Source organism: Dermacentor variabilis, chromosome 10 (genome assembly GCF_050947875.1).
Source record: "Dermacentor variabilis isolate Ectoservices chromosome 10, ASM5094787v1, whole genome shotgun sequence".
Lineage (NCBI taxonomy): Eukaryota > Metazoa > Arthropoda > Arachnida > Ixodida > Ixodidae > Dermacentor > Dermacentor variabilis.
In genome coordinates, this window is record NC_134577.1 from 45,266,844 (window position 1) to 45,403,425 (window position 136,582).

A 136,582-nucleotide genomic window follows, 5' to 3' on the forward strand; every position below is an offset into this window, starting at 1 on the left:
TCCAATATAAGCACGTAACGGATCTAATGCTTATACTGAAGGTACCTTTGTCTCAGATATGGCCTCATTATAATGAGGTGCTACTGCTTATCCACATAGCACGCTGGCTTACATTAATTCTGGCAATATTGTTGCAAGCTGTATGTGATTGTCATGTGCTTGTGATCTGTCACTGGAAAACATAAGTTTTGGGAAGAACGAACATGAAAACTATAATATTCCATCTATCGTTACTGCAAGCCACTCAGTCATAATGCTGAGCTATGGGACAGGCAATATTTCAAAGTATCTTTTGAAACTTATATATCAAGAGAAGGGGCTGGTGATGTCTTGAGGGGCAGGCAATGATCAGTGGGCACTTGAACTGTCCCATGGCCATGAAAAAGATAAAAGGTAAGAAAGTATATAAAGGGGAGAGGAAACTTACAATCATTGAGTTTCTCACTAGAACACCTAGAGGGAAATCTAGCGCCACAATCTATGGGAGTTCCCAAAGGGGCGCTGTGCTGTCATGGGAATGATGGTATATGTGTCTGCAAAGGTTGCGTTGGCCGTTGTTGTAAGCGGCTTCGTCTAAAATGTGGATATGGCTACACAAATAATGCATTCCTAGAGTAAAATCTTCATAAAACATTTTCATTTACGTATATTACATCTTCCAATGAAGTTTAATCACCTACAATGCATAACCAAGCGAAGAAAAGCAAGAACAGATGACAAACTGTTCCAAATTGAGTGCAAATCTTGTCCGTCCTCCAACAATAGCGGCCCACTGATACCAAGTTCTCATAATCAAACAGAATATGCTTTTGTGTAATAATAAAGCTAAACAGCTTTTTAAGTGCTCTTTTAGTACAGAATGAATCATTGTGACAGAGGGAATGGTGCTTGTCAGGCAAGTATTCAAAGTGTCTTGGTTTCTCCAAGAACGATGCTAATCCGAAGTCACAATATACCAGCATTCCCATGCATACCATAGGGCGGCAGCAGCACCAGATTTCTCTCTAGGTAATACAGTGAGAAACTCGATGGTTACAATAAAGGAGATCTAAAGGAAACATGAGGACATAAGTAAAAATAGGTGGAGGAATAACTATATACACTAAGTGTTTTATTTTAACATTGACAGAATTTTTATAAATCGCCTTTGGCATATAGCAGAAATCTACTTATTGTGCTAGATTACTCAAAGAGGCCAGCACTACATATATACACTGGAAATCAAATGCATAACTGACTATTTAACAAAATTTCACTAATCAATTTTAAACTAATTACCTTTGTGCACATTGCACAATTCACGAATTGAAGCCAGCAATTTCACAAGGCACATCTACTTGGAACAAATTGTGAAACAAGCACAAGTTTTCAAATAGGTGCAGTCGAACTTGGGGTAAAAATGCACCGTTGTTCCATTTACTGTTTTATCCAAGCACCGTTTTATGCAGTGAACCTCAAAAGTTATTCGGACGCCAATGCATTTCGTTGCAAACTTTGCGAATGCATGCATATCTCGAATCTGGTATCTTCCTCAGAATTTGTTCTAAGTGGATAAGACTTTAGAAGTCACTGGCTACAATTTGTAAATTGCAATATGTGGTGCGACGTACCTAGTATAACAGTTAATTAGCACAATCATGTTAATTATTCAAATATTTATGTCAATTTCTCATGCAAAAATTGTCAGCGTCAGAAAGTAATCTAGTTCAAGAAGTAGAACTGGGCTACCTGGCAAGGGCGATTTTTTTAAAAATTCTGTTAATGATGAGCACTTCTTATGAGTTCTGACTACGAAAGCATTAATGTCCAATTGCATGTGCCACTGAGCAATCTTTCAAGTTATGAACTCACGGACAAGAGAGCGCATTGACATGCTTGGCGCGTTTTGATTTGGCCTTACAGAGGCGGAAGTAGAATGCAGCTGAAAGCTTGCATGGATGAAGGAACATGCAGATAACACAAGTGCAGTTCTGCTAAGTAGCAATCTTCTTTGTCACTGTTCTTCTTTAGGTAGCTGTCAATGACAAGGGATACTACAGCCATCAAGGAAGCAATAGTGCCATAGCAACCTGAAACATTAATATTGAGTAGTGGACTTACAAAGCATGATATTTGTGTGTTGACAACAGCTGAATATATAAATAAGGTCTTAATTTTTCAAAAGCATGTCATTTGCGTGAATGAGGATGCTGCCGAAATGAGCCTAAACAGCGGTGACAGCAATTGTGTTGAAGACTACAAGCGTACTACAGGTGTGTGTGTTGTCCATGCGTTAAGAAATAAATCCACAATGAAACCAATAGCACTCATTATTTTGGCACAAAAGGATCATAAGAAATGCGCATGGCCAGACTGATATGGCCCACCTTCGTACAAGGGGGGCATTTTATCAATATGAAGAGAAATAAGTGTAGCCCTTACACCCACTCCTCCTCCCATTAATCCCTATATAGTATCAAATATGTTTCCACTACACCTTGTGAAGGGCATGCTATGCAGTCTGAGAGTATCTCTTGCACCAGCTCATTCTTTATAATAAGGTGAGTGTCACAGGAATTCGCCGCTGTGGTAGTCGTAGAATTTCTCACTAGCGAGAAACTCTGTGGTGATCGTTACCACACATACAGAATGCACCAACTTTGTCAATACACAGCTAGTGGATGTGTGTCAACTGCTGCAGAGAATTCCATGATTCTTGAGATACATATATACATTGATATTGCTCATAGCATGAGTAGAACAACCAAGTGTTACCATACCTATTTAAAGAAGTTTGCTAACGTCAGACTGAGTAAAAAATTATGTTGATCTAACAGTTACGGAATCTATGTGAAGGAAAGCGGTCATGAAGCATTTAGTTAAAAGCTATACAACTAAATGCAGCATGTACAATTGTCAATTTATTTTATGCAATCTGTAATTTGATTCAATGTTTGTGCACTGTGGAGTTCATGACTTTAATGCCATGCAATGTTTATGTTTATGACCTGTACACCTTTCACAATTTATGTTGAAATGCAAACGTCAGTGAACATAGATGCACACTGTGAGATGTCGATGCGGTGATGTAATGAACAATGGCATAGTCAGAAATATTTTTGGGGGGCGTGGGAGGGACGGTCTGTATATAAACAGATAAAGTTCAGTGGGGGCACATTCCTGGTGTGCTATAACAACACATATGTTGTTATACTCCTTTTCTTACAATACACACATCCACATAAATTTAACGCGTCTATACTCTTTGTATCACAGTGGCACGAACCCACTCTAGGGAATCAGCTCGAAACGGGAACAGATGCAGTGGCCCAAGGGGGAGTAGGACAAATATTAAAACAATTCAAGGAAGCTGTTCAATATTATGCATTATTTCATTATTCGGTCTGTGTGCATTAGACATACCTAGCTATGAGGTGACATTAAATATGCATGTTTTATGTCATGATTTATTGCTTAATTATGCACAAAAGAACTGTGCTCCCTGGCCCTACTTTGTAGGTCAACAGTGATCTTATAGACCGGTTTGCTGTGGCTCGTATTTGGTAAGCATATGTTTATACTAATCCACAACTACATGTGGTGAGATAGTGACCGACAAATGGAAGGATGTGAAACCTTGGTGGGCTAAGCAAAGAAAACTTCGCCACTTGTCCTGAGACTGTAACAATTTCACGTAACAGTAAGTATCACTTAGCTTATTAAAGCTATACATATGCAGCTTGCAGCAATTATTGATGTATTGATGCCAGTATACTCCATGTGTACATATAGCACTTGTAGACAACTGGAAGAGTTGCTCTAAGTGTTGTGCTAGATGCTCTACTGACAGTAGATGAGGCAGTGGCAATGAATGATTGATCCCCTGTTTTAATGTATCAAAGCTAGGCAAGATTTCACAGTGTAGCGCTCCGGATATTAGTTCTGACAACCTGGAGGCTTCATTTATCATGCACAATTGTGCATTTATTGTGCATTCATACACAAGCATTCTTGCAAACCACCTTCATCAAAATGTGGGCATGATAGCTTGGAATCAAACCTGTGGCCTTAGCAGCACAAATACACTGATGCATTGCAGTGGGTGAAATAGGAAAGTTATATGCTACAATTTCCAAGTGCTGGATGAATAAGTATACTTTACTGCAAAGGAATGTTGATACGCACTATATAGGAATGTCTACAAAACAAAAAAAAGTTCCAGGTTCTATATACATGATGTATTACTCGGATAATTCCTGACCTTGTTTGGGTGCAAATAATTAAGCTCACCTAAGTTCAACCTGTCCATAACGGACCGTTCATGACTTCGCTGCACACTGCACTGCTCCCACAGTTTACACAGTATTTCTACCTGCAAGCTTATTGTCTTTCATTTCGCTTCTTGCGTCTCGTGCGCTGTATACTGCTTGATTTGTTTAAACCGGTCTTCATGAATGCACATACTCTTTTTCTCATTGGAATGGCTCGTGTGTTCACGATGTTTATGGGCGCAGAGAGATTACTAGGATAAGCTTCACAAGAATGCAAGTGTTGCCCTTTTTGATTGCAAACAACAGTGCCATCCACCTTGTTTGACAAGCTGGACAACTGTACAGTCTTAGAAGGTAGCATTATTTAACCCTGGTCTCGACCTGTGTTGCATGAAGGGCTTTTAATGCACTGCTGTGTTATAAGTTTCGGGACTGTGCAAATGTTGCCAAACTATATGTGCACTAGGCCGCATAAAAACGTAGCAGTAAATCTTTTCACTCATTTTTCTTTCTATTTTTTTTATCATTTAGCCCTAATTTTCTCCTTTATATACCCTTTAAGTGCTATGTGCACTGTTGCGCATGCAAAGGTAGTGCATCAAAGTCAAAAGCCATGATTAAAAGTATATTTAAAATGTGTGGCAAACATCTTGAAGCACTTCTGATTGGACTTGTGCTGCAAGTCTGAATAATAAATGTGAAGTGTTCTGGTAAAATAAGTTGGAAGGTAGAGGGCTCGATGTTTACCCTTGCAGTGTCAGCTTGTCTTCATGTAGTGAGTTCCTTTCTTTTATTGTTTTCAATTTCTTTACATCAGGCATCTATTCAAGTGTCTAAATCTAAGGTGCTTTCCAAGTATACTAGACACAAAATAGTTTATATTGTCTTCAACGTTTATATAAACAGTTCTCACATAAGGTACACTTTCTGTAAACCTGAAAAAGCTCACTGAAGTATTGACAATTTATAATTCATTCTCAAGCTGCATGGTTTGTGCAATTCCGAATGTACAGTAAATATGATGGAACTAAATTTTGAGTGGACATTATTAATTGGTACTGAAGGGGATATATAATGTACAAACCTAGAAATTTTCTGTGGTTACAACTATGCTCGTAGTAATTACACTAATATAACTGTCTGTGCTACACATGCTTGACCATTACATGGGAATAAAACAAATACAAATCACCATATAAATGCAGTTTCTAAAGGCAGACAGTGAAACAAGTGCCTAAAATAGATACATTACGGTGACAAAGAACACTATTATTTTGCATGATTGCTATCTCCTTATTCATAGAAATGGGCTTTGGGAAATACTATCTTGAAAAGTCATCTTGGAAATTTATTTCAAGTGGATACGTCTTGCCAACTCGCCGGTTACAAGTCGTAAATTGCAATATTTGCCGTATATAGTATTTATTGAAGAAATTCATTACTGAACTTCAGTTAATAAGTTGAATATGTGTTTCGGTTTGTCGTGCTAGTAATTTCTGTTGCTTCAGATAAGCCAGCTCAAGGAGGATAATATGCAGCCTGCCACAGACAACATTTAAATACGTCGACAGCTCAAAATTATTAAGAGGATGCATTCGCTACAACAAACTAGATTTTTTTTCTCCAATTCCACATTCCGCAAATGTTTGCAGCTGAGTGCGTACAGTAATTAGAAGCCTGTCCGCCAGCAACAGCTTTACGGTCAAGCGCAGGAATAAACAACAATATGCCGCTACCTCAATTTGGGTTGAAATACCCGTTTATTTGACTTTGCAATATGCTTGATGGTGAAGTTGCGGTATGTGGAGGCGAACGGAAAGACATGATCCTAAAGACGACCACAATACGAAATGCAGGATTGTTCTTTTCACGACGCCTGCGCAGCTTCAGCGGATCCTTCTTCGGGTTTTTCTGTCGCCTTATTAGTCTGGTCTGCCACCGCCGCGATCGGCTTCGACGACTCAACTACGATGGGAATCGTCCTCGGCTTCTTCCTGGGAGGCTCCGGCTTGGGCGCTTCGATGGCCAGCATGCCGGACGACAACAGGGCGCAGGTGACCATCTCGGCTTTCACTCCTTCGGGAAGGGTGAACCGCCGGGTCAACTCGCGCTTCACGTAGCTAGAACCGTCCTCGCTCTCTTCCTCGTGCTTCGCGCTCACCTCGATGCAGTCGTCGACCGCCTTGACGGAGATTTCCTCAGGCTTGTAGCCGCGAACGTTGCAGTTCAAAACGAACTTGGAGTCGTCTGGTGAATCGCTTCTCGTGTCTTCTTCAGCGAGGCTCTGCGCACGCTTCCGAGGACTGCCGGGTTGCGCGGCGCCACGGAGACACAGGCAGCTGGAACTGCGATCCGTAGTCGTGTGCTTCGTTTTCTTGTCCGCCTGAAGCACCGCGAACCGCATTGGGCCAGTTAGCTGGTCCAGAGCCTCGAGGGGGCAGAACCGATCGTCCACATCGCTGAAGAGCGGGTACAGCATCAGGCGCACCATGATATAGTAGTTAGCAGCGGCACCGCCGTAGAAATTCAGTGGATTTCAAGCAAGAACTGGAACAAGCAAAGCAAACGCAAGTTCACAGCTCGGTCGTACGTCAACTCGATTGTGATAGTACAACTCAATCTGACGGCGAGCAGACGACGCCGCGATTTATACGCGAGGTGGCGACGCAACGGAAAGAACGCGAAACTTCTAGAATAGCAGAGAGGAGGATAAGGACGTCACATGTCGTCACCGCCCCTATTACGGCCTCTCTCCCACCTCTAAACGATCGCGTAGACTCTCGAATATTCTCGCACCATCCCGATCATTTCGGCGAGCTGGGAATTGTAGTGTACAGTAGGTAGCTTTGAATTGCTTGCCACAAAACACGCTGAAAATAAAACTTGTCATTCACGCACATTCTCGGCAGCATTAATGACCGAACCTCAAGGCAACTAGCCGTATTCAGTTGTGTTTGTTATTCGCCTCGGTGCCTAGGCCCCCGTCGTCTGCTACACATTCTTGTACCGCGGATCATTCATCTCAGTAAGTATTCCCCGATTCCAATTTTGTACATGAAACAGCTAAAAAGTTCCGTCAGGTTCTACGTACAGAGCTGTTAAAAACCTGGTATTTTCTTCAAAGTGGCAAATAACTGCCTTTTCCTTTTTTTTTTGTAAGCAGCAGCAGACGACGCGAGAGCTTTCTCGAGGCTTCTACGTGCGGTCGACCAATCGCACAACGGTTCGCATGACGTCACCACTTTACCTTGCTCTGATTGGTTGAAGTGATTCGCGAAGCTTCTGGGCGTTTGTAGAAAAGTGCGCGAACGGTATAAATCGCGCGCCGATGGTGCTCCCGCCAGACTTGTGACTTGAATCACGAGAGCAATAGTTCTGAAGCAGAACGCATCTGTCACAAAACACTCATCATGCCTAGCCGCATGCAATCAGACGTCCCCGCCATCGGCATCGACCTGGGCACCACGTACTCCTGCGTGGGCGTCTTCCAACACGGTCGCGTCGAGATCATCGCCAACGATCAGGGCAAACGCACGACGCCGAGCTACGTAGCCTTCACGGACACGGAGCGGCTGATCGGCGATGCAGCAAAGGCACAGGCGGCCATGAACCCCGAGAACACGGTGTTCGATGCCAAGAGGCTGATCGGGCGCCGCTACGACGACCCGAAGATCCAAGACGATATCCGGCACTGGCCCTTCAAGGTGGAAAACGACGGAGGCAAGCCGAAGATCAGCGTCGAGTTCAAAGGCGAGCGCAAGCGTTTCAACCCGGAGGAGATCAGCGCTATGGTTTTGACCAAGATGAAGGAGACTGCCGAGGCGTATCTGGGGAAAAAGGTGAGCGACGCCGTCATCACGGTGCCAGCTTACTTCAATGATTCTCAGAGGCAGGCCACGAAAGATGCTGGCGCCATCGCTGGTCTCAACGTGCTGCGTATCATCAACGAACCCACGGCAGCGGCGCTGGCCTATGGCCTCGATAAGAACTTGCGTGGCGAGAAGAACGTCCTCATCTTCGATCTGGGTGGCGGCACCTTCGACGTTTCCGTGCTGACCATCGACGAGGGCTCCATGTTCGAAGTGCGCTCCACGGCAGGTGACACGCACCTGGGAGGCGAAGATTTTGACAACCGGATGGTGGAGCACTTCGTGCAGGAGTTCAAGCGGAAGCACCGCAAGGATCTCAGAGTAAACGCTCGAGCTCTTCGAAGACTGCGTACCGCCTGCGAGCGCGCCAAGAGGACGCTGTCAAGCTCTGCCGAAGCAAGCATCGAGATTGACGCGCTCTTTGAAGGCATCGATTTCTACAGCAAGATCACCCGCGCCAGGTTCGAAGAGCTCTGCATGGACCTGTTCCGCAGCACACTCGAACCCGTGGAGCGAGCCCTTCGTGACGCTAAGATGGACAAGTCGCAGATCCACGACGTCGTGCTCGTGGGCGGTTCTACTCGAATCCCCAAGGTGCAGAAGCTGCTCAAGGACTTCTTCAATGGCAAGGAACTCTCGATGGGCATCAACCCAGACGAAGCAGTGGCATACGGTGCCGCGGTGCAGGCAGCCGTGCTGAGCGGCGACTCGAGCGACACCATTCGCGACGTGCTGCTGGTTGACGTGGCGCCGCTGTCGTTGGGAATCGAGACGGCAGGCGGGGTCATGACCCGCATCGTGGAGCGAAACTCGCGCATTCCCTGCAAGACGTCCCAGACGTTCACCACGTACTCGGACAACCAACCTGCAGTCACCATCCAGGTTTACGAAGGTGAACGTGCTCTTACTAAAGACAACCATCTATTGGGAACTTTCAACCTCAATGGCATTCCACCAGCACCTAGAGGAGTTCCGCAGATTGAAGTCACTTTCGACATGGACGCCAACGGCATCCTGCAGGTCTCAGCCCGAGACAAGAGCACTGGCAAACAGGAGAGCATCCGCATCACCAACGACAAGGGTCGACTCTCCAAGGAGGATATCGAACGTATGCTTGCCGAGGCCGAAAAGTTCAAGCAGGAAGACGACTCTCAGCGCGAGAGGGTGGCTGCCAGGAACTCCCTAGAGTCTTACGTCTATGGAATCAAGCAGGCTGCCGAAGAATCCGGTGACAAGCTGTCATCGTCAGAGAAGGACTCTGTGCTGTCCAGGTGTCGTGAAACCATTTCGTGGATCGACAGCAACAACCTGGCCGAGAAAGAAGAGTACGAGCATCGTCTTAAGGAACTTCAGCAGGCTTGCATGCCCATCATGAGCAAACTGCACCAACCGCAAGGACCGAAGCACGGGTCAACACCTCACCACACGGGGCCCACTGTGGAGGAAGTGGACTAAGTCATGGACAGCACCTATAGCTAGTTAATATGTAAATAACCTGTGAATACCTAGTCGTCAGTTCCTTTTTATGTGGTGTTTGAGTGAACAGCATTTTCTGTGATAACACCATGTGATGCTTTTATAGTGACCAAAACTTGGCATTGTACATAAAATCTTGTACCTTTATTGTGGTGTTCGAGTAAATAACATTTTCTGTGATAAAACCATGCGATACCTTTATAATGAACACCTCTTGCCATTGTATATAAAATCTTGTACCTTTCTTGTGGTGTTTCAATAAACGGCATTTTGTTCGCATGATTTTTTTTTGCTTTCATTCGGAAGGTTGAATGAAGCCTTGCCCTTCAGTTTCCACATTGTTGGGCTTACTTGGCTAATCGTGCGGTTATGGCCCCAAAAAATATTTCGCTTAGTATATTATATTATTATTAGCATATTATAGTATATTATTAGTAGTAGCGCTGCATCAGCTACTAATGTTCAAGGGTGCACGGCATAGGTAAGTATTAATACCACCTTACAGCTATTAAAAATCACCATGATACAACTCTTGAAGTATTAACACGGCAGGTGGGCATATTATTTGCCATTCTATTCATATGGTGAAACAGTGGCATAAGGACCTTGGTCTTGCAATAGCTGGATGTAGATTCTGCTGCACGGAAGCTGCATGGTCTGCCATAAATTTACGCTATACTTAGTACTCGGCGAAGATGAGCATTCATCACAGTGTGAATGCTCATCAGCTGAACACCCCCCTCTGCACATACTGCAATGATGTTGATGGCATGCAGGAGGCCATAACATGGAAGGCCCGACTCTCCGAACACGTTCTTTACTTTTTGTTTGCACGTGCCCGCAGCCCGCGTACTCGAGACCAAGTGCGCCTTATTGCCTTCCTGAGATGCACTGCAGCAATGTTTTATGACTTACCTCTGATGATTCACGGAATCCAATTCCTCTGTCGTTTCTAAACTCTCAAGATGCTGAGCTTGGCGGTTCGGAAGGCCTCGTTTTCGCACAGTTGTTAAACTATGCTGTTCACAACCAGGTGGTGTCAAATTTGTGAGGTTGCCACTAGTTCTTTTCAGGTTTCAGTTAACGCGGAGCACCATATAACGCACAAACTAAGCGAAATCACAAGAAACGAACAACGTTAACCCAAACAGCCGCACGTTCGAGTTTACGCGCCCTATAGCGGTCGAGGAGGTGCTGCCGCCTGACGTAAATTTGGGAAAACAATGTTTCCATAGTAATATGGCCTCCGTGATTTGATATTGCCATGGAGTCACGATGTTGGTTTCCCTTTCCGGCTCGTATCAGAAGTACTTACCGTTCACTTGGCCTTCTTTACTCCCAAAAACTTCCCGTAAAGCGTCGCTACGTTAAAATGATTGAAATACGAGCTAGCTTTGTTGTGTTACAGGCGTGCAATTACGCCGTTTACAACCTGGCGCCTGATGCTGTCACTTTAGGGGCTTTAATTGCGTCAGGCTGCCTTTTTATATTTTTATAAGCAGTAGTTGCCCATGAGGTGCTGCCGTCTGACGTAAGTTACAAAAAGTGTTCTGGTGCTGGTTTCGCTTCTCGTCTCCCGCCAGATATGAATGAATGTTACTTGGTTCCCCCGGCCGTAGAGAGCAATTTCAAACGCCATCAAATATTTAAATTTTGATTGGCTCCCTACCGCAGCTTGCGCAAATGAGGCAATCGCAATTCAATGCCCCCGCGTGACTGGGCTATTAGTAAAATTTTACGACTTTGTCCTGATCACTCACGAAAGCTGATTCCTCTTTCGTTCCTCATTTCTAAAGATGTCACGCTGGGCGGACCGGAAGGCCTCGGTCTTTCACGGGCGTTAAATTATGCTGTTTACGACCTGGCGTTGTCAAATTTGTAATGTTGGTGCTAGTATATCATAGCACGTTTCAGTTAACGCCCCTTTATGGGTAGAAAAGATTGAGACGTGCTTGGGATGTGGAAATAAGGAGAGTTGAGATGCACCGTCGCTAGTTTCGCTTCCCGATTCTAGGCGTTCTGCACCCTGGCTCTGGCAGAACCCCCTGGATTTGGTTGTTCACTGGGAGCTTTATGTCGGAGGGCTGCAAGGCACACCTGCCGTAGCAATTAGGGACATGCCCAAACACTGGTTGTAACGGTACGTCGCTCCTGCAAACATTCGCTTTTCGCGAATAGCCAACCATAGAAGCCAGCTGTCAAAAATGTCCCGGGCAAGTACGTTCTACGCACTTAGCTCATGTGAACGGTACTGTTACTTACGGCCAAGAATCCGTTTTAAATTTTGTGCGGAGTTCCAAGTATGGGAGTCTATGGAAATGTTCAAATCTGGCGTCCTTTTTTTGACTAGGGAAATAAAGAAGAAGAAGCAGAACGGTTTGCGACAGACTACTGCGTCGGTTGGTATATTCTGTGGGATTTAGCGACTTCAGTGACTTATCTTACACCCGGTTCCAGCAGCAGCGCTTGGTATGCGAAAAAACTCGCTCCATATAATGGGAGCTTTCATAACAAGGCGGGGGAATTCACCGCGGTAGACATATAAACCTGGCTTCGCGCCACTGCAGCTCATCAAAGCGATAGCCGAGCATATATATATATATATATATATATATATATATATATATATATATATATATATATATATATATATATATATATATATATATATGCGCATAAAACGGGGGCAGAATGACAGGCATACACAGAAGAGGCGGCATTCATGCTTTGTACGGAAAGGTTGGTTCCCCTGTAGAAGGGTGGTAAAGATAGGCACTCAGCAAAGTGTAATACCAGTCCGGTTGAATAACAAGTTCATCATAAACAAGACTTAGATGCACATTCATCTGGATAAAATAAGTACCACCGGTTGGGCGTTGCGGTTCATCATAGGCGTTTTCCACTGCTATATCGGGCTGCATGATACTGTAACAAACAAACAAACAAAACAATAGCGGAGCCGTCTGGAACTGCCGCAGATCAATATCGCTGATACCAAGAGCGTGGATTGGCAAGTTCGAGGCCTGCTGCATGGGGCCTTTCTTTTTTTGAGATCTTTGTCACCGCTTAGTTTGGCAGTTTTGCGCCGGATTGCATTTTACGAAATGGAGGTCACTTAATTGCGGTTCTTGTTTTATTTCTTTTTATCTGCCCCGACTTTTTCGCAAATAAATAAATAAATAAATAAATAATATAGCTGGCTGGTTTCATGAACTGCGAACGTGTTCGCAAAATTTTCTTCGCTATTTTGATTGATATAAACCATTTTAGGCAACAAACGCAGATACCATTTCTTATGAATGTTTGTTCCTTTCCCAGGGCGAAGATTCATGAACATATTATTATGGAATATTTTTTGCCCCTGGAGCTATATGGCACCGGAATGGCGTGTTTGTACGACTCTAATTATGCTGTTTCAAACGTGCCAGAAAAATTACGCAGTTCCCACGCATTGTGGGAATCGATGTAAGCGAAGCTTTCTGCGCGACTTGCTTTGATTGGCGATAATTAGCGGGGATGTTGACGGTGCGTGTTTCACTTCTTTAACGTTTAATCCAACACGAGAGTGGTGATCTAACGTTAAACTTTACCTTGAGTGCACTACCGTACTGTTTGTTTGCGTAGTACTTTGTCTGCGGCGGACACCAATGAGAGCGGCCCCTTCTGTGACGTGCACGCGGCAATCTGCTTTCATGCGGACATGCCCGACCGCTAGATTATGGCTAGATCATGGCTAGATGCGTACTCGTATCTGGTCTCAGCCACACCGCAAGTTTCGTACTATATATATATATATATATATATATATATATATATATATATATATATATATATATATATATATATATATATCATCGTTTACGCGTGCTATCCTCTGCTCGTGTTTCGTTTCGATTGTCATGGCTTGCGATTGTTTTCTGATTTGACTGTATGCGCAGTACTTTCTGGATGCCAAGCGGCACCAGCATTTACACTGGGGCCTTCGGCAAGTCGTGTTTAAAAGCCGACGCGCTTGACCCACAGGTCGAATTGTCGATGATTGCCGGCTCTTCTACATGTCTCTTCTCAACTTCCTTGCCTCAGTATATCGCGAAATGAAAACGCGTGTACTGCTGCGCTCAAATTTCGCACCAGGCAGCATCGTAATCGTCGGTGAATTTTACTTCGGCCCTTCTCATAAATGGTTTGAACAATTGAAAAAAAAAAAAAAATAAACATGGGAAAGGAATGTGAAGGTTTGTTAGAAATATTCCTTTATCAGAATCACTTACGTTCCATATCCGCACGGTGGTTTTGTCATGATCATACCAACGCCCACTGAATACCGTTTATCGCTTTCTCTACTGTCTCTAAATAAAACCTAATGATGTCGTTTGTTGTGCTTAAGTAGCAGAACGGAAGCCGAGGCTTTAATATGGTTCCACTGAGCTACAAATTGCCTCTTTTGCAATAGTGCTGTAAGAAATGGCTATTTCTCCCTTGTATACTGGCCTTTGAATTTCGTAGAAAGCTAAGGTGGGCACACGAGGCGAGCAGGCCAGGTTTTGAAGTCGTCCTGACATTTAAGCAGAATTTCACAGGCAATTTCAGTATCCTTTATTCGTCTACATATTTATGATACCTCAGTTGGGCTAATAATGATGTATTACACGGGAGTTGAGTAGTTATACTTCATACATCATGTCTGCGATCACTGTTTTGAAAATTAGCCAGGCTGCCGTACTGCGTGGCGTTGGCTGGAAAGCCATTCATTAAAAAAAAAGAACATAAAAACCTATGCGTGCAGAAAAGAAAAATGCAGGTGCTCAAAGGCACAGTCGCCGTCAAAAGTTTACGAGGCAGAGGTTCTGCAAACAACGTAGCCAGTAAAGCTATGCAAAGTGGGTGTTTATTTTGAACCACCACATGCTGTAAATATGAACGCCGCGCTGCGAGCCTATAGGGCGCGCAACTATCAACTTTTTTTCCCCCACGATTCTGTAGTCCGTAAGCTTTTGACGCTGTTCCGAAAGCAGAAGGCTGCTCTCTGGCTTATATGTGTCGACAAGCGCCGAGCTCTTGATGATGCAATATTCGAGGGTAGAATGGCGGAACATATGCAGGCGATTTGACGAAGAAAACAAGCGATAGAAACTCGGCATGCTTCTTCTTTAGTTTATTAATGCTGATGATCATTGATTAGGCAGATAAATGGAATCTTACTATGCGATTCTGAACAGACCCGCGTGTAGAGCGTAGGTTCTGTATCGCTGAAAATTCGCTACTAATTCGACACTGAGCACTCCTATTCCTCTTGTGGCCTGTGGTACGCCAACAGATTTTTTAAGCAATCGGAATAGGTAGGCGGGTCTTTCTTGGGATATCGCCAAGGCCATGTTTGAAGAGATTAGTAATGCTAATACATATAGAAATAAATATAAAGATGTGGCGCTCCCAACGCGTCCTTATTATTTTCACGCGCCCGCAGTCTGAGCGCCTGAGCCCAAGTCAGCGTGTGTCTTCATGAGATGCATTGCAGAATTGTTTGATCACTTTGCTCTATTGACTTGCGGAAGCCGATTCCAGTCTCGCTTCTAATTTCTGAAGACGCGGCACTTGGCAGTTTGGAAGGCCCCATTTTCTCAGAGGTCGTATATTATGTTGCTCAAGACCAAGCGCTCTCGCATCCGTGATGCCGCTATTAGTTGTTTTCTTGTGTCAGTTAACGTGGAGCACAAATAACGCACAAAATAAGCGAAATAATAAGAAACTCGCAGCACTAATCCATCCGGTTACATGTTTGAGTTTGCGCGCCTTTTGTAAAGAGAAACCGTCCAGGAAGTGCTGCCGCCTGACATAAAGTTAAGAAAACAACGTTTTGACGTCATAATGGCCTCCGTGATATTGCACGCCGTGACGCCGCGACGTTGGTTTGGCTTTCCGGCTCGTCTCACGAGTATACTCATTGCTAGCTTGGCCTCGTTTAGTCCCAAAAGCTTCCAGTAAAGCGTCACTACGTTGAAATGGTTGAAATACGCGCAGAATTCGTTGTGTCAGAGGTGTGCAATCACGCTGGTTAGGACTTGGGCGTCTGATTCTGCCGCTCTAGGGGTTTTAAATCGCGTCAAGCTCCTTTCTTTATTATTATTTTTTTTTGAGCAGTAATTGTCCATTGAGTGCTGCCATCTGACGTAATTCGTAAAAAGTGTTCCGGCGCTGGTTTCGCTTCTCGTCTCCGCAGGATATGAAGGCGCACTTGAATGTCGATTCCTGTATCTTTTCTAATTTCGCTGGAATGTTTGGCAGGCCTCGTTCCTTCACAGGTGCTAAATTATGCAGTTTACGGCTAGGTGCTCCCAAATTCGTGACGTTCTTATTAGTTCGTTGTACGTTGCAGTCAAGGTGTCTTTTTGGAGAGACAGTTGTGTGGAATGTACTGCTCCTACAAACTGCGAGTTGAAATGCGCCGTCGATGGTGTTGCTTCCTGACTCTAGGTGTTCTATACGCTGGTACTGTCTAAACTCCCTGCGTTAGGTGTGGGGTCGGTAGCGTGACATGTAATATTTTTTTCGGGGGCGTGGTGGGGTTGCACCTCCTTTGAGCGAGTGGTGAGGAAGGAGGTCACGGAAGGCTGCATACTAACCAAAAAGTTTAGAGGAGAGCGATGTGCCCGTTGTGCCTCCTCCCCTCCCCCCTGATCACACAACTGTTTACGCCCGGACCTGATTTCCGCTGCGGAAGGGTATTACCTGTGCCCTCTTCGTTCTTTCGGCAGTGCTGCAAACGCCTTATTAAGTGGAGTAAGTGCAAAAGCGATCTTGTGCCTTACAAATTACGGAAGAGAGTGGTGAAGGAGATATAGGAAATGCAATATTACCAATTGTTTACTAATGAATGGTAACAATCAACAACATATTTAAATGAAGAAGCGTTGATGACGGAAAAAAATAGCTGCATTTGATCCCTGTCCTTATGTATTTGAGCACCAAATGATGCGCAAGATATGGTAGAATTGTTGCCATAATATTCACGAATAAGCAGCACTAGCAGAACCAGGTGCACGTCTGAGTTTACGCGCATTTTGTAACGAGAAACTAAAAAAAGAAAGTGTATTGACGCCGTTATAGCATGCATGATTCCTCATTGCCATGACGCCACGACGCTGGTTTCGATTTCCGTCTCCACTTGTTTGCATTATTTGCTCCCAAAGATTTCCAGAGCTGAGTCAATACGCTAAAATGGTTGAAATGATCGCAAGCGTCGTTGTGCCATATAAGTGCAATTATGCAGCTTACGACCTGGCGCCTGATGCTGCCGCTTAAGGTATATAAGTTTGCGTCAACCTGCTTTCTGTATTTTATTTTAACGGAAGTTGCCCAGAATGTGTTGCGATACGATCTAATTTGCAGAAAGGGTTCCGACGCTGGCTTCGCTACTCGGTCCCGCCATATTTGAACTTTCAATTTGGGCTCTCTGGCACACCTGCCGTAACATCGAAGCTCTAACCGTGAGGAGCAGCGTACTGGAGAGACCTTCCACTCTTGCCGTACGCATAATTGCGCTGGTGGGACACACCGCAGGCACAAGGAAGCCATCCGAAAGCAGCTATCAGCTGCCCTTCATTCAGGCCAGGACCGCTGCTTGATGCCTTCGTAGTTCATAACGGTGGTGTTAGCGTAGCGCACGAATGTAGGAAAGGCAGGACAGAGGCGAGTAAAGAGCGCTCTTTACTGGTCCTTCCTTTCCTACTTTCATGCGCTACACAAACACGGGCGTTGTGAACCACGACCGTGACCACGACCAACTCGCTCAAGCCTCTACACTTATACGCCTTCGTAGCTGTTCCGTACCTTGGGGACAAAGTCTGTTTGCTGAAACGAGCCATCTTTTGTGCTCTGGCCAATCACGACGACCATCCAAGGCGACCAAAAGGATGGCGTTGACTTGCAAGCCGCGAAACGCCGGTGTTTCCACGAAAGTCGGCTGCTGTAAGTTCCACGTTTCAGGTAATGCGAAGCACAAGATGACGCGCAGAATAAGCGAGAACAACCGTCATAAAAATGAGAAATTAGCAGTAGTAGCCAAGCTAGTTGCACGTTTCAGTTTATGCGACATCTTTAAAAGGAAACGATCCAGGACGTGCTGCTACCTGATGGCAAACTAGGAAACGATATTTTTACACTGGTATAGCCTCCCTGATTCTACATTATCATATCATCACCAGGTCAGTTTCGTTTTCCAGCTGCTCTCTCATGAACTGATCGTTCGTTTGGCCTTGTTTACTCCTATTGGCCTCCTGGGGGGGGGGGGGGGGTTCAGAGCGTCATTACATTTAAAATGTTGAAATGCTGGCAAGCATCGTTGTGTCGCAGGCTTGCACTTAGACAGCTTATGACCTGGCGCATGACAGTGCCACTTTAGGACTTTAGTTCGCGTGAACCTGCGTTCTTAATTATTTTAAGCAGGCGTTGCCTAGAATCTGCTGCCATCTGACGTAAGTTCCAAAAAGTGTTCCACCGCTGGTTTGACGCTAGTTTGGCTTCTCGGCTCCCGCCAGATATGAATGTTCACTGGGAACTGTATGTCGGAGGGTTGCAGGGCACACCTGCCGTAGCATCGAAGCTGAATACCAGGAACTAGGGACAACGCCAAACACCGGCTCTAGCGGTCGCTCCTGCAAAGATGCGCGTTCTCTATGGCACAGCGTCGTTTTTCACTAATGGCTTACCATAGAAACCAGATTTAAAAAAAAAAGTCCCGGAGAAATAGGTTTTACATGCTTAGCTCGACATCTCATCCAAGTGGAACCGTTACTTACAGCCAAAATCCCGTTGCAAATTGTGTGCGAAGTTCGAAGTATGGGAGAGCCTATGGAAACCTTCAAAATTTGGCGGCCTGTTTTGACGTCTGGTTTGTTGCACGGCTCCGCGTTGGTGCCGCTTCTCTTGTTTTTGATTATATTAATAATACTTGTGATGGTATCGATACCCAGATACTATTGTTTCAGAATGACTGTGTATTGTTTGCGAGGGTATCTGATGAGACAGATTTTTCCTTTAGTGGACGATCTGAAGCCTATAGAAATATGGTGTGTCACTAATTGCGTTTCTCTCAACATAAATGAATGTGTGCATGTTAGCATCATTATAAAGCTTATCAAAATCAGGTATAACTATTCTTTCAGCGGCCAAGAATAAAACAATAATCAATTAGTCAAATATTTCGTTGTTCTGTTACCAGAGGATGGCTCTTTGTCAAAACATGTTAACACCGCACTTAAAAGTACTTACTAAGCAGCTTTCATTCATTGATTCCAAGAATCTCATCAATAATAATAATGCTAGGTTTTGCATGTAACTATAACATTTCATTGCCCATGGTTCATTCTAACTACGGAATAATGAGGTCGTCATTCGTGCCTATTAAACTGTGGAATGCTTTAACCAACACCATTAAATCTCCATCCTTTCATGCATTTGATCATGCCTTTGAGCTGTTTTACATGTCTAGCTAAGTTGAAATCTATCATTATACAAAATTTGCCAATATTTTTATGTACTATACGATTGTACACTGACAATTGTTTTTTCACTTGTTTAAATGTTCTACGTTATATTCTACGCGAGTTTGTGTGTGTCGTTTTTTTACTCATCTCGCTCATCTTTGACACTTTTATACATTGTTATGCCAAAGGTCCTGTTGCAGTCTTTGAGTTTGGGACCCTCGTCTGTATACTACATGTGACCAATTCACTGCACCTAAGGAATAATAAATTTTAACTGAAAAGGAAACATAAAGATGCAGGGCGTGCCCGTGGCTTCTTCCAACTTAGTGAAAAACACGTTGGCATTGACCTAAAATATGCTTAAACATATGTTTTAGAAAATTTTGGGGGCGCTTTCCCTGTGTGAGACCCCTTTTGTGGTGCGCATATTAATGTATTGGAAAAAGTCTAATCCATCGCGACGAGGTTTGTCCTGGGTAGACATGACAAGATCATACGTTTAAGGGGAATGAGAAAATCACTTGGTTGGATCCCTTTGTTTGAACGACGAAGCGGCCAACTCCTTAAGATGTTTCATTTAAGGTTCCGTAATTATATCGCAATATGCTCATCAGAAGGAACCGCATTATGCTTGTTCGCGTCAACGCCATCCGCAGTTATGCAGTACCTGTCGAGCACTGATCTCTTTCAATGGTCTTTTTTTCTTAGAGCTGTTGTCGCTTAGAATTCACATCTTGCGAATGTGGTGTAAGGCAAGAATTTTGATGTTTGCCCTCCACAACAATACCTTAAGATCGCTGTGGTTCACTCATGAATAAATAAAAAATAATAATGTCGAAGTACTGCGTGACGCGCATAAATTTTTATTGATTAGAGTTTATTTCCACGAGCCATTCTTTACACCAATAAGTTCCGCCGTCAACGCCAGAGAGGACAACATCGGTATATTCGCCGTATATTACTTATTACTTATTACTTATTATATTACTTATTCGCCGTATTGTAAGCAGATGAATGCTCAAAAATTTTTACGTCATCGCAAGTGGTGTCAAAACTCAAGGCTAATTTGCTTGAGTCGATGGTAAGCGAACGAAAATTGTCTTATAGCCGTGTTCCATTGTTTTTCGAACCAGAAACTGTTGACAGATATTTTAAATACTGATTAACTTTAAGTTAAAACAACCCACTGAATCCATGATGGAAACAATATGCAGATGTTGATGACACCATCGTCGCAAAAACAAAATTAGCAGTTGCTTCATCACAACACCAACTCAGCCCTTTCCGGATTCATTACCAGCTCTGCAGATAATTAGTGAATTCTGCTTTATTTCCCTATTTCATACGCAATACGAAGCACGCAGTATGCATTGCCATTCTCCTCGATCAGCTGAACTGGACAACGACGTCGTATTTTTAGAAATGGCGCATAGATGTGCTTGCAAAGTTCAATCCATGTGTGGTAATTACGGCGTTATACAAGCATTATACTCATGCTTTACAGTGAGGCAAGTATCTTCTAGTTAGTCGGCGTTTTTCGTGTCCCCGTCCGTCAGCAAAATACGTGGGCCGATACGGCGGCAGTACAGGGCCGGGTGCAGTGTCCCGTACCCCCGTAAGGCAGGGGCTTCAAGCGGTCAGCAAAGTGAAGCGACCAGTGCACACAGTCTTTGGAATCACGCATACAACACACAAAAAAGGGTACGTTTTAATAAAGAACAAGCGCAACACAATCATCCGAACTACGTAACTGGTAATACGGCGTTACTGATAACGATGCGAAGAATGTAGCGCTGCCCGCATACGTTTCGCGGTAAAGACCACTGTTGCGAAATCTTCCGCGCCCACGGCAGTTTGCGACGTGGTTGCTGTCCCTGGGCTCTCGTATGCAAAAGAACAGGCCTATAGCAATTGATTTCGTTGTTCTTGCAGCACCGCGATGGGGGCCGGCGTGCTGTCAAAACTACCATTACTCCAATTAATCCAAATTACCATTACTATTGTTATTATACTAAAGCTATAAAGCACTACATGGCCCCCTCTCCACCCTCTCTGCGGTTGTAGTGGTGGTTTTCAATAGCTTCGCTGGACATGCACTTTGGCAAGGCCGTGCTGGTAGGACAATTTTTTTAGGCGTCTTGTGAGAACGGGACACGTGGCACTGAATTTCAGTGTGGAGGAAATGGGATTCAAGCGTGCGTACTTTGCAAAATCTTATGCGGGGTAAGTTTTGAGCTGTGTATTACCATTACAGGCACTCAAAATTTCTACTGCAACTGCTCGAGCAAAACAGCCCCTTTAGAAACTTCGCTGGATTCTGAAGGTCGCACAAAGGATGTGCGTTTTTCGCATATTGTCGGGTTATCTCTTGATAATATCCCAGCTGTATATTAGGAATAATTAGAGAACAGAACGCCTGTATTGCACCTTGTAACGTAGGGCTTTCAAGTTTTCCGTTGCACGAAACAGTACCATCTACTAAATTATTTAATCAGACCGTTATAGGATTCCAGAAGTAAGCTTTTGGTGATATGTAGCCCTTCAGACTCTCTCGTGATTACCAACTCTGCCTGCTCCCTTTCTTCCCAAGCTGCTTTACAAACATATTCAACCAGCAAATATGGTTTTCTAACTCGAAATTAAAAGGAAGCTTAGCTCGGGCGCTCCTATCGAAATAAATAGGAAATTGGCAGTCGTCTTTTTGAGCAACCAATGCACGGCATTTGATGTGTTGTTGAAATTAAATGGAAAACTTAAAATGCACTGATTTCATCAAGCCAATTGTTTTTCTATGCTGCGAACTTCTTTTTACCGTAATTCGTTAATAGTGCGAAATTTCAAGAAACAAAAAATGAAGTATACAACCCTGTATTTCAGTAAATAATGATTACATTGAAACTCCGTAAACTGCACATGATACATCTAAAGCAGACAAAAACGATATATCATACGCCATCCAGAAACATACCACTAAATTGTGAATATGACATTTGCGATACCCTTTCAAGCCTTGTAAGAAATTCACGTAAGCTGTAAATCTATAGATTAAATTTGTCCGATTTAGATGCTCTAGCGGAGGCAGTTTATAGAAATTCGATATTTGTTTTTTTATGTCGAGTTGTAGATTTCTAAACTTCGCACTTCTATATCCTTTTTTAAAATTTACTAATTTCCTACAGTTATGAAAGATTCCATGTCCCGAATCAAAATTTTGTTTGCTGCAGTGATTATCATCGAACTTTGTCTCTTAAATGCAAGAAATGTCATACAAATTGGTTCAGCTGCTTTCTCATAAAAGAATTCTTGCGTTTTACATGTATTTGAGTCGCTGGCATGGGAGATAGGCCCCAGGTTAAAGCTTGGTATTAAACCATGCATCACGCGGCTTCCATAGGAAACTCATGAAAGAGAACGCTTACGTATACGCAAGCCCACCGCCGCAGTGGTGAACAAATAATGAAACGAGTCAGAAAAAAAAAAAAAAAACGTTCGACAGAAGCTTCGCGGCAGGACTTACCTCGGCCAGACATCTCATGCGGAATACCGAGGATGTGTCTGGCCAGATGTCCGGCAAAATTGTCGAGTCGTCGTCAATCATGCAAGTTGCTGGCGGTCTTCGAGATAAGGTCGATACAAAGGCGCCCGCGTTTCCAAGCGCGGAGGTGAAGACGTGTCAATATGTGTGTGCGTGGGTGTGTGCGCGGGCTTCCTTTTATTGTTGTTTCTTTAGTTGTACGTCATATCATACGTCATGGCGGCAATTTCGAATGTTTATGGCCGATACGCACCGTGATGGCAAAAAAAAAAAAGCAACCTGAGGAAATGTCTCCAATTCCTGGTTGTGGCAGCTCTCAGGAGCACAGTACGCAGAAATACGCTGGCCGTACTCGCAGCAGGCATAAGGTCTCCGGCCAAAAGCGGCCATCATCTGCACTCATTTAGGGCTAGTACCGCCGCTTGACGCCTTCGTAGTTGTCTCATTCATTGGTGATAAAGCAGTAGCGTTTTGCTGCAACCAGCCATCCATTGTGGCCTGGTCAAGTATGAAGGTCACCAAAGGCGTTGATATAGCGAACTCAACGGTTGGCGTCGTCTTGAGGGCTGCGAAACGCCGGTATTTTCACGAAATCCGACTGCTATGAGTCGCGGAGCCTCATCTCCACTAGGCTGCCGATCCAGCTGCCAGAGGAATCAGGGGCGGCGCGTTCACGTACAGTGTGGTCGTTGTGGTAGTAACGACAGCCGGTTCTGCCACAGAGGAAGAACGGACGGCAACCCTTGGTGCCTTGGAGGGTCAAGTAGCCCCTGGTAGCATATCCTCGCCAAGGGAAGCGTGGATGGCGTTCGCAGGCAGAAAGGGCCCAAGACATGAGGGGCCGGAACCCCGTCTCTGTGGCAGGTCGAAGTACGGCGCCACCGCTTGACGCGTGCGAAGGTGCTAATCATAACCTGGAGCTGCTGTGTCAGCTTGGCGATGGCGTGGAGGAGATCACCGTTACAGTCCTGCCCTAGAGCCGACGAGGATGCTTGGACGTCGTCTCAGAACGGTGTGGTTGCTAATAGCGATGGTGGGAGGGTAGCGGACTCCGTAACACATGAAACGGGTACGGTGCTACGTCGCATGAGGGGCACAGTAAGTCGAAAAACCACCAGCACGCTATGAAGGCTGGAACGCATTAAGGCACCTGGGTTAGTTCGTCGTAGATTGCGTCATTGTAATGGAGAGAAGCAGATGACAGAACGACACACTTGCTGCTAATGATGATGACCGTCGTCTTTGGCACATATGCATTCACGCGGATCAGCCAAGGGTCCGGCTGATTTTACACATGCGCAAAGTTAATAAGTATCAAAATCCGACGCTCCCAACGCGTCCTTTACATCTTCTCACGCGACCGCCGTCCGAGCGCCCCAGCCCAAGTGCGCCTTTGTCTTGATGCATTACAGAATTATTTTATCACTTGGCTGTGTTGATTTACGGAAGGCGACTCCTGTCTTGTTTCTTATTTTGGATTTTTAGATTAAGCTGCTCAAGACAAGGCACTCTCAAATCCGCGATGTTGCCACTAGTTCTTGTCACGTTTCAGTTAACGTGGAGCACAAATAGCGCAGAAAATGAGCGAAAGGATAAGGAACTCGCAGCACTAGCCCATCCAGCTGCATCTTTGAGTTTACGCGCCCTTTCTGAAAATAAACCATCCAGGAGGTGCTTTCACCTGGCTTAAATATAGGAAAATAATGTTTGGCGCTGTTGTAGCCTCCGTGATCCCTCATGCCATGACGCGGCGACGTTGGTTTCGCTTTCCGGCAATGATTGTCGCCTTGGCCTCGTTTATTCCCAGAAGCTTCCAGTAGAGTGTCATTACGTTGAAACGGTTGAAATACTCTCAAGGTTGGTTTTGTCCGAGGTGTGCAATTACGCAAGTTACAACTTGAGTGCCTGATTCTGCCACTGCAGCAGTTTAAGATCGCGTCAAAGTCCACCCCCCCTTTTTTTTTGAGCAGTAATTGCCCACTTAGTGCTGCCATATAATGTAATTTGCAAAAAGTGTCTGGCGCTGGTTTCGCTTCTCGTCTCCCGCAGGATATGAATGTTCACATGGTTCCCCCAGCCCCAAAGGAAAATTTCAAACGCCATCGACGTTTTCGATTTGGATTGGCTCCCTACCACAGCTAGCACAACTGAGGGAATCACGATCGAAAGGGCGCCGTGTAACTGAGGTACTGGTATGATTTTGCGACTTGGCCCGGCTCACACACGAATGCTGATTCCTGTCTCTTTTCTAATTTCGCTGGACTGTTTGGCAGGCCTCATTCCCACACAGGCGTGAAATTATATGCGGTTTACGACTATAGGTGTTCCCGAATTCGTGATGTTCTCGCTAGTTCGTTGCATGTTTCAGTCAACGTGTCTTTTTGGAGTGACAGTTGTCTGGGAAGTGCTGCTACAACATGTGAGTTGAAATGCGCCGTCGGTGGCGTTGCTTCCTGACTCTAGGTCGCTGCCTGTGTTAGATGCGGGGGCTGGGCGTTGCGAGTAATATATTTCGGGGGTGGTGTGGCTGTTGAATCCACTTGAGCGGGTGGAGGAGGAAGCAGGAAGGATGTCAGGGAAGTCCGCATAGTACTAGCCAAAAAATTTCGCGGGGAGGGACGTGCTCTTGGCTGCACAACTGTTTACACCCAGACCTGATTTCCGCAGCGGAAGGATATTACATGTCCACACTTCTTGGCTTCGGCAGTGCTGCAAACGTCTTGCGAGGTGGAGGAAGTGCAAAAGCTATTTTGAACTTTACAAACTACAGAGGAGGTTGGTGAAGGAGAAATAAGAAATGAAATATTGACAACGGTTTACTAGTGGATGGTAACATTGAATGAGAGATTTAAACGAAGAAGCGTTGAATGCAGACGCAGTTAGTTGCATTTGATCAATGTCTTTTTGTATTTCAGCATAATATAATCGGGAATCGCTGCCATAAGACTGAGGAACAAACAACGGAAACAGACCGAGGTGCCTGTTTGCTGCGTACGCACCTTTTGTAAAGAGAATGGACGTGGAAGTGCAGCTACCCGAGGTGAAATAAAAAAAAAATGTATGACACTGTTGAAGGTTCCAGGATCTCCGACGTTGGTTTCACTTTCCGGCTCCGCCCGAAAGAACTCATTGTGCGTTTGGCTTTGTTTGCTCCCAAAAGCTTCCAATACAACGTTATTACGTATAATATTTGCAATGGTGGAAAGATTTGTTGTATTGCAGATGTGCAGTTATGTACTTTTCGACGTGGCGCCTGCTACTGTCATCTAGTCTGCTTAGTTTGGGTCAGCCTGGCTTTTTTATTGTTTTATTTAGAGGTTGCCCAGAATGCCATGCGACGTGACTTAAGTTGCAAAAACTGTTCCGACTCTGGTTTTGCTTCTCGGCTCCCGTCAGATATGTATGTTCACTTGGAACTATGTTTCGGAGGGCTGCAGGCCATACCTGGCGTAACATCAAAGCTGTAGCTCTGAGGTGCGCCGTACGCATTGCGCTGGTCGGATTAACCGCAGGCATGTGGAAGATGGCCGAAAGCAGGTACCAGCTGGGTACCATTCATGCCAGGACCACTGCTTGATGCCTTCGTAGTTGCCCCATTCTTTGTCGGCAAAGCAAAGTCGTTTGACTGCAACCAGCCATCTACTGTGGTCTGGCTAAACATCACGATCACTCAAGGCGACCCAAATCATGGCGTCGTCTTCCAAGCTGCAAAACGCTCGTGTTTCCACGAAAGCAGCTTGCAGTACGTTTATTGCAGTACCTATTTCCGCCGGGCTGCCTGTCCAACTGGCGGAAGAATGACGGCGGTGTCCACACACAATGGGGACGTTGCGATAGTAACGGCAGCCGGTTCTACCTCCAAGGAAGAGTGGTCGGCGACCCTATTTGCCTAGGAGCACGAAGTTACAGCTCGTGTACGATATCGTCGACACGGTAAGCGTGGATGTCGTTACCGAGGAGGACGGGCGCAAGACAAAGGGACTGAATCGCTGTCGCATTGTGAGGTCGAAGTAATTAAAGCGCAACCGCTCACGTTAGCGAAGGCGCTAATCATAACCTTGAGCTGTTGTGTCAGCTTGGCGATGGCTAGGAAGAGATCACCTGTACAGTCGTGGCCTAGAACCGCCGAGAATGCTTGGACTTCGTCTCGGGACGGTGGTTGGGTAGCAAACCCCACAACCGATGAAGCGAGTCCGGTGTTTCGTGGCAGGAGAGACTCTGCACGACGTAGAACCACGAGGACGCACAGAAAGCTGGAACGTCTTGAAACTCGTTGTGGACTTCGCCATTGCAACATGGAAAGAACCAGACCACGCCGACCCTGCTACTGCTGATGATGACGACATTAAAGTTCTTTGCACATTAACACTCCAGGGGATTGACCAAGAGTCGGGCCGATTTGCAGATGTGCTAAGCGAATTAAAACGTCGCAGTTTCGCGAGAACGGCGATTTACCGATTGCGATAGCAAATTATTAGATAGATGTACGAAGTAATGATGGTAGTTTTATCAGTCGTATAAACTTCTAAACGTTCTCTTATGAACTAAATCAACATTGACAGAATGTGTAAGCGCGACTGAACGAGCACGGAGAAAGAAACGTTCACACATGGACAGTGCATATAATGTGTAAGCGCGGCAGTCCTCGTTTAGTCGTGCTTACAAATTTTATCATGTATTCAAACCAACTAGCCCGCAAACGTATTTTAATTAGAAGGCACGGTGTCACGCGCGCATAGGTAAACATGAACACACCTCGCTGGATGAGCGCGGAAATTCGCTGTCACAATGCTGGAGTGAGGAATCGCGGCAGCAGCAGCGAGCGAATTGACCCTCATGCATCTCACTTCAACGCGAACGAAACGTCGAAAGCACAGCGCATACGATGCTGAGGGCACTACTCGCAGTCTGCAAACGTCGTAGATCGCTTTCAATATAAGGCGCCCACACGGCCGCGCCGTAAGCAGCAGCCGTCAGAGAAGAAAGCGCGTCCCTTTTCTCAACCCCCATGCCTCGGCGCGACAGGAGAGGGCGCGCATCCGGCCCTCCTTCCTGGGTCGCACACGCGAGATTGAGCCGCGCACTGCATGCGGCGCGTGGTGACGATTTTATCGCCTTTGGACTTTACACGGAGCCTCACGGTGACGGCAGAAATACGCCTGGGGTGTCCATATAATTGTTATCGAAATAATATAAAAATACAACTCTCCGAACACGTGCTTCTTCTTTCCACGCGCCCGAGCTCAAGTGCGCCTCGTATTTTTCATGAGATGCATTACAGCATTGTTTTATGACTTGGCTCAGTTTACTAACGGAAGCCGAATCCTGTTTCGTTTCTAATTTCTGAACATGTTTCGCTTGGTGATTTTGAAGGCCTCCCTTTCTCAGGGGTGTTATACTATAGTGCTTACCACCAGCTGCTTATAAATCAGTGATGTCGCCAATAGCACTTTTCACGTTTCAGTTAACGTGGATCACGAAATAACGCACAAAATAAGCCAAAGAATAAGAAACTAGCAGCACCAGCCCAAAGAGCTGGGCGTTTGAGTTTACGCGCCTGTTGATAAGAGTAGCAGTCCAGGATGTGCTGTCTCCTAACGTAAATTTAGCAAAAGAATTTTTTGATGCGGTTATGGCCTCTGTGATTTGGTATTGCGATAGCACTACGACGTTGGTTTCGCTTTCCGGCTCGTCTCTGAAGTACTTCCTTGTTCCTAAAAGCCTCCAGTAGAGCATTATAACGTCGAAATGGTTGAAATACTCGCAAGCTTCCTTGTCTTAGAGGTGTGGAATTGCGCAGGTTACGGCTTGGGTGCCTGATTCTGCCACTCTAGGGGTTTCAGGTCGCGTCAAGCTTCCGTTTTTTGTTCTTTTTTTGAGCGGTAATTACCCAGTACGTACTGCCATCTGACGTAATTGGCAAAAGGTGTTCCAGCGGTGGTTTCACTTCTCGTCTCCTGCCAGATATAAACGCTCAATTGGTTCCCACGACCACAAAGGGCAATTTGAAACGCCATAGAATTTTCGATTTCGATTGGCTCCCTACTCCAGCTAGCAATAACGATCGAAAAGTCGCCGTGTGACTGGGTTGTGTGTATGGTTTTATGACTTGGCGCTGCTCACTCACAAAAGCCGATTCCTATCTCGTTTCTAAATTATAAAGGTGTTTCGCTGGGCCGTTTGGCAGACGTTGTTCTGTCAGATGCCTTAAAGTATCCTGTTTAGGACTAGGTGCTCACAAGTTCGCGACGTTCTCACTAGTTCTTGACATGTTTCAGTTAACGTTCCTATTAGTAAAGAATGTCTGGGAGGTGCCGCTGCATAACGCGAGTTCAAATGCGCCGTCACTGGTCTTGCTTCCCGGCTCAAGCTGTTCTGTTCCCTAGCAACTCTCTGCGTTAGGTCTAGGGGCGGTGGCGTATCCAGGAACTTTTTTTCTGGGATGTCGATCATGTCGACGGTGATGGCACACCATCAGAAGTCACTGCTGTATACCTTAACCTGCCCGGATTTGTTTGCTGTAGACTCATTTGCAACTCGAAACATTCTCTTCTTGTTTTCGGCCTGATTCAAGTAAGAGCTCTGTGGGTATTTCTGCCAATTAACATGGCTGTTATCTGTAAACGGTCATTTTTACACCTCGAGCAGACCCTTTGGTTCCATCTGTGACAAAAGTATTATATTTACTTGATATTTATCTGCTATTTACTCGATACAACCCGGGGCCTCTCGGCGGAACGTTGCTGAAGCTGTCAGCGGTTGCTGGCGCGAGCGAGCTCTCGATTCAGAAGGCGTTCGATGGCGGCGAGCTGGTGGCGGCCCCTGGTGCGCGGTGCGCAGACTGATCGTCCTTTAAGGTCTATACGCCACATCATGAGTTTCTTTAATCATTAATTATTTGAAACACACAGACAAACACGCCAGGTGAAGACTTGGAAGTGTTCATCAGTGTCCGAACATGCAAAGCCTGTCTATAGCGCCAATGTTTTATTTGAAACACTGACGAATACAAGTGATTTTGTCATAGCGCTGGCTCCAGCTTGAGGCTTGCCAGTCCTTTCGATGCAAATCAGCAGGTGCGTTTATTTATATACTCTACAGTTTAATGAACTGTGGTAAGACGTCGGAAGGATCCGCCAATGAAGGTGTACACGAGATATATGTACAAAATGGCGCTGAGAGAAAGGCCAGCCATTTCCCGTGTCGTCCTAATAATTAGCACTTGCGACATCACGTGAAACCGAAGGTGACAACAGTGAACGTTGCGAGTGCTTCTCAGACACCTGCGCCCATTGACGGCCGGAGACTACTGACAATATCTTTCTGCCTGCCATTCTTTCGAGGCTTGCGTATCACGTTGCCGAGAGGAGTGAACTTATAAATCACGCCGCCTTCTTTCGTCGCATCAACAGGAACGCAAGGGTCACCACCTTTTTCTTGCAAGTGTTGCAGTTCCAAAGGTGGCACTTTGAAGTACGGATCGATGACTGTGACATGACCATTCTCCTGTAAGATAAAATAAAATCTATAATGTAACACGGAAACCCTGATGCGTCTTGGTGCGTTCACCTTGCTGATAGCGATGTTAAATGTCTGAGGACAAAGAAACGCAGAAGCAACGCACACGACAGGACAGGACTTGACTGACAGGTGCACACGGCTGCGATGTTGATGGGAAGTACAACCGGGTCACGCGTGACAATGGACGAAAATACAAATACTCGTGCTGAATAACTGTGTCCCAATAAAACCTTGTTCTTCTACTGTGTCGATTCTTTCGTGCGCGAACAAGTTCTACCTGGCCATTACTTGCATGAAACTTATGTTTTTATGCATGTGTCTGCCAGCGCCTCTCCTGTGGTATGCGTTCCCTTTGAGTCTAACGAGGGCAGCATAAAGTTTATCGATTATCGGGAGAATACAAGAAAAAACTGCACACTCCAACAACTGCGGAAATAGACCCTATGTGAAATATTTCCTAGGTTGCTGACTGTCTAGAGATCGCATCGTTCAGGGTTCTGCATAGCGTTGCCAGGGACCCACGTGTTGGTGAAAGGCGTCACACACACCAGCGTGTGTGTGACAACAGCAGCAAGATGACGATAATATAACGGCCTTAGCATGGTGGCTCGTCTTGTTTTGTGCCTCTTTGAAGAAACATTAGAGCCTGCTCCGTTGTGACGTTAGCCGATCCCGAAGGCGGTAGAATGACGTGCAACGCCCAAGTGTAGCGTTAGGTACTACGAGGAAAGGGCTGGAGAATCTGAGTCGATCGAGAAAGAAGTGCAATTAAACACAGCATCTGCAGATGCTGTGTGTTGTGCAGTTAACACAGCAGTTAAACACAGCATCTGCATCTGCAGATGCAAACAGAGCCAGCTGCAGCCACGAGGAAATGATGGGAGAAACTGGCGCTCGCTCGCTCATATAAGCAGCTTGTTGCTACTCGATGTGACGCATGCGAAGGACAGTCTGTGGCCGAATAAAAAAATATGACGTTCGCGCATGTGGCCACGGAAGAAGGAAAGAACAAGGAGGGAGCTTTTGCGCAGCACGATCGAAGCCAAACGAGTTGGCCCAACAACGTGACGGTTACGCCAGAATGCGCAGTAGGTTTTAGGGCTCCCGCAGTGCTCGCAGCTGCCAGCGCAGCGGTTCTAGAGCCACCGCCGAGCAACCGAACAACTGCCCATCGATTAAAAGTCACACGGCACTTTCAGAGGAAGAAGGCGAAGAAAATGGCTTCATGGAGGGTTGGTTGGCCAAGGCTGGTTGCGTAGCGTAATGCATCTATCAAACTTTATTTCCTTTTTACATCGTATGTGGTCTTGGTCGTGTTCTACGATGAGACGTACGCACCAATCGTCCCAAAGAGCTAGCTGCTGTTGGCTCGAAAGAAGCGCGTGTGGTTATGGTTTCACCGTAGGGGCGTATGGCAGTTCGCAGTCGCTTGGTGCTTTGCGACACCATACGCCCGAGCACATGGGGTAGGAGCCTCCCGCACTTACCCGTGCAAGGCTTAGGCGTTTCTGGGGAAAAGTTAATCATGGTGGTTGAGCCGGCGGCCAGTGTTTGCACCAATTAAGGTCTCTCGGCGAAGGCAACATAGCACTTCGGCCCCAGCTTCTTGCATGTGGCGCTTCCAGACTGAGCTGACCGCGGGCAAAAACGGCAGTAACCTCTGCCGGTCCAACTTTTCAAGCTTTTTCTTTCGTTTCATACTATCTATCTATCTTTCCTCTCTTCTCACTTCTGTTTACTTCCCAAATTTTGTGTGGGTAGCCAGGCATAGCGACAGTGTAGAACTGGCGTAGGCTGATCTTGTTGCTCGCAAACCTGCTCCATACACATGCTGGACTAGGTGGTGGGCAGTTGGCGTTGCTGCCGCAGCGGTACTCGTGCGAAATGTACTTGTGCTATGAGTTCTCATACTTCCCTTTTTAAATCGGCCTCTGAAAACAGATCGCACAGGTGAAACTTTCCAGTTATCCTTCCGAAGCACCCTGGAAACATTTCGGGAGTATCAAGTAACCACCAGGGAAGGGCACACACCAATGAGAAAGCGTTCCTCATTCTTGGTTGCGAAATTCTTGGCAGAGAAACTAGGATAGCGGCACAGAGCATCAGGAATGTTGAGCGGGGACCTCTGCGTAACTGAAATGTTCATAAAGAAAGAAGAAAGCAGTTGAACCCTAATAGTTAAAGCCTGGCGTTGTTATGCTGGGGGGGGGGGGGGGTGAAGTGTTGTTCCGTCTCAACTTTGGACAAGTGAGTTCTTTTTTTTTAAATTTTTTTACTGTAGAGGCCTGAAACGGTGCGAGACAGGAACCCACCTACCGCAATGTGCCTGGTGCTAGGCAAAAATTTTTTTCGCATTGAAACAGCGCGTATCTGCAAAATCTTGTAGAACCTTTGTTTTGGCACAAGTAAGAGGGAACAGGAGCAGCGAAGGTGTGACCATCTTGAAACGTTTTTACCTTTTGTAAATGTTGAAGTAGTCCTATCCGCTGCCAGAACTTCAACATCACGGGGGTTGAGAGTCTGGCGGCATTTCTTAGGCCGTCATCGGGTCCACCTGAATGGGGGAAGAATAATCTGATTTCTGGAACGAGTCGCCAGCAGATTAACGAGAAGTTAGAATCATGGTTATAATTTTTTAAAAACCCAATCAGTGATATAAGTTGTTTGATATCACGTGTCAACGTTTAGCATCTCTGAATATTTGTGTAACGCTGGAATTGCGTACATACACTTCCAGCTGATGACAAGCGCTAGTTATGTCCATTCTACCCTTTCTCTCTTAGCGCTGAATACGGTATGTGTGCTATGAAAGAATGCACCAACTAGCCAGATTGTCTGGCGTCCTGTGACAGCTTCGCTGCTGGAACTCAATTTGAACATTATGCTAGTGTCGTCATTCGCATTCGGAATGCCGCGCCGAGCTTTGAACGTCACGCCATTAATGTGCCAGTTACGTGTTGAGACTTTTGAGGCGTAGCTTTGACTCGAACTTCGGGATACGCAGGAGTGAAGCAAAGCTCCCTTGTTTTGTTCCCCCGAACAGACTGTGTTAAATATTATCGCCCTTGAACTGTAAGAATTCCTGAGGTTTTTCTCCAACAATAATTCTGAGATCTATCCAGCTGTTTTATTTTTTATTCCGTCCACCAGAAAAGTTGCATGTGATATAAATATGGTTGAGGAGATGAAGATAGTTTCCTCAAAACTGAAGATTCTCTGCCTGCCATATGCTGGGATTGTTATCTCAGAAAGGGCAGCATTCCACTTTTTCAATCAAATTTAAATATTGCGCGCACACAAATCAGCCATATTGAATAAGCTAATTGAATTCAATATATTATATATTGCTATCAGGCGCTTTAACCTATTTTTTCGGTAATTCTAGCACGTGCGGTAGTGAAGTTTCGGGATGATGCGTGGCGGTAAGCAGAATTGCTAGTTTGGATACCACCGAATTTCGGCATAGTGTAGAATTCTGCAATGGTGGCAGTTCGAGCTCGCCAGGGAGCCCGTAGCAGACCCGTGGGCCAATCAGAGTTGACAAGATGGCGTATTCGACAACATGGAGGAATCTGGCAGTGTGCAGAGTGGTCGGAAGAACGGTGTTCCTTTAGCACAAATGCTAGGGCCGATGCTATAGTTTCCTAGTTATCAGCCCTGAATATGTGCTACGAAATACATTTCAGCGAAAGGCTTCCGCAGCGACGCAATCGCGGCAGCTCACTATTCTTCAAAAAGGATAATTCAGCGGCACATGGATATTTCTCGGGAGGTGTGATTAAGCGGCGCGTCTAGAGATGTCGCCACCTACTCGCACAGGTGCTGCCCGCACCCGCGTCTGCTGCCGTTGTTCTTGTACGCGTCTACGTTAGTGCGCACGCCTCCCCTAAGTTAAATACGCGCAGTATTCGCTTGCCTGCGTATGGGATCTTCATCGGATACCTGTTCGGATATTATAACACGCTGATACGGATTATTGTCAATTGTGAGGAAAGATACGTTGACCGTCCAAAATATTTTGCAAATAGGGGAAAAAAATAAGAGCGGAGGCGCTCAATTGGTAGCGTATAATTGACAGGTCGAAAGTGGGGAGTACCGATCAAGAGACTGAGCACCAATCCGAGCAGCACGGTCGAACAAGCCGACAGCAGGCAGCACCAGTACGATGAGAGCCGATACAGAAGGAACGCCTCCGATCTGCGTGTATTGCAGGTGCGGTCATATAAGTCAACTTAGGTGAAAAAAAGTTACGCGAATTCGTGCAAATAAAGCCCCAAAATATCAGTCCTTTCCTAGAAACAGTTGCTCGTTACTGAGGACGTATTCTGTAGAATTACTAATACCACAAAAAAAAAAAAACATTTTTTTTTTGCGACCTTATCATTCTGCAAGACCTTTCGCAAGACCGAGTTCAACGTACTTCAGACCTTCTAGAATATACAAAAAGAAACCAAATGTTTATTGTTATCTGCGCTATTTATATAGCAATCGACATACCACACATCAGGACCGAGTTCGTATTATTCTCGACCCCCTTACTTGTTAAAACACCATTTTGTAATCCTGTAATCCTCATCCCTCATCACACCTTTAGAGCGCGTTAGCTCAGGACGACCTCTCTGCCTTCTTTCAAATAAGTTCTTTCTCTCTTGTAATCATAAAATGTGTACCATTGTTCAACTTGTATAAAACCGTAGCCCAAAGTTACAGAACATAAGACTACACGGCCACCGTTTCCAGCTCTGACGGCTGTTTCCAGTGAACAGACAAGGCCTCTCACGCTTCCAAGGTGCCGGATGGTTCTTCACGAAGCGTGGAGTTAAAAGGGCAACTTTCGACGCTGTAGATCATCCTGACCGCTTCGATCCGAGATAAGAATCGGCCCGTGGTCTGCCACGTCTGAACAAGAAAAACAGCGAGGGCTGCCATAGCTGTGCCCTGAAAGATACAAAAAAAAAAGCCAATGTCAATATCTCAGCGAGTGCGATAACGCGAACGCGACATTAATGCGACGTGCCAGCGCTCGAATGATGTGCGCCAGCGGTAGCGACATCTTGATGTAACTTGATTAACTAAAGATGTGAAAGTGCTAATTACTCTGAGTAATTCTACTGCGGTCACTTGATTGGGTAACCATGTTTTGTTTTGCTTGAGATGGATGCGTCTCCACGAATTGAAAGGAAAATAATCAGACACCATCTGCGCTGTTTTCACTTGCCCCCTGTTTTGATGGTGAGAAAGTGCTCAATGCTACGTAGCCGTATTATTTGTAGATGATTCGTAGCTTACGAAATTTAGGCTTTGGTGGTCTAGCCCGTTTTCATTATAAGAATCATTGTCACAATGTCCTGCTTATAATTTTCCACCTGAGACGAATTCGGGCCATGTGACAGACTTATGAATGATTGCTTTCTCTGTGTGACATTTTTATTTGTTTTTTGTGTGGCATTATTTTTTGTTTCCGTTGAGTGCTTCGTCACGTGTGTCGCTTGTGCGCCTGCGTCGCATAAACTCTGGAGGCGAACATGACGCCCAAACCACGCGCTGTTTAAATATATAACATTCCTGTGCTCTTATTCAAAGTCCTCGGGTTCTGTCCATTCGTGCTCAAAGTCGCGCTGCCTTTCATAGTGAGCGTACACCAACCTGCCCTACTTTCAGCCTTGTTACCTCTATAATCCAAACTCGACTTTGAATAGGCTTTGTTGTTCATGTCTACTATTTGCGTCGCTATCATCGCCAATTTTTTTGTATATTTTTAAAGATATTTCTCCTTTCACTCCAGTTCTCCTTCCCCAATGCCTAGTAGCTGTTCAGAATTAAGACTCAGTCCGCCCACGTTCTTGTTTTTCTATCTATCTATCTATCTATCTATCTATCTATCTATCTATCTATCTATCTATCTATCTATCTATCTATCTATCTATCTATCTATCTATCTATCTATCTATCTATCTATCTATCTATCTATCTATCTATCTATCTATCTATCTGTCTGTCTGTCTGTCTGTCTGTCTGTCTGTCTGTGTATGTATGTATGTATGTATGTATGTATGTATGTATGTGACGTTATATTATATGACACGGTATATAGCCGACGTCACTTAGTATCTTGTCACAAAATCTAACACTGATGCAAAACCTGTGAGGAAAAAAAGCATGACTGGAGTGATGCTCTAACGGTCGTGCTTACCCTGGCATTTGCCCAAGGAAACAAGAAGGCGAGAATCATGATTCCGGCGAAGGGTCCTGACGCCGCCGAGTAGAGCGAGATGCAGAACTGAAGGGCGGGTACGGTGCATAAAAGCAGAGACAAAAGTTCAGATTTCACATTCGCTCGATTTTTTTGGATGAAGGACAAGGCATGCTAGAAGATCAGAGGAAACATTCCTTCCCGCTGCAGGAAACAATACTTCACTGTTAATTCTTTAACCGCCGTGGAGTTTACGTGGCTGTGGCGCACTGCAGCTCACCGAAGTCAACAGGGTGAGCCCCAGCGGTGACGGCCGCTTTAAAAATAAGAATTGAACGTGTAAACTCGGAAAAGCTAGTTTTACGTCTACAGGCGAAAGGCGTGAAAGGACGGCGGCACCGAAGGAAAAATATATGCCAGAGTGGTACTCCCAACTGTGGTACCGATCACGTAGTGTCCCTCAGAGCAATGAAGTTAGTTGAAAGTGACACACTGGGTCTGCTATTCTGTCTCCGTGTCGTCTGCCAGACTGTTAGAAGACTGTGACCTTCTGCCAGATTGTTAGAATCAGGCTGAAGCGTTCAAATGTGGCGTATGTGACAATTTCCCCCCGCGCTGCTTTCGAAAGCTTCAGTCAATTGGTAAATGCGCTGCTCTTTCTTATCGTACTTCTTTTATCGGGTGTCATTTCGGAATTTAAATGTTCTGTATAGAAGGGAATAAAAGTTGACAGGCCCTCAACTGAATGAAATAATGAATGCACGACAAAAGAATGACTCAATCAATCAATCAATCAATCAATCAATCAATCAATCAATCAATCAATCAATCAATCAATCAATCAATCAATCAATCAATCAATCAATCAATCAATCAATCAATAAATCAATCAATCAATCAAGAAAAAAACAGGAAAACGTCTGCATGTGTGCAACCAACGTTTTTTTGTACCTCATCAAAGAAGTGTAATCCATTGCGTACGTTGTGTCATTCCTGTCCAGCTCGGTGATTGTGTGCCGCGAGCCTAAGCTCGCGTATTTTCGTGTGAGAAGCGTGTTGCTGGTGCACTGCATTGCGTGCTACGCGTTACCTGTTATTGACACTTACCCTTGCGGCAGATCCAGCGTAAGGAACTGCAAGGCCGAGGAGCGTCATCACCGTGCCGCTTGTCGCAGCTGTAAATGTAAGCATCCCAAGTGAGTAAGTGTCGCAAGTATGACCAAAAGAAGGGGTTTACAGGAAGCTTTATTTTAGCACGGGGCCAAACCCGATGCCGCCTTTTCGAATACGTTTAAAACCCAGAAACGCTATTATAAAACAATGCCCTGACCAATTTGAACGAATTTTTTTTTTCATTTTGCGAGAGAAAGTCAAGCATAGTGACTGTTTAATGCGGATTTATATTTAGACCCCGGAATTTTTTTTTGTCGAATTGCTAAAAATTGGTATGCTTAAAAAATAGAAGGGCAAAGTTTGCAAACTCTGCTACAAAAAATAGAAATCGCTGTTCTGGAAACTGTATCTGTTAGATCATCTATAGCTGACAAATTTAGTTTATAAATTTACAGATTACGTGAGCTGGTTACAGTGTTTACGAGTGTTTTGCAGTCGCCTACTCACATAATAATGGTGCCATTTCATGTCATAATAAATTATTTTGTCTGATATTTATGTATTATTAGGTGCGAGAGAGAGAGAGAAAATGATAATGAAAGGTAGGGAGGTTAACCAGGACTGAGCCCGGTTGGCTACCCTACACTGGGGAAAGGGAAAGGGGGACGGAAAGATTAAAAGAAGAGAAAGTCCACTGGAGATATCAGTCGGTCACTCAGTCCGGATCACAGACTGTGACTCAATCCAGTCGCTTTCAAATATCGCAGCAGCGCTTTTGTGGCCTTATTATTAGGTGCTGTTTACAGAGTTGTAATAGCGATAGTCTTGTTTTTTGAAATCTTGCTGTTCTCAACGATATTTAATTAAAAAAATTGGCGGCCTAAATAAACATTTCGCTTCGAACAGTCGCCAGATGTTAACTTTTCTTTCTAAATGCAAGATACATTACCAAGTTTGGTGCAGTGGTTGCGGAGAAAAACGAGTGCTCCGTCCCCATGTATACAGATGGGAGCCTTCTAGCTAAAGCTTCCACTTAAAGGGACACTAAAGTCAAACATTAGGACGAGCTAAAGTGATAGATTAATGCTGGAGAACTTACAGCGCGTGAATATTATCGCGAACAGCGCTTTAGTAATCGAGAAATTAAGGTAAACGCTGGACACGCTGTTCGGTCTGACAAGCGAACACTGTAAGTCTTAAAATTCGTATGTTGAACCTTGTTCTAAAACGATTTTTTTTTTCGTTGGTAAACTTGGCTACCGTAAAGGCCCTGTGTACCTCAACCTCAGTGCTGAAGATCTTGTCGTTGACGCGCGAAACACGCTTGGCACCCGACACGGTGGCTTTGAGGCTATGGTGTTGCGCTGCCAAGCACGAGGTCGCGGGATCGAACCCCGGCCGCGGAGGCCGCATTTCGATCCATGGGAGCGAAAGGCAAGAACACCTCCCGTGTATTGCGGGCGCGCTAAAAATCGGCCACTGGTCACAATTAATCCGGAGTCCTCCAGTATGGCGTGACTCGTCATCAAATTGCGGTTTTGGAACGTAAAACGCCAGTATTCAATTCAAACACACTTAGCGTTTGTGAACGCGTCTTCGTTTCCATTTTACTCGATGCCGTAAGTGAGAGGCAGAGCAGGCGCTCGCTCTTCTATTTATTTCGCGTCGGGAAGTTTCTTGAAACCGCACAGAAGCCAGTATACATTGCTGTATATATACTGCCGTAGTAAGGAACACTTATACTCGCGCACGCTCAAGCGCTAGGAATGTAGGCGTGCGTATTAGTTCATGCAGTAAAGATCAAGGGAACTTATACCATAGCTGCACACAGCGCCATCTGGACAATGTTGTCGAGTTGTTGCCCTTCTCGCTTATTGTATGATTGTATGTATTGTATGTATAGTATGATCACATCGTCTGTCCGTTAAAAGAGCTTTCGGGTCTCAACATTACCAGGGTCCTGATATTATGTTGCAGTGGCGTATCGGGGTGCCTTTGGGAACACGTTTGCTACGACAAACAATATGAAACATAGAGCCTAGAAGCGTATTGAATGTATTAGGTTAAAAGGAATACTGTCGCACTAAAGATATTTATCAGTGCTGCAGCACTGTCCAACTCTCACAAGTCTTGAAGAAATATTTCAACAACCTTTCCCTTGATATGCCAAGCGATTATGGAGGTAAGGTATGGTATTGGTAGTCCTCTGGTGCAGCTTCAATGGGTTAAGCACGCAAACAATAAGAGTGTCCCTTCGTAGAGATATTCTTGGTTGTGTCCTAAGAATTGGTCTCACATAGAGCTGAACACGTGAAGATGTATGTGCAGTCGTGTCGCGGATGTGAACGAAATGAAGTCATATTGAGACAACCAACCCAACAAAACACATTGCCGAGACATTGAGGGGCACCTTTCGAAATTACCCACTTAGACTTCGCCGAGTTCGGTAATAAGTCACTAGGTGTGAAGAAAACGCAAGCGTTCAGTGTGTGCGTGTACGAGTGCCCAAGGATGATAGCAGCGAAGCCAGAAAAAGAGGATGCCAACAGCGTGACCCTCATTGCTCAATCGTAAAATGTTTGACAACGTGAAAGTTTTGGCATCGAATAATGGTCCACCTGGAGAAGTATGGGAGAGGCCTTTGCCCTGCAGTGGGCATAACCAGGCTGCTGCTGATGATGATGAATGGTCCACCATTTCGAAGCCATAATGGGCAGGAATGGGCAGAACAACGTGAGGTAACACTTAGATCCACCGCCCCGTACCATCGAGCAGGTAATGGATTGGCGGGTCAAACAATTCAGTTCGTCAGCATGTGTGCCCAAATTTCCTGAGAGGATGGAAGTGCTCCCTTGAAGCAGCGGTATCTCATCATAACCGTGCACACACGTCTGGTCTAGGATGTGCTACACCTTTTTTTTTTTTGCAACTGGTAAACAAATTTATGTTCCCTCTGATGTATCCTTGGGAGTCGACAAGATGACACAGCTTACAGAAAGAAGAATCTTACATATAGATTTTATAATGTTGTTTTCGCTATGCGACATTATAAGGTGACTACGTCTGTTTCTTTTATTTTCGTTTCAATAAAAAGAAAGGACAGAAGACAGTCAAGCCAACTACGGCGAAAGAATAAATGAAACTTTGATAAGAAGCCAAACACAACGTTACTATCGCTGGAGGTTGGAGACTAGGTTCCGGTGCGAAAACGACTATCAAACACTGGCTTTGTCTACAAAGGAACGTATCGAGCCGTGAAAACCGCAAGTCGGCAATGTAACTTAAAACTGTCTCGTATGTCGGCGCGAACGAAAAGGAAGAATCGGATTCCGTAGCGAATGTGTATAAATACCATCCAAGGAGGGATGAAGGAAAATACTTGGAGCACGCTTAAGCTTCGCCTTTGAGGTCGGAATACGATAGCATTCAAAGATCCTTCACTGCGTCTCACACTTTTCGACAACTGCAGCAAACCGTAGTGTTTACGAAACGCTGGCGGCGAATGCTCTGCACGAAGGCGTGCTTTTAGAAACGCGGCCTCTTGCATGGACCGATCCCGGAGGTAGCGCCGCACCCCCTCCCCCCCACCCCCCCCTCCACACACACAGCCGTGCCAAAATAATATATACATCATTTTCGGGTTTATGTTGTTATTTGGCACTTCTAATATTCCAATCTAAGAAGATTTACCATAAAAGGCATGCGCTGTCGGTGCTTTCGTTCCTGAAATTTGTTTGTGGGCTGCAATTCTAAGAATTCCGAGGAATAACTTTGTCAAGAATGTAAGACAAGGTGTGAGCAACTTCAGTGATAGAATCGTGTGGCAACGTAACCCGCATATACTGCATGCCATATAACAAGGTGTGGCGTGTACATATACCTAAATATATATATGGAACGTTTCGCTTATGAACGAGTCCACCGACGCCAACACCGGATTTTCTGCGACACGGGACTCTTAACGCTCTCATGTTAAATAGGTGGGAGACTGAAGCGCGCCGAAAGAGACAAAGAAGTCGGGGAACGTCGGCGGGAGCAAGGAGCTAGAAGAATAAATAAGCTATAAATGGTGTCATGACACTTGTCAGATCTATTTCATGTATATTCTTACTCATACTAGGTTAAAAGAAATACTGCCGAACTGAACATATTTACCATTGCTGCAGCACTGCCCAACACTCACAAGTTTTCAAGAAATATTTTAACAACCTTCCCCTAGATACCCCAAGCTACTATGGAGGTAATGTATTGTATAGTTGGTCCTTTGGCACGCCTTCACCGGATTTAGCACGCAGACAATGAGAACATTGCTTCGATGATTGTGTCCTTAGAAATGGTTGATCAGTTGTTTCTCACAGTTCATATACGATCCGTTTCGTTCACGTTTCACGGTCCGACGCAGTGAAGAGACTCGCTTTGATTCGGAATTTTCCATGAGTCATAGCACGTCCCCCAGAGAACTGAGCGACCCGCAGTCAACTTGGAAGCAGAAAAATATCAGTTTTGCCACAAAGGCGAAGCAATGCATGCGATGGCAACACGTCAGAATAATACACGAAGTGTAAGACACGTAGCTGTAATGGCAATATGAATTGAAGCAAGCATAAGGTGACTATAAGTAAAAACGAGCAGTTGTGCTAGGGGTCCTCTGTTTAGAACCTTCAACTGGAGAATTTCATTTATGTTGATTAATTAAAGCCAGCGTCTTTCTCAGCGACATTACCACGGCTTTTTCGTACCGGATATGTGTCAAACCTCTTTCCTCGGCCGATCCCGAAGGTAGCCCGAAGGCACAACCGCGCCAATAACATTACATCATTTGTAGGCTTGAGCTCTGTTATTGTTTCGAACTTTTAATATTTTCTGAGAAAATTCAAGATGAAAGGCATGCGTTGTCGGTGTTTTGTTTCATAACATTTGTTTGTGGGCTGGCATTCTCAACATACTGCGGAGTAATTTTGTCAAGAATGCAAGACCTGGTATGAACAACTGTAGTGACAGAATGGTGTGGCAATACACAACCCGCATATACCGCCCGTCATATGGCATGGCGTGACACATAGCATTCAAGAATACATATACCTAAACATATACGGAACATCGCGGCCACGCCGACGGCAATAATTTGCTTGCAGTGTCCATGTGATTGTTATCGGAACAAAAACGTAAAGACAAGTGAACGTGTCATCACGCTTCTCTCAGCACACTCAGCGCTGTGCCTTCCCCTGCTGGCATGAACGCTGTGCTCGTGCTCCCTATCATTCCTGTTGAGCAGCTGTGTGCCAACACAACAGAAAATGTGTTTCATGGCAAAATTTTCATTGCTTGCAATGAAAGCGACCTAACGAGCTTTCCTCCTACAGACCGATCGCCTCCTACAGACCAATCGTTGCGTCGGCAAAGTAATGGAAAAAATGGTCTTGTCAAGGATGGAATGATTCCCAGAGAGCAATAGTTGCTTTCCTGATTCAATGCATGGATTCAGACGAGGTCGTTCTTCCATTGTTGGTGCTGTCGACTTGGTCTCCACTGATGAACAGGAAAGAAGTCGCCTTCGGTTAGTTGGAGCTGTTCTTCTGGATATTAAAGGTGCATACGACAATGTACTCTGTTATGCAATCCGTGATGCACTAGAAGACTTAGGCGTCGAGGGCCGGCTATGGATGGATTGTTAGCTACCCCAGTGGCCGCACCGTGTATATGCCGACAAGTGATGGCGACACCGGCCAGTACAATGTCCATCGAGGTGTTCCACAAGTGGCAGTTATCAGTCCAACTATTTTCAATGTTACATTGATTGGCCTTGCACCTGAACTTCTTAACTCGGTGAAGATTAGCCCATATGTCAACGACATATGCAAATGGAAATCTGGAGCCACCCGTCCCCAAATGCGTTGGTACTGCGTCACTTGAGGCAGAGTGCAAAAAATCCGGAGCACAACAGAGACAACAGTGTCTTCATTCCCTTCTGTTGTCCTCGTGCTTTCTTGCGCTTTGCCTCAAGTGATACCCTTATGTTTATGTGCGCTGAACATCGGGTACCCATGTGTGGCAATTCGTTCATGTGTTATTGTGTTTATACTCTCTCTTTGCCAAACTAGGAACGTTGTGCAGGGCGTGGCACATAGATTGAAACATTGGTTTAGTCTAACGCGAGTCATGTGTATCGCGCATCTGGTGGTGTTGTGCTCTCCTGGTGGTATATCACAGTGCCATCGTCGTGCCTCGGGAAATTCGTGTAGTCGTTAGGCAAAATAAAAGTTTTTTTTTGCTTTAACTACTGCAACAGGCTTCGATGTTTATTGGGCAACGAGGGAAAGCAAGCGCTAACTTACCGAGGCCAGCTACCACGAAAGGAGTCGTTTTTTCCGAGATGCGTATGCTTGGTGAAACAATGTCCACAAATAGAACGGCGGCGTGGGAGTTGACAATGGACGATATCGTGCTGAAACGTGGAGAGAAACATGGGTAATAAAAGTTAGTGGGCAGTAGAATAAAAGAAAAACTACTACTGTCTTCATCCTACCGCTGTACGACTGGTATTGGCAGAGCCAGTGGATGCTATAGCAATTACTATGTACGACGCTATGCATTGATGGACAACATTATGGAACTATATACAATGCTGTATAAATATATCAGACGTGTTCGAATGGCGAACATTTTCAATCGAAACAAGTGCGGATATCCTAGAAAGAGGACTTTTGAATATCGGATGGAATACCGAATCGAATACTGAATATATCCAATTTCTATACGATGTGTACCATAAAGGTTGCATTTGTAGTCAGAGGAGGGTAAAAATAGAGGGCTTTATTACGTTATGGGGTACATGTAATGTCGCAAACGATTGAATCTCAGATTGAGAAGCTCTCAAAGGAAAAATAACTGAAAGTTAATCATTTACTGTACGCTAGTGACAGTGACAGTAATAAAGCGATGGAAAACAGCAGGTCACGTCGTAGAGACGGCGTTTGTCTAAGCAGCAAAGCGGAAGAAAACATCAGCGCACATCATTTTAATAATTTATCTTTGATGAAGTAAGCAAAATAATTGTTTTTCTTGAATTTAGACAACAAGCACGCCGAAGAACAAAGGCGAGGCAGGCTTATTTAGTGACTCGAAGCTACTGTGCGGAGGCGATCGCCTACAAGCGTTCGTCTCTCGAACTGGTGTGTCTACTCAACCACCACCAATCAGCTGTGGTGTCAGTTAAAACAGACTTCGCTTTCATCGTTCCTCCTCCCTACAGACTGCAACAACGGTTGTTATCACAAGTGGTATCCGTACAGATCCGGGCGTTCGACAATTCCGAATGATGGATTCTCGAATAGAGTACAAATTGAATAGCGCGAACTATTCGATCATTATTAGAATTTCGCACATTGATACATCGCTAAAGTAGATGTTTACATTGCTAAGCATCTGCCATGCAAAGACACGCAGCGGTACACTTCACAGTGGTACTCGTTGAAGTTGGGGGAGCAACAACCCTGTTTCCATTCTTTTCCGCTGCCTTTCTCATGTCTCCTACACACACGAAAGCAGAGCGCGATGCTGACACCTAGCGCCCCCTGAACAAAACGAGTCCAAACCGCGACTCGCCGCTGCGGCTTTTAAGGGCACCGATGCAAGGTGCGTGGCGTCATGCTGGAGTCACTGCAATACCAAGCCAACCATTTTCTGATTTTTGTTTCTTAATTACGCTAGGCTGCTCTTGAAATAGACAAAAAAATTTTGCGATGCTTTAGTAGAGCGGGTATCGAAATTTTACGGCTTATTTCTAGGTTTTATATTGTCCTCAAGCAGAAGGAAACTTTTCCCTGTGAGTTACGTCGGTTAATCGCCGGCGTCAGTGAGATTCCTTGTGCATACCGACTCGCATCCCGATTCTCTGATGAACTTCATCTGTATTGGCTCCGATAATAAAACAAGAAAATCTGGTCCAGTAACGGCTAATGTTCTCTTTGGTTGCCATTCGATTTCAAATGAAAGTACAAAGGTTAGCGGAGGGTAGATGTAATGCACGATACATCTATCGTTGAGTGATCTAATTGTTTCACTATGAGGCGAGGAAACAATGTTGAAAAGGAAAACGACTTCGCGATGGTCTCTTCCCTTAATTTCACGAAAGATAAAAGTGCGTCGCTTACTTGATCTTTCATCAGGTCTCAACAGTATACGCCCTCAAATGTTGAAGCTACGTCAACAAGAAAAATGCTTTTTCACCTAATATTTTAATTTCATGCTTTGTTCGAGCACTGACACATAGTTGATGGGATGTGTATTCGAACGAATACGCGTAATTACTCCTTCATAATAATGCACCTGTAATGAATAGAAACAACAGTTCTCGTTTTCATCGCAGCCATTTCTGGCGCTCCTGTCTTCAACACTACACTGTTCACCATGTCGTCTGTTAATGATACACTGCTGTTTTTGTTTGCGCGTTTCATTTAGGAACTGACCCGGCGCTGTGGCGCCTTCGGATGCCTGAAATCTGATAACTAAACTAACCAATGGCTAACCGGTTGATTTGCTCACCGGCGGACACTAAGAGTAAAAGAAAGACAGCTAATTTTGATTACCCTCTTTAACGTGTATTTTGCTGGTCGCTATGCACAAGGACGCCACAAAATATTTGCGGAACTTGTGGACCTCTATCCTCAAGAGGAAACGAGAAGTGGTCAGCGCTTGTCTTTCGGTCACGAAACAGAGCGAGGCTGGAAGTAATTTGTCAGGTGTATTTCCAACATGCGCTTGTTGCTACACTCTGACAGATGCAGCAAATTAGTAGATGAACGTAAATTACGACGCGTGTAATTACCTTATAGACGCGCTCACGACTCCAGCCAGGAACAAGCCCCGCACACCTGCAATGGCACTGACGCTTGTGTTTATGTAGTACGGCACGATCTGAAACGAGGAGGGCACAATTATGTTACTGTGCAGAAGTGATATGGATGTGCACGTGTCTTTCACGTGCAGGCCTATTTCTCGCAGTTAGGCCATGAAAAAAAAATGACGGTAAAGTGATCCTTAGGAGATGATTGGTGACGTTAATGCGATTACCAATCTTTCTTATAATAGGTGTGTAATTCATTATGGTACGCTTTACCCCGTGCCATCCATGAAGCGCGATACCTCGTGGGCACATCAGCAGGCACACGAACTGCCGATCTCGCTGCCAACCACAGTGCTGAATGATACCGTGGCACAGCATACTTCTTTGTCACCTTGTGGTACGTTCTCACGTACCCGTTGTGGCACCTTGACACATCGATTCTGCGGGAGTGGCCAGGAATGGGCGCATACCAGTATGCCATACGCAGCGGTGAAGACGAAGCTGTCTGTTCAGGCACATACCTACTGGCACATACTTCGTAGCACGTGCCCAGTGACCCAAATTGTCTATAGGCCAGACAGCAGCGAACCGGAAGATGTCCATTCGGGCACATACTCAGGGGAGTGCGTTGTCTGCTAGTTAAGACAGCAGCCAGCACATACTTTGTGGACCAAGCTAGTAGACAACGTGGGTCAGTGGGCATGTGAAACTTAGCGAAGTTGCTTAAGAATGCTAACCGCATCAAAAGCCACATCGCAGGCTTACGCGGTGGGTCGAGGTGGGAGGTGGCTGGGCCTTTACAATCCTCGCGCTGCGGCCAGTCATTGCTGTGGATGAACGGGGCAAGTTCACCGATGGTAGCGCGCAACAGTGCCTAGTAAAATTTTAAAGCGAAGTTTTTGATCTCTTTTTTTCCGGGGTTTGACATTCATCGTCGTTATCTCGCCGGATATATTTGTCGTACAGACAGCTTAGACTACTGTGCATGTGCTGGGTGCCTACCTTGCCGAGTATACAACTTGAAATCACTGAAGGTGTGCCAGAATAAGTAACCTGCTGCCGTCTGCTGTCTGGTTTAGTAGACAACTTGGGTCACTGAGTATGTGTCCCAACAGACAACGTAAACGCATGAGGTATGTGCCACCAGGTATGTTCCCATTCTTTGCCGATCCCCCAGAATGAATGTGACACTGTTGCGCAAGGGTTATGGTGCCCTAAGCATACTTAGGTATATGTGGTACCACAAGTATATAGGTACCACATCTAGGTATATAGCTACCACGTATATATACCTAAATATGTGGTTCATCCCTGCCCATACACCTTAAATCCGCATTTTTGTCTTGAAATTCTACCCTCAGTGGCTTTTGGATCTAGGAACAACCGGAACGTCTGTAGAAGGCCGTTGTAATAAAGGCGAGGCACCAGCCGTTGCGGCGGTGCAGTTGGCTTCACATCATCTTTTTTTTTTTAACTGTACCAAGACTTCGTCCATGAGTATCCTGATGGCTCCGTTACAACAAAGTTCAGCCGCAGTACTTATCATTCCATAGTTGAATAAAAATATGCGTATCGTTTGCACTCGGCTTCGTCAAAATGTCACAGACGCCAAGAAATTGGTTCGCCATGACTGATTCCTTGGTGGCTCTTACCACACCTGAACAAATGGGCGCGCGTGTAACCTACGCTCTACTGAAAGAACTAGCTACTGCGTTAGAAGAACATGTGGTATTCCAGAGGCTTCGAAGTCACTGCGGAATCAGAGAAATGGCGGATGCGTTGGTAAAAGCAGCTCCTGGAAATTTGGAAACGCGTCTTAATGGCATATCTCAGTCCTACACCCTGCGCATCTTACGATGCCTCGAGCGAGATATGTATGCGCCGAACTGTATCACATAGAGCACAAATTAATAATGATACCCATGACCTCTATCGTGAGTACCAGCTAATACCCCTGTCACACGGACGCGGCTAAAGTCCTTTTAACTAACTTCAACCAAGGACGTCTTTATCTTGAGGCAGATGCGCTCCGTGTCACACGGCAGTCCTTTAGCAAAGAAAGCTTAAGGAAGTTCCTAGCGAAAGGAGATGGAAGATCCCCCTTGCAGACTGAAGGGAGTACTCTTGTTGCCAGCGTGCTTGAATTTCGAGTCAGGAAATCACCCTAATTTTTAATAATTTCACTTTTACCAGCAATTATAACTGTTTTTATTGCATACAATATAGTATTTGAACACTGACAAAGATATTTCAGTTGAGCAGCTACATTCGACTGTCGAACCGGGCGTTCTCGGAGTGGCTGCTTCGTTTGCCCTGACTGCGACATTTCTTTTTGGTCAACGCGATCGCACGTCTCACGCATGCGGAATTTTGTATTTTGTAAGAAAAGACAAGTAACCAAAACTTTTTAGCAATATATAACGTCTTTCTTTCATGACTGCGTACGAGGTGAGCAGCGCCTAATGGGCCCCCAGCGGCAGCTTTCAAAAGCTCGCTTAAAGGCCGTGTGACACGGAGCTAACTCCTTTGAGGTGAAACTCCCTTGCGGTCCTTTAAAGGAAAGAAGTTTGAAGGAGATCCGAGTTGCCCGTGTGACACGGGTATAAGACCCTCAGCTTCCACGACGTTATCGACATCCTCTTATACCGTCTCCGCCTCCTGCTTGCAGAAAGCACTTTTAAAAGCGAAGATTTTCCTTGTGAACCCTGCCGAGTGTCGCGACCGTGGCTACGGCCTAGCTGTTCTCTTGCCAAATAAGTCAACCAATCACAGCGGAGTACGTGCGCCACTTGGTTGCTTGCACAACCACCAGATGGCGCTCGCATCCGCGGCAGCGCCGGCCGTGAGGGGAAAGAAAAAAGAGGAGTAGAAAGCTCGCCTTCGCTCATTCATCCGCGACTGCGCGCTAATGAGGAAGTAAACTCTTCTTGCGGGTAAAATGGATTCGAATTGTGCTACGTACGTATGCGCCACACGTGTCAATATTGCGCTTGCATAATTCGCTATAGCAGCTACCCCGCTAACTCAAACAAGCTTCGCGCCATTTGGATTCAAACATTGAATAGGACCTGCGTGTTATTCTTTCTGTATTTTCTTTTGTTGGAGCTTTTTATCTGCGTAATGTTACAACTGAAGCGTGAATATGGCATTTGTGTTCGAATTCTCTCACCCGGAACACTGACGCAATTACTGGACACTGTAAGAGTTGGGTTTGGGCATGTAAGAAGGGGTAGGAGGGAGGGGGCTGGCCCATGCCGTCGTCCGACTCATCCACTCTAAGGACGTTGTTGAGGTGAGGAACACGTTCTCATCGAGAACGAGGAGTACGGGATTTATTTACAATATCTACATGGAAAGGTGGAGAACGTTGCATTTCATCAGTCTAGCATGACCGAAACGAAGCACACCGAAGAGCCGAACAGGGCTGCTTAAAACCCCCTCTGTCCTGCCTGCCGTCCAACCTTTGTCCAATCGGAGCGTTGAAAGTCGCCGAAGGCCCTGTCCTTTGAGGGCGAGTGATCAAACTTTCACTCTCACACTTTCGTTTCAGTGAACACACCGAACGGAGTGGAGGCTCGTAGACTGGCGTTGTCACGCTTGACTCAAGCTGGCACGTCTTCGTCCCTGAGCTGACTACACATTCAGCGGCCGCGTCTGTCAAACAACCGTGACGATTACTGGAGTCCATGGCGGAACGCCGCAGAACAACCTTTTCCAAGAGTTTTCGTGCTCCAATTAGTCCATGAAGGCGAGAGCGAACCAGATAACAATACTAGGTCCGCCAAACGTGTCTTGCCTTACTGGTGCCGTAGTGTTGTCCGAAGGGGGCTTATTGTTGGCTTCACAAAGTGCTTCATCGCAGCGGGGCCGGAGAGCCCAGAAGGTCACTACCCCCGCTGGCCGATCGTAACAACCGTCGTACTTCCGCGTGACGTGGTTGTGTGCCTGACTGCTTCTCGAAAATTTAATTGTTCTGTATTGGCCCTAACTAAATTGGTGAAAAGCAGAATCTGATGACATAATGGTTCAATGTCAAGGAAAATTAGTGAACCAAAATTAGTTTAAAAAGAAATCGCTAAGTTCCGACCAAGAAATGATCCGCTGACAGAAGCTGGTGGAAATTTATCTAGAAAAAATATATTCTTCAAAATAAGAAAACACAATAAAACAAAAACGAACTTTCTGGTATAAATAAACCCTCTCCCCCCCCCCCCCTCAGAAAATATTACGCCAACTTCTGCAAAAGTAAAAGCTGAAAACGCTGTACCTCAAATCATGAAGCAAGAGGCAATGAAAGAACAAACCCAAATTTCCACTCTCAATTATAATGAATCACTCGCAAAATAATTAAAATCACAATTTTTGTAATTGTTTTTATGCTCCCCATGTTCACACTGTCTTGAAACGTACTACTTATTGGTCCATCGGGAAGTTTCATCGTATGTTTTACTTGAACAATGTGCGAAAAAAAAAAGTTCGTTTTGTGGATAACCTGTCCCCGGTCGCTATCAGTACTATACTGCTGGCGTCTACGTATCGCATATTCCGGTATTTCATAAATGGTAATAGGCCATACGGGCATCTAAAGCTCTCTAATACGCTTGCTGGCACGCTAAAATTTGATATTAACAGCCCTGTACGAAACATTCAAGAGCCTCCATGTACAAAACGTAGGCGCATAAAAAAAAAGCAGGAAAAAGTAAAAAAAAAGAAAGTGATGGACGACCTACACTTTAACAATGTAACTCTGTTTTGACAAGTTGCGGTAGCGCGATAGCGAAGGAACACGGAAATGGACACGTACAAACGCCAAATTCAATTTCACTTCGCTCAGCCCACCTGGTATTGCATATAGGCAGATACACCGACGAAAACAAGGCGCGAAAGAGCAGAGCACTATAGACGTAAATCGTCACGCCGATACCACGAATGTGACTGTGACTGACTTGTGTGCGGCAACCGGTATGAGACAGCCCAGGTGCTCGCAGTCGCCTAGTTATGAAATCAGCCGAAGCCGAATCAGCTTGCGCCACGCAGGTGTGCTTTATGGGTCGTTGCTGCCACTGCCTGCAACGCGAAGAACCGTATAGCTATTGCGAGTCAGTAATACTAAATGCATTTTTACTTACAGCGCAATTGCCTCGTTAACTACATTTTTGTTGTTGCCGCTTTAGCTTTGTTGGTTTGCGCATGCGTGAGCCTTGCCGTTTACATGTGACTTATTAGCAATGCACTTCCAGTCGTGAGATAGCACTGGCGTGGCGTCGCCCTTTCGTGGTCTGCGGTTTCTTTCGTTCGCGTTGTATAAAAAGGTGCCTGTAGCCTGCATGGCATCTGGCGCGGCCCAATCTCGCAGGCCATGTTATACAGCTTAGTTTTTTCTGCAAAATATTACTGGAGGCAATTCTAGCGCTAGTAACAACGGGAGCTGCTAGCATGGCGGTTCAATTAACTACGGAAATGAGGAGAAGTGCGTGGATTCGCCTTACACTTAGTTCTCCTGGCTTGAAAGGGCCCTGTGACTTTGAATATAGTAAATTGTCCAATTGGCGACAAAATTATGCGTTATAAGTGCAACGATTTGCAAATATTAGGCTCGTTGGTCCTATACTTACTGTCTTGCTGTGTTTAGAAATGAATGTACGAGTGACTGGGAACACAGATACATCAGGCGCAATAAATGACATTGTAAGAACGTTGCAAGAATGCCCGCACCCCGTGCATTGGGGACGCGTTAAAGGGGTTCCGAAGAAGACGTGCCGCATAATCAAATCGGGTTTTTGGCAAGTAAAACCCCGGAATTCATTCATTCGAGCCTCAAGCACCAAAATTAGACAAATCCGCATTCCGCGGTAGCAGAAAGATCAGAGCACTATAGTTCTCTCTATTCATTTCTCTTTGAAACTTCATTGGCCTGCAGTACTTAATGGACTTGCTCGAATTATCACTTGAAAACGACGCAAGACTTTTCGAAATGCCAGCTGTCGCAAGTAAGCGCGTGACACCGTGCTGTCAAGTATCCTTCAAATGATGTTCGCGTCCTACCCGCCGTGGTTGCTCAGTGGCTATGGTGTTGGGCTGCGGAGCACGAGGTCGCGGGATCGAATTCCGGCCACGGCGGCCGCATTTCGATGGGGGCGAAATGCGAAAACACCCGTGTGCTTAGATTTAGGTGCATGTTAAAGAACCCCAGGTGGTCAAAATTTCCGGAGTCCTCCACTACGGCGTGCCTCATAATCAGAAAGTGGTTTTGGCACGTAAAACCCCAAATATTATTATGTTCGCGTCCGGAAATTGGACGAAGCAGCCCGGTAATGCGTCAGGCGAATGCATTCTTGCGCGTTTCTGCGTCAAGCCTCCTTCGGAAATATTGGAAACTCTGTATCAATAAGGTACCTGATCGTAGCGAGATATTGATCCGGAAAGAACTGGGTCGCAGTCCCGAAACCAAAATACCAGGGTCAATGCTGTCAGGCCACCGATAGCGTAGAAGAACGAAAGGAGGCCAGCGCCGATGAACGTTACCCTGGAAAAAAGGCAGACAAACATGTATGGGTGTCGGAATATAAAAATTTGCCAGTGTACTCGATGTAACTGTTTGAGACAAAGACCACCGAATATTGAATGGAATACCCAATACATTCCATCTGCGAAAAAAAAAGAATAATAAGGAAGAAGAAATTCGTGAGCTATTTTCATTACATGATGCATGTATTACCAATCACAACTTCTCCAGCTCAATTGAGAAACTTGTAAAAATTTGGAGGACGCTTAAGATTCGCCTTCAAGAGTGGAACGCGATAGCGTTATCGCACCCTGTTCGCACCGCCCACTCATTCGCTCGGCATGCTCTTGACGAGACGAAGGGGAGAAGCGGGCGAGTGGCGCTCCACCTGTCGGGGCAGCGCCGTACATTGCGAGGAGGGGGTCTTCCGTGTTTGCCGCAAGATGGCTATGCGTGTGCGCCAAGCACAGAAGAAATGTAGCGGAAACGTACTTCGCTACTCGTTTAACTGCGACTTCTGTAATTTAGATGCTCATAATTACCGATATACACCGCAGTATAACTTTCTACGGCACATTTCTAAGGCAACACCGCATTCACTAAAGGCGCTTTTGTCGCGCTTTGAACCATCGAACTCATGGCTGAGTGGTAGCGTCTCCGTCTCACGCTCCAGAGACCCTGGTTCGATTCCCACCCAGTCTATCTTGCAAATTGTTTTTATTTGTGAATTGCCTGCCAGGATTTTTCGCTCACGGCCAACGCCGCCGACACCGGGTTTTCTGGAACACGAGCTCCTTAACGCTGCCGCGTTAATAAAAAAATTCACCGATGATTGCGATACTCCCTAATGCGAAATTTGAGCGCAGCTCTATACGTATTTTCATTTCACGATACATGGGCTGGCACGGACAATCTGTTTCGGGCGGCATGTTGGAAATGCAGCGAAGTGGGGTGCGACTGCCTCACTAATGTGGAGATCGCGAGAGCCAGCGCGTGGGTGACGCGTGGGCGCGATTAGCAACAGCCGCCGCAGAGAGACCTCCCACACGACATGCGCCACTCTGGCGCCATTGTCGACGCGCCACGCTTTTCTCCTCTCCTTCGCCATACCCTCCTCCGCCTCACGGTTCCGCTGCACCCTCCTCTCCGCTTTACTCCTCGCGTCTTTCATCCCCTGCTTCGCTCCGCGTTTCTCTTTCGTCTTTCGCTGTGTTTGTTCGCTCGGTTACGCCGAGCTTCGATGCCGAGGCAGGTCGGCGCTCGCCGCAGGGAGGGGTGCCTATAGGAGCTGCACGCTAAAAGAAAATTAAATTCAGGGATTTTAGGTGCCACAACCTCCATATGATTGTGAGGCACGCTGCAACAGAGGACTCCAGAATAATTTTGACCACCTGTGGTTCTTCAATGTGCCCCCAGTGCACGGCACACGATAGTTTTTGAATTTTGCCCCCAGTGAGAACGGCTCCCGCGCCAGGGAATTAATATCCGCCACATCGAGTTTAGCTGCCGAGCTCCATAGAAACTAAAAAGTTGATTGTACATGACACACCATACAAGGACAATTATGAAAGCAGCTCGTCACCAAATGTTGAGGGAAGAAAGTGTTATAAAAGCCCGTGCATCTTGTTAAGGGAATGAAAGTATGAGGAGATTGTCCAAATAATGAAGTACTTGGTTAAATGTAAAAAAAAGCAAAATAAACAAAAGAAATCTCTACTAGGCTGCCTGAATGCAAGGCATCCTTATTGAATGAGAGAAAATGGTTGAGAAGTTAGCGACTCTACGCGATTCGCTCAGCAAGTGGTGCTTCCGCGTCGTAAACGTTATCTTCCTGCACCAGAATCACTGGGAACATTGGCCACTTGCGTCGTTCCTTCTCCCTGTAGAGAACTTGAAGTGTCGTATAGAGTATATGTAGTATGTGAGCAGAAATAAACATTCAACAACTTCTGAATTCTCAATTCTAATATGAATCGGATAGCAAGGACTGTTCGATGCGTAGTAAAAAATTTGAACTCTTTCTTTCTTTCTTTCTTTCTTTCTTTCTTTCTTTCTTTCTTTCTTTCTTTCTTTCTTTCTTTCTTTCTTTCTTTCTTTCTTTTCTGTTCACTTTCTGGCTTTCCGTATTCCTTACATATTTAAGCGAGACGGAAAAGCCGCCACCACTACACGGTGTTTAAGGCGTTTGAATCTTTTTTTCATATATTGAGTTCCATAAAGAACACTAGTGTCGGCAATGCACGCTGACTTACATTCTAGCCTCGGGAAGGGATCTTGCGGCCAAGAACCTTTGCGTGATCATTTGATCCAGGCCCAATCGCAGAAGCTGATAGGGGAAAGCCGCGACCGAGGCGGCCCACACAGTTTCGTCGGTGGTTAGGTCGATGTCAGTCCTGCGTAGGAAGCAGACGCTCAGACACGCAACATTCTCAATGCATAGTTACAGCGCCAAGTTACAAGGAAAGAGCTGTGAAACAACGCTGACAGCGCTGTCTTCCAACTAATTTTGTTCGCTGAAGGAACAACTTATGTAGTACTGTGCAAGAAAAAACGGCAGAACGTAAAGTAGAGATGGCGCTGCCCGCGTTCTTTATTGTCTCTGTCGATAATATGTTTAGCTCTGCCCTGTGAGCGTGTTCAGGATGACCCACCAACTATCCCTAACGTTTAACTTACTGTGTTATATTCGTTTGATGGCCGCGCGGTATCATTAATAGTTATAGCGCTCCGGTCATGAGTTGGGGCGAGCTGAATTCTCTAGAGCGGCAGCGAATTCTGACGGTGACTTATAGGGCGAAATCGCTCTGCGCTTAGATTTATGTGCTCCTCAAAGGGCTCGAGGCGATGACTCTTACACTCCATAGACATGGTACACTCTCAGAAAATTTGCATTCCTTGAGCCTTGCCTCGCCCCCGAAAAACAATCTCCGCCATCAATCTTGCGTGCCTTTCCTGTCTTTAACGTTTCAGTTCCCACACTTTCAGATCCCGAGTGGAATGCGCCTGACATAACGTTCCTCCCACCGGCGGAAAGTTTTGTCTCGTCCACTTTCATTTCCCTTTAGCCTATCATTTCTCCACATCGACTGCAAACTACAAATAACTTCCCCTATGCTTTTCTTGGTTTCAATATCTGTGACCAACACAAACCAGACCCCCCGGTTTCCCTTTAGGTGCACTGTTCAATAAAGAACGCTAAGGGTAGTAGAGTCTGCATTGTCTTCTATCGCTTCACTTTTATGTTTTCAGAAGCCTATTCAAAACAACTGACGTTTGAGGGTTTAGCAACAACAGAACAATAGAAATGGCTCTGTGTGTGGTCACCCACAACCTACAACCTAGAGAAATCTCTGCAGAGGAATGAAGAGAAACATAACAAAACAGGCACGCCGGATAAAAGGAAGGTGATATCAATGTCCATCGATATTGATAATAGCTCACCGAAAGATATAAGCCCTGACGTCAAGTTTTTCTAGGTTTGATGCTGGCGCTCTTCGGCCGGAAGAATCGTACGCTATCTTCGCAATGATTACAAGAGGCGATGCCGCCATGATCAAGGTCTGCACGCAGTCTGCCCAGACGACGCTGCGAAGGCCGCCCTAAAGGGAAAAAAACAACAACGCTGTTGCAGTCAGCGCATGCGCTGAGCGTTGAGTCGTGCGTTGAGGTCACCAAGAATTTACTCTGCGCTCTGCGAAGGGCTTCAACGCGTTCTTGCAATGGTTTCTTCAGAAAATTGTGGACAGTGAATTTACATCAAAATTAAGCTCCGTCATAGAGGTCAGCGCGCGCATGCAGGTGTGACCTACACATTCGGAAATATCCGTCCAAATGGATAGCTGAATGCGGAGTTATTAAAGGACTCTGAGTGCATTAAACTGCATGAGGTCGTCTGTGCTCAAGTTGACGCGCAAGAATATGCGTTTTAATGTAAACACCTATCCGGGTGCACGTGTAAAATTTGCGTGTTTTCTAACGGTTGATTCCTAACGTGCCGTGACCTCGCGAAGAAGGAGCCTGTATTATGATTTGAGGGATTTGCATCTCCATTACCTGTATAGATAACGTAACGCGCATACGGCACAGCTGGCAACGAGAGCACCATTGCAGTACCTCAAGTCGACATGTCTTTACGACCGCTTATAGACCTAATGTGCACCTCAAGCTATGCGCGAATTTATAGTCCTCTCTCTCTCTCTCTCTATCTCTCGTTCTTTGTCTCTGTACACTCTTTCCTCAGCGCCGCGTAGCAAGCCGGACGCGCTTGTAATTAACCTCCCTGCATTTTCTCTCTTCTATCTATGTATGGACAAGCGCACGTACTTTGACCGCACCACACTGTAAAATAATTCACACTCTTCTTTTTCTTTTCTTCGACCCCACCCTTACACTCTCTCTGTTCAGGTCCTCAATCATTTTTTGTAACTCGTCTGCAGTGCCGCTTAACAGGACAACCATCATCTGCAAACCGAAGGTTGTTGACATATTCGCCGCTGGCCCTCACTCTTAAGACTTCCCCGTCCAATAATGTAGCTTTAATACTTCTTACAAGCATGCCGTGAATAGCATTGGAAAGATTGTACCTCCTTGCCTGACCCCTTTCTTGATAGCTAATCTTTAACTTTTCTTGTGGAGAAGCAGGTTAGCTGTGGAATGTGTAGATATTTCCCAAGATATTCACGTATGCCTCCTCTAGTTCTTGATTACGCAATCATTTCATGACTGCTAGTACCTCTATTGAATGACATGCCTTTTCATAATCAAATGAAAGTCGTATAGAGAAGTTGATTGTGCTCCCCAAATTTCTACATTACGTGATTGGTGACATAGTCGTGATCCATCGTAGAATACCCTTCCTGAAGCCAGCCTGTTCTCTTGGTTGATTGAAGTGTTGACCTGATTCGTATATGATTTGAAAAGATTAGTATACGCCACTAAAGTGATCTTGGCGTGGCTGTAGCGCTGGCAAATGCGTAATTTTCTTGTTCGGAGCCTTAAACAGCACCTTAGCTGACTGCGCGTGCACGTGGTGGGTGGCGCTGCGACGTAGCCCCCAGCACACTGTCGTTAGATTTTTCAGCGCGTCGCGGGCGCCGTCTTATCTCGGAGGCCATGCCGACTTGCCGCGTGCTCTAGGTCGTGCATGACGTCCGGATAGCGGTAATGGCGCCATTTTTTTAGTTTCGGTATTAAAAACGGATATTTTTGAGAGCGTCTTCTGCCTCTGTTCAATAAGTCTCCGAAACTCGAGATTACGCGACATCCAACTCTACATAGGCGGGAAGACAGCGGACACGCAGCCACCGCCAACTCTGCTCGTCCAATATTTGTACCCGCCTGAGATTACCTTCAAGATAGGGCGCAGACGGTGGGCGCACTGAACTGCGCGGACAGCTATGTGCAGCCAGGGTGGGGCTAGCGGAGCATACGCGCTCACCTACTCCCCCTCCCCTGTTTTCGCGCTTTATCAAGTGAGAAAGACATTAATTCTCAGTGTTGACACAAACAGGCGCGCCACGTATCTCGGAGGCCATGCGAAGACTTCGCGGATGTGCATGTCCGCGACGCAAGATGGCCCAGCTTCCCGGAGGGAAGCGCGAGATGGAGTCAAACTGCAGTACCTCATACATCACGCATTCGGCATTATCATTATGGTGTGTCGCTGCATTAGTTCACCACTAATCGCATTCACCTCGACATTTGTCGTGAGACTTAGTCTGCCGGATTTCTTTCCCGTTTTTCTATTGGCAATGTTGGCTCGCTTATAAAAGGAAAATTTTCATCCGCCCGCACGTAGCACAAAGCTAAAACTGAATTTATTGCTCCTTGTTTTGGGTTTAGCTACGATTCTTAAATTGCTCGCTCATTAGTAGCCAAACTTTTCATAAATTAGAATGTAAGGAACGACAACAGCAACCAAACAATGACTGTTAGCATGAAGCTACAAGAAAAGCCACAAACATTTCTCAAAGAAAGCTTTGAATTTGAGCGTAGTGCAACTGCGCAGTAGAGGGCATTGGCCCTGGGTTCTATTCGTAAACGAGGATGAACTTTTCTGCAGATTCGAAAATTAATTTCTTTCTCACCAGCTCAGAAGGCCTTCTTTTAGTTTCGTGCTACTCTCTGGCGAATAAAATGTTTTCCCCTTTCTTACGTGGCTATTGCGCGACTACTTGTTTTCTTTTCTACTACAGAGTAGTGTAGCGCATGTTTTATCTTGCAGTATATTTTTTCTTTGTTTTGGTGATAGTCTTTTCAAACATGCTTTTGGCTTTCTCTCCCTCGGGCTTCATGTAGTTGTAATCAACGACGACGACGACGACGACGACGACGACGACGACGACAACAACAACAACAACAACAACAACAACAACAACAACAACAACAACAACAACAACAACAACAACAACAACAACAACAACAACAACAACAACAACAACAACAACAACAACAACAACAACAACAAGAACAACAACAACAACAACAACAACAACAAGAAGAACAACAACAACAACAACAACAACAACGACGACGACGACGACGACGACGACGACGACGAAGACAACAACAAAGCCCTTCAGTTCTGCTTATTCTTCTGGCTCACTAGATTTAGCTATCACAGTTTGCGGAATAGTGGGTCACCGGATTCGTTGAGACCAACAATAGCTCTGGTAAGGCGACATCATGCGACGCAGCGTTTAACCAGACAACAGAGAAATGCAATGTTGCAATGACCAGCGATATTCTACTTCATTTCCGGTGTGGGGCGTTGGCTGCATGATAGTTAACGTGCAGCCATCTTACGATTTCCCTTCGACGAGAACATTCATGTGCCACAAGAAAAATATGTTAGAAGCGCTGTAGTTGAACAAAGTGTCACAAGATGTCGCTACAGTCTCCGGTAGGGGCGTCCACAACTTTGGTATCCGGTATTCCTTATATTCAATTCGATTCAATTCACTTTTATTGACAAATTAATGATGAAACAGATGTATGCAGGAAGTGGTCCGAAAGTAAAAACTGCAGGTGGGACCCCAAATGGCAAGAAACTTAAAGACAAGGTAGAACTCTTCACTGAAAAGAGTGTAAATAAAGACGTCACTAGCGCTCAAACTGTGTCATTGCCATCTACTAGGTTTTGCCTTTTGTACTGCCTATGTTCAGTTCCTGGACAAGGAATATGCAGCACGTGTAACTCACCAGTGCCGTGTATAAGGTGCCAGCGACGCCAAGTGTGACAGTCGTGGCTACCGTTGACACCGGGAATACTGGAATCAAAAACAGAAAGAAAAAGTTAAAACTAGAAGGTGAACGAAGAAAACAAGATATTCAAAAACAATCATAGGTTGCAGTTTCTGACAGTAGAAACTGTGAGAAACTGTAAACGTCATCTCACGCCAAATCGAGGATTTAACCGTGCGCCGAATAAAACGTACAGTGACCGGACGGACCTGACGGCAAATAAAAAAAAAATGAACACGTGCACTCTAAACTTGGGAGTGAACGCAAAATGAACACTCCAACACCGATTATAACATACAAAGGTTAGGCATTGATGCTTGCAGATCAATATTTCATAGATGTCTGCCTAACGAATCACGCGTGCAATTCCATCGCTATATAAAGTAAAAATGTCGTGGTGGTTAAAGCACTGAGTAGACGTTCCTTTGCTGAGTGCGAGGTCAGGGGTGCCGTTTCTGGACGAAACAACCACAATCTAACGCAGGCGGAACAGAAAAAAAAAAAGAGTACTCGTACTCTTAAATTTAGGTGCACGTCAAAGAACTAGAGGTGGTGCCGATTCATGTCGCGATCTCCATTGTGGCATCTACGGCGAGCAAGGTCGCTTGTCCTTTGTTTTTCCTTCAGGATTTAGTTTTGTGAAAGCTTTTTGACAACTGTTGCTCGGTTTATGATCACAATTAAGACTGACTGACTTACTTCCGCGGTCTCTATGCTGTGCTGTGATAAGAAATAATCACTAAATTTACCGACAAAAATAACACGTGATTGCTAGCTTTTTCTAATAATAATAAACAAATATCATATCATATAATAATATCGTTAGTAATAGTCGCGAGCTTTTGCCAGGCGCGCTGATTTTTTGAACAGTTAGCCGCGTTCGTCAAATTTTATTGGCATACTCGAATCACCACTACATGCGCACGAGAAGTGCGACTGAAAAATGAAGCTGCTGCTGGTACCTTACTTGATCCCTAAATAAATGAGTTGTGCTGTCCTAGCCCGCATTTCCTTCCCCTACAAATCCACTTTCAGTTACGTTTTCTTTTTATTTCTTCGAGGTTCCTGACTTCGGGGTCAGTGCCACCTTGTATTGCGAGCATAATATAACGTAACAGTCTACGTAACAGTACCCCTACGTAAGAGTCTGTATGAGATAAATGCACACTCTCCGCCATTCACATAATTACACGCTTTGAACATATAAGTACGCTTGCATAAATAATTACGCGCTATATATAACGAGCATGTGGGTCTTTCATAAGAGAATGAATCGAGTGTAACGAAACAGTAACGAACATTTTATTTTGTTACACAAGGCATACGACAACGTAGGAGTAGATGCTACGTTGCAAGAAATGCACGTGGTACGACTACAAGGTCGCATAATGACATACATCACGTCACTATTGACAAACCGCACTCTTCGAGTCAAGACAGGAGATCTATTCTCGCCACTTCGTTACACCACACAAGGCCTTCCGCAAGACTCAGCCTTCTCCCCTGCACCGTCTGCACCGTCTCCCGTATCACCTCGCAAAGATAGGCAGGTTGCATCACTCAACATACGCAGACTCCAATCACAGTACGGACCACGGAAGGCTCGCTTGGTGAGCAGCAAGTATGCCGTGCAAGCAGCTCTAAATGCAATACACTTTCATCTTTCAGTAGCCACGCTCTCTCCCTCCCCGTCAAAATCATATAGTATATTGTTGCTTGGTCCAAGGAAGATGAGGGAAGAAGCAGCAGCCATATTGAATGGGCCGGAAATAAAAGGAAGCCGGATCGACAGAAGTACAGGACGTCAGAATCCTAGGAGTCGCTATATCGGACACGGGCAACCACGCTGCGTGGTTTCAATAGACACTGAGTCGCTGCCGAGCAGCGCAAGGACTCCTTCGAAGACTTACCTGTCGTATGTGGGGCATCAGAGAAGACACCCTCGTTATCGTGATGAAAAATCAAATCACACAGAGAATCTGTACGGCTGTACGGCACTAGAAGAGGGTTTATAGTGGTTTGTGCTCCGTCAGCGGGACAGCACTGCAACGGCGTCGCCGTCGTCGCAAATGTCTTTCTCTAGCGCGCCTGTATAATTAGTATCGCAATAAGATGAATGCTGTGGCATTTTTGGCAATTGGTATTATAATAAGTAGACGCGGGAAACATACCGCACTTGTGGCCCTCACGAAAAACCGCTAGATGCTAAAGCGTCGTCATCTTATGTCACATGACTGCTGACCACGACTAACCATACTTATGAATAGGCTGCTGTTGGCGCTGAATATTTCGAAACTTTCTCAAGATGGCGTGGTCGATATAAACGAAATATTAGGAGTTAGCGATATAACTTACCTGTTGACATGGCAACTGCGGCACAGTAGAGGCCTGTTACGCCTATGGCTTGCTGAAAATGAATGAATGAATGAATGAATGAATGAATGAATGAATGAATGAATGAATGAATGAATGAAGCATGTCCATTCGTACTTGGTGACAACTGTTCAGTCGCCTATAGTTTCTGACTAAAGTTGTGCATGCAGTAGCGAAAGTGTAAATGATGTTGTAAGTGTAGAAACATTATCGGCAGAATTGTGCTGCGGTAAAAACTAACGAAACTGTCCAGCCTTATCGCCTCCTTGAAAATCACCACTTCCAACCCTCCACATCCCTTCGTTCTGCAGAAAACAGCCCCGTTTAGAACTCATGGAGATGCACTTACACTCAGCACGAAGTAGATTACTGATGACGCAACTCCAACGCCGTTTCCGTAGCGCATACGAAGGTACTGTGGGGAGAAGAGGTAAAAGTGCTTGGAATGCATTACTTTGGTCACGTTGAAGTGGCACAACGAAGTTCTTTTGAACGTCTGTTGTCGTGGCCAGTGGCAGCGACTTGTAATTAAATGCAACTGCGTGTGTCGGTGCAATGAAGTTATACTGACGAATAACGCGTGAAGCTCGCTGATGGGCGTTTGTGGACTAGTACAGTAAGGGTAAAAATAACAATTTATTGTAGCAAAATAAACCGCGTGATATCACGCGTTCCAGTAACTCGGTCTAAACGTTTGGGAAATATTGCCAAGCGCTTAAGGACGCAGAGGTGGAATTCCGTTAAAAAAGATTCTCAATTCACAACAACATCCACAGATCTTAAAACCGTGGTTGCCTTGCAAGTCGCGAGGTGCGCAATCGATGCAGCTATCAGAAAAGTAATAACTTGACCCTGCGCAATGTGACTCTAGTCACCTTCCTTATGTTCGTTTGGTCGACAGCTCTACGTGTGACCCTTTGAAGTAATGATGACTTTATTGCACATCTGTGCATTTGTTCACGTTTTAGTTCAGAGAGGCAGGTACCTTTTACAGTGCGAAGACACTGTACAGCCGACCACTGCCAGAACAAGATACATGAGGATAGCAAGGATCGACTTCCGGTTCCGTTAGTGCGACATCTTTGATATAGTGTTTAGCGGGGGAACTTTTTCACACGGACGCAGGAAGGGACACACTCATAAGCGCTAACTTTCTACAGAATGTTCATTGGAAGCCGAATCACTGTTTATAGGCCATGCAGCAACTCAAGCAAGCGCAAACAGAGATGCATCGAAACACGACAGTTCTTTTCTTGTTAAAGAGAGTGAACGAGTGCTAACACTATCTTGGCATACCTTGTCAGTGGTCGCAGTCTCGGTTACCAGTCTCGTTATATCTTCTTTGTGCTTGCGCTCGACGACGCGTTCTTGGAAAAGAGGCGAGCAACCACATGTGCTGCATGCAGTGGGCTGCTAACCAGCCATTAGCAGCGTTCTTTACATTGTTTCAGTGCTCTCTGAGCCTATATCGTCCAGACGTCGGCCAGTTTGCCAGACGTAGTATCTACCACAGGGTAGTGTTATATTGTATACAATGCCTTGAATTCTGAGGTTTTACACGCGAAAACCACGAATTCATGATGAGGCACGCCGTAGTGGGGGACTCCGGATTAATTTTGACCACCAGGGGTTCTTTAACGATGAATAACTTTGTCAAGAATTCAAGTCAAGGTACGAGCAACTTTAGTGTTACAGTGGTGTGGCCAATAACCTGCATATGCCGCATGTCATGTAGGAAGGCGTGGCATATGCACATACCTAAATATGTACGGGAATTGTCGCTCACAGGGACGCCGGCGCGGTAGGCCGACACCGACACCGGGTTTTCTGCGACACAGGACCCTTAACGCCGAAATCACACTGCGTCGCGCGCAAGCCTTCGTGTAAAGCCTCTGAAACGCAGACTGCATTTCTATGAGCAGTTAAGCCACATAGAGCCCCACAGAGAGAACGGGCTCACGACACTTGCGGTTTTTTATGGATCCTTCCAAGGGCTTACGATTATGCGCCTCAGACGACCATGACCAGCCAGTGGCAAGAAGTCGATGTTAAGTTAGGGCTTTCGGTATGCGTGCCCGCAACACACTGCGCTTGCAGGAGAGTCTCTTATAGCACGCAAGCAAGCTTCCCGTCTCCTTCTCGCATCACAGCGAGGCCCTGGTCCGCTGAACGTGCGGGGACGTAGCTCAGTGAGACCGCAAGAGACGCTTTGGTGCAGCCATTTCCAGCTAATCTCGCCTGCAGCTACCAGAAGCGCAACCACCGCCGCTGCTCTAGTTGAGCTGATAACGATGTACGAGAAGGCGCTACGAGCACATCACCTCGAACACCGAGGTGATCTTGAGCTCGTACAGGACGGGCAGGAAGAGGTAGGCGACCATCAGCACGGCCGGCGCGAAGACTGGGATGGCCCAGAGAGTGTGGAAGCCGTACGCGTAGTAGTGCGCCGTGAACGCTATCAGGCCCGACGCCGTCACGTTGGATGCCACCATGGACACGGCCAGCGGAAGTGTGCCTATTGTCCGGCTTCCCAGGAACGTCTCGTCCTTGCTCCGGAAGCGAGACCGTCGACGCAGGGAGAGGTACAGGCCGGCGCCTGCGTGGTATGCGCGGACGAGAAGTTGGCGATATTGCGCTTCGCTGGCTGGAGCTCGCGCGTCGATGTGACTGTGATATGTAGGCACGTTAAGAAAGTTTTGTTTTCCACGCACCTTTTTAATGTGTTCTTGTTTTTCTTGTTCTAGTACCCTTCATCGTAAAATTACCATCCCTTCTGTCTACTTTTTTTTCTTCTGGACGATGAGCTAAACGAGAAGGTGAAAGCAGGAGCCAACGTTTCGACAAGTGGACTTGTATTCTTCAAGGTGACATATGCTTTCCTTGCCATAGTATATATAGGTGGGGTTCTTCTAAAGGATGGAGGGTGTAAGGTGGGTGGGTGCGGCAACGAGCGAAGGTGTGTCAGCGTGTCGAATTGAGAATAAAGGAGCGCTGTGCACAAGGACAGTGACCCCGCCGTCTGTCGAGCACGTGTCAGCGCCCGCGTGTTAGCCGGCGTGTCAACGGCGTCTGACACGCCTGCTAGGGAAAAAATGAAAAAAAGAAAAAGAAAAGCTAGGAAACCAAACTAAGTGTTGTTGTGTATAGCTTGAAATTTGGCATAGCGAATAGATTCTAAAGCTCCCTTTGAAACGTTTATGCCTATTGGTTGCAATGTCCTGAACTTATGGATAAGGTACGATTCTCTGTACTCTCTGTAGACCGTCGTGTGCAGGAAGTTGATCTGACTAGGAGAGTGGTGAGCAGTAAATTTAATACTCGGGTGAAAGCGATTGAGATGGCTAACTAAGTCGGTTGACACGCTTGTGCCGTTTTCCCATATTATAAGTATGTCATCAATGTAACAAAGATAGATGTGGGGTTTTAAAGGGTAGGATTTCAACAGGTCTGCTTCAAGCTGTCCCATGAAAATGTTCGCATACGTGGGAGCGAATGGTGTACCCATGCTAGTGCCGAAAGTTTGCAGGTAGAGAATAGAATCGAATTCGAAATAGTTGAGCATTGCACCCTCTCCCTCTCCCCTTACACCCTGTCGATACGGAATCACCTGCGTATAGCTTAATTTTAACAGGAATGCCAATAGTGATATCATTAATAAAGATAAGAAAGAACAGCTGCTCAAGCACTGGGCCACGTAAGACACCAGAATACACTGGCACTTTTGCCGAATTGTGCCTCTGAATGTAAACAGACTGTTTTCGGTCAGCAATACATGGTGAAATCCAGGGCATTAGTTTGGCGTTTTAAGTAGACAATTTAAATTATGAAGCAGTATATTGTGAGAGACCTCAGCTAATGCTTCGCAAAAGTCTAGAAAAATTCAGTTTCGTTTCCATTGTTTACAGAAATCGCGAATTCGTGAATCATTTTGGCTAAACGTGTTTAGGTAGAAAAACCCCTCCGACGCCCATGTTGACGCTTCATGAAAAAGTCGCCTTCTTCAAAAAGCTCTAGCACATCAGCTCCGTCTGTTCACAAGCAGTTGAAATAATTGAAACGGGCAGTAGTTTGTTTGTAACGGAGTACTTTGACCCAGTTTTGTGTAGTGATTTCACTTTTGCTATTTTACAATGGTTTGGAACCTCACTTTCTTGCAATGACTTTGAAAACAGGAAGTGGAATTATTTTGCTACCCATTCGACATATCTTTTAAAAATGCATTAGGGATGTCATCAGGACCACATGCCTTTTTCAAATCAATATTTTAAGGCAGATATCAAGCACCGCGCAAGGAACGCACTCGCATAATGAACGCACCCCCAAGTTAATTTGCTTTTGAAAATCTGGATATTTTAATGCGAAAGCATTATATGCCCCATTACGCGAAAATCCGTAGGTGTCGGCGCGACTGAAAGATGATACCGAAAATGGCCAGCGGCGCAAACAATAAAAACACCTCGAAACTACTCGGGTTGACGTCATATATTAAAGCGTAAGCCTTCAGTGGCTCATGAGTGTCCGGGCGCAGTCCGTGGTGGACGCAGGAAAGCGGTGATCACCGGCGAGGAAGCGAGGAGAGGAGGTGCCCCCGGTGAGTTGAGCAAGGAGAGGAGGCGCCATGCCAGGAGGCGCCATGCGCTGTTCGAGTGGGCGCGTGGGAGAGCGCGGACATGCGCGTTCTAGGTGGCTTTGGGCCAGCACGCTGTTTAGACGCCAGCTCCAAGAAATCTCTTCAGGCTAGGGACGATTGTAATGTTCGCACTATCACACCCAACCACGTGACCTCCACAGCCCGGCACTTGCATTTTTGTGGCATCGGAAAGCAAGCACAGCACGTGCCATGGGCACAAACTGTGCAACGCTGCATTGGGTAAGATTTCTATATAAAACAAGAAAACTTGTTTTATTTAGGGACCGTAGCGTTTGCGTGGAGGCGAGTGCCAGATGGTAGGAGGAGGAGAAGGAAGATAAGGAGGAGGAGGAAAAAGAGAGTAGGCAGGGATATTAACCAGAAATGCGTCTGGTTGGGTACCCTACTCTGGGAGACGGGAAAGAGGGAACAAAGAGATAAGACAGAGAGAGGGAGGGAAGGGGGAGAAAAGCCGCGATGCGCTCGCGCCCGGACACGGAGCTCCTGAGCGAATCAAAGACGTTCACATAGGCCCGTCGCCCTCGAAAAAGACAAACGTGCCTTCATAGCTTTGTGGGCCGACGAGCGATGGGCACGGCCTTCAAGCAGCACCGGCACAGACATTGGCCGATCGATTCAGTCGTCGCAATGCGAAAGATAATGTTTGTCTTTCCGACTGAAACCGATGACGATGGCACGCGTTGCAAAAAACTCAGCGGGACGCGCGGCAAGACCATCACAGCGCCCGAAAAGTCGGGAGAAGAGGCAAAGAAAGGTTCGCTCTAAAATGTACGGGAGGGTAGACATACACAGCTCCGCTGTAAGACATTTCCCCACAGGGAGTACAATGCTTTCGCATTCCCAAACGTCAGCAGTCTTATGTGTCTCTGCCAAATGTTTTGTTTTCTGCCGCATAGTATTCGCATTCCAGCTTTGCTATACTGTTCCGTCTCACGTTCGAAGGGCCGTGCTGTAGTTTTTCGGGCCAACTAGAATATTTTGCTCTCGCACGTGTTTAAAGCGAGCGCACTTAATCTCCGTGCCCGTCTCTGTGTTGGAAATAATAATGAAGCCACGTGAGAAACGCCGAGGCGACGTAAGCGAAATTCTGCAGCTAACTTACGCAGGCTGTACATCCACGCTAGCGGCAAAGATGCCGTGGTGGCAAACCGGCAGGGGCAGTGGTGGTTTTGGCGGCTGAGGAGCTGACGTGAACGCCATGACGAGAGAACACCGGCGGCAAGCATGCGGTAAGAACAGGCTGCATGTTATCACGGTTGCTTAGTGCAGTGCGGAGAGTGACCGCGGTAACACTCTGCCTGTTCTTTTCGCATGATTGGCGCCAGTGCAGGTGCAAAGGCACCTCGCAGACTCGAGAGAGAGAGAGAGAGAGAATACACGTGGAATCTCCTAGGGGAGTTATATAAGTGATGTGTAAGCATTTGCTACTAATCACTTGCTGTTTCGTCATCGTGTCCTGCTGCGTTTGGTGTAATCGCGAGAAACACCGCAAAAGAATCGCGAAACGGAGAAGAGCGGTTGTAACACCGAAATGTTAACTGAGACGACACAACGAAGAAGAGGCGAGTAGTATCGATGTTCGCTCATCTTACATGATGGTGCTTTTCGATGATGCCGCTGCTTCGTGGAGAATGATCGCTGGACGACACGTGCTGTAGTACGTGACTTAATTGAGCAGTGCCGTGTTTGGCAGATGTCGTAAGTAGACGGGGTCGATGAAGCTGCCTCCTCTCGGCGACAACCATTATCAACCGTGATCAAACCTACGCGGGCGGCGGCTGCATATGGCGCGGCTGCACGGGTCCTGTTTCGAAAGCAAACTGCGATGGCGACAGAGCGTGTCGCGTATTCATAGCTTCGTGTGCGCAGTGTTATCGCCGCTAGTTCGTGTTGAAGCGAGGGGCAGCACGAAGGTCAATTCACTCACCGCTACGGGCCCTATCTTGAAAGTGATCTGCGATGGGGACAGCGTATGTCGTGTGCTCATAGCTTCGTGGGAGCTGTGTTAACGCCGCTAGGTCGTATTGAAGCGAGGGGCTGCATGATGGTCAATTCGCTCACTGCTACGGGGCCTATTTCGACAGCAAACTGCGATGGCGACAGAGCGTGTCGCGTATTCATAGCTTCGTGTGCGCTGTGTTATCGCCACTAGATCGTGTTGAAGCGAGGGGCAGCACGAAGGTCAATTCGCTCACCGCTGCGAGCCCTATCTTGAAAGAGATCTGCGATGGGGACAGCGTGTGTCGTGTGCTCATAGCTTCGTGGGAGCTGTGTTAACGCCGCTAGATCGTATTGAAGCGAGGGGGCTGCACGATGGTCAATTCGCTCACTGCTACGGGGCCGATTTCGAAAGCAAAACTGCGATGGCGACAGAGCGTGCCGCGTGCTCATAGCTTCGTGTGCGTTGTGTAATCGCCGCTAGTTCGTGTTGAAGCGAGGGACAGCACGAAGGTCAATTCGCTCACTGCTACGGTCCCCATCTTGAAAGCGATCGTCTTATGTGACGGACGGACCGGACGGACGAGTTTCGTCCTTCGGTAAGCATATAAATGCTACGCACTTAAAATCACGACTGGCTCCCTGCAACAGTTATTTATGCAGTTTACGGGCTTTGGTGTGACGTAATAGGAGAGCGCGTGCGTGCGCGATGCGCGGCCAGGCGCGGTGCACGGGAGAGTCCACGTGATGGAGGGGCGGCCGCCACTTGGTCGGCATAGGGGCATGGTCGGGCGTAGTGTGGAATTCGCGTCTGTTGCCCGCTTTTCTGCCTCTTTTTGGTTTTAAGTGTGCGATGGGCCCTAATCCAGTTGCACTCCTGCCGAGGGACAGCGCGTAAACATTATTTTAAGATCAATGAGATTCGAGTCCGGCGTCCTTTTAGTGGGTGTGGGCACCCGCCGCGGACGCGGTTCCGAGACGTTGTCTCGAAGCGGCTTCCTTGGCTCGCTGGACGGCCCAGAGTTGCGCTGTAAAGTTCGAGCTGAGCAGTGCGGTGTTCCAGCGCGAGCGGAAGCTGGTAGTGAAAGAGACGGAGGCGTTGGCACTGCCCGACTTGTTTGTTAAGTCCTGACACCCCATAACCTGTGATTAAGTGTGGCAACCTAGCCACACGGTGTGCATCTGTTTGTAGTGTACATGTCTGGATACATGGCGCGCATGAGTCGAGCGACAGAGAGAGATTTTATTTGCTGGGAAAACGGAAACGTAGACCAGACTCCGACAGGCTTTGACATGCCGACGAGCCCGTCCGCGAAGGAATAAGGCGCACAAAGCGTGGTTGTCAAAACAGCAGGTGCCCAAAATCAGCGCTTCAACATCATGACAAAAAATTACGTTGTTTTACGCGCCATAACCACGATCTGATTACGTGGCACGGCGTAGAGGGGGGAAGGGGGGGGGACTCCGGAATAATTCGGACCACCTGGGGTTCTTTAACGTGCACGTAAATCAAAGTACACGGGTGTTTTTCGCATTTCGCCCCCATCGAAATGCAGCCGGATGCGAACGTGATGATTGCGATAATATCAGACGGCCGGAAGCGGCTGCATCAGCGCGCTGTTCTGGAAGCGGACTGCCACCTGTGCGAGTCGGGTGTTTTGGATCGATGCGAGCTGGCGTGCAAATAAAAACGTTGTTACGGTTTGCAAATGGTATACTCGCATTTTTACTGCAAAGATAAGCTATCTGATGCATTATCCATATCACTGGCATCTGAATTTTCCATTCTTGCCGTTTCGCAAAAGCTGTCGTAAACATTACCCCGCATAGTAAACACCACTCCCCCCAACTTTTCTTTGTTTTCTTTTGGAATAGAAAGCGCGTTCATTGCGCAGGTAGATACCATGCATGCCTTGTTCATTATTGCTACAACAGGTATAGGTGATTAACTGGAAGTGAAACGGGGTAGAATGTTGTCACTTGTAGTGAAAAGAGATTGGAGCTGACCGTTAAAAGCGCCAGATATTTTTGAACGCGATGCCGTTCTACAACCATCGATATCAAACACGTTACAGTGACGCGTTGAAGGAAAAGTCGCCTGCCAAAGTTCTTTTTTTCTGTGGAACTAGAAATAAAGTTTGTGAACGACACACTGCAACACTGTCGCCTATTACAAGAAACTTGAACTTGCATAGATTAAGTAGCTATTTTGTGTTCTTCAGCAAGCATATGAAAACAAAAAAGTTTTCTTATCAGCTGAATTGTTCAACAAGATACGCAAATATATTTAGGCATGGAATCTTTTTAGAATGACAGGCTCAAAACTATCAACGCAATCTTTAATCATATCTATGAGCTCGTCCGATAAGGTGTTTACATCAGCACTTCTTGAAAAAGTGCCGAAACTGAAGGACTGTATATCAATCATTGAAACATCGTCTTCTCTGGAAAAAAATTTGGAAAAATGGCAGTTACTTTGATTCTCATCTATAAATATGCCAGACAGCGTTACTAATAATAGTTGTCGTTGGAAATACGGTGAAAAATATAATAATTTGCATTGGAGAGAAGACTACCGCTGATAAAAATTAAGTAACGAACGGATCTCGAATGACCTTGTATCAAAGGCGCCTACATTTCATAATAGGTTAAACGCAAACACAAGACCACTAAGTGCTTCACCGGGCCGGCCTTTTGATTCCTAACTGGCAATCATTGCCAGTGAATACTCGACACATTGAAGTCCACGGAAGAATAATCCGGTCGTCTCGCTTTACATGTATGTTCAAGTAGTCCTTCTGTTCTACAAAAGTGGTGGGACCAGGAAAGGGCGGTGTTTACACCACTCCAGAAACATACGTAACGTTTGACCGATAGGCTTTACGAAAAAGAAAAGCGCACTCGATATTTATTGCATCCGGTATTGGTTGAAATGCGTAAAGAATTCTCGAAGAGCGTGCTCACCCGCCGACACTTAGTCCAACGACCTTAGTCCCACAATTTTACTGTCAAAAAATAGAATCATTTGACCATATTTCGGTGAGCAATACAATGTCGGCACCGCGCGGAAATATGTTCAGTGCAGTTCAGTGCTATAGTTCAGTGCTTTCGCTCAGACCCCTCCTGCAATTTGCGTTTTCAAATAAAAGAACTTGTCTGATTATTTTTTTTAATAAAGCGTAATATTCACAGCTGTTTGGATTAGCAATGACAACGGTGCGACAGTTTTCCAAACTGCATCTACCCGTGCATATAACGCGGATGAAATCAATGTAGCATACGCCTGGCTCAATTATTCCAACAGTTCGTGAATAGTATTTTAGCAGAACTCATGTAAACGATGTAACAACTTCACGAGAGCTGCAATACATCATGGCCGTCCGCATCAGGCAATCTAATAGTTTACTATATTGTTATGTGCTTTTATTCAAGGCTGCGAATTTCTAAACATTGCGCAAAAATTGTCTTTATAATTTACCCATTTTCGGCTACACTTGTGCAACTGTTGAGATGCCGAATCAATGATGTATTCCTAACAATCGGCAGAGAATAGCTTTCGCCTTGAAATGATGCAAATGTCATTCAAATCAGTTCACACGCCGTATTGAGCAGATCATTGCTTCGTTTTCGTTTCAAATTTCCTGATTTAATTTCTCTGCATTCATTTCCGATAATGAAATGTCGTAGAAAAGCCGACGACAAAAGTTTTCGACATTCCAGCAGCCTGACTGGGGACTATTTCGTTGCTGAATTCTCAAAAACCGCCGATTCTTGGCTGATCCCCCATAGTGGACGTGGGCAAAAAGTCGGTTCGAAGAACCAGCCAACCAAACCAACTTTCCTGAGCGGGCTTCCTTCAGTCTCCTTCTCTTCGCAAGTACGTCCAGCTAGTAGTTTTATACGCGTAACGCTACCGCCTTTAAGTCAATGAATACCCTACGCATTCGAATAGGGAAATGAAAGTCGGCGACACAGATGCCACACTAGGCAGCTTCACGACTATCCGGATACCACGCGTCGCTCGTACTTACCCAGGCTTAGCGCCGTGAGGCCGACGAAAACTACGTAATCCCAAGTGGGCACGCCGGGTGCAGCCATTGGCGCAGACATCGCGGATGCTGTTGACCAACTGGCGCGCGCAGTCTGTTGCTTCTGAGGTGCGGCGCGTGTCGCATTCGGAGAGAATGATAAATCGTTCGTTCTTCCTTTCTCTCGCCCTTTTCGACGTCACCGGACATGCTGCATTCAAGGCCAACCTTCTGTGGCTGCGGAGGGAAAGCTGCGGATGCAAAGCGCGCACAGGTGAGAGAGGGCTTCCGAAAAAAAAAAAAAGAGTACCGCGTTTTAATCCTCCTCAGTTTAGGCTGGGGAAGGGAAACATAAACGCCTCATTGAGGACAACTGGAGAAGACAGTACGCCGCAGCGAGTGCGAAGGTTTAATAATTTTGCGGCTTTTTCCCTTTGGGGAAAAGCGAAACCGTCGCACGTGGAAGCAGCGTCGATTCAGCGTCTGTTCCGAGCAACCAAAAAGCGCTGTCAAGGGCTGCCGGACTACTTGGAATGGTGACACGTGTGCAGCAGTCACGTGCCCGTAGCTTTCCCTTCACAGCCATAGAAGATTGTTTCGCGAGTATAGCTAGGCTTGTGCATTCGTCAAACAATCCGGGTTGTGGGCTCAAAGTTTCGTATCGCAGCCTTGAACGGCACTTTTATATCATCAGTTTGTGACAGCTCGCACTAGTGTGCTTCTTTCTCTCTCGTCTTCTTTTTTCTTTAGTGGTACGAGCATCGAGTGACACTCTTGTTTCTTTCGCAGCACTTTCAGTGCGCCTCCGTTCAAACTAAATCAGAAAAAGAAACCAGCGCAGTACAATGTTCGTGGCTTTCGTGATATATGTCATACCAGAGCATAAGTTTAGTTACAGGTTGAGTTACTGAAGTCTCTGCAATAATTAGAACTAATTAGAAATCACTGAGACGACCGGGAACGAAATTCAATATAAATAGGAAAACATAGAAAAAAATGAAAGTGCAACATTCATGGGTTTCCTTATATATATATGCCTTTAGAGCAGAAATTTAGTTACAAGCTGAGGTACTAAAGTGTCTGGAATAATTAGAATCAATTACAAATCACTGAGACGAACGGAGACGAAATTCAAGACGTATAAGAAAATAATAGAAAATAGTAGTACAGTACAAAATGCATGGACTTCATTATACATACGGTATCAGAGCATAAGTTTATTTACAAGTTGAGTTACTGAAGTGTGTGGAATAGTTATAATTATTTAGAAATCACTGATTACCGCAAACCAAAGCACATAATCGTAGACTTTAGAGACCCCCGCGCGAGCACGACTTCGGCGAAATTCCTGGAAACCCGGAAGTAGAAAGCCGAAGTAATGCCGTTGCTAATGACATCACACGCAAGAGTGTGGTGTGATATTTAACCGGCGAATTAATGGAAAAAAATTGCCTCCCAGCTCGGTTCCTGTATTGCTCGCCTAAAGTTAACCTAAAGAACAACAACGCCGAGGTGCGAGTGCCCCTAGGAGATACCTAAATCAAAGATTAGGGTCGCCTACAATTTTTTTTTCGTTCTATCCAGCTGGCGCGTAATTGGGCGCATCATGCCTACCGATTCCATACGCTTCCTCTTCGGATATCAATTGAACGTCAGCGCACTGTACCTGAGTGTAGCTGAGTGGGAAGCATTTCATATAAAAAAAAGTTGCATTTGAAAAGATTGGTCGAATTTCAGAAAAAAATATTCAATTAGAAACGTCAGACGATACTGCCTTCTGGCGCTTGCGGCTCATTGACAGTTGACAGAAGGGTCAATGACTTCCTGGACATCGGTGGACCATAGCCGATGGCTGGGGTTCCCACAAGTTTACGGAGAAACGTTACATTCCCACAAACCCATGGTAGAGTGTATAAGCGCGACTGCACGAGGAGGTAGGAAGAAACAGATACACAGACACAGCGTGTGTCTGTGCATCTGTTTCTTCCTACGTCCTCGTACAGTCGCGCTTATACGCTCTACCATGGATTCTAACCAACTAGCCCGCCAACGCGTTTTAACCAAGTTCGTTTCCCACAAACGTTTCCCCGTAAAGATTACAGCTGCGCAAGCTGCCGCGGTGACGGCAGCTGGACTGTAGCATACGAAGCGGGGAGTAACAACACACGTAACTTCACAATAACCGGCCTAGCAACTAATATGTGTTGTAACAGTGCCATGGCAAGGCCACGTATAACGAGGACTCCTGAAGGGCAGCGTGCATACGAGCAAGAAAGGTGAGGCGTGCAGAAAGGACACAGGAGAAGTGGGCAACACAAACGCCAAGCCAAGCGTTCGTGTCGTCCACTACTCTTCGCTTGTGTCCTGTCTGCACGCCTCACCTTTTTTGCATAATGAATCCTTACCAACTAGCTCAGCTTTCTGTGGTGCATACGAGGCGCGGCAGATTTCTGTCCTCCCTGGTCTACTCTTCGTAGGTGCAGAAAGCCAAGTCGCCGGCCATCGAGAGAGAGAGAGAGAGAGCGAGAGAGAGAGCGACAGAGAGAGAGAGAGAGAGAGAGAGAGAGAGAGAGAGAGAGAGAGAGAGAGAGAGAGAGAGAGAGAGAGAGAGGCAAAGGAAAGACAGGGAGGTTAACCAGAGATTATCTCCGGTTGGCTGCCCTGTACTGGGGGAGGGGCAAGGGGATTCAATGGGTGAGAAAGAAGGCCGTCGAAATGTCTTGGGCTAACAATTAGGTAACGTGCATGTGAATGTCACCGCGCGAATAATTTCAAGCTACGTTGCAACGGGTAATCGTTCTAGTCATCGTTTACAGCTTCGTTGTCCTACCAGCTTCACAGCGTGGACTGGAGACCGTTTTGTTGTCTTTCTTTTGTCTAAGTTGACTACCTGCGAAATGTACGTCGTTGTAACTGCTTTGTTGTGTCATGCGTCGCCGCAATGTGGTCTTGAAAATTATGGGAGTTTACGTGCCGAAACCGTGATCCGATTATGAGGCACGCCGTAGTAGCGGACTACGAAATAATTTGAACCAGCTGGGGTTTCTTCAACGTGCGCCTAAATCTAAGTACGCGGGTGTTTTCGCAGTACGCCCCCATCGATATGCGGACGCCGTGACCGGGATTCGATACGGCGACCTCGTGCTTTGCAAGCCAACACCACAGCCATAGCAACACAATCAGCCAACCATAGCCACAGCCGGCACCACCACTGATTTTGCGTCTGCGCTCTTTGGTGCCGTGTTTCGCTGCAGTGTACGGCGAGTGCGACACCGCAGTGTTGCATCACTTAGGCCTGGCTTATATATCCGGTCTGCATCCTATGCTGCCGATTTGTTTTTCTGCAGTCGCAAGAGAACCCTCACTGAATGAGTACCGTAAGCCCGGCTGTTCGTTTCGCGCGTGTTGTCCGTCAACTCAACGTCTCTGAACACTAAAAGGCGGTTTTCTACCGTTCACACGCCAGACTGTGACGAATGTGATGCATATTATCCACGTTGCCGTCTATTTATTGATTAGTTTTTAACTGCAATTCACCGCCCCGGTTTGGCTGCGAGCGCACTGCTATATGGCTAAAGCATTTCACTTCATTAACCCTTCCATATAGTCGCTGACGTACTGGCACGTTTCTGAGTTCCTGTACTGCCATGTTCCTTTTGACATTCCTTTTGTCAGAGAGGGTCGAATGTGAGGACCACACCAAGGGAGCATTTGTCATTACACGCGTAATTTCTTTAATTTCTGCTCACCCAAACTCAAGCTTCGTTTTCGTTTTGCGATATTCGAGGAAAAAATACCACACGCAGAATAATCACTCATCGTTCTTTCGCCAATTTGTTGTTGTGAAGCTGGCGACACATTATGCTCGTCGCCGACCCCATTTCCGATCTTAGGTAAATAAATAAAGGAATAAAAATAACTATTTGCACCAAATCTGCATTGAGTGATTCAAGTAAGATTTGTGGGCTTTTAAAAAGAAATCTTCGAAGTAAAAAGCAAGAAAGGACGGACTGTATGTAGCCATCGTTGCTACCTATGCAAGTGTGTTGATGACCGGCCTTGTTCTCTACAGATGTTCTCTACGCACTGAAACAGCAAACAGTGCCAAAATATCATCAGTGCAAGTAACATACTCCTTCAAACGCATCATTCCTTTATTAATCCTGAGTGTCGTGTCTTTCTTTTTTTGGAGGTGACGCACTTCCAGCGTCGGGTCTTTCATGTGATATAATAAAAAAAAATGAACACAGTGGTTTGTTTTCGGTCGTGCAGAAGGTACAGAATGCCACGAATAACGACAAATGCTGTTTGGGTATGGTTTGGGTATGTGACATCAGCGACATGCCGGGAGAGAAACGGGAAAACGCACTGGTACGTCATTGGGAGTGAAAGAGTAAAGCGAAGCGTTCTACGCCTGCTTTTCCGGGGTCGGGCGGGTCTGCTCTGTCGACTTCTCGGCGAACGAAGTGGGCCGGTCCTGGAGATGGTGCAATAGTTAATTGGGCCGGTCACATGGGTCGCGGAGGAGGGGCCAGGGGTTCTCCGTGTGTTGCCTTCTTGCCGCGTAGTCACGTAATCGCAATGCATCGAAAAGCGGCCCCGCGGAAGACGCTACAAACTGCAAAGGTTCACACAAGCTGCAACGTGTTTGTTGGAGCTGTTAAAGCGAAGCCTTCTTTGCCTACTTCTGGTTGTTGGGTCGCGGTCTATCTTGCGGATATATTTGTGGATATACAGACAAAGAGTATAGAAAAAAAAGAAACCCCCCGCAAAGTGGCTTACATAACCCTTGTATGCCGACCAAGCATATGTATTTATGTTTTGAGCAATAAAAGTAAGCTTGTTAGATGAAGCCTGAACATATTATGTCGGCTCAGAGGCCTCTCTTAAACACACAGATCTGTTAATTGGGATGGTGAAATATTTTTAACGGAGAAGGCACTCACGATTTCGATTAGAGAGTACATTGCTAAAAATGTGGCCGCGCTTTGGTATTTGAGTGCGCTTCAGTGTTCATCACTGCCGTTGTCAAAGTAGGAACGTATAATACATTGACGGCACTTGATGCGTGCCTCTTGATGTCGTTCCTTTTTTTTTTCTTATATCTTGATTTATCTTCTTTCTACGTGCTTCGACTGCGGTTTTTATACACCACCTGTACCGTTTCCTTCTTTCAGTTCGGATAGAATAAAAAAAGAAATTACCTGTGACAGATAACACTGCTGCGCCTCTTTCAGTGCGTATCTGGAACACGCAGAAGTTACCTGTTTCATAAATCGAAATGCCCAGGTGTCCAATTAAAAAAACAAGATTAACCGAACCTTTTTAATTATCCGCTTTAGGACACGTGTCGCCATTGCGAAATTTAGACCGAGGCCACTGCGGCAGCTTCGTGGCTATGGCGTTGCGCTAAGCTGGAGGTCGCGGGTTCGATCCTGTCCGCGGCAGCCACGCTCAGAGGGAGGCAAAATGCAAAAAAGAAAAAAAAAACAGGCTCCTCTACCTAGATATAAGCGTACGTTAAAGCGAACCCCCAGGTACACCCAAAACAAATCCGTAGTCCCCCTCTACGGCGTACCTCATAATGAGAGCGCGGTTTCTTGCACATAATACCGCGAAACGTTAATTTAGGTCTTACTATAGCGCTATCCTTGAAATATATTCTGCATTAGAATAAAATTAATCGGATTTTCACTTATCAGCGTTACAAAAGTGTGGCACCAAGCCGTCAAATCGAATTAAATCAAATCAAAGTTTATTCCAACATTCGGGATGCTGAGGGCCAGGACGATGTTGAAAGTACAGACAACCGCTGTACAGACAACAGGAATCAAGATAACACCGCTGATGGAATGATTCCCCATCGTGGTGACTAAAACGAGCCCAGTTTTTATCATTAAACGTGGATTTATACTTTTCATTCATCACTAAAAGTCGCGAAAAATGCCATTTGGCACCCCACGCAGCAAAAACATGAAGCTGCGTAAGAGTTCCACCACGTGACCTTCTGCTAGTGTACGCGTTTCCCGGTCTCTTTATTAGTATTGACAGGCAGTATACTTTTGATTACTATAAGTTTTTCCTGACTTATAATGTGCAAGCCTTCGTTTGTAGCGAGCAGTAAAGTTTCGTTGCGTTCGCCTTCGCTTTTGATGAGTAGGCTCGGCTCGTCTATCGACAGAACAACGACGACGGGCACCACCCAGCCATGACGTAGGCTTGTACTTGGCAATGTCTGTAGGCAAACACAAGGAATGTCTGCACAACAACGCGAACTTATTGCACCAGTTTTTTAAATTTCAAAAGTGGTTTAAAAGGTCAAAATGTAGGCGGTTCACCACAGTTACACTCACTCCTGTGAAAGCAGAACGATGGGCGAGGTTCAGAATTTGCGAGGCGGGTTATCGACATCGCTCTCACTTCTCAGCGTGGCTGGAGGGGGAACTCTTCTTTTAGACGCTGCTCAGATGGAAAAATTCTGCTCGCTAAATATCCACGCGCTTTTGGAAGTAACCACTGCAGGTGTAAACACTACCTAGGGAGAGCTTTGATTTGCGCCGTAATAAACTAGGTCCTTAAACATCTATTGTCAGTTCCCATAATTGGAACGCCAATGCTTCTTTGGTGGATTACGGCGATGAATATCTTGGAAGTTGGCGATAGTCTTAGCATTTCAGCTGAGTAGACACCATTTAGCATAAAACTATGGATTTGAATTTGCAATTGGAGCGTGCGTCTTGAAGTTCATAATTAAAGTTATTCAGCGAATCAAGCTTGATAGCCGCGGGGACATTGAGATTTGTTGTGTAAGCTGTGTGCGCCTCTTTATGTAATCGGTCAACAGACAAAATACACAAATTTCACGACGAGTTTTCCTAAGGCACCGGTGCCATATACTCATCCACCGTGGTTGCTCAGTGGCTATGGTGTTTGGCTGCTGAGCACGAGGTCGCGGCATCGAATCCCGGCCGTGGCAGCCGCATTTCGATGGAGGCGAAATGCGAAAACATCCATGTACTTAGATTTAGCTGCAGGTTAAGGAACCCCAGGTGGCCAAAATTTCTGGAGTCCTCCACTACGGCGTGCCTCATAATCAGAATGTGGTTTTCGCACGTAAAACCCCATAATTTAATTCAGTTTTTGTCATATACTTATATCTTGGTTCCAGTTGTAGCTGTTTGGAAGAATGTTCCTGGTAATAGTCACAGATATCCTGAACACTGTTCTGGGCAACAGCGACTACCTTAGCGGAACATAGTTTAAGATAACTTTTACTGTCAATAGCACCATTGGCATTGTCAGATCAGTATTTTTTCGGGCTATACGTCTATAAATATAGTTGAGTCGAAAAATGTGGGCCTTTCGCGTGGGTATGCTTTGCTCGGTATGTGCTGCTCTTCAACAAGCCTCCTCGATACTAACTTGGGTTCCTGTGTAGGCGCCAGTGGGTACGCGCGGATTTCAAGGCGGCGCCGCCAGAAGGCGCGGCGCGTCCAGAAGGAAGCTCAAAAGGGGATCGCGGCACGCCTCGTACATTACGCGTTTCGGCTAAGTCGAGCGCCTCTACAAGAAGGCCTCCACAACGAAATGACCTGGACCACGATGGTATACTTCTGTCTAGGTTCCATTGTGATCTGTGCGGTGCGCGACCTTTACAACGAAGTGACCTCTATAACGAAGGATTTCGGAAACACCAAGAACTTTGTTATAAAGGCATTTGTCTGTGTTTGCATACTTGATTAGTCATTCTAGGCGAGCTTTACCTTAATTTTGGCTGCGTGTGCTTAAAGGGACACTAAAGGTTACTATTAAGTCAACGTGGACTGTTGAAATACCATCACAGAAACCTCGAAACGCTTGTTTCGTGCCAAGGAGAGACTTATATTAAGAGAAAATGCGTTCTGAAGCGTTCGCGTACCTCTAGCGCAGTTCAAATCGCCCGCCCTCCGATCGAGGAGTACTGACATCATGGTCTCATAGTGACGTTGCGCCATCGGTGAGTAGAACGGCGTCCGCAGACGGCGCTACGGCTTTTCTGCGCAAAACGCGAACGCGCGGCCAGAAACAGAGCCAAGACAGAGCCGACAGCAGAGCGAAAGCGGGAGTATGGTGGCTAGCGGAACGAGAAACGAATTACGTCCCACATTACGTCCCACGGCACACGGAGAGTCCGTTTTCGTTATAGGCTGCGGCGAGCTCGCAGCGTGGTCGGCGTGGTCTATGAGAAGCGACGAGCCTTTTCGCACTCGCAACAGGGCATAAAAATGTGCGAATCGACGCAAAACTCGGCCTAGAAACGTGCTTCGCCACAGCCAGGGCTCAATACGACCCAAGCTGGCACGACCCAGATGTCGTTTCCCGCACCGCCACCAGGCGCCGCTACTATACCTCAAACTCCAGCGCAAGACGCCAGTAAGCTGGTATTTCATTCTATGACGCTAACTTCGACGCTCGTCGCAATGGACCCTGACACCGACAGATTGGCTCGCGATGGTGGGCTCAACTTCAGCGATTTGAGCACCGACGAGCGCGACCTGCTGCTGAGGGCTCGCACTGCCGGCGTCGTTGCGTACTACGACGGCGGCCTCGACACCGGCTCTCCGGAGCGGGAAAGCAACGAGGGCTTCCCACGACATCACATGGACGCGGCATTCTCGCTGCGTGTTCCAAATGAAAGTTTTGCTAGCCAGCGGAACCCTCACAGCACGACGCGATAGCGAAACTACTGAAACTCCAAAGCGTGCGCGGCGCAGAGTCGAGCGCGCAGAGTCGAGCGAAAACGAAACCTTTCGAACACCCATATTACTGAAGGGTAACGTCAAAATGTTATTTTTTCTTAGAATCGAATAGACGTAGACAAGTAGCATTTTTTTCCGTCTTATAATCGAATGAAATGATATTTTTAATACGAGTAATTGAGTATTAGTAACACAAATTATGAGGAGTCCTTTCGTCATCGGGCTAGTACCGGAATGTCGCTGGGGGGTCTCAAATTGTGTCATGCATTTAGCTCAATTTCTCGGTTACTAAAGCTCTGTTCGCGATTATATTGACGCCTTAGACGTTCTAGAACATTGCTCTACCACTTTGACTTGAGTTTCTGGTAACCTTTAGTGTCCCTTTAAAAATAAACAGTTCAAATTTATTTTGAGAGTTTATGTGGAGCGCTATTTAGTTTGATCGAATACAAAATATTTACAACAGTTCTTCGCTTATCATAGCTTGAAAATAAGTGGAACGAGATTAAGGGTGTAGTACGGCGGCCTCTGCATGAAAACGCACAAAGTACGGCCTGCCGAGCTGCGCTGCCGTCAATGCGTGAGGGAAGTGATGCGGAGTCTTCAGTTGTCACCGCATATCTAGCCAAGGACGCTTGCGGGTGGGGAAGAGCAGTGTCCCTCTATACGCTCATATACGGGGACACTAGGGAAGAGTCACGCCAGCCGTAACAGGGATAGCGGCGGCAGCGGTTGGCACTACTGACATTAGCTGATTATTGCGATGGCAATTATGTGGACACTCCAGGCGCATTTCTGCCGTCGTCGTCACCGACTGCGTCGCCATGGCGTTCTGTATATGTTCAAAGGTGATAAGATCGTCGGCGCACACCGTATGCCATATGTACGAGTGAAAGCATGCAGGGGTGAGCTGACGATGGCGGCTTGATCTCGCGCGCGCGAGGGAGGAAATCAGCATCGAGGAGAGGGGAGGGAGGGGGGCGTTATAATCCGGCAGCTTCTGCGTGCGGCACCTCCTCGCGGGCCTTATCATGAAAGGGATCTGCGATGCGGACAGAGTGCGTCAGTGCTGATAGCTTCGTCTGCGCTGTGTTTTCGCAGGTTAGTTCGCGTTGGAAGCGAGAGGCAGCGCGAAGGCGAATTCGCTCGCAGCTGCTGCCGCACTTCCTCCCTCCGAGTTGCGTAAAGAGGCTAGGTAAACAGACTCAAAGCTGCTAAAGTAGGTTGAGAATGCTATTCGCCTTAATAAAATGGAACATAGGGCCGAACATGATACGAAGAAGTTATTGTAGGCTGGATAAATTGCGTAGAATTGCTTTTGCTTTGCTTTATTGCCTGAGAAGCGGTCACGTACGATCTTTCGCAAGGCTCTGTGATGAAAAACGTAATTTATTTCAGGACAGTACATAAAAGTGTTTATTCCCGACTGTGCACCAGTGGTTTGTATCGCATGGGCTACAAAAACAAGTTGCCGCGTGAGCTATAGCAACACCTGCTTTTCTCGTCGTTCAAAGGCGATGGCTTAGCGAAACTGCAGCCGTCGCTTTGAGCCTAACACGCCCATTAGGTTAACCCTCCTCCCGTGTGTTTCCTGCTTGGAGAGGCCTGCGATATATTTGTCTCTGTGATACGTTGCAAAACATTAATCACATAAAGTGATCATGATGACACGTACAGGCCTCTCATGCTCTGCGTCGCCAGTTGCTGTGTGCTGTATGAATCACCATAAATTGCCGAGAGACTCCCAGTTTTGAGCGCCCTCCTAAACCCGCCTCAAAATTGTCTTTTTCTCGATGCCGGGGCCCTGGGTCGAGTCATATTTTAGGTTCGGGTAATTCTTGGTACGAGAGGAGGCCGCGACAAGCAGAACGTAGTCTTTCACTGCTCCCTTTGTTTTATTAAATAGTATTGTTTTGAATTTGTAGCGTGAAACGTCTTTTGGAAGCGGGAAAAAAGGGTCATCTGCTTTACTTTGGCATCGTCGTGTGGAAGCTATTACTCGATCATGCGTGTGTCACGTGCACAGATGGCGCCGCTGCTGCACCACGCATGACGCAATCGGAGATAAATTTAGCTTCTCGCTCGGCGTTCAGAGACATAGAGCTCAGCAGTACGTTTGTCGATTCGAGCGCGAGCGGTCGAGTTTGAGAGAGCTCACTCACGCATAGTAGGTTTAAGCCATATAATTCAAACCAGTGCTCGTAAGTAGCTGCATAACGCTTACAAGTGTGGACTCTTTTTTTTTTTTGCATAAGTGTCGCGCTTACTCGGTTATGGCGCCTCTCGCGTTCGACACTCATGTTTCAAAAGTGACGTGAAGAAAGTCGGGCGGCAAGACGAAGAGATGCTAATTCGCGCCCACAACCTTTGACTACGTTGGGCCACCTACTAACAGGGAATGGTCCCGATAATAGGGAGTGAGGCCTCGCGCCATGGCGTTCGGAGAGGCGTAGCTGGGCAGTACGTTTGTTCACCCGTGTATGAATGCTTCTTTTGAGAGTGCTCGCTATGTCATAGAAGGCATGTTAGCAAACTCGTACTGGTGCTAATCAGGAGTTATAGGGACAACAAGTGCGCGCGATTTGTTGCAGAAATTTCAAGGTTGCTCGGCTGTGGCACCTCTCTCGAGTTCGACACGTGTGCTCCAGAAATGGCGTGGAGAAGCTCTGGCAGCAAGACAAAACGACATCCAGGCCCTTTGTACAAGGCGCAAATTGTCCGTCTCCATAGCAGCGCAATCGCGGAAGATTGAGGCAAGCGCAGGAACCCCAACCACCTACGAAAGTGCGGCGGGCTGGAGCGGCGCAGGGCAGTTTCGGGCGCCACCAGCAGTAGGTGGGTCCATCAGACATACGGGAAGGAGGTGCATGAAAAGTCTCTTTTGAATCCAACAAAACGCCGAGTTTGGCCGGGGCTACTGGGTAGCTGATACGCGAGCTACTTGGACGGAACGCACACGCGCTGTCGAAAAAGCACCTACGGTGTCCATGCCGGTGACCTATACGGGTGATATAGTTTCCGTTTTATCGGTGCTCCTGCCGGCAGCGAAACACGAACCCTGCTGTCTCCCTAAGCGAGCCGCTATCTCGGCCACTGGCACGTTGCTGCTGTAACAGCAGCAGAGAGTGACACGTGCTCAGCCAAGGCGCGGCGAGGTCAGAGGAGTCAGGGGACACGGTGCGCCAAAGTGCCCGGTACTTCCTGAACTAATAAGGTAAGTCTTCTTTACATCCGAGGTAAACGCAGCAAAATAAAACCAGTTTGCGTAACAGCGGAAATGTGTACTTGAAAGTCCGTTTACAACGATACCGCATGTAGAGATGTGCTGTTTGTAACGATGTCTATGTAACGATCAATGTAAACATTCGCGTCATTATTACCTTGCAAGGGTCTACTGGTTAAGGGTTATAATTCGATAAAGTTATAATTGATAAGTGATTAGTGATAAGGGAATTGATAAGTGATAAGTGAAGTGAAAAGTGAATTAAGGGGTGACCGGCGGTGACCCCTTAATTGCAGAAAGGGAGTTGCCATGTCATTTTGGCACAGACCAAAGGATTGCGGTTACCACCCACACGGCATGAACTCGATGCGTAAGGGAAGACGGCTTACAATTCATGCGTTTTTTTATTTCGCCGTCTCAGGTAGTTGCTGTATACGCACAAAAAGAAAAATGAACTGAGATATTAGTCCCACTTGCTTCAGCAACTGCTTGTACTATATTTAGCCCCATTTTCGAGAGATATTGTTGGCTTTCCGTGGAGAGTAGGTAAATTGCAGCGTTTTCTCTATAGTTACGTACATTGTCTTGCTTTCTATGGTTGCTTCCCTGCTCCTATAGTTTCTGAAGAACAAGGTTACGGTGGCCGTTATTTCCGGTCCATAAAACAGCACTGGTTTATTCTGGACTGCAATACTATTCAATACCTCTATGGGATAAGTTGCACCTGTTCTGTCCCCTTAGCCCCTTTATTTTATTTTATACCCTCATCGAGGGCCCTTTCGGGGCATTCCTGTATAGATATCAGATTCGGGCACTTTGCAGCAAGGCCTTTTTTATTATTAAAGAAAGTCTGCACTGGAGTAAGGAAGGAAAAATGATTATCTTATCAGATGCGCACGCTCGAATCCAGCCTCGATACGTTTCTAAAATTATGAGCCACGAAGTGGCTACAGAAAAATAAATATCTGAAAATGATTCGCCGCGTACTGATTGAATCACTCCAGAAATTTTTACACCCTTGAGGTTTCTGGTTTGTCTCACAAATAACGCAATAACGCACTTACGCTTATAGGCCAACCGCAGGGTAATTTTGTGCTGCATAAAAGACTAGTTTCAGATGTGACCTCAGAGATTAGGCGTCATCCGCGGCTGCCCATGGCGTGATGCGAAAATCTCGGACGCGACGTTTTGGAACAGAGATCATATCCGCTATTCACCAGGTGGATACATCATCTGCTTAAGGGCTATTTCAATGCTGGTAATAACAAAATAATGCTCTGCAGCTTTGCCAACATTGGTTGAGTAGCCTATACAACTAATCTATTACCAATTTAGCCGAAGTAAAATTGTGTTGAAGTTGGCGTTGAAGACCATATAACATTGTATTGTATTCGACAGCGTGCTGAAACTGCAGATGCGATGAAACAAGTAATACTTGTAAACTGTGTAGTGACTATGACCACCTAGTGCGCACTAAAATGTGGCACGAGAGTTTGACTACGACTTCATACAGTTTTGGTGTCGTCTGCGCAGTTAATAGCATGCTTACTTGTCACAAAAAAGCCGGTAAATGAACCTTCATTTGACCCCATGAACAATTCGATCTTAATTGTCCCACGTGTAGGGTAGCAAACTGGACTCAGTCTGGTTAACCTACCTGCCTTTCCTTCCTCCCTTCTCTCTCTCTCTCTCTCTCTCTCTCTCTCTCTCTCTCTCTCTCTCTCTCTCTCTCTCTCTCTCTCTCTCTCTCTCTCAGGTCCCCTTAACGGTGCAAAATTTGTTACTGCGATACATAGTACGCAATATTTGTAGAGTTTGAGTGGCCCATACTATATCGACACCATCTATGGTTTAAGAGCGAGACTTGGAGTCATCGTTGTGTTAACTTCGGTACGGCACGTAACGTCTTGAGGAACGTTGCGCATCAAAAGTGTGCCTGCCACACACGCATTTCACACGTTGTTCAACTTCATTGCTCAAAGGGCACGACGCCTGGCGAGAGCCATGCTAACCGAAATTGTGCTCGTGGTGTCGGCACTGCCACTGCTGGGCGTGGCCGTCGACCCGTCCGAGATGGAGGTGCTCAACTTGCCGGGACTCCGTGAACGCATAAACTTCAGGCACTACTCGGGTTTTCTGAACGCCGCCGAAGGTCGACTGCTTCACTATTGGTAAGCGTACACGTGGCCCCGTGTTAACTTTACGCCCCTCTATCTGGTCCCGTGGTCATGCTCAGTTGTTCGTAGTAGTTTTATTTGAGCATTTGTAGTATGTCTTCTCCTGTCATCTCGCCTCCTTGCTTATCTTACCATCTTTACTTTTTTCTTACTTGCTATCACCTTGCTGTGCAGTAGGCAAGGGTTGCAGACCTCTCGCTTCTTTTCCCATCTTTCTAGGTTTACTTTCTTTGTTCCTATCATCTTGCTGAGTAGCAGGCGAGGATTGTACTCCTCTGAATTGCAGTCGTCAGCCTGCTTACTGCGTTTCTTTCGCCGCTCTGTCTGATAGCTTATATGCCTCCAAGCACAGTATTAATCCAAAGGGCTTGCTAACATTTCGTAACTTTTTCGAGCTCTCTCCAAGAAAACATTATTCACTTGCCTACTACATAATCAAAATTATTCCCATAATCACTTCGCTCCTGCTCAATTCTCTTTCGTTTTTCCTTTTTTTCTTTGCTTTTCAATTGTACACTTTTAAACATTATTGGTTTGTTCTCCTGTGAATGCCGAAACTACTGTTTTAATTGGGCTGCTATTTATTGACTTTGTATTATTTGCAGTTTCTAATACATTTACTTTGCACAATATTCCACTTAGTGACTACTACGTTGCTCTTTTATGCTATACATTTGCACAAATATATATATTTTGTGACAGAAGGTCCCCTGGGGCCTCCTTCTGTATACTTATGTAAGCGTTTATACCACTTATGAAATAAATAAACTGAAACTGAAATAAACCAAAACTTTCAAGGACTGTAGGTGGCGTTGCTGTACACCCAACATAGTAAGAGTAAAATGGTAAAAGTAAAGTGAGAGGTGACTGGAGGATTGGTGGAAGTAGGGAAACGACAAAGAAACGAGACGTACAAAAGCACAGTTCGCAATAAGGGATCAGAAAATTTGGTTGTGGGAATGTCTAGTTTTTTTCTTCCTTTTTTATTGTTTAACCCAGGTAGGACATAGGCAGTATAATAGCAAGAGCTTGGTGGCGCAACCCATCGCCCCATTCCAAAGGGGACGCTCTTAACATCCATCCATGCATCCATCCATCCATCCATCCATCCATCCATCCATCCATCCATCCATCCATCCATCCATCCATCCATCCATCCATATATCCATCCATCCATCCATAGTGGTCGCTGAGATGATCGCGACGCTGGCGGAACGTGTACGATTACGGGCAAAGTACTTTCCATGTGCTTAAGACTAACATTAATGCGACGAACATTTTGCGTTTGAGGCACATGGCGTATAGAAGTCCTGTGCTGATTTTTTTCATGCCTCACTCGATCATTCAGAACCTTTTCTTTTTTCGACGATTCAGTGTGCAAACCAATGTCTTTTTTTTTCTGAATGTACAATACATCTACATTGGAAAGGCCTTGATATGCAAGTTGCCCTCGCATCCTCTGGTACGACTTAAGATGACCTAAGCTTCCATGCACATGGAAATAAAGAAATAAACAAACACACAAAAATAGAAACAGAATGTCGAGCTTCTGCCTGTTTTTCGTTTGATACAGAACTGCTGGTGCGTTACCACATTTAGAGTAGAATTAGCATTGAGACACTCTGATGGCCATTTTTATTCCTGCAGTTTTTCAGTCAAAGTGGGTACAGGTTTCCTAGAAGGGTCTATAACGTACATGATAGGTGTATCGACAGATAAGGCGAAAGAAAAACAAGAACAAAAGAAACGCGAGAATGACAGGTCTTGTATATGGAGAGGGCTGTTAGAACACCTGCAGAAGTTCTGGATTTTACTGTTATATTTCAAGGCTTTCAGGCTTTGCCACCGTTGTATGTCAGCCGGATTACTACAGCGGCGTATTTGGAGACTGATTTTAGGCTTATGAAAATTTTCTTTCTGCGAAGTGGTTGCGTTCTGTGCAGGTGTATATATTATCGTCAATACAAGTAGAAAGTAAAGTCTGACATCGTAGTAAGTACATTGCGTAACTGCCTACATAGGTATGCAGCAGACAATGAATGACTATTTCCGTAATTGCCCACAGGTGTGTGTGTGTGTGTGCGTGTGTGTGTGCGTGCGTGCGTGTACTTGTGCGTATGTAAAGCACAGACCACTCTCGAATAATGAGTGTAATATTTCAATGACTAGTAATGTAATCGCATAAAAATATAAATACGAAAGGCACACTCGCTCAGAAATACTGTCTCCATCATGCCTTAGCACTTGTTATTCACTATATAGGGAGGTAGATTTTGACTCCGATTTACGATAACGTAAAGCCACGGCATGCGTAGGCCAATCAGGAGCACGATCGTTCAGAAGCACATGCCCTTTAGGGGCGTGTCCTTCTGCATCGTAGTGTCCTTGTTTCGAGCATAGCCTCGCGCATTGGGATTCTGTTATATTTTCCTCTCCAGTGCTGCATTATTGCGAAATAAAGTACAAGCCGTTATCCCTGTTCTTGTTTCTTCATGCGAAGGTTTATGGAAAGCCAGCGGTCTCCGTCTGACGACCCCGTGCTGCTGTGGATGAATGGAGGACCCGGATGTAGCTCGCTCGTTGGTGTTGCCATGGAGTTGGGCCCGTTCCACATTGATCCTCTAGGCGTGAACCTAACCCTAAACCCATTCAGCTGGAACAAGGCTAGTACAACTTGCTTTGTTAATTAACGCGTTGCACAGCCTCGTGTTAATTTCCTAAAGGCGCTCTTACTTCGAGTCTCGTCTCGATGGAGCAGTGACCATTCGCTGCCCGTGTGAACCGAGCACTTAATGTTGTATCGCAGAGCCGCAAACGTCGTGATGTGCCATACTTCCTTCTATAAATTACTAAACGTCATAGTTCATAAGCCTGGCTAGCTTAACCTGCTTTAGCGATGGTTGTATCACATCTCGCACAATTTCGTTATGAAGAGGCAGCGAGGACTCATACGCAACCAATTTCCGCTGGGGCTCGTTTGTCATTTAGATCGCGACATCTGCTGATCTGGTGGTGTTTTCAATTCTTTCTATATATAGATTGCAAACGTGATATTCCTCGAGGCACCGGCAGGTGTCGGTTACTCGTACGACCCCACCGGGAACAACAGTAGTGACGACAGCAAGGCCACCGAAGACAACTACCAGGCCATACTGGATTTCTTTTCCAAGTTTCCGCAGTTCAGGAAGAATGAGTTTTACGTGACGGGTGAAAGCTACGCCGGTATCTTCGTTCCTCTCCTAACACAACGCCTTCTGCTCTCGAATCCACTTGGAATAAACGTGAAGGTATGCGGTTTGATCTAAAACCATACACGTCGGACCTGTGCCATATACCACCTCTGTTCGAGTTCGAACGAAAAAAAGGAAAGACTGTGACAGACATAGCTGCTCCGCCTTTCAGTGTGCATTTCTGAAAGAGTAAAGCTGTCTGCATTAGAAATCTCAATGCATCTCTTGCTAATTAAAAATGTCCATGAATTAAATTCTTACTCGCTATGGGGCACACGTTGTCATTGCGAAAATGAACCTCAACAGTTGTGAGGTCGTGTCTGCTCATAAATTCTGAAACTAGCATATACCTTAGGTATATCCGCCATTGAAGGATGCTGTGAAATAGAGCTTCAGCTAGAGCTGCATTGAATGTCAGAAATCCGAAAGAGTGAACAATTTTGACAAGCTCTCTTGCCCTGGATATGACTGAAGACGTAATATGGGATGAAATATGAATATTACTAGATTGGAATTACAATTGTTAATGAGAAACTGATCAAAAGGAAGTGTAAAGTGCATGGGCGTAACCATGGTAGGCATAGTGTCACGAGAGTTCGGCCTCATATGTTCCTTCAGCTCTTCATCTTGGACTCCGTGACATTCTGAGGGGTGCTTGCGCATACACTGTATATATTAGCGAATGACAGAGCTACGCAATCTGCAACTTCATAATTTATAGTGCGGCTATTAGAATTTGCTCGCAGATTTACCCACGTTTTTGCTTTGCCAAGGGTTATGTCATCGGAAACGGAGCGGTGGATTTCGAGATCCACGGCAAGGCGATCCTCTTTTTCGCCTACTACCACGGCCTCTTCGGAGACGAGTAAGCGTTCGTTACTCTGGTTCTTCTTTCGCGAATCAGGTTGATGGAACCAGTACTGCAATTTTAGCGATTCTGTCGCAAGATTTAGCGAATTTATGCTCTGTTTAGTGACAGTTAATTTTATTCAATTTACCGAGCGACGACTTTTTTAGCGACGTGAAAGAACTACTGACATTTTAGCGACTTCGAAGTTGGAAAAGTTGCTTCAGAAATAGCCTTCTATAATGCCCTTCACGATTCAAAAGCTATATGGGAGCGTCCCAAATTGGCTACGTGACGGGTGTTCTTTGTGACCATGATGAAGCAATGGTTGTTTTCACAAGTTTCAGTGTGCTCACAAAATGCATGTTTCTTATTATTGTTTCACGTTTGCGAAACCGATATAAATGGGTCCTAACCTTTCGGGCCTGGCCCTTTCACGAAGTACGCTCGATTGATGGACATACACATTTTTGTTGCGACATTTGGAAGGCATCAAGAGAATAATTATGGCAGAACTCATCTTACGATGACTCGGCGTTAGTGCGAATAACATTCAAGCTATCTTGCGACAAGCCGTATTTCTGAAGTCACGTTTATTTAATGTGTGTAGCTGTCATTCAGAGCGTTCCGTTGCTTTGGCTAAATGCGACGCATTCCGGCATCGTTCGGCTCGCTTGCCAAGGTCGACCACGATGACGGTGAACGCACGACGCCGACGCAGTGGCGACGAAATGACGTCGATGGAACGGCAAAGTTGATATGACGACGAGTGCATGACGAAGATGGCGTAACGACGAAGGTATGATGACAAACGGGTGACCAAGCTGCAATGACGACGATGGCAAGACAACGGCATGAAGACAATGCGATGACGACGAGTCTACTACGACAATGGCGTGACAACTGTACCTCGAAGCCCATATGACGACGATGGCGCGGTGACGGCGGCGTGACGAAGCTGGAGTGACGACGATGACACGACCACGACGGCGTGATGATGACGGTATGACGGAATGACGGCAGATTGATTACGACAGAACGACAAAAGGTATTCGCGTCGATGGAACGTCAAAGGTGGGATGTCGACCACGGCATGACGTCAATGGTATGACGATGACTGTGCGACGATGATGGCGTGACGACGATAGCATGATGAAAATCAAATGATGAAGTTCGAATGGCGAAGATGCAACGACCACGATGGCGTCACAACAACGGCGTGGCTACGAATGCATAACGACGACACGATGACTGTGGCATGACATTGGTGTGAGGATAATACGATGACGAGTGTATGACGACAATGGCGTGACCAGGCCTGTATGGCGACGATGGCTTGACAACGATGGTATGACAAGAGTCGGATGACGAAGCTGGAGTGACGACGGCGATGTGATAACGAATGCATGGTGATTGTATGACGGCGATGGGGTGACGACGATGACGTGGCGACGACGGCGTGAGGCAAGCTGGACGACAAAGCTGGAATAACGACGACGCAACGAACAAGACGCCATCACTACCACAAGCATATATCCCAAGCCCGAGCTATTAGACAACTTGGGCCACTTGGTCGGCGTAAAAGGCGTGACGACTATGGCACGACGAGAGTGAGATGACGAAGCTGGAATGACGACGGTGGAATGGCCGCGGCATCATCACGATCACAAGCACGTGCCTAGCGGTTGAAGCTGGTACACAGCTTTTACCACTATGTCAGCGTAAGAGGCAAGATAGATAGATAGATAGATAGATAGATAGATAGATAGATAGATAGATAGATAGATAGATAGATAGATAGATAGATAGATAGATAGATAGATAGATAGATAGATAGATAGTGGATGGATGGGTTAAGTTCGTTAAAGGAAATTTGAATGTCTTTTTCCAACGGAAATTTTAAGTATTCATTATTTGTGATCACAGTGGATTGCAAAGTTTTCTTATACTCATGAAAAGTTGGACATAAGAAATGCGGACAGAAGCCCGAGCAACTGTGGCCACTGGGTCGGCGTAAAAGGCGTGACGACTATGGCACGACTAGAGTGAGGTGACGAAGCTGGAATGACGACGATGGAATGGCCACAAGAACATCGCGATCACAAGCACATACGTAGCGGTTCAAGCTGGTAGACAACTTCTGCCACTGTGTCGGCGTAAGAGGCAAGATAGATAGATAGATAGATAGATAGATAGATAGATAGATAGATAGATAGATAGATAGATAGATAGATAGATAGATAGATAGATAGATAGATAGATAGATAGATAGATAGATAGTGCATAGGGGCGGCTGGTGTCGTTAGCGCGAGCCTCAATACACTGCTTCCTTATAGCCTGGACCAATCAGTACTGCGAAGAGGCATCAAGTAGACCAAGAGAGGGAGAGGGAGGAAGCGTAGTTTTTTACCTGTATAAAGCTCGCGTAATGGTCATCGCTGGGTCAACATGCGACCATGTGCGTCTTGGGGAGTTTTGTTATCCTTTCAGGAGCGCCGAGAACTAGAAAAGTTTCAGTGATAATGTACACCAAGGGACTTTTCCTGCTAAGAAAATCACATTGCTTGTGTTCGTTTAAATCGTGCTGCATTTGAAACCTCACAATCTGAAGGTAGAAGCCAAATTTCAATGTCATCGCGTTTTGTTACGTAAGTATACTCGCGAAGTAGAAGCCCACTACATACTGCTGGTAAATTCGCAAGTTGTTTCTCGCTCAAATGACAGCTCACTCAATTAAACAAACGTGAGACATTTAGGCAAAATACTTACGCCATGCCAGCGTATATAATATTGTTCTAAAACGCCCAGGTTACCTAGAATTTACTAAAAAATTAGTGGCAATTTAGCGACCTTTATATCTCACTTTAACGACGCGATTAAAAAAAATTATGGCAACACTCGATATGGCTTAAACCCATCCTTCGCGGGCATTGTCATTTGGCTTTCCCAAATGCAAAGCGCGATACATTTCTCATTTTCTGCAGCCTCTGGAACGAGGTGACGTCAAATTGCTGCAATGGCTCAGTCTCGAAGGAGACATGCGACTTCGCCTGGACCACCCAGGATCCTGCCTGCGTTAATCCGGTATATCTTTGCTCCTTAACAAGTTGTGACGTTTGCTTATCGACGGTGAATTAAATTTTAGCGCCCGCATATTGAAGGAGATGCTTCTTTGAATGTTATTTATTGGCACCACTGAAACTCAGTACAGAGAGAAATAGTTTCGTAAATGACGTCCCGACTGATAGAAACAAGAACAACGCAAGTAAGACCAAAGTTGAAAAACCTGCAAATAACCACGTGATTTTAGCAGATATCTGCGCATAGTCGTCGTGCCCTTCATGCCGAAATAGCGCCTAGTCTTAGCCGGCAATCAGACCTCGCCAACTTTGCACTGATTTGAGTGGTGGCTTTTAAGGTTCCAAAGCGACACGGGGAATGCCAGAGACACTGCAGTGGACGAGGGCTCTGGAATAATTTTGACCGCCTCAGATCCTCCAACGTGGCCCCCAAAATCAAAGTATACAAGCGTCTCTACAGTTCGCCCTCCTTGAAGTGCGTCCGCCGGGGCTTGGAGGCGAACACTCGACGTGGCGCCAAGCAACTGAACGCGATAGCCATGACACTACCGCGCAGGATCCAACTTTATTTCGCAGAGCCTGTCTTTCGGTTTAAGAAGGTGTAGGCACGCATGTTGCTCATATATCGTGTTTTCTACCCCCCCCCCCCTTTTTTTTTTCTTCCCCTGCATACGCACTAACGTAGTACCGCTGAAAAGGGACGGTACGTTTCCGAACAACAAAAGAGATAAGGCGTGGTACACCCAGCGCATTGCGTATCTCTGGAACATTTTTTTCTTTCATGACGGCGAGTCGGGTTAGTTAGTTCAAGCTCATGTTGAACAGATCTTGCAGCGCACTGGCACAGAGACAGAAGGTTAAACGGCCCTGTCTGCTTTTCTATGACCTTTTGTCAGTGTGCCGGTGCGCTTTGAGATGTTTGCGACAAAAAAAAAATATTCTAGGACGCAATACTTTGTAACCGCGCGTCTAGCAATAGAAAAACAAATTGTTGTCACGCATAATTGGAAAGACTGCCACATGCAGATGCAACTTCAGCTTTTGTCACCAATTGGTAATTGCGCTTCGGAGGATATGTCACGCTTAGACGCGAAACATTGTGTGCTTACCTGGATAAAAGAAGTCAAAGATGACAAGCCAGCGCTCGCTACCCACTGTTTCCGTCTTCGTTTGACCTTTAAATTTCAGCATTTGAGGGAAGGATTCGCAAATGAGCGAGTTTATAAGGCAGCTCATTTCGTGTCCTGTTGGTGTTGCTCTTGTTCTTTTCCTTGCAGTGCGCTTCTTCGTCGTGCTCGCTACAACGTTCGTTTTGATTTCTTAGGTGAGAGTCGCGTACGAAATCGTTCTCAAGAGTGGCTTGAACGTGTACAACTTGTACGTCCCGTGCGAGATCGTCAAAGAACCGCGGGAGCTTCTCTCGAGGCGTCACCCGGAGATGACGAGTCAGTACGCAACGAAGCAGCTCCTGATCAAGATGCTTGGCGTGCGAACCTCGGTGAGGCCCACGTGCATCTGAACATGCCATCATTCTGAATTGAACATGAGCATGCCATAATTTTGTGCTTCTGAACATGCCGTCATAAGCATTAGCTCGCAATCTCTTGTCTAAATACGCGAGAATGGAGAAATCGTTTTTATCGGCTTGCATTGAACCAAATTTTGGCGGTTTGTTGAAGTTTAATGAAAAAAAAAGTTAAAATCTAGTAACTGTAGGAACTGGAATTTCAACTTACGCTTTACGCGTTTTCAATAAATTATGACAAATTGCAAGATTAACAGAAGCTTATGCATCGACGTCGCTGCTCTGTAACTGCACAATAAGAAACGACATCAGAATTACGTGAGCTGCACCCAATGATACACCTAAAGCGGACAAGAATTGTTGTATTGAACACCGCTCTGACATATGCCACATTTCTTTGAGCAAGATTTTTGGAGGACCCTCGTAAATGCACCAACCATTTCACGTCAATTGTCAGTTCATATATCACCTCTGTTCGCTTGATATTGTAACCGAAGCAGTTTACAGAACTGCGACGTCTGTATTTGATGAGCTACGCATTTGTGAACTTCGTCCATATATATTTTTTGTGTTCGTTACCAATTTACAGCAATATTTGTAAGAAAGTTTAGGCCTAAGTCAATATTTTGCTGCCTACAGTCGGTATGATTTAGTTTTATTTCTCAAATGTAAGAAAATTTATTTTAATTGGCAGAGCGGTTGTCTGATTAGGTCATTTCTGCGTTTTGCACGAATTGGAATAATGAAGTTAGACCTGGCTTCGCTCTAAATATTCATCTTAAGAGAAAAGCGCAACAATAAAACACAGGGAGAGATTAGACGCAATAAATGATGTTAAGAAGAGCGACGGAATGTCCTAATTTCGATGCAGTCGGAAGTAGAGTTGTGCGATAACCAGGTTCGGAATTGTTATAGGTTAGGATTACGGAAAGCGAATCACTTGAAGTTAGAGCGTTAGGTTGAAAACAATTTTACTTGTTAAAAGATCTCGAATACCTTATCGAAGGTCCCACCAGTTGGTCGGGTAACTCTGTTTTTCTTGATTATTGACACTTAGCGCATAGAACTCAGCCTTCACTAGTATTCAAAGGCTACCCTCAAGCAAATACGTTTTTTGAACAATAATATTTAGCGGCTGTTTCATTCTCTTGCTTATAATCTACTCATAGGAGGCCCTTGTCTGCATATGTATGAGCGGGGATAATGAATGGACTCCCTAATATGTTGCGCAAATTATTGTTCAACTCAGAAATTATTCTTTCGTCTCATAAACTAGTTAAGTTGTAGTCAGGTGCAGACACTATACGGACGCGTCCATTTAGCGAATACTGAGAATATTACTTTCATTAGCTATGAGCTCCAAGCCTAGCAAATTTAATTCGCCCGTCGCTACTGGCAGCGTGGTTGTGCCCTGACATTCGGCGAGCCTCAATGACGGCCCTCCATTCCACAACTTATGTCTCCGAAGATACACAAAGAAACACAACGTTTCAAATGTCAGTATTGTACTAACGCCGCGGTCGCTCTGACCAAAGCTTACCGCATTTCCGCTGAGGCATAACCAACATCAACAACTTGATTTAGGTGAGTTGGTTAATCTTGAACGTGTATTGAAGCAACGCGATGGGACGAGGACAAGAAAACAACTACAACAGGACAGTGCTACTCCTGTTGCTGCTGTTTTCCTAATGTCCTTGTCCCGTCGCATGACTTCAGTATGTAATCAATATTCAGCATTCGTTTACCGTAGGAATAAGTAATGCTTTTTTATATATTCCTTCTTTTCCACTTGAGGAAGGAGGTGATAAGGAGCTGCGAATTTTGATGCTATCTCACGCTTCTAAAAACATCGGTTAGCCTGGTTGGAGGTGCTTTTTCCAAGCTTGTTTCTTTTTTATTAAAGCGAGTATTTTTCTTTACATCTCTCTCGTTTATTCAAGAACATAAATCTTTAAGCAACTGATTCCTTCGCCAGTTGACAAGGAGTCACCTTAATCAAAGCTAGGCATGCAAAGACGGACTTTAGGTCCGCAAAGGACAACACGAACGTCGTGCTGTGTTGTATTTTCCGGCCATGTTGTGTCGCCCTTTAAGGCGATTCAGCAGCCCTTTTCGTTCCTTGTGTCTGTGATTGTACGTGTGTCCTTTAGCAACAGAAACGATGTCTCTCTTACGAAGCTCATTTCTTCATTCATGAAGATTAGTACTCTGTTTAAGAGCTATGCGATAAAATTAAAATGAATTTCGAAATGTCTGTTAATGAATGAGATGGACTTTCAGTGACGCGTGCATAGTGCTTGCTCGCGAGCAAACGTACTGTTTTCCCATCAGGCAGTCTGGTGGAACCCGAGTCACACATGGGCGGTTCATATTCACCTGTGTCGTATGCGTCTGTATTTTTGAGTGTGTCGTGCTCAAGATGTCAACTGGACTCGATGATGCGGGCGTGTGAAACTCGAGCAGTCGGTCAAAACGAAGTATCGGCTTAAACTGTAGAGGCTCGCATCTTATAACATACGTGGTACACTCGCGTATTATACCCTCCCTCGTATATGGTATGTCGGTACTAAAGCTGCCGTGATTGTAAGAAAGAATTACTTTTATTCAAATAAGAAGTATGCGCGGGGCAGTGTGTACAATGCATCTGGGTCCATAGCTCAAGGCCATCCATGCTAGTACAACGGCAAAACGGCAATAAGCAGTGTAATAAATCGCATATACATAAATGCACATTCGCAGAACAAAATTGGGCAGGCTGTTTCTTAACAGGCTAGAACACGAACCTAAAGCAAGCCTAAAACAGGGTCATCTAATTGAAAAGCAAATGTGCACAAGATATTGTCATTTTGTTAAAAGCACATCTGTTTGCGGCAACATCTAACTGAATCAATTTGTCTGTTAGAAAATCTCCGGTTAATCGCAGAGACGAAATACTATTTGTGATTGGGAACAATAGAGATAGATAGATAGATAGATAGATAGATAAATAGATAGATAGATAGATAGATAGATAGATAGATAGATAGATAGATAGATAGATAGATAGAGAGATAGAGAGAGAGAGAGAGAGAGAGAGATAGAGAGAGAGAGAGAGAGAGAGAGAGAGAGAGAGAGACGCTTTGACACTAAACCTCAATCCGGAGCTTCTTATAGGACGTGAAGACAGTGACAAACACTAACGGTAAGAACTGACTATCATTGCAGCCTACAATGTTTCGTGCTTACTTTCAATAGTGTTTACTGCGTGAAAAAATGCACAGTTGTTTGTTAGTCAGGGCTGATATTTGTCGCATCTCACAGGCTGTCCTTGACAGGCAGCATTAGCTCGGGAGCTACTATCTAAAGACATGGAAACGGAGAAATAGTTTTTTGGCAACCACTAAATCCATTTTGATTAGGTTTGTGGCATGTAAAAGAACAAGTGAAAATTTAATAACTGAATGAAGTAGATTATCAATTTATGTCGTGCTTTCTTCCGAAAAAAAAAAACCTCTCGAAAATTGCAAAATCGCGAGAGGATCAAATATCAAGTTTGATGCTTTGTAATTGAGCAAGAAAGAATTGCACCAAAATTCGGGAAAATGCACCTACGAATAATAGCTTGGACATAAATTGCATATTATACACTGCTCTGTTATATATAGCACTAATTTGGGAGAATGACTTGTGGAAAACTCTCGTAAATGTAATAATTTCATGTATCCTGTCATGCAAGCTGTCCGCTATGCACTTTAGAAAACTGAGCTAATGTGTTTTTGGAGAATAATTACGTCTTTCTGAACTTCGTTTTTCAAGTTTTCTAACTCGCAGAATTTCGGCAATTTTTGTATAATACGATATATCTTAAATCATATTTCTGCTTTCGGAGTTGCCAGAATTTAAGATTTTTTCTCTCGAATCGAACAAGTTTTACTCAGATAATTCCAACGATTGTTTCATAATGTATTTCTTCGTTTCACGAGTAATTGAATAAGGAAATAGGAGATGCCTCCGAGGTAAAGCTTCCTCTTAACTCTGTTTTCACTATTACTCCAGTCATGAACCAGCCAGTGCCAGCACCAGGTTTAGCAATTGCGCTTTCGATTCACAAATGCCGTGAAGTACTCGTATCCGTGACTCTGGTCAGTCGGTCTTTTCTAGAGCCTGTTCGAGACCCCGAATTGCTACAACCAGGACAACTTGCTGCTGTACTACAACAGACGTGACGTCATCGAAGCTTTGCACGTTGAACAATCTCCCCATATGTGGGTGCCGTGCAGGTGAGTCTATTTTAAGGGTTCGCAGTCACGTAGAGGGCGGAGGCACCAGCACTGTCACTGTGTCACGCAGCATACACAAAAAGCGAAACGCAAAATACGAGGAGACGTGAGTCGGATAAACGATATTCAAGGAAATTCAACGAAGCTTCTGCAAGGATGAATGTCGTTATGAAGGAAATGTACTACATTCGCTTCCGCGCTTTCAACGTTTTTAAACAGGTCCTAACATATGTTATACAAAACGATTTAACCTTAATGCAAAGAATATACTCATTTTTGGACTGGAGCGCCAGCCCTGAATTCTATAGGGCAACAGGCATATGTTTACAAAAACAGTTTTGTTTCTACAATACAGTGAAATTGGTCTTCATAAAGCGGAGTTCAAGCATATGAGAGTTAAATTTGAGTTAGAATTGCATGTTACAATGCTATAGTACAGATGTACCTTTCCAACAATGCTTGCATAGTGTTGCTATTGGCTTCTTTGTTAACAGTATCGTATTTATGCATTCACAAAACCTCCGATGCATTTGCAGCTTACACAGACAAGATTGTTACTGCACATTCATTATATCCTATAAGAGGGCAGCAAGTAAATATACGGGTTGCGGACTGCGGACCTTGAGATCGACATGCTATAATTTGGTTGTGGTTTTCGCCACGAGGCAGCGCAACGTTCTTAAAGACCTTATAAAAGAGAAACAGCCGCGCGGTTAGTTGTGACAAGTACCGATATGAATGTCTTATTGTTGCCGACCAAGGGATAAATTATTGATTCGGTACTGCACCATACAGTGTACACCTGAGCACTGACTAGTGACGAACATAAATTTCAGTAACTGTAGGTTCATGACCTTGGTTTCATGTGGACGCGGCCGCTATGCCATTATTCGAGCCTGCAATCTTGCGCCAAAAACGTACGCCATTTGCCATGGAGCCATCACCAGCAATAAAAAATGAAATGAACTGCTCCATCAATAGTATATGGTTTCTCTCATTTCTTTTTTTAAAATGTTTGTTGTTCTTTCTTGGCACAGCGTGAGCTATAAGGTTGAGAAGAAATGTGTGATTATAGCAAGCGCATACGGATGTGTTCTCGGAACGACCCCCTTGCTTCGTGCTTCATTACAGTAAGACCCTAAACTACACCCAGCAGCACGTGACTGTGCGGGAAGTGGTGCGACAACTGGCCGAATCTGGACGGCTCAGAGGCCTCGTTTATCATGGCGACGTGGACATGGCGTGTCCGTTTCTCGGGGGCGACTGGTTCGTACGCAGCTTGGGATACGAGGTAAAGTGTCCTCCACAAAAAGAAGAAAGAAGTAAAGAAAAGTCTTTTTTTTCTGCGTGTACCAGGAGTAGTTTGTGAGGTGAAAATCTCTGCGTTGTGGACATAATGTGCCTTTCAAACTGTTAATGCACACAGGCAACGTCACAGTAGTCATCTGCAATGGTTTACGGGAACTCGCGTAATGCGAAGGTTGTGGGTTGGTATGTTCTTAGTGGTCTCTCTATTCCCCTCAGCGTCCTTCATTTCATAGTGAGCGTCTCAAATCCGGCAGGTTTGATGCCTTCAGGTAGCATACGAATGTTTGTTGTTCAACATACTGCTCATAAAAGGAGTCGACGGTCTACGTAAAAAATGCAACAAATTGCATTTTTTTAGCTTTCCTCTCAACCTTTTAGTCGGATAGCGTGGCAATTCCCAAAGTAGCCTACGAATCTTGACCGTACTCATGAGCAGCTCTGTGGAAGCGAAGACAGGAGTGAATTCTTCGCCCATCCTTCTTAAAACTCATCCTCCTCCTCCTCATCCTCCTCCTCCTACAGCCGTTCCTTGCATCCTGTAACATTAGTCTAGTCTTCAAACGCTCTTAAGAGGAAGCTTTAGGGTGGGATCTCCCATCGGAATACACGGGAACGGAGACAGTGACAGTGACCAGAACTTTATTGGAGTGTCCTGAGAAACTCGATTGGGGGCAACCGAAGGCTCTCCGATCAAGTTGGTGGCTCCGCCCACGACGGGACAGGGAGGTGGTGGCTCTCCGCGACGTCGCGGGCCCTCTGGACGGCCTGTAGTTGGTTTGTGAAATCCGAGCTCTTCAGCAAGGCGTCTCACTTGGACTTGTTATGAAAGTCGGAGCCCGCGTTGTACGGGCACAGCCAGAGCATGTGGTCGAAGGAGCAGCACGTGTGACCGCATTTGGAGCACGATTGCGGGAAGTTCGGGTCTATCCAACTAAGCGCTCTCGGGGTGGGTAAGGATCTCGTCTCTAAAAGCCTGAAAGCAACAGCCTGAGCCCTGTTCAGTTTCGGGCTGGGGGGAGGGAATTTCCTCCTGCTGTGTCTTGTTTTTTTATCTGCAAACACTGCACCAAATTTGACGAGATCTGTTGCACTTAAAATAAACTGTTAGTGTACAGCGACTGTAGGATAGCGAGCTTGTTATTTTTGCCGTCAACGTTTTTAACCAAATATGTCTGAAATTCAAAAATTGTATAAGAAGACCTCAAGTATGAAGAATAAAACTAACTCGGGAATAAAAAACGATATCACTACTACGTACACTGTACCTAATGACGTATCTAAAACGAAAATAACTGATGTAATATACATCGCGCTAAAATATACCACCAATGTCTGAGTAGGCTCTTCGCAAAACTCTCATGCACGTTGAAACAATTTCACGAACGCTGTATGTTCATATATCAAATTTGTCCGCTTTAGATGCTCTGACAGACGCACCTTACAAAAATTCGATCTCTTTTTGGTGGAGAGTTACGAATTAAAAGATTTCTCACAGCATGGCGGCCGCCTCGTTTTTTGGCGCCACCGTTGTTTGCTGGGATATGGCTAAGTGGACCGAATGCCGTCACCGTGCATCGAAGCAACTCTCAGTTTTCACATGTCCCAAAAGATGCATCAGCTCTCTGTCCCCAGCGCCCACCTGTGACGAAGTACAGGCCACCATGCTGTAGGAGTATCGCGTTTCAGTCGATGAGCATTACCTTCGCAACCTTCGCATTATAAAGCGTTGAAGCATTAGTTTCATTTAATTATGTGGGATTTTGCCTTGCGCGTCTCATTCTTTTCTTTGGCAGCCCACATCTGAATACAAGATGTGGCACGCTGGATCCGTTATCGCTGGCTTCGTGCAGACCTTCGCCAAGGACATCACTTTCGTCACCGTGAAGGTAGTTTTTTTTTTGCATTGTATTTTACTGGCGCAGTGATTGAAACGTGTTGGGAATTGTGTCGCTCGGGTCAGGTAATACTTTGCGAGGCTTGAGCGCCCAAGCAAAAGCCGTCATTCGCAGCAGTGCTGGGTAGAACACAGCCGAACAAGAAGCAGTTAAGGAATTCCGCTATCGCTAATATTCCTAGCACTCAGGCTTCACGAAAACGTGGAGGATGTCTTTTGTGACAGGGTCATAAACGCAGGCGTAGGCAGCTACACAATGCGTGGCAACGTGGTGAGGATAATAGGCGGTTATGCCTCAGAAAGGCACAAAATAACAAACGAAGACGACCTGTGTTAGTAAATTACGCCCCTACGATACCAGAAAAGAGACTGTTATCGCAAGAGAAGGCTTGTTTACGTAGGAAAGACTCAAAGACCAGTGACGCTGCCACCTTGAAGTTTTCGCATGGACACGGCGTCATGTCGCGAATGTCGGCTGCATCGGTTCGGGCCTACTAACATTTTATCGAAAAAAATTGATTTCATTGTATCGTGAAAGAGCCAAAGGCTTAACTTGAGAGATTTCGCTAACTTCAATGCTACACAACGAAGAAATGTAGGAAAATACTTTTAAATTGGGGACGTCACGCAGATTAACAGGCGCTGGGATCATAAATAAAGACGGAATGTATTCTACGACGATCAATTTCGGCGATACTATCGCCTTGGCCACGCCGCCTTTGCCATTGGCGCGCGCACAGTGGCTGTACTAGCAGAATCGGATGAACTGATTGGCTGGTTGAGTACTGCGTCATCTGAACGATCACAACGAGCCAATCAGCGTGCACCTCACGGCGATACTATCGCCGAGGGGACACTGTTGCCGAAAGTAATCGTCGCAATATACGTCCCACGGTTGAGCGCTTTCTTTCTGTTTTATTAATCAAGCTGTTACAGCAACATTAACGAAAATGAAGATTTGAAAGCATGCAATAATATTATAACCTAGTTAAATGTCCCATTAAATCTCTTTTCGATGTTTACGATTCTACACTTCCTTGTACTGAGGAACTGCGTGCTTGGGCAGGCAGATGATCTAAGCTCTACGAAAGCAACGACGAGCTTTAGCCGGGAAACTGCGACACTCCACGGCCGCAATCATCCACCGTTAATTTCAGAGCCTGTTTAAGCTTGGGAATAAAAATAAATGCGAGGAGATTTTTTGCCGAGGCTTTGCGCTATGTGAAAGAGATGTAGAAATCCAAGTTTGCAGTCTCCGCTCTCTCGGTAGTCCCGTGTCTGTTGAAGTGTTTAAATTTAGAACACCCTGCGCTTAATACCATACTGAGACCTGGTGCTTCCTGGCGTTTGCAATTTGGAGATAAAATTGACTGTTCATTCCGATATGGCTTAGCAAAACCACTAAACAAACGCAGTGAAATTCTCCCTTTGTTTTTCTTTACCTTGACATGCCTAAGGGGGAGTTTTGTCCTACTTTTCTCTTTCGTTGCATTTTAACTTTTGAGAAGAAAGGGTCGGAGGTGGGGGAGGCACCAAAATGTTCGAGCTGTAGTTTCTAGGATGACATATTATTCTTCATTGAGTGAGGTTGGATTTTTGTGTGCACCAGAATCTTCATTGAGCTTCGTGTTAACCTGCTGCCGGAGGTCACGTAAAGCTATTGGCAATCTTTTATATTCTAGTAAACGAGATGTTATGCGGTCTTTCGCGCATTTATGCAAGCGCCATTTGTCCGAGACGATTTACAAGTCCATAATAAATAGCAATGTTTCACGTTTCTTAACGCAATAGCGCTAAGGGCCCTGTGTCGCAGAAAATGCGGCGTCGGCGTCGGCGTCCGTGAGAGAAAATTTCCGCATATATCTAGATACATGTATACGTCACGCCTTGCTATATGACATGCGGTATATGGTGTTTATATTGCCACAACATTATATCACTAAAATGGCTCACACGTTGTCTGACATTCTTCACAAAGTTATTCCTCGGTATATTGAGAATGACAGCCCACAAACAATTGTCACGAAACAAAACTCCGTCAGCGTATGTCTTTTATATTAAATCTTCTCAGACTGAAATATTAGGAGTTAAAATAAATAACAGAAGCCTGAAGATGATGTAATATTTTTGCGGCGCCGCTGTGCGCGACCTCCGAGAACAGGCCCACGCAAGAGGCCGCGTTCCTACCAGAAAGCTAGCCTCCGCGCATAGCGTTCGCCGCCAGCGTTTCCGGGTAAATATCACGGCTACATATGCTGCAGTTGCCGGGAAGCGTGAGAAGCAGTCAGCGATTTTCGAATGCTGTCGCTTTCCACTCTTAAAGACGAAGCTTAAGCGTCCTTCAAACAATGGACAGGGAAGAACTTTCTCACAGACTACTTGGAATTCAGTTATGCTCGGGTTACTAAGAGCATATAATGGAGGCACAGGGATATCTTTCGTGATTCCGCGATCAAAGAAATCAGTTGACACTTGCAAATATCGGATGGAACTGCAATGTTGCCTTTGTTTCCTGAACTGCTGCTTCATCACTTCAGGGTGCCGGCCACATGGTTCCCATGGACAAGCCTGAAGAATCACTGCAGATGATATCCAACTTCCTTTCAAGGAGCTCGTTTGAATAAAGAAAAATGTGTTTTCAGCGGAAAAAGTTCGATGAAGAAGCGGCGGAATAAAAAGAAATTCACCCACGATAACGGTAATCCCTAATGCAAAATTTTAAACGCAGCTCCATACGTGTTTTCATTTCGTGGCTTATTGGCCGGCGCGGACAATCTGTCTCGTGCGGCACGTTGCAGACGGACGGAAGCGTTGCAAAACAAGTAAGAATCAAGCACAACGAAAGCACAACAATTATCTGGCGGTCGTAACTCACTACTTTTGACTGAACAGATTAAGAAGCGATGAAGCTACCCGCGTCACCAAAGTCAGACAAACTTCGACAAGCAAAAAAGCACGAACTGTGAGGAGGGCGTATTTCAAACGGTGAACTTTATGAGTGCGCCTTTCTGCCCATTTCAAGACGTGCATTGCATTGCGAGTGATGGTGGCTTCAATCAACACCCCCTGTAACGATGGGCCCCGAAAATAAATGCATTTAATAATAATAATAAAATTGAATAAAATTCCATTTTCTTAACTCGTCACGAATATATAAAATTGACCAGGAATTTTATTTTTGTTGAATGAATCTAACTGTGGGGGGGGGGGGTCTCGCTTGAATTAAAACAAAAACGCTTTTTTTGTTTCCCAATGTTTGTTCCCTCCAAACATAGTCGCGCTTCAATCGCTGCTCCCATAACCCCCCTTGCTGATGTCGGTGACAATCTGCACTGAACCGCTTTTCTCCCGAAGCTTTGCGACCTATTTGGATCGACCTTGACTGAAGTGGCCCGATGAAACCATCGCTCTTAAGTGCGTCCGGCTGACTGGTGTCGTAGGCGATGGGAATGCTCAGCCAAATCGGGGCACGATGTACGCCGCGTCAAGGGTTGATGATGTGGCGTTTCTGCCATAGTGTTGGCCTTTGACGTAACATGGTGATAAAGGCACGACGATAGCTTCGCAAAAGGAATCCAAGGGCTGCCACTTGCCGAGGAACGCCAGAATCTGTACAACAAACAAGAACGGGTTTTGAAGCGGTTGCATGGCTGCCGCTCCGTCCAGCCCACTCTGCCGCTCGTCCAGCGCACTCATTATATCTTTATACGCATTTCTGTGACATAGAGAATATGTATTTATTTGAGAACCTTAATGTGAGGAAACGCGTTGAGAGGTACACTTCACTCACGAATCCTAGCAAATAGGGACGTAAAGCAAAATTTGTGGAGACTACTAAATTTGGTAAAACGGTGACAGAGATTTGCTTGCACCAACGCCCCGGGGTAACGGACGCAATCAGTCACGAAAATCGACGAAACGAGAAACTATATTCTAAAATAAAGATTAACCACTTCAAATGCGCCGGCACTAACTGGCCTGAAAAGATTGTCACCGCGTTGGGTCATCAACTGATGACGAAATAAAGATTGCAAAGATTTGGTGGAACCGCTTAACCTTTACTCTGGAATTATTAAGTATTTGGAGCAGGTAGAAGTATTTTCTTACCAAGATTAAGTTGCATGCTTTAGCTCTCGCAGAGATCGAGATACTATGGGGAACGAATGCTTGAGCATAACGCTTTAGGGTTGATTACACGTTTATTCAGTAATGTGCATTTGTCTGATACGCATCCGATGCAACGCCTATGTATTTTTGTGGCTCGCGCTACCATTGACTGTCAGCGAGTTGTGTTGATTTAATGATTCATCAGGCGAACGATAATCGCTATACTTTCAGCATATTACATTGTTGAGCCAAAGATGGTTCCGAATTCTTCAATCAAGGATGCCAAAGTTTTGATACTAGACTTATCCATACAAAAAAAAAAATCGAGAACGTCTGCATATGCCAGTACGTTTGCATGTTGGAACGCCGGCGTTAGCATGTTCGAGAAGAGAAAACAGAAATAATGCGGCGCCCAATCAAATACCTCAGCTACGCCCGTTTGGAGCATTGCCAATTGGTCATGAGAACGATATATGTTGCCGTACTCTATGGGTGTGTGTATGCTTGTTTGCATTGAGCGGTCTTGCCGAGTGCAAGCCTGGCGAGAAGCAATATGAATAAGCATTGAGAATTGTAGTCTGTTTGATAATACTTTCGCAAAAAATTATACTCAACATCACACAGTGTAAAGGGTCTGTAAGTTTCCACAGATCCCAGTTTCTCTCTGACGGTGTATTTTGTAATTAACCGTGTGCGGCTCTTTGTGAATGATCGAGGAATTGTATCAAGATCAAAACCAGCTTTGAACATAGCGAGTAACACGGGGAATATAGGATATAAAAGCTTTGCAAAGCTTAACCGCGATTCCATCAGGGCCCGACGCTCTGGACATGAACAATTGTGGAATAGCTAGTTCTATTTCTGGTCGAGTGAAAGAACAGATAATAACATCACACTCGTCTTGAGTTAAAGCGTTCACAAATTACGCAAAACTTGATACCTGTTCACAATTTTGCTTACTTGGAGGGACGCTAAACTATCAAGTCTAATAAGCTTCAAATTCTAACATAATTTCACTTCTATTAGAGAAGAATGACGCTTTCGAATCAAGACCTGGGACGAGCTTCCTTTTTACGTTGCGGTATTGATCAAGTGAAAAAGTTTGAAGTATTTGTTCCTCCGAATGCAAAGTACGATTATTTCGCGTGCGAACATCTGCACCTCCGTGGCTTATTGCGCATATTGCAGGAGTGTACAATTAACATTAGTAATTTTGTCCACATAAGAGCCCGGTGCCTCACATTCCCAATCGCAGAGGTTGGGAAGCCACAGGCTAGGTCGCCACAGCACGCACAGTTCTCGCGTGCTAAAGAACTGCTATCCTTTTTTTGAGAAGTTCGGACCGCTTTGAGTGCATATGCCGGAATTGAAATTTCATCGTTGTCTTAAGATAGACCACATGACAAAAGTATGGGTAGGTGTGAGTGCGTAACACTTTGTCGCAGATCACGTCACTATCCGCGTTGCTTTCGCTAACGCCCTTCAGTGCCATTGCATAACCTAACAATCGTTAATAATGTGCTCGTAAACGTGGTCACGCGCACCCACGCACAACTACGCGGGTCACATAAATGCGTTGGTCCACCTGTAGTGCTGGATAGACAGCTAACTTCAGAATCCTTTGCTCAACATTGATTGCTACAGTGTGTTGCATTTGCGCATTTTTTTTTATTAAAGAGGGTGGCGGTCAATGACGCCAAGTTCGTTCCTTAAATGGCCCCTGAAACGGTTCGGACAAATTTTGCAGACGCGTAGGGTACAACTTAAGCAGAACATTCGCACCACAATTTAAGTCAGGCGTTACGTAATAATGGAGCTACAAGCGATTATAAGTTACCCTCCTCCCTAGCCATGATTTTCCTCCTCAACTCGTTCACCGAGCAATCAGGGCTAAGCTCCGCCTTGACTGGTTTTGCGTCACGATGCGACGTCACATCGTCCACTTCCGTTTGTTTTGGAGCCCGCCCCGGTCCGGGCGAAACTTCTCTGCTAGCCGCTTGGTCGTCGACCCCAAGCGAGAGCTACGAAGCAGTGTGCGTTGCGAGCATTCTGTCGCAGCGCCGAACGTGTATGGTATTCCGGTGACGACACCACTACACACTAAACAATTTCTCACCCATAAGGTGTAAATTAGCTTGTCCCCAGACGAACACCATTTGCCACCTATTGGGTGCTTAAAAAAAGGGCGCTAGGAAAGGGTGCAATGGCTATCACCCTTAAGGAAGGGTGCACAGGAGAAAATTTTAAAGGGTGTAGTGGTCGCACCCTTATTAAAGGGTGCTATTTTACCATAACACCCTATGAAATGGGTGCTTGAAGGGTGCTCTACATTGATTCACCTGAGCAAATGTGTCCACAAACATAGAATGCTCTACTCCACAGACAATGCCGTGTTCAGGCTGCATGCTAGCAACTGATATTTAGACAAAACAGTGTATATATGTATATATATATATATATATATATATATATATATATATATATATATATATATATATATATATATATATATATATATATATATATATATATATCTTAGAGCAAAAATATGCATCTTTCCCACCCATGGCTGCTCAATAGCTATATTTTTGGACCACAATGCACATCAAACCAAGGACTCTACAGCACATATATGCATGCCATGCAAAATGAAAATTTTAAACGGGAAAGCAATGCATGGGAACCATTGCTTTCCAAGGAAATATACGACTGGTGAACCGCAAGTCATATATTTCCCTCGCAACAAAGGCAGACAATATACACTACGCAGCACCTGGTCATCTTTTGCCCATTTGAGACGTGTGGCAAAGGTGTGTTTTTATACATATGAGAGTGCGGGATAGTTTTGGTATCAAAGTAAATTTATTAGGAACATCAATAATTAATGCAACACGAATACATATGAACAATAGAAATAGAACAACACAATTGAACGATAGAGAGCAGGTCGACGCTATATTTTTAGATTACTCTAAGGCTTTCGATCTGGTCGTACATAACAAATTAACGAAAAAACTGATGGAAATTAATATAAACAATGATATGTGGATCCACTCATATCTTACAGATCGGACACAATACGCTGATATAAATGGTAACAAATCTAACAAATCTAACCAATTAAACATAACCTCATGCGTTCCACAGGGATCCGTTTTAGGACCACTTATTTTTCTAGTTTACATAAATGATATTGCTGATCACATAAATAACGACATAATCATCCTGTTACTTGCAGACGACTGTTTATTATATCGTGAAATCAATAACCAAAACCATCGGGCATCACTTAGTCAAACCCTTAAAGCTGTAGAAGTCTGGGCCCATAAAAAGTAAAATGAAAATTAACGAATCTAAGTCAGTCATGCTCAGAGTTACAAACAAAACAAAGCATGTTATTGAGTGTAATTTTCAGATGAACTCAACGATTCTAACAAGCCGAAACGATAAAATACCTAGGTTTAACAATTTCGAAAGACTTCAGTTGGAAATCACACGTAAACAGAATTTGTGGAGCTGCAAAAAAAAGTTATGCTTCCTTCGCCGAAAATTAAAGCTAGCAACCACACCCGTCAAACTACATGCATGTTTAGCTTACATTAGACCGACGTTAGAGTATGCCAGTGTCATTTGGGATCCGTTAGAATCAGGATTAATAAATCGCATTAAGAAGATACAGAGAAAATCTGCAAGGTTAATTCTTTCCCGGTATTATCGCATTGACTCTGTTTCCGAAATGCTTCGTTCACAGAACTATTGGAGCCAATGTGTAGCTGCCACAATGCGGAAAAAGTCAATGGTGACGCGAGGCCAACGTTCTTTGTGGCGGAGGGGGGTGTGTTAAATAAAATAATTGCGCAAAGTTACCTTTGTTCATAGAGATTTTCAGCTGTACGGGTTTTCGGACATAGTGGCTCAACGGCGGAAGTTGGCTAGACTTAAATTTCTTTTTTTTGTTATCAAAACTTACAACTTTGTTATCAAAAGTTTGTTACCACTTCAATATTGTTACGGCCAAGACGGCCAACAGCACGTTCAACATGGCTCACTTTTGGTGACTTTGTTCAAGAACTTCGTAGCCACTACTCTAGGGGCACTCAATGTGAGCCCAATGAAAAGGCGCTCCAACACGACAAGAGTGTTGAACAGCTTGCGGTCGTACTGGATATTGAAGAGCCAGTAAGCAGATAAAACAGCCGCCAGCCCCTCCTTCCCATTTTTCACCGCAAACAACTTCTCGCAGTCCACCTTGATATGGAGAAGGTCAGCCTCTACAACGTCTCCTTCAGAAAATACGATGCAAGGGGTTGCAGGAACGCTCGGGTCCTGTAGTGGCAAGAAAGAATATTGCATCATCCCCAATAGACCATGAATAGTACATTGTCATACTTCATACTTAGTCACCCTTTATAAAGCTTTCTGCAGGTTATACATCATTTCAACGCAATACAAACAATGTTAACAATACAAATGGCTACTCTGACATTTAAGCATGCAATTTTGGTTTATGCCCGACGCAAATTTTGGGACCACGCCCAGAATTGCCCCCACTGCATGAGATGGCAGTTTTATTTTATAATAAATATGTTACACAGAATTTTATGAGGCCAATTCCCACTTAATTTAAACATTGATGAAAACTAAAACAGCACGCTTGTCTAGCAAGCTGCTTTGTGCATGCCATTTTAACATTCCACTTTCACAAAAAAAGAGTACATTACAAGGGAGAAGCAAAAATTGCGTAGGTGACAACAGGTGACAACACTGGAAACTATCTGGCATACAGATGAAGGTATGGGCCGCACTTCTTGCAATTTAGGAAGGAGGGGATTGGCTCATAGTAGAAAGTGGCATTTTCAGTTCCATTATTAAAGGACTATAGAGACTTTATTTTGGTCGCGTGCTTTCTTATTTTAAATGTATTAGACATAATAAATGGTTGGCCCTATGGTATTCACCTATAACCGCCAAATAATAATTATTTGAATTTATTTTCTTTTATTTCAATTTAAGTTTCATCAATCCAACGATGGTTAAGAGGTGCAGTTGACTACGTCACGCGAGACATGAAAAAAACAATATAATCACTGATATAGTTTCAATTCCCTACAACAATCAAACGTGTTTTAAGAGCTATAGACCCCAAATGATGTATCAGCAGTTATATTGCAGCTTTTTCCGTCTCACGTGACCTAAACACCAACTACACATCACAGACATCGTTAAGATGAAATCAAAACAGAAACATTAAGAATAAATTCAATTGTAAATTACTCAGCAATCGTAGGCCAATAACACTGGGTGATAATGGACACTAATGTCTAATGCATCATTCGTAAGAAAATATGCACCGCATTCGTCTTGGTGTTGCACTCACGAGGCGCTATACGCATATCATCAGCTGCAGTGACATTGGTCCCAACTGTGATCACTGCCAAGCGCCAGAAACGCTTGGGCACATATTTTGCTCATGCCCAGCGTACGTGCGAGAACGGCAGAGCCTTATTCCTACTATTCAACGAGCGACTAAAAGACGAATATCTTAAGAGATTCTATTAGGTCCTTGACCTGACGCCAACAGCACAGCTGTGGTCACTGGAGTGACTATAGCTTTCCTTCAAGCCATTGGACTCGACGCACGACTCTAGTATGACCTCAACGTGATGGACATGTATACATGTATATGCACCTCCTTATCTTATAATTCTCGCTCTTTTTCTCTCCCCCCTTCCCCAGGTAGAGTAGCAGGCCAGTGCAAACTAACGCTCAAGCCAATCTCTCTGCCTTTCTTCAAATAAACCTCTCTCTCTGGTACCTAGTTGCAAGACATATTCCAGGTTCTTTGCTGCTAATACTTCGCGGCTGCTCGGGCCCTGCTCATCACCACACTTGTACATGATGTCTCTCTTTAGCCTATTGGCATTCAAAATACCAGTAATGTTAAGCTTGCTCGGGCCCTGGTCATCACCACCCTTGTAATGAAATAGTCTATTCAGTCCATTCGCATTCGAAACGCCAGTAACGTTAAGCGTATAAAGTCTGAAGACGCAACATGCCATCAATTCAGAGTATAGTAGGTTGCAGCTCCCTGGGGAAAACCTTTATACTTTTAGAGTACTTGCTTTACTTAGTCCTTTACTACTTTATTTGAAATATAATTCTTAATATCGCTTTTATATTATTGGCTCCCGAAGTTGGGGGAGCAGCCTACACAATAGTACAGCCACTGTCCATACGTGGTAATTATCTACCATGTTTATTGATGTTCTATATGCTGCTAGGTCACACATACACAAGAGAATAACCAACAAATGCTTAACATATTTATACATTTCGTGAAAAACAAACACTGCTTAAAAACATCAGTAAAAACGCAAGCAAATGCAAATTATACAGAGCATTCTCTTGCCCACAGAAGACATGGCTGCATCAGGTTCAATGCTTTGATTTAAACTTGCGCACCACCAGTGGGCAACTGCTCGCCTCAAGCACTAGCTGTAGAATGTAATCTCCGTACAGTTTTTGGAACTATCACAGGCGCACCATATGGCAGATTTACGATGTCCCTTACCAGACAGCAGCAGTCCTGAAATAGTAACCACATGTCTAGGTCCTTTGTTAATTTTTTTTACTTGACAAACTTATCCGGTGGTTGTTGTCAAACACGTTTAATTTTTTTTCGGTGAATATAATTTTTGACAAATAAAATATTGACTTTTTCAAATATCAGTAAGAGTCCACATCTCGGCGTTCTTGTTCGCGTGAACAGTTTAAGCAGTAATTAATATGGAATGGTAATGCTTCGAGCTATGCTTGTGGAAGGAATTGCTATCATTAAAAAAGTAACGTAACTTAAGTAAGGTAGCCAACAGACAAAACCGCAAGTGGAAGTTTGCTTCTCTAAGGACTATAGGCTGACATGTTAGCACTGGTTGGTCGCACTGGGTTCAGCAAATGGCATGACGTAAAACAACACCCCGTTTCCTTGATGTGCTAGTGAAACCTGTGGAAACTGAGTTTTTCTTTTGTATATCGAAAGCCTACACACACCGGCAGATATCTGCAGTCAAACCGCTCGAGATCCCACAATACAACATTGGTAGTCGCGACGCAACTGCGGAGACCATCTTCAGTTCAAGAGAGGACAGAAAAATATATGAGAAAGCGATTATTATGGAGCTCTTGAACAATGGCTACAAAAGGAGCTTCATTCGCCATGTGTTGCGCTAACCTGACTTGGGCGCTCACACCCCTCAAACACTTTCGGGAGAGCACGCAGGCTTTTCATCGGTGCCTCTGTATCGCAAATTCACCGGGAGACCCCCAACGAGGAACACGAACAAATGAGGCAAACAAAGCTATTCTATCTAAAGAAGGCTAGTAAGTAACCACAAAAGACAGAGAGTTGCTCTGCTGAGGCGCTTTCATGATCGAGACTGTAATTTTGTCAAAAGGACTGCGCTCAATCTTAAACATTTCCTAATCATGTTGTCGCGCGTGCCTACAAACTCAAGCCGGTGGGCGTACAAAACGATTAAGCGCACCAAATACGACTAACACCACCACGTAGTACGTATATAAACAAAACAGTCGTTGCGTAAAAATCGTGTTAAAGCGTGCGTACAAATGACAACATGCACAGGGAACTGTGCAATATCTACTACGTTTTTGCCCGCAGCACAATACGCAAGCCTGGCACATACTATTGGCCTCGAGCTCCACCACTGGAAAATCTGGCGCCACCGTCGGCGTGACGTGCTAGGAGGGATCACGTGGACATTGCGGCCGCGTCGGCTGCTTCGGGCGCGCCGAAGCTACGGAGGCCGAAGCGAGCTGAAAACGAGTTTAAATTCCCTCGTACGCTGCGGTTTTCATTTAGTGGCGAAATTTTCCCGCTTCGAGTGTCTCCTTTACAACGCTTGAAAGCACTACAATAGGTAGTGGCTGCCTTTGAAGGCGCGCGGCATGGTAGGCTACTGCTCGGTGCCGCAGGGCCGGACGCACGTAACGGAGGCCGGTGTCAGCCTTATTCACACGTAGCCACAGGACAAGAAGCTGTGTGAAGCTTGGCTCGCGAAACATAAAACCGGCAAACAGTCATCGGCTACAACTCGGGTATGCAGCAAGCACAGACGCGAGGAAGATTTCTGCTACGGCGCCCGGTCTGCGATGTTCTGAAAACGCGCACTGAAACGCACGCCCGAGTCCGCTGCCCGACTAATGTCATGACGGTTTGGTCTATGAACTTGTCGATACTATAGATACTGGCAAGTTCAATGTAGTGGAAAGGCAGCGGTAAGCAGCACATTTAAAGAAAGCATGGCATATGGTCATGTTTATGTTATGAATTAATGCACTCGATTACAAAAAAGGAGCAGCGGGACATTGCACGCTGAGAACGCCGATAAACATACTGTGCGACGCAACTCGAGAAATAGTATCGAAAGGTCAAAGAATTTAGAAGAAAAAAAAGATTGAATCGTCGCGACGGCACATCGAAGGCGTCGAAGTCTCTACAATGAGATTATTTTTGAACAGCTTTCATAGCGCCAACGCAACAATGGTTGCTTGTATACTGTCAAATGCTCATATTCTGCGGCCTAAAGCTCATGTCACGGTGCGAAAACGCGCGCGCGGAGAAAGCGAAACAGTGCGCGGACAAGCATGCAGATGCGCAGTCGGTCGCTGCGAATCTGCGCGATCGCTGCATTGAGGCTTCATTCTATTACGCTCTATTTAATTATACAAACACTATAAGAACATATTTCGCATAGTTTTATCTCAGCGTTTACCTACCTTTCACGCAAGAAGCCGGTTCGGGAGACTCCATCGCGGCGACCGTGCGCAGTGGCGTTCACTGTACGTATTCGGTAAAGAGATAGCGGCTGTAAACGATTGTGTGCTTTCAGTTTGCCCAAGATTATTATTTAGACAGCAAGAAACTTCTCTCGTTTCGAAAGTACTTACAGAAATGTCCGGGAGAGCTCGCGCGTGGCGTTTTCAGGGAGCGCTGACAGCAAAACCTATGAGGAGCGCGCCACGTGATCCCTCATACTGCGCCAGCGAGGCGCTTCCGATAGAGGGCGACTCCGTAACTCCTCGCCGCCAATACTCTGAGAGACTCACAACCTACCTCCCATAGTCGCGCGGAGGAAGTTGGTCGGAAGTTCTCCCTCCCGATTCGGTGAAGCCATGTCTTTCTTCTCAACCCGTCGGGCTTACCGGACGGTATCGCGAACAGATTCTTGCCTTTGCTAAAACTAAATTGGCATCCGAACGCGCAGCAGGTCATGGTCACAGAAACTGACGTCAAGCGACGTCGCACTTGTCACAAAACATCCTTCAAGGCGTTCACAAAATCAAAACAACACAGAATAGGAATGGAAGGAACGGCGCCAACAAGCGCCGCTTCTTGAAAAAAATGGCACTGAAGCATGACTGTAAACAAACGAAGCCGGCGCAAGGGGCCATCTGATGACATTAGGCCAATAGCAACGCGGCGTCGCCTTCGGCCAGAGCACTCGAGGAAAAGGCGGCATTCTTCAAAGCGTGGCACTAGTTTACGAAGTTTAAGGGGCTTTAGCGCAGGGCAGTTTCAGGCGCCACCAGTAGGTGGGCCCATCAGACATGCGTGAATGAGGTGCATTGATTGATTGATTGAGTAACTTTTATTTTACAGTCCTGCAGAACGCGTATTAGCACGTCGCGGGCCGCTCCCACGTCGGGACCGACAGGCCTAGCCTGCCAGCCGCATCGTGGGCCTGCTGGACAGCCCAACGTTGCTCAGCCAGGAGTGGGTTGCGGAGGGCCGCCTCCCACCTAGTTGAGCTGAGGTCAGGGCTTGCTATAGAGATACATCCCCAGAGCATGTGCGAAAGTGTTGATCTATCCCCGCAAGCGGGGCACGCGTCGTCAGTGTAAATCTCCGGATATATCGCATGTAACGTGAACAGGTTGGGATAGGTTTCTGTCTGCAACAGTCTGAATGTCAGTGCCTGAGGCCTAGTGAGCTTGGGGTGAGGAGGAGGGTATTGTCGCCGCGAGAGATAGAAGTGTTTAAGAAGTTCATTATAAGTGGCAGGCGCGTCCCTACCATGCGTAACTCTCTCTTCGGCCGTTACAGCGCCAGCGCGGTCAGTCAGTGCGCGCGCGGCAGCGTGGGCCCTCTCATTGAGGTTCGTGGGGACACCCGCCATGTGCCCAACGTGGGCTGGGAACCAAGTAAGCAAGTGATACTTGATTCTATCCGGACCTGCCTTACGAAGCAGCCCAAAAGCCTGTTCTGAGATCACTCCACACTGAAATGCCCTAATGGCCGACCGTGAGTCACTGTAGATGACGTCGCTGCTGTCATCAAGCATCGCCAAGGCAATGGCCACCTGCTCGGCTATCGCCGGATCTCCGGTTCGTACAGATGCACAGTTCGTGAGTCGCTGTTTGGAATCCACCACTACTGCAGAAAAGGAGCACCCCTTCCGATATGCGGCCGCGTCAACAAAGCAGGCTCTACGCCCCTCTGTCTGGATCTGCTTGAGTATGGCTGAAGCTCTTGCTTTCCTTCTACCCTTGTTATATTCAGGGTGTACATTTCTTGGTATCGGCGATACGGAGATCAAATCTCGTATGTCCCGTGGTAACTGGAATTTTCTTGGTGCTTCTGCAGATGGTGGGTAGCCGAGCTCTTGTAATATCCTCCTACCGGCGGCGGTCGTGGAGAGTCTGGCAAGTTGCACTCTTTCGTGAGCCTCTGCAATCTCCTCCAGAGTGTTATGCACACCTAGCTGGAGGAGGCGATTGGTGTTGGTGAAGATCGGTATACCCAGGGCTCGCTTAGTTACTTTCCTGAGCAACGTGTTGAGTTTGTTCCTCTCTGCTCTTTGCCATCTGTGCATAGCCGCCACGTAGGCAAAGTGGCAAAGCACAAAGGCGTTAATCAACCGTAACAGATTGTCTTCTTTAAGGCCATGATGACGGTTAGCCACCCTTCGGATGAGACGTACTGCGTTGTCCGTCTTGGTCGTGAGCTTGTTAATCGTTTGCGCGTTAGAGCCAGTAGATTCGACTACCATGCCGAGTATTCTTATTGCGTCGACCCTAGGAATCTTGTCTCCCTTGCCCGTGCGAAGACAAATGGTGCTGTCAGACAGTGGTCTCCAGCCCATGGGCTTACGACCTCTTCTTAAGGGGCGGTATAGTAAAAGCTCTGACTTCTTAGCCGAACAGTTTAATCCCGTGGGTCGAAGATAGCCCTCCGTGACCTCGATGGCCTCCTGTAACGCACTCTCAACCTGTCCATCACTTCCTCCAACACACCAAATGGTAATGTCATCCGCATAGATGGTATGCCTGATGCCCTCGACTCGTGAGAGTGTTCTGGAAAGGCCGATCATGGTCAGGTTAAACAAAGTGGGCGAGATCACCGAGCCCTGTGGAGTGCCCCTTGTTCCAAGCTCCACCTCTTCCGCGATCATGTCTCCTGCGCGGAGAGTCGCTCTTCTTCGGTGCAAAAATGACCTAACGTAATCATGGAATCTTACACCCAGACCAAGCTCGGATATTGATTGCAGTATAAATTGATGGGCTATCTTATCGAAAGCTTTCTCCAAATCTAATCCAAGGATGGCCCGAGTGTCCCGCGTGTCATTGTCGATTATCTGACTCTTGATGAGCTTCATGGCGTCCTGTGTGGACAGACCTGCCCTGAAGCCAATCATCGTGTGGGGGTAGAGTTCCTTGTGTTCGATGAACCTCGTGAGCCTGTTGAGTATGACATGTTCCGCGACCTTGCCAACGCAGGACGTGAGCGATATTGGTCGCAAGTTGTCCAGGCTTGATGATTTGCCAGGTTTGGGGATAAGTACTGTAAGTGCCCGCTTCCATGCTTCCGGGACCTTGCCTTCCTTCCATGTCTCGTTGATGACTTCTGTCATGTATTCTATCGAGTGATCGTCCAGGTTACGGAGGGTCCTATTTGTGATGCCGTCGGGACCAGGAGCAGACTTGCTATTAAGCTCATGCAGCGCCCTCCTAACCTCTTCCGTGCTGATGTCTGCATCCAGCTCGGAGTTGGGTGGCCCAAGGTAGTCTGCGTAGGCGACCGATGTCCCTTGCCGGGGACCAACAGGGAGGTACTTCTCCACCAGGCTCTGCAGGACTTCCTCCGTGGACTTGGTTCGTGTGGCTGTATGCAGAAGCTTTGCCATCACATGCTGCTGGTTGGACCTTGTGTTGGTGTCGTCCAGAAGATGCTTCGAAAGATTCCAGTTTCGACCATTCCGCATTTGACTATCAACTGAGTTGCACACCTCGTCCCATTGTTGCTTTGAGAGGATGTGGCAGTACTCCTCTGTGGTTCTATTGAGTTCAGCAATCTTTTTGCGTAGTCTGCGATTTAGCCGTTGGCCCTTCCATCGATTGAGGAGGGACTGCTTAGCCTCTAGTAGATGGGCTAGGCGACTATCCATCTTTTCCACGGGAAGGTCCGTGCATATTTTGTGAGTGTTACTCTTGATATCTTCCCTGATCTGGTCCATCCACTGTTCAAGGCTCAGTCTGGTGGTTGGAGGTTGGCGCTCATTCCTTATCTTGCGGAACTTGTCCCAATCCGTGAAGAAGAACTCCTTCGGCCTCTTAGGTGTTGTTGGAAAGTGTGTAGCGAGGATATAATGATTGCTGCCAAGATCAACAGCAGTGTTAGTCCATTGCGCCTTTGACAAATTCTTGACGAACGTTAAATCCGGAGTCGAGTCCCTGCACGAAGATGTTCCCATTCTGGTCGGAAAAGACTTATCAGTGACGAGCGTAAGGTCCAAGTCTGTAGCATTCTGCCATAACTCCTTTCCCTTGACCGTGTTGTACATGTAGCCCCACGCGTAGTGCGGGGCATTGAAGTCCCCGGCTATCACCAAAGGATTAGTCCCGGCGAGATTGATTGCCTTCCTTAGAAGCGCTTTGAAACGCTGGCGAAGGTCATTGGGGCTACTATACACGTTAAGAATGAAAACGCTCTGGCGTCTCAATCGGCCTGGTATGATTTCTATCATCACATGCTCTGCCTTACAGGTGGCCATCCCCAGGTCGTGAGTGATATATGTGAGCTTACGACTTACAAGGGTGCATACACCTCTCCTCCCAGTTTGACCAAGAATCGATTGATATCCCGACAAATTGACTTCAGCAGATAGGGTTTCTTGAATAAGGATTACATGTGGTTTTTCGGAATTGCTGCGAATGTATTGCTGCAGAGGCGCTTTCTTCTTAAGAAAGCCCCTGCAGTTCCATTGCCAAATGCGAAAAGATTCATTTGAGCCCGCCATCTTGTTGCTGTCTACTTTTGTCCCCATATTCTGCGGATGAATTGTCCCCAGTTATAGGGGACCCAATGGTAGTATGTGGTACGACATTGACGCTAGGACCAGGGATTGGCAACATTACGTTCTCTAGGAACGATTCTATTTTGGACACACGTTTGTTCATACTTTCAGTTTGAAAGGCCATCTCGCTTTGTATCTGGGAGACCTTCTCCCAGCCCAGGAGGTTGGTCTCGACGATCCAGGAACCGGTCCTGTCTGGTGCCCTCTGGGTCTGGAACTGGACCTGGTGCGGCTGTCGGGCCTAATGCGGCTTCCGGAATTGATGCGTATTCTCGTCCCTCTAGACGCTGTCCGTCCTCTGGATCTGGAGCGCCCCCGGGATCTGGATCGCCCTCTGGATTGGGAACGGCCTCGGGTGCCGGATGGGGCCGATGAGTCCGATTCTTGAGAGCGTGGGTGCCTTTCACCGGAGATAGCTGGAAAGTGTTGCTCATCCTTGAAGGGTGGTGATGGCTTGCTTCTTTCCTCCCGCTCAGCGTTGCGAGCGCGTTCTCCTCTTCTGCGTCGAACTACGTACGGCGTCTGGAAGCGTTTCCTGCATTCCTTAGCTGCGGTCAGGTGGGCCTCGCCGCATAACTTGCATTTTGGATCGCAGCTGTGTTGTTCATCGGGATTGGTTGCTCCACAGCCCCTGCATACCACTTCCTCTGGTGACGGGCAGACATCGCAGCGGTGTCCAAGCCGTCCGCAGGTGTAGCAAACATCCATCTGTTTGTGGTAAAGCGTGCACCTGATCAGAGTGCCCCCATACGCAACGTAATTTGGGACCTTATATCCCTCGAATAACACCACCACAGTTCCAGTATTCTTGATTCTTTTGGCTCCGAGCGCTAGTGGATTTCTCCGGTTGACGATCTTCCTGTCAATGACCTCAGGTCCGTCCTCGATTGCGATGCGCCGAATTACCCCCTTGCAAGTGGCGTGCGGCGCAGCAACATACGCGCTCACCTCATGCTGCTTCCCGGCGACTGTAATGTTCTCCACAGCGGCGTAACGAACCGCGTGTTCGTGACTAGATGTGCTGATCACCATCACATTTTGCATCGGATTGGGGCACATAGTGTCCCATTCTCTTTCCGTCGTACTGATACCCGTTGCAGCCCATATGGCTTCTGCGACCACTGTTGGGCCTTGTTTGGATCGCACCGCTGGTACGATCGGATGGGAACTCGGCGCTGACGCCCGTGGTTGTACCTGGGTCGCAAGCCCCAAGGGTAGCGTTGGCCTGGCGGCCTGGGGTACAACTGGAAGCATCCGAAGGTCCCGGCAAAGCATGAGTCGACTGGTAACAACAAAACAACTTGTTTATTTTAACATCTCAGAGAGTTGGCGGTCAGGTTGACCGAAGTAGAGAGACGGGAGAGCACTTTACTCAACAGAAGAAATCGGAGCCCTCCTTTTGGCGTCCGGGGCAGCTGTTTTTATACTCTCGCAGTTGAGGGCAAGAAGGAACCCCTCAAAAGACGAGCACGTGAATGTACAATGGGCTAATGGTGACGCACACTGTCGTAGCGCTGCCGTAGCACCATGTCGAGCACGATCTCGTAGCACCCTGTTGTAGCGATGCCGTAGCACCATGTCGAGAACGATCTCGTAGCACCCTGTTGTAGCGATGCCGTAGCACCATGTCGAGCACGATCTCGTAGCACCCTGTTGTAGCGCTGCCGGTCGGGCACAATGACTGTAATGAGAGGATGATCCCTGCTTTCGCAGCGCCTGGTTCCGGCACAATGACTGGAATGCGAGGGTGATCCTTTGCGGTCGCATCGCCGCAGTCGCGCCTGGAAACACCTGCCGATGAGCGTTGCGGCGACGACGATCGGGCCAAAATGTCTGCCGCCCCGCCGCAGTCGCGCCGGCAAAACCACGTGTCGCAGGCGAAACGCAACAGACCGCCCCGCCGGGGGAAGGAGATCCCGATGGACAGGGGACTGCATCCGCTGTCTGGAGGGATGTCGCTCGATGATGCTCATAACCGAAGTCGGGCGTCCCTCGACGTTTCTTGAGCGCAGCGCACAGAGAAGGCCTCGTTCTCTAGTTCAGGTTCGCACGGGACACTGCAAAGTGACTTCGGGAGAGTTCACATTTTTGTTCTCGTTCCCGGCAAGCGTTAGAACTACGCTGAAACTCAACCGCTCAGTCAGCAAGCACGGCACAACCCTCACTAAGCCCTGCCAGGCTCTTCCCCCTTTTTATACCACTGCCTAGTTCCTTACAGTAGTCTAGCATCACTCAGAACGCGTCCACAAATTGAAAAATTGCACTAGAAAGCATATCATCACTTTGAAACACTAAACAAAAGCAATATGTTAAAAAAAAATCCTGCCTCAGGAAGAAAAACATCAGTAACAAACAATTTTGAGGCTGATTCCTACGTTAGGGGCTTCGACTTAAGCCATCGGCGTTACCGTTGAGACTCCCCTTTTTGTAACGCACCTCAAAGGAATATTGTTGTAAAGCGAGGCTCCAGCGCAGGAGGCGGCCATTTTTGGGAGAGATGGTCTGCAGCCATTGGAGAGGGCAGTGATCCGTCTCAATGATAAACCTCGAGCCGGCTAGATAGCATGACAATTTCTGAACGGCCCACACGAGACACGCACACTCTTTCTCGGTGGCGCTATACGCCTGCTCACGACTGGTCAGCTTACGACTAGCATACAGGACGGGGTGTTCTACTTCTCCATTTTCCCGTTGGCACAACACAACGCCCATGCCTCGCTCACTAGCATCGCACTGAACAATGAACCCTGTTGTATAGTCTGGCGATCGTAGCACAGGCTGGCTTGTTAGGGCACTCTTTAGGGCGCTAAAAGCTCTTTCCTTTGTCTCGTCCCAGACGACTGTTTGAGGCTCTGTCTTTCTTAGAGCATCCGTCAGGGGAGCCGCGATATCAGAGTACCTAGGGATGTACCTCTGATAGTAGCCGGCGACACCCAAGAACGACCGAATATCGGTCTTGGTGCGCGGTTGCGGAAAGTCTCGCACAGCGGCCACTTTTATTTCAGAGGGGCGGCGACGACCCTGACCAATCACGTGACCGAGGTAGACAACCTCGGCCTGTGCTAACTGGCACTTAGGAGCCTTTACTGTCAAGCCTGCTTCGCGCAGGCGGGTTAGCACTGCCCGCAAGTGTGTCATATGCTCAGACCAGGATGCGGAGAATATCGCTACGTCGTCTAGATACGGTAAAGCGAATTCTTGCTGTCCCCGCAACACTTTATCCATGAGACTTGAAAAACAGTATGGCGCGTTCTTCAAACCAAAACTCAACACTTTAGGACGGAATGTTCCCATTGGTGAAATGAACGCCGCATACCTACTAGCCTCTTCTGTAAGTGGAACCTGCCAATAACCCCTGACAAGATCTAGGGTGGAAATAAACTGAGCGCTACTAACTTTCTCAAGGCGCTCCTCGATGTTAGGGATCGGATAAATTTGATCCTTAGTGATGGAATTAAGCCTGCGGTAGTCGACGCAAGGACGAGGTTCCTTGCCCGGTACCTCAACTAAAATCAAAGGGGAGGTATAATCACTCTCACCTGCCTCAATAACACCGAGCTGTAGCATTTTCTTTACCTCAGCCTCCATAATATCACTCTGGCGGGGTGACACCCGATACGCCTTGGATCGTACTGGCTCTGGGGAGGTAAGTTCTATATCATGAGTAAGTACCGAAGTCCTACCAGGCCTCTCAGAGAACAGACCTTGAAACTCTTGTAATAGCTGGTGTAGTTCGGTTTTCTGCTCAGGCGACAGCGGTGCTTTACTGATAAGGTCACTAATGACTTGACCGGTGTCTTCCCTGTTCGTCACTGAGCCTAGTCCCGGAAGCTCGACCGGAAGCTCTTCAGGAACGTTTACCATCATGCACACCACTGCTTCCCTTTGTCTATAAGGTTTGAGCAGATTACAGTGGTAAACTTGCTGTGCTTTCCGCTTTCCTGGCAGACTTACCACGTAGTTAACGTCCGACAGTTTCTGAACAATTCGTGCTGGGCCCTCCCACTGCACGTCTAGTTTGTTGTTTAGCGATGTGCGCAATATCATGACCTCATCGCCAACCTCAAAACGACGGGCCCTGGCTGTCCGATCATAATAAACCTTGGCCCTCTGCTGGGCCTTTGTCATTGCTTCACCTGACAACTCCTGTGCCCTTCTTAAGCGTTCGAGGAGCTTAAGCACGTACTCCACCACGACTGGGTCTTCGCCCCTGCCTTCCCATGATTCTCGAAGCATGCGAAGCGGAGATCGAAGCGAGCGACCGTACACCAGTTCAGCTGGCGAAAACCCCGTAGCCGCATGCGGCGCGGTCCTTAAAGCAAACATCACCCCAGGCAGACACAGCTCCCAGTCAGTTCGATGTTCAAAACACAACGCTCTCAACACGCGCTTCATGACGGAGTGGAGCTTCTCAACGGAATTCGACTGTGGGTGGTACACTGAGCTGTGGAACAGCTTTACCCCACACCTTTCGAGAAAAGTTGTCGTCAAAGCGCTAGTAAACACTGTGCCCTGATCTGATTGGATTTCCGCAGGGAAACCAACTCGCGCAAATATGGACAGTAGTGCATTAACTATCTCAACTGAGCTGAGTTCTTTAAGCGGCACTGCTTCAGGGAACTTTGTCGCTGGGCAGATCACAGTCAAAATGTGTCTGTACCCCGTGGCTGTTACCGGCAGAGGTCCCACAGTATCAATAACGAGCCGTCTAAAAGGCTCCGTAATGATAGGTACCAATTTCAACGGCGCCCTCGATTTGTCCCCTGGTTTGCCCACCCGCTGACAAGTGTCACATGTCCTCACGAAATGGTCTGCGTCCCGAAAACACCCTGGCCAATAGTACTCTTGCAAGAGACGGTCCTTAGTTTTCTTAACTCCTAGGTGTCCGGACCACGAACCCCCATGCGACAAGCGCAACAGATCCTGACGATAGCATTGAGGAACGATCAGCTGATCGAACTCCACTCCTCTGCGGTCTAGATACTTCCGGTACAGGACTCCACCTCTTTCCACAAAACGCGCAGTTTTCCTGGCGATACCTTCTTTGACATTGCAGCGCACGTTTTCCAGGCTGCCATCCTTTTTTTGCTCGGCTATCAAAGCCGACCGGCTGACTTTTAGCAACCTATCAAGTCCGTCTGACGTAGGCGCGATGAGCAAATCAGTAGATAGCTCTTCTAACTTTCCCGTGTCGGGCGTTTCCTCTCCAGTATCTGGCGCCTTTAACGTTACAGACTCAAGTTTATTCAGTTCGGGCGTGCTCTGAATATCAGCTTGCTGCGCCTCTGACCCTTTTTCGTTGTTTGATAACGTCGGCCCCGCAACTACCGCCTTTGCAGCGAGCTCCCGAACCTTCGATCTGGTTAAGGCCTGAACACTAGCTTCACCAAACAAAAGCCCCTTGTCGCGCAGGAGGTGATCGGACCTGTTTGAAAATAGGTACGGGTACTGGGGGGGCAGCATAGATGACACTGCCGCCTCCGTCTCAAGCGCTCCGAAAGGTCCTTCAATAAGCACTTTTGCTACTGGCAGACACACGCTATGAGCTTCCACGGCTTGCTTGATCCACGCGCACTCGCCCGTGAACATATGGGGTTCTACATAAGACGGGTGAACTACATCCATCGTAGCTGCGGAATCGCGAAGCACTCGGCACTCTTTCCCGTTCACGAGGAGGTCTCGCATGTAAGGCTCGAGAAGCTTCATGTTCTCGTCAGTGCTGCCTATTGAAAAAAACACAACTTTTGGTGTTGTTTCCGGACACTGCGCCGAAAAGTGACCCGGCTTCTGGCACGTATAACAAACGCGCGCTTGCCTCATCTCGAACCGCTTTCTGCGTTCGGCTTCGGCTGCCGCCGTCTCCTTAGGTTCGGTCGCACTGCTTCCACTCGCATCCGCACTACGCGTGTTCCCCTTTGCTCTCATGGGTGTGAACTTCGGCCTTTCAAACTTCGAGCCAAATTCACCCTTTTGACCGTCCTTAGCTCCGCGAGCCCGACGCGTCACAAACTCCTCGGCTAGCTCAGCGGCTTTAGCCACCGTACAAACGTCTGGCCTATCCAAGACCCAGTATCGCACGTTCTCCGGTAACCGACTATAAAACTGTTCTAGCCCGAAACACTGCAGAACTTTATCGTGGTCACCAAACGCTTTCTCTTCTTTGAGCCACTCCTGCATGTTCGACATAAGCCTATACGCAAACTCTGTATATGACTCACTTTTGCCTTTCTCATTTTCCCGAAACTTCCGACGGAACGCCTCCGCAGACAGCCGGTACTTTTTTAGAAGACTCGATTTCACTGTGTCGAAGTCCTCTGCCTCCTCTCTATCCAAGCGAGCGACTACGTCGGCCGCCTCGCCGGGTAACAAAGTGAGCAAGCGCTGTGGCCACGTTTCCCGAGAGAACCCCTGCTTCTCGCACGTTCGCTCAAAGTTAACCAGGAACAAACCAATGTCCTCTCCAAGCTTAAACGGCCGCATCAGGTCAGTCATTTTGAACAATACGCGTTCTCCTGCACCGTGTGCCTGACTTCCATTACGAGCGCGTTCCATCTCTACCTCAAGACGCTTCATTTCCAAAGCGTGTTGACGGTCACGCTCTTGTTTTTCTTTCTGTTCTTTAAGTTCGCGCTCTTCTTTTTCTTTTTGCTCTTTAAGTTCGCGCTCCTGTCTTTTTGCAGTCTCCCTCTCTTCAATGGTCTCAAGGCATTCCGACAGCTCGTCATCCTCAGCCTCTAACTCAAGAATAGCCTTTAGCAGTTCAGGTTTTCTTAGTTTGTCTGAGACATCCAGACCCAACTCTCTTGCAAGCTCCAACAATTTCAGTTTGCGCAACGACTTCAAATCCATGGCTGCTCTGAATGCTGCTTTCTCTACTGCTTACTATTGTCTTGCCGCAAACTAACCCGGCAGCAACGACAACCACAATTACCAGCTCTGTTTCTGACACTAACAAAAGCCTGGCAAAGCTCAGAAGAAGAAAGTCCCGCACTCACCAAACCTCGCAGGCAGGAATTCCGCGCAGTCGTTCCGCTGCAGGCAACCAGTCGTCACACAGGGCTCGTTGCACTGCTCCCGGATCGTCGTTGAGCTGCTCAGCATACAGTCAACTGCATCTCTTCGCTGCTGGCCTCCGTTGTCGCGATCTCACCGCTGGCAGACAGTTGTTTGAAGTCGGAGGCGATCTCACCGCTGGCAACCAGATGTTTGGATCGCACCGCTGGTACGATCGGATGGGAACTCGGCGCTGACGCCCGTGGTTGTACCTGGGTCGCAAGCCCCAAGGGTAGCGTTGGCCTGGCGGCCTGGGGTACAACTGGAAGCATCCGAAGGTCCCGGCAAAGCATGAGTCGACTGGTAACAACAAAACAACTTGTTTATTTTAACATCTCAGAGAGTTGGCGGTCAGGTTGACCGAAGTAGAGAGACGGGAGAGCACTTTACTCAACAGAAGAAATCGGAGCCCTCCTTTTGGCGTCCGGGGCAGCTGTTTTTATACTCTCGCAGTTGAGGGCAAGAAGGAACCCCTCAAAAGACGAGCACGTGAATGTACAATGGGCTAATGGTGACGCACACTGTCGTAGCGCTGCCGTAGCACCATGTCGAGCACGATCTCGTAGCACCCTGTTGTAGCGATGCCGTAGCACCATGTCGAGAACGATCTCGTAGCACCCTGTTGTAGCGATGCCGTAGCACCATGTCGAGCACGATCTCGTAGCACCCTGTTGTAGCGCTGCCGGTCGGGCACAATGACTGTAATGAGAGGATGATCCCTGCTTTCGCAGCGCCTGGTTCCGGCACAATGACTGGAATGCGAGGGTGATCCTTTGCGGTCGCATCGCCGCAGTCGCGCCTGGAAACACCTGCCGATGAGCGTTGCGGCGACGACGATCGGGCCAAAATGTCTGCCGCCCCGCCGCAGTCGCGCCGGCAAAACCACGTGTCGCAGGCGAAACGCAACAGACCGCCCCGCCGGGGGAAGGAGATCCCGATGGACAGGGGACTGCATCCGCTGTCCGGAGGGATGTCGCTCGATGATGCTCATAACCGAAGTCGGGCGTCCCTCGACGTTTCTTGAGCGCAGCGCACAGAGAAGGCCTCGTTCTCTAGTTCAGGTTCGCACGGGACACTGCAAAGTGACTTCGGGAGAGTTCACATTTTTGTTCTCGTTCCCGGCAAGCGTTAGAACTACGCTGAAACTCAACCGCTCAGTCAGCAAGCACGGCACAACCCTCACTAAGCCCTGCCAGGCTCTTCCCCCTTTTTATACCACTGCCTAGTTCCTTACAGTAGTCTAGCATCACTCAGAACGCGTCCACAAATTGAAAAATTGCACTAGAAAGCATATCATCACTTTGAAACACTAAACAAAAGCAATATGTTAAAAAAAAATCCTGCCTCAGGAAGAAAAACATCAGTAACAAACAATTTTGAGGCTGATTCCTACGTTAGGGGCTTCGACTTAAGCCATCGGCGTTACCGTTGAGACTCCCCTTTTTGTAACGCACCTCAAAGGAATATTGTTGTAAAGCGAGGCTCCAGCGCAGGAGGCGGCCATTTTTGGGAGAGATGGTCTGCAGCCATTGGAGAGGGCAGTGATCCGTCTCAATGATAAACCTCGAGCCGGCTAGATAGCATGACAATTTCTGAACGGCCCACACGAGACACGCACACTCTTTCTCGGTGGCGCTATACGCCTGCTCACGACTGGTCAGCTTACGACTAGCATACAGGACGGGGTGTTCTACTTCTCCATTTTCCCGTTGGCACAACACAACGCCCATGCCTCGCTCACTAGCATCGCACTGAACAATGAACCCTGTTGTATAGTCTGGCGATCGTAGCACAGGCTGGCTTGTTAGGGCACTCTTTAGGGCGCTAAAAGCTCTTTCCTTTGTCTCGTCCCAGACGACTGTTTGAGGCTCTGTCTTTCTTAGAGCATCCGTCAGGGGAGCCGCGATATCAGAGTACCTAGGGATGTACCTCTGATAGTAGCCGGCGACACCCAAGAACGACCGAATATCGGTCTTGGTGCGCGGTTGCGGAAAGTCTCGCACAGCGGCCACTTTTATTTCAGAGGGGCGGCGACGACCCTGACCAATCACGTGACCGAGGTAGACAACCTCGGCCTGTGCTAACTGGCACTTAGGAGCCTTTACTGTCAAGCCTGCTTCGCGCAGGCGGGTTAGCACTGCCCGCAAGTGTGTCATATGCTCAGACCAGGATGCGGAGAATATCGCTACGTCGTCTAGATACGGTAAAGCGAATTCTTGCTGTCCCCGCAACACTTTATCCATGAGACTTGAAAAACAGTATGGCGCGTTCTTCAAACCAAAACTCAACACTTTAGGACGGAATGTTCCCATTGGTGAAATGAACGCCGCATACCTACTAGCCTCTTCTGTAAGTGGAACCTGCCAATAACCCCTGACAAGATCTAGGGTGGAAATAAACTGAGCGCTACTAACTTTCTCAAGGCGCTCCTCGATGTTAGGGATCGGATAAATTTGATCCTTAGTGATGGAATTAAGCCTGCGGTAGTCGACGCAAGGACGAGGTTCCTTGCCCGGTACCTCAACTAAAATCAAAGGGGAGGTATAATCACTCTCACCTGCCTCAATAACACCGAGCTGTAGCATTTTCTTTACCTCAGCCTCCATAATATCACTCTGGCGGGGTGACACCCGATACGCCTTGGATCGTACTGGCTCTGGGGAGGTAAGTTCTATATCATGAGTAAGTACCGAAGTCCTACCAGGCCTCTCAGAGAACAGACCTTGAAACTCTTGTAATAGCTGGTGTAGTTCGGTTTTCTGCTCAGGCGACAGCGGTGCTTTACTGATAAGGTCACTAATGACTTGACCGGTGTCTTCCCTGTTCGTCACTGAGCCTAGTCCCGGAAGCTCGACCGGAAGCTCTTCAGGAACGTTTACCATCATGCACACCACTGCTTCCCTTTGTCTATAAGGTTTGAGCAGATTACAGTGGTAAACTTGCTGTGCTTTCCGCTTTCCTGGCAGACTTACCACGTAGTTAACGTCCGACAGTTTCTGAACAATTCGTGCTGGGCCCTCCCACTGCACGTCTAGTTTGTTGTTTAGCGATGTGCGCAATATCATGACCTCATCGCCAACCTCAAAACGACGGGCCCTGGCTGTCCGATCATAATAAACCTTGGCCCTCTGCTGGGCCTTTGTCATTGCTTCACCTGACAACTCCTGTGCCCTTCTTAAGCGTTCGAGGAGCTTAAGCACGTACTCCACCACGACTGGGTCTTCGCCCCTGCCTTCCCATGATTCTCGAAGCATGCGAAGCGGAGATCGAAGCGAGCGACCGTACACCAGTTCAGCTGGCGAAAACCCCGTAGCCGCATGCGGCGCGGTCCTTAAAGCAAACATCACCCCAGGCAGACACAGCTCCCAGTCAGTTCGATGTTCAAAACACAACGCTCTCAACACGCGCTTCATGACGGAGTGGAGCTTCTCAACGGAATTCGACTGTGGGTGGTACACTGAGCTGTGGAACAGCTTTACCCCACACCTTTCGAGAAAAGTTGTCGTCAAAGCGCTAGTAAACACTGTGCCCTGATCTGATTGGATTTCCGCAGGGAAACCAACTCGCGCAAATATGGACAGTAGTGCATTAACTATCTCAACTGAGCTGAGTTCTTTAAGCGGCACTGCTTCAGGGAACTTTGTCGCTGGGCAGATCACAGTCAAAATGTGTCTGTACCCCGTGGCTGTTACCGGCAGAGGTCCCACAGTATCAATAACGAGCCGTCTAAAAGGCTCCGTAATGATAGGTACCAATTTCAACGGCGCCCTCGATTTGTCCCCTGGTTTGCCCACCCGCTGACAAGTGTCACATGTCCTCACGAAATGGTCTGCGTCCCGAAAACACCCTGGCCAATAGTACTCTTGCAAGAGACGGTCCTTAGTTTTCTTAACTCCTAGGTGTCCGGACCACGAACCCCCATGCGACAAGCGCAACAGATCCTGACGATAGCATTGAGGAACGATCAGCTGATCGAACTCCACTCCTCTGCGGTCTAGATACTTCCGGTACAGGACTCCACCTCTTTCCACAAAACGCGCAGTTTTCCTGGCGATACCTTCTTTGACATTGCAGCGCACGTTTTCCAGGCTGCCATCCTTTTTTTGCTCGGCTATCAAAGCCGACCGGCTGACTTTTAGCAACCTATCAAGTCCGTCTGACGTAGGCGCGATGAGCAAATCAGTAGATAGCTCTTCTAACTTTCCCGTGTCGGGCGTTTCCTCTCCAGTATCTGGCGCCTTTAACGTTACAGACTCAAGTTTATTCAGTTCGGGCGTGCTCTGAATATCAGCTTGCTGCGCCTCTGACCCTTTTTCGTTGTTTGATAACGTCGGCCCCGCAACTACCGCCTTTGCAGCGAGCTCCCGAACCTTCGATCTGGTTAAGGCCTGAACACTAGCTTCACCAAACAAAAGCCCCTTGTCGCGCAGGAGGTGATCGGACCTGTTTGAAAATAGGTACGGGTACTGGGGGGGCAGCATAGATGACACTGCCGCCTCCGTCTCAAGCGCTCCGAAAGGTCCTTCAATAAGCACTTTTGCTACTGGCAGACACACGCTATGAGCTTCCACGGCTTGCTTGATCCACGCGCACTCGCCCGTGAACATATGGGGTTCTACATAAGACGGGTGAACTACATCCATCGTAGCTGCGGAATCGCGAAGCACTCGGCACTCTTTCCCGTTCACGAGGAGGTCTCGCATGTAAGGCTCGAGAAGCTTCATGTTCTCGTCAGTGCTGCCTATTGAAAAAAACACAACTTTTGGTGTTGTTTCCGGACACTGCGCCGAAAAGTGACCCGGCTTCTGGCACGTATAACAAACGCGCGCTTGCCTCATCTCGAACCGCTTTCTGCGTTCGGCTTCGGCTGCCGCCGTCTCCTTAGGTTCGGTCGCACTGCTTCCACTCGCATCCGCACTACGCGTGTTCCCCTTTGCTCTCATGGGTGTGAACTTCGGCCTTTCAAACTTCGAGCCAAATTCACCCTTTTGACCGTCCTTAGCTCCGCGAGCCCGACGCGTCACAAACTCCTCGGCTAGCTCAGCGGCTTTAGCCACCGTACAAACGTCTGGCCTATCCAAGACCCAGTATCGCACGTTCTCCGGTAACCGACTATAAAACTGTTCTAGCCCGAAACACTGCAGAACTTTATCGTGGTCACCAAACGCTTTCTCTTCTTTGAGCCACTCCTGCATGTTCGACATAAGCCTATACGCAAACTCTGTATATGACTCACTTTTGCCTTTCTCATTTTCCCGAAACTTCCGACGGAACGCCTCCGCAGACAGCCGGTACTTTTTTAGAAGACTCGATTTCACTGTGTCGAAGTCCTCTGCCTCCTCTCTATCCAAGCGAGCGACTACGTCGGCCGCCTCGCCGGGTAACAAAGTGAGCAAGCGCTGTGGCCACGTTTCCCGAGAGAACCCCTGCTTCTCGCACGTTCGCTCAAAGTTAACCAGGAACAAACCAATGTCCTCTCCAAGCTTAAACGGCCGCATCAGGTCAGTCATTTTGAACAATACGCGTTCTCCTGCACCGTGTGCCTGACTTCCATTACGAGCGCGTTCCATCTCTACCTCAAGACGCTTCATTTCCAAAGCGTGTTGACGGTCACGCTCTTGTTTTTCTTTCTGTTCTTTAAGTTCGCGCTCTTCTTTTTCTTTTTGCTCTTTAAGTTCGCGCTCCTGTCTTTTTGCAGTCTCCCTCTCTTCAATGGTCTCAAGGCATTCCGACAGCTCGTCATCCTCAGCCTCTAACTCAAGAATAGCCTTTAGCAGTTCAGGTTTTCTTAGTTTGTCTGAGACATCCAGACCCAACTCTCTTGCAAGCTCCAACAATTTCAGTTTGCGCAACGACTTCAAATCCATGGCTGCTCTGAATGCTGCTTTCTCTACTGCTTACTATTGTCTTGCCGCAAACTAACCCGGCAGCAACGACAACCACAATTACCAGCTCTGTTTCTGACACTAACAAAAGCCTGGCAAAGCTCAGAAGAAGAAAGTCCCGCACTCACCAAACCTCGCAGGCAGGAATTCCGCGCAGTCGTTCCGCTGCAGGCAACCAGTCGTCACACAGGGCTCGTTGCACTGCTCCCGGATCGTCGTTGAGCTGCTCAGCATACAGTCAACTGCATCTCTTCGCTGCTGGCCTCCGTTGTCGCGATCTCACCGCTGGCAGACAGTTGTTTGAAGTCGGAGGCGATCTCACCGCTGGCAACCAGATGTTTGGATCGCACCGCTGGTACGATCGGATGGGAACTCGGCGCTGACGCCCGTGGTTGTACCTGGGTCGCAAGCCCCAAGGGTAGCGTTGGCCTGGCGGCCTGGGGTACAACTGGAAGCATCCGAAGGTCCCGGCAAAGCATGAGTCGACTGGTAACAACAAAACAACTTGTTTATTTTAACATCTCAGAGAGTTGGCGGTCAGGTTGACCGAAGTAGAGAGACGGGAGAGCACTTTACTCAACAGAAGAAATCGGAGCCCTCCTTTTGGCGTCCGGGGCAGCTGTTTTTATACTCTCGCAGTTGAGGGCAAGAAGGAACCCCTCAAAAGACGAGCACGTGAATGTACAATGGGCTAATGGTGACGCACACTGTCGTAGCGCTGCCGTAGCACCATGTCGAGCACGATCTCGTAGCACCCTGTTGTAGCGATGCCGTAGCACCATGTCGAGAACGATCTCGTAGCACCCTGTTGTAGCGATGCCGTAGCACCATGTCGAGCACGATCTCGTAGCACCCTGTTGTAGCGCTGCCGGTCGGGCACAATGACTGTAATGAGAGGATGATCCCTGCTTTCGCAGCGCCTGGTTCCGGCACAATGACTGGAATGCGAGGGTGATCCTTTGCGGTCGCATCGCCGCAGTCGCGCCTGGAAACACCTGCCGATGAGCGTTGCGGCGACGACGATCGGGCCAAAATGTCTGCCGCCCCGCCGCAGTCGCGCCGGCAAAACCACGTGTCGCAGGCGAAACGCAACAGCCTGCCTTGGTAATACTCAGTCCGCCTCTGGGTCTGACCACAATCTTCATTTCGTCCTTTGGTAGCGGTGGCATCTTGCTGCCCCGGATAATCTTGCTTTTAGCTTCTTTATATCTATTTCGGTCCCGCAGCGTATCTTGGCCGTCAGGGTGGGCCGCGGACGAGTTTGCGCCAAGACGCCCGGAAGCGTTCTTGCAAACGCGCCGTCTGGCGACCGTTATCCAGCCAGAATCTTTCCCAAAACCTTCGGGGGCTAAATCGTCCCCGTCGTCTTCACTCTCCATCGCACAAAAAGCGGTGAACTAGCGCTTACAGGCTAACGCAGGCCAGTGGCAGCAGCCCAGCGTCTCGTCGAGACCGGCGCCGTTGCGTTTAGCGTTAGGACTAGCACTCAGTCCGGCGTGGTCGGCACAAGATCGGCGATAAATGTTCGGAAACTCCACCCACCTCCAAAAAACTGCTATCCACGTGTTCGGTAGAACTTCACTGAAATAATGCACGCAAAGTTCACGGGCCACCACTTCATAAACTTCCAAGAGATCGAGAAAAAGCAGGAGCCGATCGGAGCGCGTCCGACCTACTCGGCGTCATCTTCTTCTCCAATGAGGTGCATGAAAAGTTTTTTTTTTGAATCCAACAAAGTGCAGAGTTTAGCCAGGGCTACTGGGTAGCAGATACACGAGCTACTTGGACGGAACGCACACACGCTGTCAAAAAGCACCTACGGTGTCCGTGCCGGTGACCTACTGGAGATACAGTTTCCGTTTTATCGGTGCTCCGGCCGGCAGCGAAACACGAACCTGGCTGTCTCTCTAAGCGAGCCGTTATATCGCGCACTGGCACGTTGCTGCTGTAACAGCAGCTGAGAGTGACACGTGCTCAGCCAAGGGGCGGCGAGGTCAGAGGAGTCAGGGGACACGGGGCGACGAACTGCCCCGTACTTCTTGAACTAAGGTAAGTCAGCTTTACCTCCGAGGTAAACGTAGCGAAATAAAACCGGTTTGCGTAACAACGCAAATGTGTGCGTGGAAGTCCGCTTACAACGAAAGCCTATGTTGAGATGTACTGTTTGTAACGATGTCTATGAACTTTTTTACATGAATACGGTAGAAGCGTATCGGATTATCTTGCCGTATCGCATTCCGCTGATGCACCTCCGTTTGCATGTATGCGCATCTCACCATATCTCACTGGCCGGCAAGCTAGCGCCGTCTGGCGTCACATTTGAAAATGAGCCCCCTACTTCCGGTAAACATGGTTCCGCTGCCATACGGCTGCGCCGCTCGTTGGTTGGCCGGTTGTAATCCCGCAGCGAATGCTTCCCATAATTCCTGATGCGATACGCTTCTGTTTGCATGCGCCGCTGAAATGCGCATTCTCCATCTCAAACTACCCTTCTTTGGCGTATTGGATGCGATACGCCTTCCTAGCGAATTACTTCGTTTACATGAGATGCGATACACTTGAAAGTTCATACGATACGCTTCTGTCGTATTCATGTAAACGCCGCTTATGTAAGCATTCGCGCCATTATTACCTTGCAAAGGTCTACGGGTTAAGGGTTATAAGTCGTAAAGTTCTAATTGATAAGCGACGCCGCCACCTCCAGTGTCCCCTTGATTACAGAAAGGGTGTTGCCGTGTCTTTTTGCGCAGACCAAACAATTACCACCCAAACGGCATCAACTCGATGCGTAAGACAGCTTACAATTCATGCATTGTTTATTACGGCGTTTCAGGTAGTTTCTGTATACGCACAAAAAGA

At 46.5% G+C, this 136,582-nt stretch overlaps 4 protein-coding genes across 4 annotated transcripts; 2 read left to right on the top strand and 2 right to left on the bottom strand.

Annotated features, from left to right (window-relative positions):
- Nucleotides 1–6,000: 6,000 nt before the first annotated feature.
- On the bottom strand, nt 6,001–6,979 carry LOC142560453 (heat shock protein beta-1-like). The gene has a single exon (XM_075672576.1). It carries the CDS (start codon nt 6,739–6,741, stop codon nt 6,118–6,120), a length of 624 nt encoding a protein of 207 aa, XP_075528691.1. The 5' UTR covers nt 6,742–6,979; the 3' UTR covers nt 6,001–6,117.
- Nucleotides 6,980–7,477: 498 nt separating this feature from the next.
- Nucleotides 7,478–9,869, top strand: LOC142560452 (heat shock protein 68-like). The gene has a single exon (XM_075672575.1). It carries the CDS (start codon nt 7,661–7,663, stop codon nt 9,572–9,574), a length of 1,914 nt encoding a protein of 637 aa, XP_075528690.1. The 5' UTR covers nt 7,478–7,660; the 3' UTR covers nt 9,575–9,869.
- Nucleotides 9,870–29,624: 19,755 nt separating this feature from the next.
- On the bottom strand, nt 29,625–73,106 carry LOC142559220 (sodium-coupled monocarboxylate transporter 2-like). Its single transcript, XM_075670847.1, has 16 exons — nt 73,028–73,106; nt 64,729–65,003; nt 62,757–62,822; nt 62,390–62,441; nt 59,993–60,060; nt 56,234–56,391; nt 55,045–55,185; nt 52,684–52,813; nt 46,270–46,358; nt 43,778–43,887; nt 37,437–37,504; nt 36,330–36,416; nt 34,917–35,074; nt 34,233–34,333; nt 32,593–32,690; nt 29,625–30,121 (listed from the first exon to the last, which is right to left on the bottom strand). Exons 1-16 carry the CDS (start codon nt 73,104–73,106, stop codon nt 29,891–29,893), a joined length of 1,911 nt encoding a protein of 636 aa, XP_075526962.1. The 3' UTR covers nt 29,625–29,890.
- Nucleotides 73,107–86,974: 13,868 nt separating this feature from the next.
- Nucleotides 86,975–105,942, top strand: LOC142559221 (lysosomal protective protein-like). Its single transcript, XM_075670849.1, has 10 exons — nt 86,975–87,156; nt 89,663–89,825; nt 90,201–90,449; nt 91,166–91,257; nt 94,224–94,323; nt 95,644–95,817; nt 99,985–100,103; nt 101,235–101,394; nt 103,205–103,297; nt 105,843–105,942. The coding sequence occupies exons 1-10, from the start codon at nt 86,990–86,992 to the stop codon at nt 105,927–105,929; spliced, it is 1,404 nt and encodes a 467-aa protein (XP_075526964.1). The 5' UTR covers nt 86,975–86,989; the 3' UTR covers nt 105,930–105,942.
- The last annotated feature ends 30,640 nt before the right edge of the window (nt 105,943–136,582 follow it).

Bases quoted from the DNA above. Each gene is read 5' to 3' on its own strand.
- LOC142560453 (XM_075672576.1), bottom strand. From the start codon at position 6,741: ATGGTGCGCCTGATGCTGTACCCGCTCTTCAGCGATGTGGACGATCGG.
- LOC142560452 (XM_075672575.1), top strand. From the start codon at position 7,661: ATGCCTAGCCGCATGCAATCAGACGTCCCCGCCATCGGCATCGACCTG.
- LOC142559220 (XM_075670847.1), bottom strand. From the start codon at position 73,106: ATGTCTGCGCCAATGGCTGCACCCGGCGTGCCCACTTGGGATTACGTA. The intron at 36,417-37,436 runs GTAAGTGTCAAT...CCCGCCCTTCAG, and splicing joins ACGCTGGATCTGCCGCAAGG to TTCTGCATCTCGCTCTACTC. The intron at 30,122-32,592 runs GTAAAAACGTTT...TTTATCTTACAG, and splicing joins TACTTCAACATTTACAAAAG to GAGAATGGTCATGTCACAGT.
- LOC142559221 (XM_075670849.1), top strand. From the start codon at position 86,990: ATGCTAACCGAAATTGTGCTCGTGGTGTCGGCACTGCCACTGCTGGGC. The intron at 87,157-89,662 runs GTAAGCGTACAC...CTTCATGCGAAG, and splicing joins GGTCGACTGCTTCACTATTG to GTTTATGGAAAGCCAGCGGT. The intron at 95,818-99,984 runs GTGAGGCCCACG...GGTCTTTTCTAG, and splicing joins TGCTTGGCGTGCGAACCTCG to AGCCTGTTCGAGACCCCGAA.